Source organism: Gobio gobio, assembly GCF_949357685.1.
Source record: "Gobio gobio genome assembly, chromosome: 17".
Lineage (NCBI taxonomy): Eukaryota > Metazoa > Chordata > Actinopteri > Cypriniformes > Gobionidae > Gobio > Gobio gobio.
Window position 1 is genome coordinate 9,477,997 of NC_137110.1, and position 134,858 is coordinate 9,612,854.

The following is a 134,858-nucleotide window of genomic DNA, read 5'->3' on the forward strand; positions in this document are numbered from 1 at the left end:
TTATTTATTTTCCAAACGACAGTAATTTTCTTCAAATGTGCCACTCACTGAGCGTTCTGGGTAAGTGGATCCACAGCAGCTTTGGCGCCTACGGTGTGTTGTAATGTATTGTCATCACTGTCCTGCATTTTCATTGGTTCGCTGGCATATGATGGATTTAATGAGCAGGGCAAGCTGTCCAAGGAATCGCTCGCCCAAGAGGAAAAATGAGCTGTTACTGCTTGATCTCGATCACTGAAAATCACATTGTATTTAATACAGAATTAACTAGACTAAATCAAGTGGAAAAAGTCATAACTGAAACTATTTTCATAGTATTTTATTTTCTCCATTGGGACATTTATTTTTAACGAAAACTTTTTATGGGTGCTTGTGAAGGCATCAGCAAGTAAATGTAGGCTACTATCAATAGATGGTCAAATATATTAGGAAACCTTTAGCTGTGTTGCTATGTGTCATGAGAGTAAGCAACTGAGAAGCTATCACTTTGTCTAGAGCGAACACGCTTATTATAAAGCCATCCAACGTGCAGGTGCATTTTTGACATAACACGCCACCCAGCATACCCGGGTAAAAAGGTATGTATATCGCCACTGATATACAGTGTGTGTATATATGTATATATTATATATATATATATATATATATATATATATATATATATATATATATATATTAGTGCTGGGAATCGATTAAAATTTTTTACTAATTAATCGCATTGTTTTCTGTAATTATTCGCAATTAATCGCAAGTTTTTAATATTTTTGGAGTTTTTAATATTTTGATATTGTGATAAATTTCAGTTACTCTCCGAATTAATGTAGAAACAATTTAAAGACAGCATATTTTACATATTTGTTGTAATGGCATGTTTTTATGAATGAAGGCCAGTATCACTGATACTAATGTCTCTATGAAACATTAATGACATTACATTACACTATAAATGAAAGCTACCAATTTCAACATTTATTAGGCTTAAAAAACAACTTTTAATTTAAGTGAACTTAAAACAGTCTTTAAATAAACCCATTATAATAAATGTTATATTTACCTCTGGCCTTCCCTGTTAGACATATACAGAAATGTAACAGTTATCAAACACCTTTCTTAACTGCATAAATAATAAATTAGATATAGATTAATCATCTTTTCTCTTTTACCTTTGTTCTTTGTTGAACATTAATGACAGGCATCATCAGTGCTGCTGTTACTTTAAGATTGGCCGCTGCCGAACATGGTGCGGATCTGACGCGCTGTCACGCGCATCTCATTTTCTCACAAGTCCATTTAAGACGTTATTTAACTAATTTAAGACTGAGAATACTCGACAAAATTGGCATTTTGGCAACAATCTCGGTGTTGTTGTTATTGTTTATTCAAGAGCGAAAGAGAACTCGATGTGTGCACGAGACTGGAACAACTAGGGATCTGATTGAGACGCAGCCACACAGACAGGACACTGACGTAAAGCGCGTTCTTTTCTGTCTTGTCGCGTTTAGATGGTTTAAAAGCATTTACATGAATAAGAGCGTGATCATATTATGTAACGCTAGGCAAAAATGTATATAAAAATGAACGCTGCGTTAATTGCGTTAAATATTTTTAATGCGTTAAAATTAAAAAATTAATCGCCCGCATTAACGCGTTAATTTGCCCAGCACTAATAAATATATATATATATATATATATATATATATATATATATATATATATATATATATATATATATATTAGTGCTGTCAGTTAAACGCGTTATTAACGCCGTTAACGCAAACCTATTTTAACGGCGTGAATTTTTTTATCGCGAGATTAACGTTCTTTTTGGTCTAACAAACTTTGTAGTTTTTTCACATGCTGTTGCAACAACTAGTAACGTTAGAAAAACTACAACACCACTCCGGGTGTAGCTAGACCGGAAACAAAACATCAGGCACGCTGCGGCTGCCCACACTTGTTTCGGCCATTAAAACAGTAGACGTGGATGGCAAGCGTGAGACGCCGAAATGAGAAACGTATTAAGCCATGGTTTAACTCAGGGGTCTTCAACTAAAAGTGCTTGTCTTGAGCGCTGCTTTCTGCTCTGATGGTGCGTAGCCTACACACCGGACGCGAATGAAGCGTTTTGCGCGAGTGATTTAAGTCAATGCAAAGACGCAAATAGACATTCTGCGGCGCGAATTAAGCGGCGTGCATGTCGCGTCATTCGCGTCCGGTGTGAGCGCACCATCAGTCTCTTCTTCACTGCATGCTTGACCGTGCGTCTGGGTCTGAAGTGAACGTAGTAACAGTGAGCATTGCAACGTTAACTGTTTCATTACGTCAAAAGGCTTCGCGGTCCGGATGGACGCATCTCGCGGTCCGGAGTTCACTAGTTGGCGACCCCTGGTTTAACTGCACTATAGGCGGAGTCCTAGTTTACCTTGCATGTGCACTTTGTAATTTTATTTTGTATCACCCTGTTTTGATCCCTTAGAAAGGGCTGTTGAAGGGGCTGTTTGTGCAACAAAGTATTTTTTTCACCCTTTTATTGATGGACAGTGCTACATTGTGTGAGCGATTATTTGCTCCAAGTGTGAATGTTGGTGTGAAATCGAACACTACAGTATGCCAATGTTGTTTTCAATAAAACAAACATTTGAACAAAGCAAGCCGATCCACTTTTCTATGTTGATAAGAGCATTAAAATAAGAAAAAATAATGGGACAAAAAGAAATGGGGCATTTAGAATAAATAAAAATGTGCGATTAATTGTGAGTTAACTATGGCATTAATGCGATTAATCGCGATTAAATATTTTAATCGTTTGACAGCACTAATATATATATATATATATATATATATATATATATATATATATATATCAGAGGTGGACAGTAACGAAGTACATTTACTTAAGTACTGCACTTAAGTAGACTTTTTGAGTATCTGTACTTTACTGAAGTATTATTTTTTAGGGAAACTTTTACTTTAACTTCACTACATTTGAAAGACAAATATCGTACTTTTTACTCCACTACATTTCTATCAAGGTCCTCGAAGTGAAAAGTCGTTTCTGTAGCAGCTTTGCAAGTCAGTGGAGGATTTTTTTTTTCTTCTTTAACAGTTTTTTTTTTTTTGTTGTTGCAAAATGTAAATGTCTGGGAGAAAAAGAAGCGCAGACATATGGATGAATCTGAAAAAGCCTGATGAAGGAGCTCAGTTTAGTCTGTTTTTTGTGCCTCTGAGATGCCAGAGCACGAGAACTGAATAGAGCTTTCTTTTGTGTTTTTTCCGCACTTAAACAGACCAATACACACAAAATGTCAAAATTTTCATTTTGGAAAGTATTCACGTAAACAAAGTTGATTATGTCTTAAGTGAACGTAAACAGTTGGGGGAATATCGGATGTGTATCAGTGTGTAGGATTTGTGCATTCTGCCTTAAAGTGACAGCAGCTTTGTAAAGAGCTTTGTAACTTTTAAGTATTTAAATTAGTTCAAGGTGGTCGTATGCTAGCATGTCGGATGGAGCATCACTGAAGGGCTTAAACCACCGTGAATTTATACAACAATGCAACAATAATAAATAATGCATTGACAAAAAAAAGGAAATTTACTTCTGATACTTAAGTACTTTTAAAAGCGAGTACTTCTGTACTTTTACTTAAGTAAAAATAGTTTCTAACAACTTTCACTTGTAACGGAGTAATATTTGACCAGTAGTACTTTTACTTTCACTCGAGTAATGGAGTTGTGTACTTTGTCCACCTCTGATATATATATATATATATATATATATATATATATATATATATATATATATATATATATATATATATATATATATATATATATATATATATATATATTTATTAGTGCTGGGCAAATTCAACCAATTCAACTGATTTGCCTCTTGATGATTTAAAAAACACACTTCCTAGCCTATATCTGATGTTAAACGGTGAGATTCTAACATAAAAGCATTTTGCAAAAAGAGGCAGAAGATTAGGGGTTGCCTTGTTAAGATCATCACACTGATTCCATTAAATGTCTTATATTTATATATCTTATACATATATATGTATATATGAAATGCATTGAAGACATTTAATAGAATCAGTATGATGATCTTAACAAGGCAACCCCTAATCTTCTGCCTCTTTTTGCAAAATGCTTTTATGTTAGAATCTCAACGTTTAACATCAGATATAGGATAGGAAGTGTGTTTTTTAAATCATCAAGAGGCAAATCAGTTGAATTGGTTCAACAGTCCTTACTGAAACCAATCTCCTGCTAATTTGAATATCAATAAAACACAGCAGCTCATAAACAACTTTGTAATACAGCAGTAAATAAACGCCTGCTGCCTCAGCAGAAAGAACTTGCATTCTGAAGCAGAAGCAAACCTGTAGCCTCCATCTTCAAAAGAGAACGAGTCCCAGTTCGTATAATTATATTTTTCAGTAAGGCCCTGATTAACTACGGTCTAAGGCTGAAACAATTAGTCGACATCATCACACCAAAAAAAAGTGTCAATATTTTTTGTTGTTGAATAGACTTTTGAACTCATATTTTAATGGCCTGCTATAACGTGGTTTGACCAGTGGAGCGCTGTAGAGCAATACTGTAATGCAGCGCTCTCGGATGCAATCCATCAGAAGAAGACATGGCACTTTGGAGTGCAAATGAAGCTGAATCAGTAGAGTGTGGGAAAGTTTAACATAACTAAATAATTAAAAAATATGCTGTCATATGCAAGGCTGCCAACTCTCACACATTCAGACTCATGCAACTGACTCTGTCTCACGCCACACGTCTATTTTCTCACACAGTGAAAAATGCATCACAGAGCAAAGAGGACACTTGGAGCACGCCAACAGACAATACAGAGCAGGTTACTTTTGATATGAAACAAAGTCTCAGCTTTTAAATGGTCAATTTTACTATGAAATTCAGAGGTTTTGATGCTCTTTAATGTGACGTGACAGATTGCTGTAGCGCCTCAGTTCAAGTGGCACTTGACTACATATTTACTACAATCTTTACTACATATAGCACCAAATAAACATGAATGTTGAAAGAAACAGAACAACTTACTAAAATGTATGCAATTGCTCAATCAGTGTTTCAGAGAGACATCAATAAAACAGCTTGTAAACAATATGGACATAACGTTATATTTACCTCAGAAAAGCCGTTCAATGTCCATATCGTTAAAATGAACTCTAGAGAGGAGCATTTTTCAATAAATATGCGCTACATTACATATTCATATTTTTACTTGTATTAAAAAGTTATTATAATATTGTTATTATTATAAAAACTGCATTATATGCAATTGTATACAAATCAGTTGTTAATAGTGTTAATTGTTAATATTATAGTAATGTACCATTTGACTGAATTCCATGTTTAGTTTGCAGCATTAGTTGAGAGATTTTAAAATACCGTACTCGATATTTATCTAAATATATCAGAACCGAATCGCATGCTTATGAAGCTGAATAATTGATCAAAGCATACCTATCGGTGAAATAATCGACAATCAGTCAATTAATCTTTCTAATAATTGTTAGATTAACAGATTATTTAAAAGTTTGTTGCAGCCCTAGTAAGATCCTGATTAAAACTCACTTTTAGTTATTTAGTTGCAGTACCTGAAGAGGCACTGTCTTGCGAGAGTAGTATATGAGTTTAAAAGGAACTCTCCATGTTTTTTTAAAAAAAGGGTAATTTTCCAACTCCCCTAGAGTTAAACAGTTGAGTTTTGCCGTTTTCGAATCCATTCAGCCGATCTCTGGGTCTGGTGGTAGCACTTTTAGCATAGCTTAGCATAGATCTGATTAGACCGTTAGCATCTCGCTCAAAAATGACCAAAGTTTTCCTATTTGACTCTTCTGTAGTTACATCGTGTACTAAGACCGACGGAAAATGAAAAGTTGTGATTTTCTAGGCCGATAGGAACTATACTCTCATTCCTGCGTAATAATCTTGGAACTTTGCTGCCGTACCATGGGTGCAGCGGCGCAATGATATTACGCAGCGCCTGAAAATAGGCTAACTTCTGTCAACATAACCAACGTGACAACCAGCTTGCACAGGGAGCGTGCTGGGGACTATTTTCAGACGCTGCGTTATATCATTGCACCTGCAGCACCTATGGTATGGCAGCAAAGTTCCTTGATTATTACGAAATCAGATTCAATGATCTATGCTACGCTATGCTAAAAGTGCTACCGCCAGACCCGGAGATCGGCTGAGTGAATTCGAAAACGGTTAAACTCAACTGTTTAACTAGGGGAGTGGGAAAATGAGCCTATTTTGGAAAAAACGTGGAGTTTGCTTAAAGTTTGAATATGACGTTGGAGCCGATAGCCTGACATGTAGTGAGGTTGTGCTTCGGGCAACCTGAGTTCGAGTCCCAGCTCAGGTACCTTTACTGATTATGTCTCACTCTCTCTCTCCCACTTCGCTTCCTGTTAGTTCTCTGCTAAGGCAAAAAAAAAAGCCAAAAATAAATCTTTTAAAAAAAAGTTTGAAGTACAGTATGACAACATATGTTACATTCAGAAACGACTTTGTGCTAGATGTAATGTGGTATTAATTGCACAGTTACCCTTTCCTAAAATAGTTTTTAGGAGTGGTGAATCACATGCTGTCTAAATCATTTGTATTGACGCTACCCTTTATTTTGCACGCCCCAAATGACATATTCATTAAGAGAAACCTGCGAAAACAGAGAAGAGGCGCTATTTTCTGGTGCTATATCTGGAATACACAATCCTCAGTAGACACATTTTTTGCATGTGCCATCTGCTTTGCATGTGTTTTATATGCACAAAACTTAAATCACAGCGTAGAGATGCGCTTCACTGCTTATGTGAACGTAGTTAGACTGTACAGCAGTTCATACCCTTTTAGTCTTCTTTTTTTATTATCAAGCATTAGCATCATCGTCTTAAAGTCGGTTTGAAATGGAAGTTGAGATAGTCTTTTCTTCCCTATTTAGACATATATTCAAGTAAAATGACTGGGACTATAATATAGTGAAAAAATCCATCAGAATAAACAGATCATGTTGAATTGTCGTCAATGGAGCAACTTGTTTATTTGCAGCCAGATGGTGTCACATCTACCAGCAGGGGCTAGCGGGGTCATGCTGTCCAGCAATACCTTGACCCCTTGCTTGTGGGCCATGGAAAAGCTGAAAAGAGGAAATCGGAATCCAGTCAGAGATATGCACAAAAGATATTAAAATTCATAACGACGTGAATTTACTATGACATTTCCCAAGATATATCTGTACATCGACTACTTCTAGAATCAAATATTGTGTTAAGCAGATTCAAAGTATCATGTTAGACCAGGAAGGAACAAATTATCTGCTTCCATTACATTGCATTTGGCATTCACAGCAACGCGCATCCACTCTGCTTTCATTATGTTCTATTTTGTATTAATTTTGCAATGTAGCAATACCCAGTAAATCATATCGTGGGTCTTAGTAACAAATAGCTCTGAATTAAGGGAGACGTCCAGATAAATGTTTTGACAACCAAATTCAATTCTGTAATGAAGGTTGTTACATAGATGAAAATTCACCCAATTAAGCATGACTAGTTAGCACAAAATGTTTTCAGCAAACATTAAACACCGGTTGCATGGCCATGCCAGACGTCCACCATCATCAGTGTGAATTTCATGTGCTCGGTGCCTTGTTTGCTCTCTATAGCTCCACTTTGAATTCACTGCAGTGGAACAATGTGCTTTTGTAAATGAGGTATTAGAGTCAGCGACTACATTAGCATGTGCCCTTTTTAAAAATCTTACCAGAGTCATTTAATACAGGCAGTTTCTTTACATTTAAAGCAAATGCTAGCTAACAAATAATTTCTCCTTGACTCAGGGATGTCTAACATTTCATGAAGGCATTAAACGGGGAATAGGATCTCCTTGTTGATTCTAATTGATTTGTGATCCTCCTTTAAGGCTTGAATTGCATTAAATAAAAGTGTCTGTTAAGTGTCTTAATGTAGTGTAATGTGATAGAAACATTGCTATAAAGTGTTACAATTACTTCTAAGTGAATTACATGACATTGAATAATTATGTAGTCTCTAATTGTGTTTCTATTCAAGCAAGGACTCATCTTTATGTGCATGTTATAGGCCGTGGAAGCTGAAAAACCACGAAGAAATAAAAATCCAGTCAGAGATGTGCAAAGAAGAAATTAAAAAATGACAAGCTATACACCATTCAGGCATAACATTATGACCTCCCAAAATATTGTGTTGGTCCCCCTTTTGATGCTAAAACAGACCTGACCCGTCGACGTATGGACTCCACTAGACCCCTGAAGGTGTGCTGTGGTATCTGGCACCAAGATGTTAGCAGCAGATCCTTTAAGTCCTGTAAGTTGCAAGGTGGGGCCTCCATGGATCGGACTTGTTTGTTCAGCACATCCCACAGATGCTCAATTGGATTGAGATCTGGGGAATTTAAAGGACAGGTCAACACCTCAAACTCGTTGTGATCCTCAAACCATTCCTGAACCCTTTTGCCTGGTGGCAGGGCGCATTATCCTGCTGAAAGAGGACACAGCCACCAGGGAATACCGCTTCCATGAAAGAGTGTACATGGTCTGCAACAATGCTTAGGTAGGAGGTACGTGTCAAAGTAACAGCCACATGGATGGCAGGACCCAATGTTTCCCAGCAGAACATTGTCTAAAGCATCACACTGCCTCTGCAGGCTTGCCCTCTTCCCATAGTGCATCCTGGTGCCATGTGTTCCCCAGGTAAGCGACGCACTCGCACCCGGCATTCCACTTGATGTAAAAGAAAATGTGATTTGTCAGACCAGGCCACCTTTTTCCATTGCTCTGTGGTCCAGTTCTGATGCTCACTGTTGGCGCTTTCGACGGTTGACAGGGGTCAGCATGGACACCCTGACTGGTCTGTGGCTATGCAGCCCCATACGCAACAAACTGCGATGCACTGTGTATTCTAACACCTTTCTATCAGAACCAGCATTAACGTCTTGAGCAATTTGGGCTAAAGTAGCTCGTCTGTTTGATCGGACCACACAGGCCAGCCTTCGCTCCCCACATGCATCAATGAGCCTTGGCCGCCCTGTCGCCGGTTCTCCACTGTTCCCTCCTTAGACCACTTTTTATAGATACTGACCACTGCAGACCGGGAACACCCCACAAGAGCTGCAATTTTGGAGATTCTCTGACCCAGTTGTCTAGCCATCACAATTTTGCCCTTGTCAAACTCGCTCAAATCCTTACGCTCGACCATATTTCCTGCTTCTAACACATCAACTTTAAGGACAAAATGTTCACTTGCTGTCTAATATATCCCACCCACTAACAGGTGCTGTGATGAAGAGATAATCAGTGTTATTCACTCCACCTGTCGATGTATTTGTACATTGATTACTTCTAGAATCAAATATAGTGTTAAGCAGATTCAAAGTATCATGTTAGTCACAAAACGGTATTTATTGTTTGAATTTCCCCCCAAAAAATTACAAAACTTGAAAGCTGAGACTTTGTTTGTATCAAAAGTAACTTGCTCTGTCGGCGTATTTTCAGTGTCCTCTTTCCTCCATGATGCATTTTCCACTGTGTGAGAGTGAGAGCGTCATGGCTTGTCAGATGAAGCAACAGTAACTAAGGGGGCTGGGAAGGGTCAGTTATCACAAATCATAATTATGTATTATTTTGAAAAAAATATTTTTCTTTTAGAGCTGCTTCCATTAGTTTTGTGTTCTGGCTAATTATACTTATTGTATTATTCAATAGTATTTTTTACAATAATATATTTTATGCAACACTGAGAGGTTGTTTGCTATTTTGCTTGTGCAATATCCAATATCATAAGTATATTGTGTTTTGAATATTTACGCAACCCCTGAAGAAGCACTGTGTACCTTGCAGCAGTGCATTCTATTAAGATGATTAGCCATTAACTAAAGGAATATGACACCTTTCCCACCCATTGCTTTTTCATGATTTTTGACTAGCAGGTAACCAGTAAGTCTTCACAGTATCACATGTACCACATTATGTGACATTATTCACTCTGTCTTCTCGGAAGCTCCTAAAGTCACACTTCTGAAGTCACACTTCTTGTCATCTCACCTACAGGTAGTAAAAAAAGAAATCTTGAAATGAATCAAGATGAGCGCAGACACATTGGTGTGGCTATTCTTATAGTGTCAGTGCATATTTGTGACATATTTTTCACAGTCATACACTCCATTAGTGTGTCTACAAAAGTTGTATTATTGATACAGAGGACGCCTTGCTACAAAATCCTGAAGTAACAGTCTTTGATATAATTTCAATGCAATACGTGTATTGAGTTTTATTGATGTGTGCAAACAAGATCAAAATATGTATGTGTGTGATGTTGCTTGCAAAGATCATAGAAACTTGCCATAGAATGAGGATGAGAGGATGAGAATGAAAAGGTCAATTGATCAAACTCATAGCTACGTTATATAAACAACAATAGGTTTTCTCTTGTGTCCTGTAAGGAATAGAGTTTCGCACTTGGGTGAGTTGTAAATATGATCAATAACAATATGAGTCTGCTTTACATCAGACGTTTTATGTGTCAGGATTTGTATGACCAAACTGATCAATGTGGGTCTCCTCAAAATAGTCTCTTGACATTATGATCGTGCATGGGCACAATTTAACCATCCTAATGAATGACTTGTTGAATTGAAGATATCAATTCAGTATCACGTTTTGTTGCCTTGGTTAGAGAGTCTTCTGCAGTTTGGAACAGCAAAATCATTTACATGTCTTTTTATGTAGTTTTTTTTTTTATTTACTGTGCATTAAATCCTTAGGGCCCTATCATTTACCCAGCGCAATGTGACACCAGGTGCGGCGCAAGTGTTTTTTGGTAGTTTCAGCCTGACGCAGTGATCATTTCCATGTCTAGCGCCACACTGTTTAAATAGCAAATGCTCTCGCTCCCATCTGTTCGCCCATGGGCGTGCAGGTCTGAAAATGAGGTGTGTTTAGGCGCATTCTTTGCGTGTTGCTATTTTGAAATCGACTGTGCCATTGACCAACAAAAATCTGGTCTAAAGTCAATGCCATGGTATTTTTTGTGTTATTTAAAGGGCGTGTTAGTAATGTGCGCCTATAGGTGGGTGCACAAGGTGCATACACTATACTTATTACACACATTTTTAAATATTAAAAATAAAAGCATTCCTCTCTGGAGAAGCGTTCAGTCTTTCAACTCGCAAATTCCGCCATGTAAATAGCGAATCCGCCATGGTCAAGCGCAACTGGCTTTTAAAGGGAATGGGAGATGAGACTCTGATTGGTTTATTGCACGTTACACCCAAAACACACCCATGACTCATCAAGAGACTGGGTACAACCCTTTTGGACCATGTGCCATGTGTCAACCGTTTTTTCCGTTGTTAAACTAGCAAAAGTGAATTCAGACACACCCTAAGTGAACCTGCGCCATGCACTTCAGACCATGAGCTCTGATCAGTAAAATAGGGCCCTTAATGTGATAAGCCCCCCCCTGCTCTGCTGCACTCCATTACGCAGGGCTCTGTATGTTAGGGTGACAAAAAGGTTTAAAAGTTACATTTTTAGTCTGGCCTACCTCAGGTTTAACGACGCTTGTCAATGTCAAAATGATTGAGATGGCCAATCAAATCAAAGTAGGCGGGGTTTACGTTCTCGTTTGGCTCGTCTTCACACGCTCAATCTATCACTTAATGCCGTTGCGGAGAGAGACTCTATTCTTTCCGGTGAAATCACAAAACAAACTGCACACAAACGTGTCCCTGCTCTTAATATACAATCATTGATGAACATGTTTAATTTTAATGAAGAAGAAGAAAAGAAAAGAAAAAAACTATATGAGGACGGATCAGAACCTGGAACCTTTGACACATTTTACAAAAAGTCTACCACCAGACCACTAAAGGGAATTCAAATGTCAACAGCAGATCTATGTATTTATTCACTAATGCGAAGAATCTCGGGACTAATAATATATTTGACGTAAATATTGTTTGCATATAGTCCCAAAAGGATTATTTCCCAACTAGAATTAGACCTAGAATTGTTCACTGTTCTGTTTCTTTGTGCTTTATAAAAATAAAAATAAATTGTTCAATTGCCCAATGTGCAAGACATGGTTATGGTCTTGTAGTAATTTAATTCATAATTTGTAGATTCCTCAATTCTTGACCCGGAAACAAACAGAGTTAGACTTGCAATTAAATATCAGGGATATCTTTTCTGTGGATAAACAAAGCAAAATTGTTTAAATATTAAGCATACGTAGAACTAATTATATTTTTGTTAGGCTTTTATTTAAATGTATTTTTTTCTCTTTTTTAATAGTTATGATTAGTTAATGTATGCAGAATATTCCTCCAGGCTACCTTTTAATGACAATTACATTTTTAATGCCTCCTGACAATTTCTGTGCAAGGTCGTTTAATTTCAGGGCAGATTGAGCCACAGAAAAAGCACCTCTGCAAATCCAAGTTCAATGGGCCTTAAGGCCAAATGTGCCCCAACAGGTTCAATTATAACACAGAAATATATAAATCTGTGTTTGCACTGGGTGCCTACACACACTGTAGAATTTATCAAGAGAGATTTTACACTGTAGACTGTATTATTCTGTTCAACTGGACTTGATTTGGCTTACTGTAAATGAGACTGCTAGATTTTTAGATTTAATTGCTCATATGTTTCATTAAAATAAATAAATAAATCGATCTACTTATGGAAAATACGTAAAACCTCAAATCATAGGATGCAAACTGTGCTTTTAAAAGCGTGTTAGTGTGAGTTGCTGTGTGCATGTAATGACAGCCAGAGCTGAATGCACTCATGCATAAAAAGGAGTTCATAATGTTACTTTGAAAAATAACTTATTTCAGCACCAAATTATGCTTGTTCATTTATCCGTCTATGGCCAAAGCACAAAAACGAAATTGTTGTTCCTTAAATCAGTCATTTAAAACACACGTGTGCAATGATATTACTGTTAATATTTACAGTTGTAATATTTGCCGTTTCATTCTTATTTATACACAATACTGTATTTTTGTTCCCGAAAGTATAGACTCTTTTATATAATACCCAACATGTCATTAAAATCCAATGGTTATAACTCTCAAAGCTGTTTTTCAAGTACTATGTCCATTGGGCTTATTTTTCCTAATTCAAATAGTGTATACATTTGTTTCCATTCACATTATTTTTAACATGAGCTGGTGCGGCCATTTGTAACTTGAATGTGTCGAGGCTTCCGGTTGTCCGCTTTCAGCTGTACAAACAGTCAGTTATGCTGCTTGATATTGCAAAATGTTATTTGTTATCACATTATTTTAATTTATTATATTCATCATAAACACACTGGCTTGTAGTGCAAATTATTTTACCATTTACTGGATTTTGTTATTATTCCCGTTATTTACCCATCAGAAGTTAGCACATATTCACAGAAAATAGCTTACTTCTGCATTGCAAAAAAAAAGGTGGTTAGCAATTTCAAAATGAATACTTAAGTTATAGCTGAAGTATCATTTTTAAGCAATGTTTATTTCCAGTTCACTGACTTCAAATGGCCCTTCAAACAATTTTCACTAGCTCCACCCACAATTGCTTGGATATTTTACATTTAGTAAAAATAACATATTGCATTATATTTACACTTTATTGATTAGCATGCATCAGTATTTGCATTTACATTGCACAGTGTACATTTTTGCTGCTATTATATTTTGTGCATCAGTATTTAACCCTCTAGGGGTCTGAGGTGTTTTCCGGTGCCCTGGAGGTGTTTTGGCATGTGCTGACATTTGCTTATTTCAGTTAAATATGACATTTCCATGGCTAAAGTCTGATTACACTGCATTCAGCACAAACTCTGCTATAATATGTGAGCAGCATGCGTGTAAGAGTTTGTCTTTTTGAGAAAATTATTTTTATGAGTGGTTTGGGAAAAAAGTGAAAAGTCACTGAATAATTCAGTTTAAGTAGCAGCTACATTTTTTTCTCTTGGTTTATGTTGCTTTCTCCTATCCCAGCTTAATAAGCAAAGGCAGTTATAAGTAAACCCATTTGTAAGATGATTTCCTTTAAAAAGTGACTTTTCTGACCAGTGGCAATGCTAGTGGTGCATTTTTTATGTAAGCCAATAGGCTGTATTATAATGTTATAATGCATACATTTGCTTGCAGCATATAAAAACTACTGACGTTTATGTATTCAAAATAGGATACAGTATTTTGTTTTGATAAGACTGTTGTAACAAATATATTGGTGTATGCTTTTATCTTTAAATGATTTAGAACGAATAACATTTATAGTAACATGTTGCTGTACCTTGCAAATTCACAATCACAACCTTTGTCAATCCTGCATTGAAATCTACATACGTTTCTAGCATGTTAAAGCACTTTTCAGCAGTTTAACTCTGCTAGGAAGTTTCCTAACACAACACACAATGCCCGGACAAAGAAAGTTGCTGTGTGGATTTAAATAGGCAACTGCTTGAGATCCTATGATTGGATCATTATTGTAGTGATTATTATGTTTCTAGCATGTTATATGTTTGGAAACAGTTCTTCTAACCCTAACTGATGGAGTTTGTAGCTTTTCATTTCTTAAACAACCATGTTGGAAGACACATCACGGCCATTTTCGAGGATTACAATGTCAAGATTCATCAGGCTCGAATTGTGAAAGAATGGTTTGGAAGGGAGCATGAAGAATCATTTTCATGAATCGGCATCTCTGAGTCCAGACCTTAAATTCATTGAAAGTCTTTTTGGATGTGCTGGAGGAGACTTTACAGAGTGCTGGACTCTTGCATTGGCAATACAAGATCTTGACCAAAAATTTGTGAAAATGACATTGTCATCCTGGAATATTGCCATGATGTGTCTTCCTTACATGGTTGTTTAAGAAATGAAAAGCTACAAACTCCATCAATGGAGGTTAGAAGAACTGTTGCCAAACATATAACATGCTAGAAAAATATTAATTAGTGATGTTCGGTTCCTGAACAAATCGTTCTATTGAGCCGGTTCTCAGCAAGTAACAGGTTGAGCCGGTTCATTAATCGAACTGAATTGAACTTTAGTTCCGGGTTGATGACGCAAGACGCAAAAGCCGAAGTAGCACGTTCGACTAAAAAAGAACCTGAAAAGAACCGAAAGAGCCGGTTCAAACAGCTGTCGAAGTGATTTAGGATTCTGATGATTGAGTTGGCGACGTAAGTCTGAGGCACGTAGGTGACATAGGCTACTGGAAATATGCTTATTATGACTACTGTTATTAAATAACATTTTATTAAAACCTGCAAAAACCTTTCTGTCGAGAGATTTAAATCTGCAGTCTGTACGTTTTTGCGCTTTAGCGGTTAATAAACAGAACTGCATGCGTATTGCGGAAGAACATTGCAGCCGGAGATACTTCTCTCTGTTTATGTCTATGGCGAGTCACGCAGGGACTGTGCTCCTCCGCAGGGGTTCCTACCAGACCGGTCTGAAATAGTCCCGATATAAACACTTATTATAAGTGTACCATAATGATTCAGGTTAAGAAAAAAACACGATTTGGAAAATGGATTCATGTTGTACATTCTCATTGTATAATTTTTGTAAATCTTGAACACAAAAAAATGTTAGCAGCTTTAAATACAATGCATGCAGATTATATTTTAAGTTGTTAAGCGAAATGTATACGTTTATAAGACTATAAGACTTCTTTCTATATCGTTTATGCATGTCTGTATTATGTGCTGCATGTGCAAAACTTTTAGGAATATTATTCAAGATGTGGGCTACTCAATATTGGTCAGTCGTATCCGACATAAAGGATGCACGCATGAAACTGTAACCACAAACACCATTAACTTAAGTGAACTTCATTTTATTAAAACATGAAAAAAAAAAGTACTATGATTTTGCGTGTGCAGATTATATTTTAAATCAAGGAGTTTATAATGACAATAAAGAAGTAGCTGGTTTACTCGTTCTATGGTATAAATATCCATGTTTGTTGTAGTGTGCTGTAGTTTTCAGTCGAATCCGATGTGAAGAAAAGATCAATTTAATGTGTTAACAAACACCATGGACGCACTTTATATTAGGTGGCCTTAACTACTATGTACTAACATTTTAATTAATCATTTGATACAATGCACTTCTTGTGTACATACATGTTTTTACATTGTACTTACATTTTAAAAAATACCTGCATGTAATTACATCTGTTATTAATTTATGTAGTTACATTGTTAATTACACAGTTGACACTTCCCTTACACCTAACCCTACCCTTAAACTTACCCATACCACCACACCTGTCCCTAACCTTACCCATATCCCACCTAAATATCAGCAAAGGTGTTATGCAATACAATTTGAACACAGTAAGTACATTGTACTTATTTTTTTATGTAAGTACATAGTTGTTAAGGCCACCTAATATAAAGTGGGTCCAATACCATTAACTTAAGTGAATAAAAGGCAATAATCAGCAACATGCACTCACGCAAATAACTTTATTCGATTGTTTCAATATGCATTGACACAGATTACTTTATCTAAATGTTTCCTTGATATAACTTGACACTGAGAACTGCATAAAAAAGCATAAAAGAAATGCATAGTGCATCAGGAACCTATGAATCGGCTTTTTGAACCGGTTCATTGAGCCGAACTGTCCGAAAAGAACCGGTTCACGGAAATGATTCGGACTTTGCATCACTAATAATAATCACTACAATAATGATCCAATCATAGGATCTCAAGCATTTGCCTATTTAAATCCAAACAGCAACTTTTTTTGTCCGGGCATGTAGTGTTGTGTTAGAAAACTTCCTTGCAGAGTTAAACTGCTGAAAAGTGCTTTTTGCATAAGTATAAGTATATAGTATTGCGGACGATCCCAATTTACATAGATGGAAAACAATTGTCCTGATGAGGACACAATTACCTCACAATTGTGCTCCGCCTGTGAATCATTAAAATAACGACCACATTTTCTGGATAAAAAAAGTAACCCTACACTAAACGGATCATTATTCAGGTTGTGAATGTGAAGTACATCTTCGAGGTTGACGTACTTGAGAACGATGCAACCAATAAACAAAGTGCTTAAATTGCTGTAAACATGTTGAATGCAACAATTTGAAAATAACATAATATAGAGCTCAAGCTTATAATACTTTTAAAGAGAGCATTCAGGGGGTTGAAAAGCATTTCAAATAGTATGCATCTGAGAAGAATCATTTGGACCCAACATTGATTAATGCTCTGTGAAATATATCAAATCTTTGTATACAAGGTTCAAATGCTTTTTCTCTCCTTATGGCCATATGACGTTAATGATGTCAAACATGTTATACCTGCTGTGTGATGCATTTGAAGTTTTGCAAATGCAAAAATCCAAGTCAAGAAGCAGCATCCATTATTTACATTTTTATTTAGGATTTTTTTTCAATACTGATTCAAACATAAAAATGCTGCTCAGTTATTGTACATAAAACCTGTCTAATATATGTAACCACTCAACCTGTGTTTCAGGATATGTTGATGATAACTAAACAGTGAAAACAGGTAAAGACTTTAATTATTGGTTATTGCTTGGCTTATTGTTAAACTCAACCATGTTCCATTTAGCTTTAATGCTTAAACTGCGCATACCAATTAGTTTATAATAGACAATGCATTGAGAATAAGCTGACATTTGTTAGATTCGCTAAAGCATGCATCCCGCATTGTTTTTGCAAATCACTTGTTTGCACAGAGCTTTGTTGGTGCGAAACACTATACTGTGGAAAATCCTAAAGATAGCAACAAATTTGTTTTTATGCATTTTTCAACCTACAGAGAGAATGTATGAACACTTTCAGAACAGTGCATGGCCTAGATTGCAGAAACACAAACACAAATTGGGATAGCAGATGCAAATAGATTCTATGCTAGATAAAATCCTCAGATGATATTTTATATAGAGACCGAATCATGTAAGTTTGCTTTTTGTGTCAACGCCCCTCCCTCTAAGCTGAAATGGAGCTATTTATCTGACTGCACCTATGGGTCAGTGCTCCATACACAGAGGGAGAGTCCAGACCGGAGAAGCACACCATAGTGTTGGGTCAAATGTCACTTCACCTACCTTATTCAAACGGCCCTGCATGATTGCATGAGGTAACCTTTTGATATAATAATGCAACGTGCTTGAATTTTCCATTGACCCTCCTTCTTTGGCAAGGTTATTACATGAATAGCTGAAGGCAATGTCAATCATGCTACCCTTTGTGATTGTTTGTACTACACAGCTACTGCAAGATGGATGCCAAATGACAGGATTAGGCTGTGAATTATGAGTTGTTGTTGATAGAATGCTTTAATAGCAGACTTGTCACTGTTTGCAGGTAACTGTGTTTTTGAAGGTGTTAAATGGCCCTCCTGTGCAAAAGGTGACAACCGTCTCAGTCAAGTAATCAGCACTTTGATATCAAGAAAGACTGAGTATGATATAAAAAAAGACATGCTACTTGAGTTCTGGCAAACTAATAGCAGTATCAACGAAGGTTCCAACCAGGCCTGAAAATAAATAAAATTGCATCAAACCGCTTAAATAAAAGTTTCCCCAAGTGCGTATGCTACTAAATCAAACTTTATTGTGATATCCCACATTCTACTAACTATAAGTAACTCTACAATTGCATGTCAACCAACTCTCATTAATTCGCAACTACATGTCAACTAACTCTCCTTAGAGTATTAGTAGACTGTTAGGTTATGGTTAGTTTGTAGAATAAGTTGACATGTACTTGTAAAGTTAATTATAGTCAGTTGAATGTCTGTTGGGGGACCATCAAAATAAAATGGTAACACTTAATTTTAGGGTTCAATTCTCACTATTAACTATTGTTTATTAGCATACATATTATTAGGATATTGGCTGTTTATTAGTATGTATAAAGCACATATTAAAGGATTAGTTCACTTTTAAATAAACTTTTGCTGATAATTTACTCACCCCCATGTCATCCAATATGTCCATGTCTTTCTTTCTTCAGTCGAAAATAAATTAAGGTTTTTGATGAAAACATTCCAGGATTTTTCTCCATATAATGGACTTCAATGGGCCCCAAACGGTTCAAGGTCCAAATGACCTGTTTCAGTACAGCTTCAAAGGGCTTTAAACGATACAAGACAATGAATAAGGGTCTTATCTAGCGAAACGATCCGTTTCTGCGAGAAACCGAGCAGTATTTATGCTATTATTTTACCTCTTATCAGACGAACGTGATCGTCTCTGAGCTCCGCCATAACTTCCACTAAGTGAGGTCAAAATACGACCGTGGCCATAGATATATTGACCGTAGATGCCTCATTCTAATGATCCGTGCAGGCACTAATAAGGCATCTACGTATACATCTATGACCACGCTCGTATTTTGTCCTCACTTAGCGGAAGTTATGGTGGAGCTCAGAGATGATCACGTTCGTCTGATAAGAGGTAAAATAATAGCATAAATACTGCTCGGTTTGTCGCAGAAACTGATCGTTTCACTAGATAAGACCCTTATTCATAGTCTGGTAACGTTTGGTATCGTTTAAAGCCCTTTTTTTGGACCTTGAACCGTTTGATGCCCATTGAAGTCCATTATATGGAGAAATATCCTGAAATATTTTCATCAAAACCTTACTTTCTTTTTGACTGCAGAAAGAAAGACATGGACATATTGGATGACATGGGGGTGAGTAAATTATCAGCAAACGTTTATTTAAAAGTGAACTAATCCTTTAAAGCCTTATTCTGCATGACCTTATTGTACATTGCTTAATCCTACCCAATACCTAAACTTAAACGACAGTGGCTCATGTAGGTTGTCTACAAACCGGAAGGTTGGTGGTTCAATCCCCGGTTCCACATGACCAAGTGTCGAGGTGTCCATGAGCAAGTCACCTAACCCCAGCTGCTCCCGATGAGCTGGATGGCGCCTTGCATGGCTGACACTGTCGTCGCTATATGAATGAGTGAATGAATGGGTGAATACGAGGCAATATGTAAAGCGCTTTGGATGGCCATGGGTCTGTTAAAAGCGCTATATAAATGCAGTCCATTTACCATTTTACCATTTATACGCTACAAAAATTATGTTACTAACTATTAATGAGCAATTAATTAAGAGTTTATTGACGCAAAAGTCGTAGATAATAGTGAATATGTGTTCCCCATAAATGTGTTACCAATAAGGTGTTAGCCGATATTAAGCAGACAGTCTGCTAAGACTCTGACTGGTAGTCAGTGTTGGGCAAGTTACTTTCAAAATGTTATACATTCTACATAAATAATGTATTAATCATTAATAATAGTTACTGTAATTTGAAAGTAGTAGTTACATTACAATATTACTGTCTCTGAATTGTAATTATACTATCATATTGTTATCCTATTGTGTTACTTTCACCATTTTCATATTTCACCACAGAAATATGACTAGGCATTCTAAAATATAATATTGTATTGCTGCTCATTATACATCCAGTGGAGGGTGATGTGGTATAGCATAATGACTGTGTAGGAAGGCTAATGATGCAATACAATAAGTAACAATCACTGTCAGAATCACAAAACAATTAAAGTCTGGTAAATTATGGTAGAGATACCAAACACAATAGAACTAGAGCCCACTATAATGCAACCTATAGCCTAATTACATGGAAAGACGTACAACCTCTTTTTCTTTCCGTTTCTATTCTTTTATTTCCTTTTAATTCAAGTTCACTGCACAAACCTGCCACGCAATGGGTGGACACGAGTCTCTTCATTCCTTTGGGTTCAAGCAGCATGGCAAAAAGAGAGAAACTTACTTTCTGTTGCTTTGTTTTGCCTGCTCTCTCATCCGCCACATTCTGTCTTTTCTCCTACCCTGCAGCTCTCAGTTAGTTTAGACTTAGTCTTAGTTTAGGCACCTGTCCAGGTGTTTCTTCAAGTTACTTGTGCTATTTCTCAATGTAGATAGTTCCCTCTTTATCACACATAGATTGCACTTGCCTATTATGTTCTTGTCCTTTTCTCTGACAAACTGAAAATAATGGGAGTATGTTCGTCTCACAAATGTAGAATCCGTCTCTGCAGTCATCTCAACCATCAAATTCCAGCAACAGGAAATAGACATACTATTTTACCAGCAGAATTTTTTTCTCTGGTGCTGGAATCAATGTCTTGCGATGTTGGTAAAAAAAAAAAAAACTTAACCACTTAAAAGTGCTGTATGTACGTTTTTGACTGTTCTAAGACATAAATATACCATAATATGTTTGCAGGTATTTAGGAAACATGCTGAGTTCACATACTCATTTCTCTGAAAAACAAAGCTACAGCCGGTTATTTTACTTTGAAATGTGCATTGTGATGGAATTTCTATTTTTGTTTTGGTCTGTGCGATGTCGCACGCTGCCAATTTACCCAATAGTATTTCGACACCACAGGTTGCCAGTTGGCGGTACACAGCATATTGCTGCCATAGAAGCCAGCAAACAAACTGGGTCAGAGAGCACAGATTCTACCTGACCTAAAAAGCCTCAATAGCCATTTAAGATGTTGTTATACTATTGTGTTACTTTTGAGTTACTATAAGTCTCCGCACCTTCCATTATCAACTGCGGTCGTTCTTGTTGCGTGCCCTCAAACTGGCAACCTGTGTGAGTGTCGAGTCGGAGGATGAGGGGGTGGGGCAAACAATATTTACAGGACCTTTAATAGTGTGGTATGACATCACTTTGTAGGCCAATCGACAGTTAGCATCACACTGGTTCCTTTGCCATAGGCTTTTGGATTATCGCAAAAAACAAGCTCTGAGATCAACACAAGTTTATGATACTTACACGTTTTGTCCATCAAGATCATTTTCACAGATTGACACACATTTTATGAATTTTGAAGCCTAAATACAGTTGCCAGAAGTTAAAAGCTAGGCTATAAACGAACTACACCACGGTCGCTTGACTTCAACGTCTCCATCACTAAGCTTCAACAACTCTTTCAGTTTTTATCTAAAAAACATTTTCCTAGAACGTTTGAATTAGAATAGTTTATAAGAGCACATTTATAAGCATAATGGGGCTGCACCACTCTATTTCGGGTTAAAATGCGTTGTTGTAACATGCATTACTGAGATTATAACAAGTATAATATTACCAAAATTGTATTAGTAATGCGTTATATTAATGTATAGTTCCTATAACTATTGGCGGAAGTACACGGATTTTGGCGTGTTCGCACCACAGGAACTAGGAACAATTTTAGTTGGAACTCCTTTTGGGGTAGCTAATATATCTCTTACTTCAGAGTAGCAAAATAGGAACTACCAGTGACGTAAGTGTATGCTGATTGGTCGAACGCATACGAAATGAAAAGATGAACGAAACGACATTGTACTGTTAAACAGATCGTAGACTAATGAAAACGGAGAATGTGAAAGCTGTGTGCTTAGGCTCTGGCATTCTCAGCACCGTCAAAAATAAAGGTCCGCCGCACCGTCAAAATAAAAGTCACAAAATCAAGCATGGATTACGTCACTTCATACTGTTCCTACTGGCTGTGCGAATGCACTGCAAATTGCCCCTAGGGGAACTTTTAGTTCTCTGGGAACCACCCTGGTGGTTAGTTCCTATAACTAGGTTAGAACGACCCGGTTATGCGTTACTCCCAACACTACTGGTAGTTGACATGTAGTTGCAGTTACTTATAGTTAGTCGAATTTCTAAAGTGGACTATTAAAGTCCCTGTAAAGTCAAAACTAAACATGTGTTCTGAGTTTCTCACACCACAGATAAATGTGTTATTAACCTCTCAGCCAAATTTGAATCATTAAAAAATCCGGCAAGTACATAAAATAGCTTATCAAAAACTTGAAAAAATGAGCAGCATTCTCTGCTCTCAAACGCTGGGGGTGTGTCCGCTGTCGGCGCCGAAACCACGCCCACTCGCGGGAAGGCTGCAGGAGAACACAAGACAACACTCACTGATCACGACCGTCTATGATCACGACGCACCAGATGTCGGCGGGACGGGAGGACTTAGGCCGGGGCGGGGGATAGTCGGTTCTGCAGCGGATTATCAGTGAATCCCAGTTGTCTCCGGTGAAAGTTTGTAAAACGATCCGGTGTATTGTCACTGCAGACTCAGAGGCAGGCGTCGGTGGCGATCCTCAGCTCTCCATCAAGATGGCTGTTCACAACATTAATCCACCTCTTCTTGATCATCGTGTTTGTTTTGTAAGCTGTTTTGTAAGTTGTAGACTCAAGTAACTAACAGTACTGACAGTAACTCGCGATCGAGCGGGCAAACTGATGCGAATGTGCTCTAGTTATCATCGTGTTAGGGGAGGAGCCAGGCTCAGTGGCTCCAGTGCGTCATCGAGCCACCGTTTTAGCCCCGCCCAGAAAATCCTGAACACAGCAACGGTGAAAAACTGTTTAACGGTCTAACTTCTGAATTCAGTACTACATAGTTCACAGTCTTTGTAATTTATTTCAGCAATACATTTCTAACATTTATAATGTGTTTAGAAAAAAATCTCAGAATTGTCTTTACAGGGACTTTAAAATCTAGGGCCCTTTTTTTAGCGATCTGAGTGCATGGTCTGAAGCGCATTGCACAGGTGCACATAGGCCGTCTGAATCCACTTTTGCTAGTCGACGGAAAAAAACGTCCAAAAGGGTTGTACCTAGTCTGTTAATGAGTCATGAATGTGTTTTGGGCGTAACGTGCAATAAACCAATCAGAGTCTCAGCTCCCATTCCCTTTAAAAGCCAGTTGTGCGTGCACCATGGTGAATTCGCTGTTTACATGGCAGAATTTGTGAGCCAAAAGACTAAAAGCTTCTCCAGAGAGGAATCCTTTTATTTTTAATATTTTAAAATGTTTGTGTGCTGCGCATCCCTGTGTGTGTAATAAGTAGAGTGCATCCGAAATAAAGGCACATATTACCAACGCGTCTTTTAAATAATACAAAAAATACTGCCGATTTCAGTTCCTCAAAATAGCAACACGCCAACAATGCGCCTGAACACACCTTGTTTTCAGACCAGCACACCCATAAGCGAACAGATGGGCGCGAGTGCATTTGCTATTTTAAAAAACGTGGCACTGGACATGAAAATGATAACTACGTCGGGCTGAAACTAGCAAAAAAACATCACGCCAGGTGTATGATAGGGCCCAAAGTTACTTCACCTTGAAAAATTTGAATAAAGCAGCAGCGTTCATGTTTTAAGTGCTTCTGAGACTCAAGTTATCTATTTTTGTAACACTCTCTCTTCCCTTGCAGGACTCAGCCCTAAACAAACGTACATCAGCTACAGCAACCATGCAATCTAGGTAAGTGATAAAAGGCCACTACCGAATCCCAGAAGTGACCCCTGGAAGACAGCATCTCAAGATAAATCACTCTCACGTTATGTCACGTATGGAAGTGAGATAGCGGATGGTTGGAGGACCCCCACAGACATGTTTCCATTAATGAAGCTTATGTGAAGTCACATAGGGAGCATCTGGGGAGGCCGTGACTGTTGAGACGGTGATGTTGGAATGACGGTCTGTCACCCAGACTATTCCATTACAGCTTGCTCTATCTATTCCAGATGTCATTGTTAAAGTGATACACACTAATTAAGGACAACATGTCAGTGTCTGCTGTTTCATTGACGCTAACACTTTGTGGGTGGTTAAAAAAAAAAGAAAAAAGTATTTAAAAAAAATCATTTGGAGCTTTTTCTTCTTGTTTTCTCCTTGGTGATGACAACAGCAAAGACAGTGACCATTGTTTACAGATGTTGAGCATGCTGGTTTTGACATCATGTGCTGTGTTGTTTTTTCTTTCTTTATTTCTTTTTGTTTTTTCAACAAAAAAAAAAGAACCTTCTGGAATGCTGTTGAACTATGTTGCTGTATTGTTACCTCACCATGGGCCTTGTGAAACTGTTGAAGATGTACGAAGTGCTCTTTGGAGTAATGTTTGCTTGTGCATAAGTACACACGTTTGAGGAACTCAAATTTGCCCTGTTGTCAAAATGTTCTATAGCTGTCACAGTCACCTGTGCGAAATCAGAAAATCACAATTTAGAAATGGCGCGACGCCAGCTTGGAAAGGAATGCTCGAGATATTGGAACCAACATCCACTGGACCAGGAGAGCGCGCGTAAGTCACTTTCATAAGAATACGGCTACCGAAGACTTATTAAAGAAATTCAATGCGTCACCAATCTCAAGTTAAAGAACGGTTCCGAGTAGATGAAAGGATTCAGTATTCATATCCGGAAATGTCAGGTGATAGAGAGAGAGACAAGCTGATTTGTCTCTTTAGATGTTTGTGAATTTAAGATTCAGTTCTTATGATTTCTCCTCTCTTCTTTGTTTTTGCACTGTTTGTGCTGCAGAATAAAATGTCTATGTTGACCGTGGTAAATGGCAACTTAATGTGTGTTCCCGATTGCTAATGTTTGCTTTTTCATCCTAAAAGAGAAAAAAAAAAAACGTCAGAAACAGTGCCTGAATTAAAGTATTTGTAAAATAAGACATATGAGGTATGTGAAGCATGTTAATTTTTATACATAAATAATTTCTAATAAAGAAATTTTTCAAAACGCATTGTTTTCTGAAAAAAAATCATATCTGCAATGTTTGCGATGTCAAATGTGTATGTCACGTATGGCTTGGGATCATTGCTATGGTGGTTGCTAGGGCATTGCTTCTCGGTTACTGAATCTATGGGATTTCATTCACTCGTTTTTCCTCTGTCAGGCAAAACCCGAAAGTCGGATTGCTTCGAAAAGCGATAGTACAGCTTTCTTTTATAAACCCAATCTGGTTGATGATTCAGATATGTAGCACAAGCTTTTTGTGACTGGAATAATAATAACATGACAAACAATAATATTTTTTCAAGCATGGTTATAATAATAGACAAACTCTAATCTTAATAAGTAGACTCATTAAGACATCATGCTTTTTGTATCAAAACTAACCGGACAGCCTGAAACATACATTATTTCAAATTTCAAGTGTTGCATTTCCTCGTAATGTGATTGCATTTATTTTTAAATATATAGTTTTGGTCAAAAACACAAAAGGGTTATTCTCGTGCGCCTAAATGAAAATGTTCTCTTTGGTGCATTTAAAATTTCCTTCAAGAAGCCACTTAGTCCTGAAGATTCGGAGACAACCTGGCACAAAAGCACAGTGGAAATGAAAAGAAACGTCATTTTCCTGAGATGTACTGCTTTTACAACAGGCAGCCGTCTATCTTAATGTGCATTTCTGAAGGCCCCATTATTAAGTGTGAGATGTATCTGCCATCAGCGGCAACAGAGTAGAAGAAGACAGGTGCTATAAAGAAAAGTGCCGGTGATGTATAACGGCATAGCTTGCAGACATAAATTATAGCCCATGTTAGGCTTATTTAGGTCTGTCTCGAATACAGGGCATAAAACAGGGACTTGATTGGAATGCTACTCCATCTCTCTGACAGTGCTTAGAAACTGATGGAAAGAGCGTACAGTGAAGGGTGGATCAGGATGCTGTGCAAAGGAGGTCATGTACTCTGAGATCAATAGTGTGTGTGTGTGTGTGTGTGTGTGTGCGTGTGTGTGTGTGTGTGTGTGTGTGTGTGCATACATTGTTGTATGCAAGCTTGTTTTAGAAGAGTGAAACATGGATTACCATTCATTTATAAGACATATAATATTATTTTATTTAAAAATTATGTTAAAAAAAACATCCATCCATCCATCTATGTTTTTATTGCAACATTATTACACGGCTCTGTGTTATTCCCAGATAACAACAAAACACCGCTCATCCAGGTACTACGAGTTATCTTGACCGCTACTACTTACATGCTTAACGTGTCACTGCGTTGCAAGACACTCCTCTCAGAAACTGAAGCCTCCGCGCCTCGATCGCCCCCAGGTGGTTGGTCCCAGTATTGGTCTTAACCCCCGTCTCTCTGTGTTTTCTAATGGACGCGAGACAAACTAAATAATTAAATTACACTTAATAATTTTTTACCAAAGTTGGTTTCTGTCATTGTAGGCAGTTTTTATCATGATGATTTAATTTCAAGTGTTCGTTTTTTAAACAAGTTTAGTTTTAGTGAGTTATTTGATGCTATAAAAAAAGGGGGGGGGGGGGGGCGTCATGATTGACAGCTGAGATTGACGGCTTCTCTGAGTGAAGTTGTCACTGAGGCACTAACTGACTTTTTTCGGGATTTTTGGGAGGAGATTGGAACTTTAGCTTTAATTTCTACATTTCCATAACTGTTTATTTCATACCGACATAATGACATAATCTGCGAGAGTGTGGGCGGGCTTTTGATATCGCGCCTCTACTTCCTGTCTCTAATGCGCCGACTCGGTCCCAAATCTGCGCAAGATGTCAGCGCCATATTCGGACCTCCGGAGGCTTCAATTATATGTTCAGCGGAAACGAATGAAGTCACGTTGTCGAAGAGGTCGAAGATCCCGCCGGCGTGATTGCCTCGATTCTTTTCTTATAAGTGCCAAAGAGACTCAAATAACTCTGTCGATTTTTATCATTCAGGCAAGTGTTATACATCATTATAATCTGTTAGGTTTCTACTTTTATTTGTGTACACTCACAATAAAAACAAAATGTTGTGCTTTTTGCAAAATAAAGAAAACCAACATGATGCGCGATCCGCAGCCTGTCAATGAAGTCTAATCTGATTCTCCTCAGAAAATGAACTGTAACTTAGTGAATACTAGTCACACAAACATGAGACATAATGTATGTCTAAAGAAACAATGAAATGTCAGGTTTTAAATCATGTAAATCAAATCGAAAACAAATATTCTCTGTTTATGTAATCTATTTGGAAAAAAACTGCTTTTATCAAGATTTTTTTGTGAGGGGATAATTATCTCTTGATTTTATTGGAGCCTTACACATATTAGCAGTTAGTATGAAGCGTGCATTAATTTGAACGATGACAGCTATTATGCTGGGAGTTTGTGGCAGTGCAGGAGAAGCAGATAATTAAAAACTGTAAAATAAAATAACAAAATATAAAAAATGCAGTCTGCTGTGCCAAATATGATATCGACCCTTAAAGGGATAGTTCACTCAAAAATATAAATTCTGTCATTAATTCCTCACCCTCATGTCATTCCAAACACGTAAGACTTTTGTTCATCTTCAGAACACAAATGAAGATCTTTTTGATGAAAACTGGGCAATTTCTGTTCCTCCATTGACAGCTACGCAACTGACACTTTGACGCTTCAAAAATATCATAGAGAGATTGTAAAACTAATCCATATGAATTGAGTGGTTTAGTCCAAATTTTCTGAACATACACAATTCCTTTATATGATGAACAGACTGAATTTAGGCTTTTATCCACATATAAACATTCATCAACTCACACATCAGTTGTGGTAAAAGCATGATCGCTTTGGCTTCATTAAGAACCAATGAGGTTCATTCTCAAGTGTTACACAGCACATTTGAGCTTCATCAAAAGCCATTGAGGTTCATTCTTGTGTTACACAGCACGTTTGAGCTTTATCAAGAACCAATGAGGTTCATTCTTGTGTTACACAGCACGTTTGAGCTTTATCAAGAACCAATGAGGTTCATTCTTGTGTTACACAGCACGTTTGAGCTTTATCAAGAACCAATGAGGTTCATTCTTGTGTTACACAGCACGTTTGAGCTCTATCAAGAACCAATGAGGTTCATTCTTGTGTTACACAGCACGTTTGAGCTCTATCAAGAACCAATGAGGTTCATTCTTGTGTTACACAGCACGTTTGAGCTTTATCAAGAACCAATGAGGTTCATTCTTGTGTTACACAGCACGTTTGAGCTTTATCAAGAACCAATGAGGTTCATTCTTGTGTTACACAGCACGTTTGAGCTCTATCAAGAACCAATGAGGTTCATTCTTGTGTTACACAGCACGTTTGAGCTCTATCAAGAACCAATGAGGTTCATTCTTGTGTTACACAGCACGTTTGAGCTTCATCAAGAGCCAAAAAGGTTCATTCTTGTGTGCAGCACGTTTGAGCTTCTGCAAGAACCAATGAGTTTTTTTCTTGCGCATCAAGCAGGTTTGGTTGAGCTTCTGTTCATGTTCACTGATCCAGTGTTTAAATGTGAATAAAAGCCTAAATTCAGTCTGTTCATCATATAAAGTGATCAGGTCTCTTCAGAAAATTTGGACTGAACCGCTCAATTCATATGGATTAGTTTTACGATCTCTTTATGACCTTTTTGAAGTGCCAAAGTGGTAGTTGAGTAGTTGTCAAGGGTGGGACAGAAAGCTCTCAGATTTCATCAAAAAGATCTTCATTTGTGTTCTGAAGATAAACGAAAGTCTTACGGGTTTGGAATGACATGAGGGTGAGGAATTAATGACAGAATTTTCATTTAAAAACAGCTTTAATTACTGACATTTCTTATGACATCCACTTCAAACATTACAATGCTCATGAAAACTTTCATTAACTCTTCAATAAGTAAATCCACTTTACCAGCTAATTACACTTCAACAGCGATGCCATTCAGAGCTACTGCAAAAACACAAGTTCAAACAAAATTCTAAAGATTTCTGCATGCGCGCTTGTTTCTCTAAGGTCTAGTAGAACTTTGATGTCATTTTGCCTGCTTGGCTGTTTCATTTTTAATTATATGACATCATTGCGCTGCTCTCCTGACGCCAGACAGTCGTGAGTATCGATATATCTGCCCTATCCAGTGAACACAAGAACATGCAGTAATATCAAGCAACTTAATCGAGATATTTGAATCAAATCCGCAAATTTATTTGAAAAACCAAATTAGCCAGAGATCAATGATCATGATTAGAAGATCTGTCAAATCATCTCAGATGTATTAAGCGAACGGACCCCTGAACTGGGCTACATTTTCCTGATCGTTACACTGCTAGCCTACTTAACAAATAAAAAAATGGAAACATGAAATATGAATGTTGAAATACATTTTATATGTGAGAAGAAAGAGATCACAGAGTGCTATACAAGACATGAAACAATGTAGGACAGTGGTTGCCAGGGACAACAGTCAAATATACAGTTTAGCTTATACAACCAGAGAATGTTGCAACTAAGAATCAAATATTCTACAGATCCATGTAATAATTTATTAATTATGATTCTAGATCAGCTCTTTTTCACCCAGTATTTTCTTAAATATTTGTTATTCGTTTATCTTTCAAAAATCAAAAACATTCAGTCTTTTCCAGATGTCGAAGATTTTGCAAGTGGTCTCAGAATTTTGGATTGGATTTTTATACATTTGATACTTGCAGATGTTACGTAATCATGTCATGTTTGGTGGTTTTGCTCACAGACAATCAATCATGCAACATACAACAATCATTATATTGTATAGTAACAAATGTCCTTTGGCTTATTTTTATTATTATTATTTATTTTAAATGCAAATTGAGCGCACTTACAGAAGTGACAGATTAGTTTGGTTGCCTATTACCGGAGACATGTATGATTCTTTTCATACATTATGCACATTGCATCTCAGATTCCATTTCAAATCAGCTGCATTCAGATGCATTTGGACACATTGGAGCAAAACAAAGAAATTGAAACAAACAGCTCATCTCAGCTGAGGTTGACTTCAGTCAAACAGCACCTCATAGTGGTCATCCGTGGACGTGTGTTTACCATGTGCACCGTGGTCTCATATATCACATTCTGGCACGCGTGCGGCAAGCAAGCGGCGTAATACTGTAAGAACAACCCTGTAGCTTGTCATCGTCACACAAAATAGACACTAAGCTATTTAAATTCACTGACTCAGACTAATTTTGCAGCGCTAACTCTTCCTTCTGCCTTAAAGAGGGATTCCCAAACACTTAAGGCTAACGGATTAGGTTGTGTAAATGTGTATTTGCAGGCGTACATGTGTTGGGAATGTGCTGTGATGAAAAGCGGCTTTGTTTACGGTTATAGAGGTGTCAAGTTATAGTCGGGCCAAGCAATTTGCACCGAGCCTCAATCTGTCATAATGGCAGCTGGTGCAGCAGGTCCTTGGAGACTTCTCCTGAAGAAAGTATGCTTTATTTGTTCTCTTTATTTAGTTTACTGTGTTTTATGATTAAAATGTCAAAAAATAAAAGATTGTGTCAGCAGTATTTGCTGGTTGAACTCTCCTCTATAGCTTCCCTCAACCATGTTTCCTAAATGACAATTTTCTGTGCAATACAGAGACTGTCTTGCACTCAAAATTGCCATTTAGTTCCACTTTGATTGGTTGGCTTTATACAATGTCTGAGTGTCACAGATCTGTCTGGAAATAAAGCTGTGTATCGGGTTGATGTAATCACTGGATTTAGCCATTTTGGTCACTTTACATTCGAGTTAGACCATCTTTTTCTTCTCTAAGGCCAAAATAAAAAAAATTAAGGTGTCATATCTGTATGGCTCCCAATTTAAACACTCAACGAACCAGATTTGAAGATTATGACAACTTGAATAATGATCTTTTCCTCACATTAAGATATTTTATGGCTTGAATAATTCAAGAGAATAAATGCAAGTGTCACATGTATTACCTTTTGCCCTGTTGGAGCTTGAAAGCCAGTGGTTGTCCAGTGGCGGCTGGTGGAAAATGTTCTAGGTAGGGCTGTGTTTAAGGCTGCAACACAAAAAAACTTACGGACAGCAGCTTTAAAGCTGCACTATGTAACTTTTCTGTCCACTAGAGGTCGCCTATTCAAAACAAAGGCATAGTTTGATGACTCCACGTTTGAGCGCAGAATCTTGGGACATGTGGTCTTCACCTCACAGTCGGTGGAAAAGTGCAATATATCACAAAAATCATGTTCATGGATGCGATTATTAACGTTACTGTAGTATGAAGCAGAAGCAGGAGCGATTGTTAATAAGAAGAGCGGAACACACGCCTCGCGAGCAGCAGGACCTTTATTATGGCATAGTCGCCGGCGAGACTTTTATTATGCCACAGTCGCTGGCACCACTTCCGCTTTTCCGGTCATGAGTATGAGGTAACGCAGCTCTGTTGATCATATTAGATACATCTGAGTGTGTTGAAAATTAAGTTATGACGTTACTCTGTGTGCTTGCGCAGCGGCTACCATGACATTCTGCACACTGCAGTAAGAGTAAAGCGTTTCTGCAAAATAAAACCGGAAACCGAGGGTAATGCAGATATAATGCAATTGACAGACGACTCCCTCACATGTCCCAGTTCCTTGGTGTTTTCTCACGATTTACAAATAGTTGGAAACATTTGGGATATTGTAAGTACTCAACTGAACAAAATATATAACACTGGCCTAGTGGTTTTTGGATATTTTACTGAAATTTTTTTACATAGTGCACCTTTAAGAAAAAAAAAGTTTAAGAGAAAAGTAGAAGGAAATCATATTAAAACAGAACATATTTTGAAGGCATGACACATTTTTAATAAAGATAATTGTTTTACCAAGTTCAGGGTTAAGTTTGAGGATTATTCTCACAAAACTGTATTGATTGGCTACAGTTTATTTCAAACATTCATATCTTAAATGAGCAATTGGCTAAGCTGCTACACAGAGCGATTTCTCCAGCGCCCCAGAGTTGATGAGACTTGCAGACAGGTGGAGGGGACGTGTAGAAAAAGCAGACATTTTGAATTTCTATCATATTTTTCACATATACTGGGTGCATTTAACACACTATGGTACGGTGTTGCCTCCAGGCAACATAGTCTATTTTAGTTTATTTTTAATAAAATGAAACACCAATTTATTGGTCAAACCTATCTCAGGGAAGAAGAACTTACTAATCAATGAAAGTGCAAAAAAAATAGGTCACATGACCCACAGGGGTCCATTTTGTGTCCTGTTTCAGCACATGTGCACAGGTCACACACTCTAAAAAAAAAGTCTCGTAATCATAAGGGAACCTTTTTTAGTGCTATATAGCACCAATTTTGGTGCTTCAGTGGTTCTTCAGAGGTGCTATATAGCACCTTAGTCAAAGAACCGGTGAAGAACCTCTGAAGAACCGCTGAAGAACCACTGAAGCACCAAAAATGGTGCTATATAGCACTGAAAAAGGTTCCCCTATGATTACGAGCCAAGAACTATTTTTGGTGCCATATAGAACCTTTTTTTTTTAGAGTGCATGGCTCCATATTTTCTCCAATGAAAAGTGCATTTTTCGCTAATTTCAGTCCAGTTAGTCACCCACAAAAATGTGAGTCACCTTCACTGGTAAGTAAAGAAGTATTTTCAAGAACTCTACATTATGAATCATCAAATGTTTTAGAGTAAATAACAAAAAAACTGTGTTGCCTCAAGGCAACATTGTACCACAATGGAATCGCATAAGGCCATACCACACTAGGTTGGATACAAATATAGTATATTGGTAAGGAAAAGAGTCAGAATTCTCGAAATATTTGCATTTTTGCATGATTTTGTAATGCACGTAGCCTCTACAACTGCACATATTATGAGCTGCACATTTTCTATAGCACTTAAAAAAAGGTATAAAACACAACTGAGGATGAGGTGTCATACTGTGATGAGGAAGATGAGGTCAGAGAGACAATCCGGCAGGGAGAGAGTGAGTGAGAGATCGAAGATGGAGATGAGGATGGAGATGGATATGATAACTTGATATGATGGTTTGATACTTGTGTTCCACGATGGTACAATGTTGCCTGAGAGCTGAATTTAAAATGTTACTTTTTATTAAATATGCAATTTCTAATACATTAAAAACTAAATGTATTTATTTTTTCTACATGAAAATGTCAAATGTTTTAATTTGTCTGTTGTGGTACAATGTTGCCTTGAGGCAACAAACTTTCAAAAAATAAATAAATAAAAATGCATTGCTATAGTGTCTAACTTTAAGCAGGAAAACACCACAAATATTTTTTTCCTCATTGAAATTTGATTGTGCAGAGGGTTAATATTTCAAACACACAAATATTGACAATTTGTATATATGATTTATGAATGTATTTACTTATTTATTTATTGCGTATGGCTCATAAACTGTGTTCTGGCTCCCCTGCCATTGTCCTTCATTGTTTAAATGAAAAAGAGCAGCCTGTACATTCTGATAAATAGCCTGTGTTACGTTGATGTCTTTAGGACATCCTTCTAACACAGAAAAGTCCCTTAAACAGTAGTGAACAGTGAGAGAATTCAACAGGATTGTACAATAAGGAATTAGGTCAAGTGTATTTGCTGAATTGTCCCTTCCTCCCAAAGCATAAATTCACTCCAAATCTTCCCTCAGTTATGCATACTAAACTACAGACTGAGCAGATCCCGGAGCTGCTGAACTGTGGATGTGGTCTCACAAGTGTTAGTCACATCACGTTCTGCTTTATTATTATTGTGCTCTTGAGAAAGTCATTTAACCCTAACTTGCTGTGCTGCTCCAGTGGGAATTTCCCTGCAGTCGCTCAACACAATAACTGCGCTGAAGTGACCACTTAATGATTCCTTCAAATCTAATTAATGATCTCATCTCATAACTGCCTTAGATAGCTGCTGCACTTAAAAAAGAATAATTCGGGCCTTAGTCAATTTCGAGAAGTTTCACAAACACACTCCACTTGTGTTTGTGGAGTGTGGCCATGAGCTCTTTTATTAATTATGTAGGCCATGGGCATGGGGGCTTATGAATGTCTTACGAAGAGTGCAAATACTTATTGATAATTAATATGGGTTTTAATTGTGTTTAGCATTAAATTGTTTTATTTGAAGTCACCATCATGTCAGTTTGGGGCCAGAAATTCACCCATCCCTTTCGAAGCACATAGAGAAGCTACGGTGGCCGACACAGGACAAAAATGTCATTGTCGGAGAGAGCAGAGAGTGACTAGCGCTCTGTAGAGAAGTTTGTCCGTTTAGGGCTACTGTAGAAACACAACGGTGCAAAAGGCCGATTTCACTGTAAGGAGACCCGCGGTGTATGGAGATAGAAAAGGCTCATTCTAAGGTAATAAAAGTATAACGGCTCATTATGTAAGGTCTTTATACCCCACTGGAAACATAGTTATGTATATTATATTGCATTTCTGTCAATAGATCCTCATAAATACTACACACTGCACCTTTAAAGGGTTAGTTCACCCAAAAATGACAATTCTGTCATTAATAACTCGCCCTCATGTCGTTCCAATCCCGTAAGACCTTCGTCCATTTTCGGAACACAAATGAAGATATTTTTAATGAAATCCGAGAGCTCTCTGACCCCTCCATAGACATCAACGTAATTAAGACTTTCAACGTCCAGAAAGGTAGTAAAGACATTGTTCAAATTTGAATACGGTTCAACTTTAATTATATGAAGCCATGAGAATACTTTTTGTGCGCAAAAACAAACAAAAATAACGACTTTATTCAACAATTTCTTCTTGTCTGTGCCAGTCTCCTACGAAGGTCTTTCATGTTTGGAATGAATTTTCATTTTTGAGGGAACTAAATTCAGCAAGGATGCATTAAATTGATCAAAGGGGACATTTAGAATGTTACAAAAGATTTATATTTTAATTTAACGCTGTTCTGTTTTGATCTTTCTGTTCTTTGAACTACCACAGCTCAAAACATTTAGCAGCAACTGCTTTCAACATTGATGATAATGAAATAAAAATGTTTCTTGAGCAGCAAATCAGCATACTAGAATGATTTGTGAAGGATCGTGCATGTGACACTGAAGACCGGAGTAATGATGCTGAAAATTCTGCTTTGCATCACAGGAATAAATTACATTTAAAAATATATTAAAATAGAAAACGGTTATTTTCAATTGTTATAATATTGCACAATATTACTGATTTCTGATCAAAGACACATTTTAAACATAAAAAATATACTGATCCAAAAGGTTTGAACGGTTGTTTGGGTATGTGCATGTGTGTGTGCGTGCATGTGTGCGTGTGTGTTCATGTTTTTCTATCTCGGTGGGGACTTCAGCCTGCATGCACACATACTCATGGGAACGCTGTGTCACCGTGGAGCCCTAAATTGATGTCCCCATGAGGAAACAAGCTTATAAATCATACAGAATTCTTTTCTTTTTAATGTAAAAATGCTGAAAGTTGTGTGTGATGGGTAGGTTTTAGGTGTAGGGTTAGTGTAGGAGGATAGAATATACAGTTTGTACAGCATATGTAAAATGTGTACCTTGAATGCAATGTAAGTCGCTTTGGATAAAAGCGTCTGCCAAATGCATAAATGTAAATGTAATGTAAGTATAAAAACCATTACGCCTATGGAGAGTCCCCACAAAGATAGTAAACCAGACGTGTGTGTGTGTGTGTGTGTGTGTGTGTGAGAGAGAGAGAGAGAGAGAGAGAGAGAGAGAGAGAGAGAGAGAGAGAGAGAGAGAGAGAGAGTGAGATTTGCACTCCAAAAAAAAGGTTCTATATGGCACCAAAAATGGTTCTTCGTCGTAATCATACACTCTAAAAAAAAAAAAGGTTCTGGCGCCAAAAATAGTTCTTGGCTCGTAATCACAGGGGAACCTTTTTTAGTGCTATATAGCACCATTTTTGGTGCTTCAGTGGTTCTTCAGAGGTTCTTCACCGGTTCTTCAGAGGTTCTTCACCGGTTCTTTGACTAAGGTGCTATATAGCACCTCTGAAGAACCACTGAAGCACCAAAATTGGTGCTATATAGCACTAAAAAAGGTTCCCTTATGATTACGAGACTTTTTTTTTAGAGTGTAGAGGAACCACTTTTGGTGCTATATAGCACCATATCTTAACATGTTCTGTATATGGTAGCGGTGCTATATAGCACCTTTGTCAAAGAACCACTGAAGCACCAAAATTGGTGCTATATAGCACTTAAAAAGGTTCCCCTATGATTACGAGCCAAGAACCATTTTTGGTGCTATATAGAACCTTTTTTTTTTTTAGAGTGTGGCAAATGTGGTTTATGGACAGATATGTCTATAATGACATGGTTATTACAACGTAAGGGTGGTTTATGAGGACACTTCCTGTGTCCTCGTAAACCAAATGGCTTAAAAAAAACTTACTAAACTGTGATTTTTCTGAAATTCAAAAAATGCAGAATGTTTTCTGTGACGGGTAAGGTTAAGGGGGTCGCAAACCGGACGCGAAGCTCAGCGCCGCGCCACGTCTTTAAAATTCGAACACATTGTTTTCAATGAGTGTACGCACACCGGCGGCGACATTCGGCGCCTGCACCTGCACTAAGCTACGACTCAGGAAATTGTTCAAAATCCTGCTGCTCCACAGAGCGCCATTTCAAGGTTTTATATTCAATTTATATTATATTTCCCTCAAATCGTCAATGTACATACTGATTTCACCCTGTGCTACAAGATACATTTGTTTTACATTCTGAGTTCAACAGCTTGAATAAAGTCTAAAGTCATTGAGCTCGCGCGTATAGAATGTGCGCGTCCGGTGTGTGACCCCCTTTAGTGTAGAGGATAGAATATACCTACAGTTTGTACAGTATAAAATCTATTACACCTATGGAGAGACCCTGTAAACCACATATGCCAGTTTGAGTGTGTGTTATTTGTCTATAACATACAGTATTATGTTGAAGAAAAAAAAAAGTAAATTTCAAATAGCCCTGTTTTTCAGTTTGCAGCACATATGTCTTGGACGTAATATCTGATGTAATTATATTTTGCTTCCAATGACAAATGTGGTGGGCTCGAGGAAGCAATAAGCACTGTCAATATCATATGTTTTGCCCTGTGGGGAATCCAGGGTGTACTGCTGTGTCTAAGCCCTGGGAGGCCGATGTGCTCTCCACTCCTTGCCTCTGGGTAAACGCGCAGCACAGCTGTTTGATTGATTACGAGCAAACCACAGTTACTTTGATTAACAGCCAGTCTCCAGCTTGTCACCCAAGTATCTGGTGTAATTTCTTGCTTTTTACTTGTCAGCAGATTGAGAGTATGTAATTTTGACCGGTGCACTTGTCACTGATCCCAAGGGGATATAAGCGGTAATCACATCTCGATTAGGGAGCTGTACACTGCAAATTACTCCATGTTGGTGTTGTGACAGTGTTAATTTACACAAGTTGAAAGATGGAAATAGGATGCCTGAGTAATGTGCAAAATGCAAGATACAGACCAGCAAGCGACCAAATTACTAGTGTAATTAAAAACATTTGTTTTCACAGACCATTGATGCCTTACAGTTGGGTACAACTTGCAAAATGTCAAAAGATCTGAATTAATCTGAATCATGTTCACACTGAATTCCAAAAGATCATATAAGTTCTAATTACAACTCAATTAACATATTCTGTAAGACACAAATACAAGCCATAAGGACCAGAAAGCAAAAAGGTATTAGCAAAATGGAAAAAAAATAATAATATGGGTATGTAAGCTTTTAAATTGAAATATAATTAGGGATATAATTTTAGGATTATTTATGAATATAAAATATTCATAATCATAATATTGTATTTTATGAACATGTGAATATACACTAGATAGTACTATAGACTATAGACAGCTTGTATGTATGTATATTATTATGTATTCATAAATACACATGCATGAAATAAAAAATATATTTATATATAAAATATGTATATTTATATGTGTTATAAATACATAGAGTATATACATGCAAATATTTCATATTATATACATGTATGTGTGTGTATTCAAATATACATAATAATTATACACAGTACACACATAATAAGTAAACACAAACTTTTATTTTAGATGCGATTAATGGTTTGACAGCCCTGCAAAGCATTATATGCATTCAAACACATACATACATCAAGTTTCATATAGTGTCTAGTTTGAATGTATTGCATATAATGCTTTGCAGATCATTAATATATTATTAAAAATATATAACGGTTACATAACAGGGTTTTTCATGGGTCAAAAATGGTCTTCGGTGGTGGCTGACAGACATGGTCATCCACACACAGTAAAAAAGTACCCTACCCACGTGATCTGTGAGCGCAATACTGTCAATAAAAATTAAATAAATACAAAGAAACCGTTTGTAATTTTTGCTTATCTTATTTTGATATGAGACATTATGCATGATCTCTTACCTTGATGTTTGTTTCTTTTGTTCATTTTTATACACTATTTACTGATAATTGTTTTATAATCATATCAATATTAAAAAGTAGCATTAAAAAAATATGAACAAACCTAATTTTCTACCATATACAATTTAATACAATGATCAGCTAGCTAACATCAACTTTGTTCATGGTTCACCTAACTCCAGTCTAAACTAAATTATTTTATATTTTACTACACATTGTCAATATAAATAACCTGAAAATACTGTGGATTATTAATACTAATTCTTACTAAGCACTCTTGCTAAATGGGGTGAGCACACTTGTGTTCTCATTTCAGAGGTGTTCGGTGATTCGGTTCAAAGGAGTCATTAGGTTGCGAATCGGACATTAGCAGACGCATTGTGTGCGAATCCCGTCTGTTAGAACATCGCAAAAGATTTGTCAACACACAGAAAACACTTCATAACTGGACAGGATTTGTTTGCCGTTTATTGAAAGTATGGTTTATGTCAGCTGGTCAGAGAAGAGTCAACGTTTTTTGAGTGCAGTTCACACCCAGCTGTAATTCAAGGAAAAAAATGTCCGAATGCGCCGCGTGCAACATGGATTTGGTCTTCCGACCTTTTGATTTTGTTTAAAGGTCCCGTTTTTCCTGTTTTTTTGAAGCTTTGATTGTGTTTACAGTGTGCAATATAACATGTGTTCATGTTTCTCGTGTAAAAAAACTAAAAAAAATTCACACAATTTACTCATCTGTATACCACTGTTTTCACTGTCCTAAAAACGGCCTGATGATTTCCTTATTCTATGAAGTCCCTCCTTCAGAAATACGTAACGAGTTCTGATTGTGCCAGCGGTTCCCATGTTGTGATTCGACAGCAGCTTAGCGCACGTTGCACGGAGAGGTCACGTCTCTTACCATAACGGGGAGATGCATGCGCTCAATGTTATTGTAAACATGTCTATATTACCGTATCAATTTGAGCCACAAAGGTGATTTGACTGCGGGGTGAAAATAACAGCATCTCGACGACATGGCGACAAACTCAACACTTCCTCTTCTCCACGTGGGAGAGCAACAAGACCACGCCTCCTTTTTTGTGTATTCTTGTGGGCGGAGGTTAGTCAACAAACTGTTCTACTGACATCATTAAAGCAGGAAGTACAGGGATGTAGTCCAAACCGGCTGTTCGCTGTAGGCTTTGAAAGGGAACTTCTGTTAAATAAAATATCTCGCTTGGCATTGAATTTTGAGCTTTATAATTTTACAGGTATTATTTATGCTCTAACAGCAACATTACACACTAACTAAAATTTGAAAAATGGGATCACGAAGAACAGGACCTTTAATATGTGAAATATGAGCGCTAAGACAGTGCTTATTTTAAAGACAAAGAGAGTGTGTGCGCGCGCAAGCGCGAGCGGCTCCCTGATCGTTTTCTCTGTCACTCTAACATTCATCTACATCACTCATAAATCACAATAAAGGATCAAATAAGGCTTTGTCGGGACAAAAATGTTCAATGCAGGAAAAACCCTGCATAATAATGCTGTACATTGACTCATGTATACGTATTTCATAACAGCTTGTGCATCACACTGTGTAATGCAGTTCTTTTTGTTGTCACTATGCACAGTATATTTATCTTGTTACAGTGCAGTATTTACATTACATTCATAATTTAGTCTATTTGTCGTCTAGTAATTATAAGCATATACATCAAAGTTGAAAATCAAGCCCCTGGAGGTTTTCCACTGGTTCACAGCCTTGCAGACTAAAGCTTTTGACTCATCTGGCTTGAAGCATTCCAGGCCTATAATACTCTCAGGCTGTCTGCTTTATCACAAGACTGTGTTGATACCCCTCTGACACGCAGCCAAGGCAAGTCCCGGTAAACTTTCACCTTTCAAAAGTATTTATTCACGTCGTAATACAGGATCTAGTGCCATTAATTGGATACGTCACGAGTGCACCAGTGGCTGCAGGGTCAAGTCAACAGAGAAGACACTGTGTTTGCAAGATTCTGGCTAAAGACCTAAAGAATTCACAGTCGATAGGTGGGAAAGGATCAGCTATATAGGTAACCCCCTAGAGAGAGAAAGAGACAGGACAGAGACAGGACAAAAATCACAAAAAGAGGAGGAGACGGGGAAACCGTGTTGCCTAATGGGTAACATGAGAATGTACAAACAAAAAAAAAACACACTGAGCACGAGGCAAATAGCTCGCCAATTAGCTGTTGCATAGGGGTGAAATTGAAGCATATGTCGACTGCAGCTGTAAATAGAGACATCTCAGTTTCCAGCGCCCCACCCCCACCCGGCACAACCTCCCCTCACAGATCACATGATGTACAGAAAATACCATGCAGGCCACCCACTCACACTCCTCTCTCTCCGATGAAGACTCCTCTGATAGTACATCCAGGTGGATTTGGAGTGACTGGCAACTGCAGCACTGCAGGCTTAATATAACTAGTACCTAATACATGCGAACAGTCGTTAATATGGTACTCGTGATTATGATATGCCATTCCTGTTAGTAATATGTCAGGCGTTTCGGGGGTTTCGAGTTCAAGGTTGGGATTGTTCTGGTGTCAGCTTTCAAAGTGAAGATCAGGGTAATATTTATTTGGATTATACAATTGACTCAAAGCTACGCTTCAGCCACCTTCACCCAAGTCACTCAGATGTGCCTTACAGAATGCAAACAGTAAAATGTACTTCATAACTTCATAATCAAGTTCAATCAAACACTGCCAGTGTGAAAAATGTGTCTGTAGCTTCTTAAATACATTCTTATGCTTCCAGTGTGAAAAAGATTTGCATCCCTTGTCAAAAAAAAATCCTAAAGGATTCCAATAAGAAACATGTACAGGATTCCATTTAGAATTTCTATCATATTTTGGAACCGTTCCTATAGGATTCTGTGGGAATTGTCTTATAAGACTATACATAAATATCTACATAAATAATTTCTACAGGATTTTAATGGGATCCAATTGGGTCCCTATTCAGGTCTATAAGGGAATTTGTATATATATATATATATATATATATATATATATATATATATATATATATATATATATATATATATATATATATATACATATACATATACATATACACATTTATTTTTATTTTATTTGTTTCATGTTAAATCTTAACGAATCAAGCTTTTTTTAATAATCCTAATGGTGCACTTTTCCATCTTTTACTAACCAATAGTTGTTTTTGAAAGAAACATCACAACTTGTGCAAATATTTTATTGTCAGCACAGTATATGCCAGCTCAAAAAAAACAAAACGTTTTTTAAACCTTTGTGTTAAAATAGAGATTTAGATGTTACAGCATGATTTCTCTCTCTCTCTCTCTCTCTCTCTCTCTCTCTCTCTCTCTCTCTCTCTCTCTCTCTCTCTCTCTCTCTCTCTCTCTCTCTCTCTCTCTCTCTCTCTCTCTCTCTCTCTCTCTCTCTCTCTCTCTCTCACACACACACACACACGCACTAAAAAACTACTCTAAAAAAGTTGTTACTCTAAAAAGTGAATAATTAATTAATCCTTTATCATAATAAAAAAGTAATAATAGAAAATATCACAGGACAAATTGAAATTCCATTCAAATAAACCAGAATGTCTAATAGGATTCTAAGAATCTAATAAGATCCTACAGTATAAACTGAAATTCCAATAGGATTTTTTGATAAGGGTCCATTGGGAATGAATGTAATAGACCTTGGTTGGACAGAAAAGGTCATAAACTGTAACTGGCAAACATTATAAACATTAAAAATATAGGTAACACTTTAGTTTAGGGTCCATTTCTCACAGTTAGTTGGTTATTAGCATGCATATTACTATAGGATATTGAATGTTTATTAGTACTTATAAAGCACATATTAATGCCTTTTTTCTGCTCATATTCTACATCCCTTAATCCTTTGCTACTAAATACCTAAACGTAGCAACTAATTTACCAGCTATTAATAAGCAGTGATTAGGAGTTTATTGGGGCAAAAGTCATAGTTAATAGTGAGAATTGGACCCTAAATTGCGACCAAAATATAATTATTTATCCATAGAACCACAATACCAGACATAAAAGATAATTTCACTAAATGATTATTAACTCAACTTGAAACAAACTTCCTTGTCAGTGTTTCTACATCAATTTATAAAGTGTATTCTTCATTAAAGAGTTGTAAGCCATGAACTAAACCAACCAGATACAAACTGAATCACAACATTATAAACTTTGATTATAATTTGACAAAAAGACAAGACTCTGTTTTCAAAAGCTTTAATGAGGGAAAGAACAATGGATAAACAAAGCAACTGATATAAAGATGCTGATATGTATACATAAAGAATAAATAAAGGATTAAAGGCACAATATGTACAATTCTTGGATTAAAATATCCAAAAACCGATAGAACAGAACAATGTTATATATTTTGTTGACTTGTGTAATACCATTTACATTATCACAAATGTTTCCAAGAATGTTTAAATCCAGAGAAATAAGCCATTTTAACCAGGACACGTGCGTTGCCTATCAGTGACGTCATACACGCCTTACTCTCAATTATTTTGTAGAAGCCATGGAAACACCAAAGACGCTTTAATATATTATATGTTTCATTAGACAAATGAACAACTGTTTGGAGACATTTATAGACTAATTATTGTACACGGCATTTTCTCAGTCATACAATATGTTTTCAAATTAATTGCATGCCATTTAGCAACACAAACCATCCAGCATTTATTAATATGATATTCTAATATTGATCTTACTGCAGTGTGCAACAAGTTTCTAGAAAGATTAAATCGATTACATCATTCGCAGTGTCCTAAAGTGTTTTGTTTGGTTTGTTTTTCTGAGATTTATTTTATTTTATTTTATTTTATTTAAAATCATGGATAATGTAGTTTTTCCACTAGGAATTCCATTGTTAAACATGAATATTTTAAAATAAGTTGAAATAATGAGGGCTTGTGGTTTCAACTAGTTACCAAAATAAATTTATTCATTCATTCTATGTAGATAATGGATGGAATTTTTACCAATGCAGTAGGCCTATCATCAGCCTTAATCCCCAGAAAACATTGTTTTACCACATTTTTCTGGTAAGAAGTATTGATATGAATGGAAGTAGTTACTGCGAGACTTCTCAGTATTAGTGGCACTTAGCTTAGTGTTAATTTTGCTGCTCTGGTTTCAAATATTTATTGCCGTCTTTGCACCTGGCATTGTCAAATGTGAATGTGGAAGAATTAAAAAAAGTGGTAGCTGTGTGATTGATTTTTGGAAGCAATTCATTCTCTCACACAGAGTGACTTAAAATGAATCAGGCCTTGACCTGCTGGAAGCCGTCTAATACCTTGCACTGGTTATGATTTAGCCATGGGAGAGCTGGTTAATAGACTCTTGAACTAGATATCCAACATAAACATACCACTGAGAAGTTAACATAGGCCTGAGTACAAAATGTAAAAACAAATTTCTCTGCAATACAGCAAAAAATTAGCCTGGTTAAAACCAGACCATTCTCACTAGTAACTGAGTTATGGTCTGGCAAAGCTTCATAGACAAATCATTTCCAAAGGGGCGTCACCAACGGGCGTCGCTCAAATGCCTCTCGGCGCAATAGGATAGACCTCAAACCAATCAGAGCGATGAGGGAGATGACGTATGCAGAGTGACGGAGAAACATCTGACTCTGGCCGTTTCTCAATATGCGTTCTTGTCTGTACTTGTGTTCTCAAATAGGAATCCGGTTTGGTGTCCCCGGTTTCCATTTCAGCAATCTGGTCACCTTACCTAAACCACATATTAATGTTTAATATATTATTTTTTAAATGTAAACGAAAAGAGGCAGGGTGTTTTATACTTCGTTTTATTATAAATATATAAGATAATCAATGTAGGCCTAGCTAAGCGTTGCCTGAACCACATTCGTGTGGCTATTATTATTATTATGTTTAATTTTTTTATGAAATGAGGCAGTGGTGTTTTATGACATATTTCGTACGCGAACTTCTGACTTGCGTCCGTGACTTACCAAGTTTGACTCCGGAGAACGAACTCCCGAGGACGGGAGGACACTAGTCCGCCTACTATGCTCTTGACAGTATCACTCAGTATATATTTGTATATGTAGTGCAGGCAATGCATGTTATCTTCAATGCATGTTTATAACAAAACGAAATATAAAAAACCCAGCCTCTTTTCGTTTACATTTAAAAAAAACACACACACATAATATAGGCTATGATTATCACTGTAATAAATTAAATATGACACAAAACACAACCCAGTCTCTTTTTGTTAAATGTCAGTTTATTTGTGATCATCAATAGCAAATATAAAAGTATAAGTAAAAGGTATAAGAAGCTATACAATAAATAAAGCAATTCAGTCAAAGTCAGCGCTAGACTACAACGGTAAGGTTTAATATCTTAAAAATATAAAGTTATGAAACTTCACTTTGCCCTCAGACAAAACGATCTGTCTAGGAACAAATTATAGATTAATGAGAGCAAAGATCAGCCGTTAGATCTACACAAGACGAGACGGTTTAACCACTACAGAGACATCAGAGCCAGCGGCAGACGGCAGAAGGACTGGCCGAGGAAAGGCGCCTCTCGGCGGGCTCAATGATCGATTGAGCGCCGCTGAACCACTGGAACTCACAACTCCGAAAACGGCAGATCAAATTTAAAAAAAGGCGCTCTCTTTATAAATAAACCACAGATTTTAGCTTTAAACAACTTCATTCACTCCTGAAAAGGACTTAAAACTATATTTTGTAAAACATTAACACTACCAGAGGACTCTCGCTAAGGACCCATTCGTTTAGCCACCAAAGGGCCAAGCTGGTATCAGACTTTTGCCGAATCCAGTCAGTAAGACAGCGATAACATCTTTTTTAGATATAAAGGCTTCGAGTGTTGTTCTTTGCTCTGGTTTTAACGAAAAGGAGAAGTTTAAATCGCTTAAAACAGACGCGATAGCTGATTCGAACGAGTGATGCTCCACAGCAGCGGAAAATCTGCTTCAACGTCGCTGCGCTGTCGTCAACGTGTAAAGCCCGCCCTAACGTTTCTAATTGGTGCCGCGATTTCTAGGGTTTAGAAATGGGTTTGAATGGGGTCTTTGCCAGACTACTTGCAGAGCAAATCTAAATTTGCCGGATGTTGTCTGGGTTTTCCCAGGCTAGCAAAAAATAGCAGCCCGTAGAAAATTCCATGAGAATTGAATGCAGTCTGAAAGAATACAGGTTTTGATATTAATTGACGCCTGAAATATTGTATGTGCTGGTATGTATGCGTAACGGAGGCCAGCTAGTAGTCGCTGCGCGAGTAAACCTCATTGCAGTTTTTTCACCTCCTTGTTAGAGCACATGCCTCCCACACCGAAGACCCAGGTTCGAGACCCGCACAGAGCGGGGCGAGTAGGACCTGAGGGGCTACATTGGTGCTTTGACCCAGATGGGAGTGAGGTTTAAGGGGGTGAGTGTAACGGAGGCCAGCTAGTAGTCGCTGCACGAGTAAACCTCACTCCTCTGATCTCAAGAGACTGTAATTTTTAGCCTCCTTATTAGAGCGCCCGCTTCCCACGCCGGAGACCCGTGTTCGAGACCCACACAGAGCGGGGCGAGTAGGACCTGAGGGGTTACATTGGTGCCGTGACCCAGATGGGAGTGAGGTTTAAGGGGGTGAGTGTAACGGAGGCCAGCTAGTAGTCGCTGCACGAGTAAACCTCACTCCTCTGATCTCAAGAGACTGTAGTTTTTAGCATCCTTGTTAGAGCGCCCGCCTCCCATGCCGGAGCCACAGGTATGAGACCCGCACAGAGCGGAGCGAGTAGGACCTGAGGGGTTACATTGGTGCCGTGACCCAGATGGGAGTGAGGTTTAAGGGGGTGAGTGTAACGGAGGCCAGCTAGTAGTCGCTGCACGAGTAAACCTCACTCCTCTGATCTCAAAGACTGTGATTTTTAGCCTCCTTATTAGAGCTTGAAACATCACGCGCCGATGCGCACAAGTCAGTGGATACTAACATTTTGACTCCGACCTCGTCTACTCCGTGTGTTTCTCTGCACAGGACCCAAGCACCCAGGACGCAATCATCATCCCTGGTTTCGTTTACTCCAGCACCGACACAGCACCATGGACCCTGGGTGTTTCCACAGCGGAAGACGCGAGCCAGGACCAGAGCGAGGACCTCTCCGCCCCTCCCGGTCTTCGAGATCTCCACCCGGAACCGCTTCTCCCCTCTTCGCGAGACGGAACGCGATGCTGTGGTCATCGGTACTTCCATCGTCCGGCATGTCCACGCTACCTCAGGTAAAGGCAAGGTTATCACTCACTGCTTTCCTGGTGCTCGTGTTCTCGATGTCGCTGCGCAGGTTCCCGAGATCCTGAACGGTGACGAGCGCATCGGAGCTGTCCTGCTGCACGCGGGAACGAACGACACCAGGCTGCGACAGACGGAGGTTCTGCAGAGGGACTACAGGAGCCTGATCGAGACGGTGCGCAGAACATCGCCTGAAGCAACGATCATTGTGTCTGGACCGCTTCCCACGTACCGACTAGGACATGAAAAGTTCAGTAGATTATTTGCTCTAAATGAATGGTTAATGTCATGGTGTAATGAACAGAAGCTGCTCTTTGTAAATAATTGGAATCTGTTTTGGGAGCGACCTAGGCTCTTCCGTCCTGATGGCCTTCACCCCAGCAGAATCGGAGCGGCTCTTCTGTCGGAAAACATCTCCAGAGCGCTGCACACCATCATATGACTAGTAAGTCAAAGTCCAAATCACAGTATTTGCTGTCCTAACTTAATTGACATAAGTACCAATGTAGAACATTATATAGAAACTGTGTCTATTCCTCGTTTAGTGAGGTCAAACATTAAATCTACTGTAGGATCTAGGAAAAATCTAATTGTGATTAAACCAGAAAATCGCAATATTAGTGAACAAAAACAATTTTGTCCTAACTTAATTGACATAAGTACCAATGTAGAACATTATATAGAAACTGTGTCTATTCCTCGTTTAGTGAGGTCAAACATTAAATCTACTGTAGGATCTAGGAAAAATCTAATTGTGATTAAACCAGAAAATCGCAATATTAGTGAACAAAACCAATTTTGTCCTAACTTAATTGACATAAGTACCAATGTAGAACATTATATAGAAACTGTGTCTATTCCTCGTTTAGTGAGGTCAAACATTAAATCTACTGTAGGATCTAGGAAAAATCTAATTGTGATTAAACCAGAAAATCGCAATATTAGTGAACAAAAACAATTTCTAAAACTAGGTCTTCTAAACATTAGATCGCTCACACCTAAGGCGGTTATTGTAAATGAAATGGTCACAGATAATAGTTTCGATGTACTTTGCCTTACTGAAACCTGGCTTAAGCCAAATTATTATTTCGGTCTTAATGAGTCTACTCCACCAGGATACTGTTATAAGCATGAGCCCCGTCTGATTGGTCGTGGCGGGGGTGTTGCAACAATCTATAGAGATATTCTAAATGTTACCCAGAAAACAGGTCACAGGTTTAATTCGTTTGAAGTACTAGTGCTAAATGTTACGCTCTTAGATGTAAGAAAGAAATCCGTATTATCTCTAGCCCTGGCTACTGTATATAGACCTCCAGGGCCCTATGCTGATTTCCTAAAAGAGTTTGCAGACTTTCTCTCAGATCTATTGGTCAACGTCGATAAAGCATTAATTGTTGGAGATTTTAACATACACGTAGATAACACAAATGATGCGTTAGGGGCTGCGTTTACAGATCTATTAAATTCCTTTGGGGTCAAGCAAAACGTCACTGGTCCCACTCATCGTCTTAATCACACACTAGATTTAATTATATCACATGGAACGAACCCAACCGATATAGATATTATACCGCAAAGTGATGATGTCACTGACCATTACATGGTAACTTGCATACTGCGTACTGCTGAAATCTGTCATGTTGCGCCATGTTATCGACCAGGCAGAACAATCCTTCCAACCACTATAGATAGATTCTCAAATAGCTTACCTGATCTGTCTCAGCTGCTAAGTGAACCCAAACAAACAGATGAACTAGAGGAAATGACTAGCAGTATGAGCACCATTTTCTCTAGTACATTAGAAATTGTAGCACCATTTAGATTAAAAAAGGTTAGAGAGAAAACTAAAGCACCATGGTACAACAGTGCTACACATGTTATCAAGAGAGAAACTCGTAACTTAGAGCGTAAATGGAAACAAACTAATTTAGAGGTCTTTAGAATCACGTGGAAAGATAGTATGTCACGTTATAAAAAGGCCCTAAAAGCAGCCAGGGCTGAGCATCTCCGCAAACTAATAGAAAATAACCAAAATAATCCAAGGTTTTTATTTAACACTGTGGCTAGACTAACAAATAAACAAGCATCGCCTGAACAAAATATTCCGTTACAGTTTAGTAGTAATGATTTTATGAACTCCTTCGCTGACAAAATAGAAAGCATCAGAAACAAAATTGTAAATGTACAATCTTTAATGATGTCTTATGATTCAACCGCAATTATCGCCCCTCAAGAACTACTACACCGCTTTACAACTATAGGACAGGAAGAGCTAAATAAACTTATCATTGCATCTAAACCAACAACATGTTTATTAGATCCAATACCCACAAAACACCTGAAAGAGTTGTTACCTGTAGTGGAAGAGCCTCTTCTCAATATTATTAACTCGTCTTTATCTTTAGGTCATGTTCCAAGAATATTCAAGTTGGCAGTCATAAAACCTCTCATTAAGAAGCCACAATTAGATCATAATAACCTAGCAAATTACAGACCAATTTCAAATCTTCCATTCATGTCTAAAATACTAGAAAAAGTTGTGTCCATTCAATTGTGCTCTTTCTTGCAAGAAAATGATATCTATGAAAAATTTCAATCAGGATTCAGGCCGCATCACAGCACAGAAACCGCGCTCGTTAAAATCACAAATGATTTACTTCTAGCTTCTGACCAAGGCTGTATCTCAATACTAGTTCTACTCGATCTTAGTGCTGCGTTCGATACTATAGATCATAAAATACTATTAGATCGACTTCAAAATTACACTGGTGTTCAGGGACAGGCATTAAACTGGTTTAGATCGTATTTATCAGACCGCTACCATTTTGTCTGTCTAAATGGGGAAAAATCAAAGATAACATCAGTAGACTATGGGGTGCCGCAAGGATTCGTGCTAGGCCCTCTGCTATTCACTATATATATGCTGCCACTTGGTAATATTATAAGAAAACATGGAATTAATTTCCACTGTTATGCTGATGACACTCAATTATATATTTCATCACGACCAGATGAAAACGCTAAATTATCTAAACTGACAGCGTGTGTTGATGATATTAAACACTGGATGACGTGTAATTTTCTGCTATTGAATTCAGATAAAACGGAGGTATTACTTATTGGTCCAAAAAACTGCCCACAAAACCTCTCACAATACACCTTTAACTTGGAAGGATGTCCTGTCGCTTTATCCACTACAGTAAAAGACCTGGGTGTTATATTAGACCGCAACTTGTCTTTCGAAAATCATATTTCATATGTTACAAGAACGGCATTTTTCCACCTTAGAAACATTGCTAAGCTACGTAACATGCTATCTATCTCTGATGCAGAAAAGTTAGTTCATGCATTCATGACCTCGAGACTAGATTACTGTAATGCTTTATTAGCTGGTTGTCCTGCATCATCAATAAACAAGCTACAGTTAGTCCAAAACGCAGCTGCTAGAGTTCTTACTAGGTCAAGAAAATATGATCATATAACACCAATTTTATCATCTCTACACTGGTTACCTATTAAGTTCCGTATCAATTACAAAGTATTGCTACTGACCTATAAAGCCCTAAATGGTTTAGCTCCAGTGTATTTAATGGATCTTTTATCGCCCTACAATCCATCGCGCTCTTTAAGATCACTAAACTCGAGGCTTTTGGTCATTCCTAGGATATCTAAGTCCACTAAAGGAGGGAGGGCATTTTCACATTTAGCTCCTAAACTCTGGAATAGTCTTCCTGATATTGTTCGAGGTTCAGACTCGCTGTCCCAGTTTAAAACTAGATTAAAGACGCATCTCTTTAGCCAAGCATTCACATTATAATTACCTTTTATACTACAGTTAAATCGCACCAACAGCATTAATATTCTGAACAGCAGCTATGCTAATTATTTCCCATCTGCTTTTCTGTTGTTATCTCGGGACACTAGTCCCGAGGTAACTAGTTCGTCAGCTCCAGTTTGTATCCAGCCTCTCATGGAGACTTCAGATGCCCCTGTGATGAGACGACTCGACGCCTGTGAAGAGACGACTCAACGCCAGCGTTGTTATGGCCTAAAATAATACATGATTGATTAACTTATCCTAACATTTTTCTTTAACATTCTCTTTCTAACATTTTTCAATGTACATTTATGAATTGCACTTTCTGTGAAGCTGCTTTGAAACAATGTGTATTGTGAAAAGCGCTATACAAATACATTTGAATTGAATTGAATTAAACCTCACTCCTCTGATCTCAAGAGACTATTTTTTAGCCTCCTTATTAGAGCGCCCGCCTCCCACGCCAGAGCCGCGGGTTTGTGACCTGCACAGAGCAGGGTGAGTAGGACCTGAGGGGTTACATTGGTGCCGTGACCCAGATGGGAGTGAGGTTTAAGGGGGTGAATGTGACGGAGGCCAGCTAGAAGTCGCTGCACAAGTAAACCTCACTCCTCTGATCTCAAGAGACTGTAGTGTTTAGCCTCCTTGTTAGAACATCCGACTCTCACGCTGGAGACCAGGGATCGAGGCCCGCACAGAGCGGGGTGAGTAGGACCTGAGGTGAGGGGTTACATATGGTATCATGTTTGTGATCAAAATCATCAGTTGGTTATGCTGTAAGATTATCAGTTAAATGTTTACAGCCAGAAACAGACAGCATTGGTATTTACAGATTATCATGATGAATCATCTTATTCGGAAATGAATATTTCCATGCGTGACATGCCATATTTGTGACTGCAAGATGCAGCAATTCCACTGATTAACTTTGTTACAGCTCTAAAAATGTATGAGCTGAAATTCACAGATAAGCTGTTGACATTTCATTACGCACAGATGCTATTTTCTCCTCAAACACTGTGAATTAGCCAAAAAAACTACTTTTGCATGTCCTCTGCGCTACAACATACACTTAGAATGCTGTTATTTCTTCCCAAAGGGGCCTAGAACAAACGTTTTATGTAATAAAATCTCAGTCATCTCCCATCTCATTAATTTTGTTTATAGTAAGGGTTGGTCACTCCAAAAAATTGTCCAGCCATATCTGAGATGGTGATGGTTCTTGTAAATTTCAGTCTGCATATACAACTCTTAATAGACCAGAATGTTGTTTGAGTCAGTACACTTGCTGAATGGGGATAGAAAGTTTGTACCGGATCAGACAAAAACTGGCCTGGAGAATATTGGATGGGTTATATTTACAAACAAACAGCCAAAAATGTAAAAAAAAAAAAAAAAAAAAAAAAAGCATCAGAGGTGCCAGAATGCTGTTGCGGATCATTTCGGTTCAATTTGACCCCTGCTGGCCCTTGTTGAACTGCCAACTTTAACCTGAAACTAGAGCAACATCAACATGATTTTGAGGTACAATATCAGCATATTGGAAAAACATGATTTATTATAATTGCACTGTTATTGTAATGTTTAAAGTGTTTTTAAATGAAAAAAAAGTATCTGCCAGTAATTTCCATAAATGGATCGCAATTATATAAATGTTCTTTCAACGACAACATCATGGGGTGTCAATAGATCCAGATTACCTTGGCGCAGTGTGTAAGAGACAAACTTTTCCCACCTTCCAGTAACATCTCCTCAGCCAGTCATTTAATGAGGTCTTCCCTAAAAATAACTGCTGATTTACATGCTGTCTGGAGTTGTGTTCTGTGCAAGCTGCGCTGGAATGGCTGCCATGAAGGTGTTGTAAATCAGGAGTCCCGTGTTAGGGCTTCAGTGGGGGACCTTTTGCCACTCGAAGGGTTTGAGGGTGATGTCACCCTAACAGTTGCTTACAACTCATCGAGAATTCCCACTCTAGACAAGGACTAACTAGAAAACCAATTGCTTCCTGGGAGGCATGAACCGTGCAAACATTAGCTGTAAAATAAAGGTTTATGTATAGTTGTCTGCCACAAAATTTTGATTTTCTGGGCCATTGGAGCAAAAATAAAACAAAACAGAAAGCCTCATGAGGGCTACATAATTTTGTTTAAATGGAACTTCAGTTATGAAAACTCAATTATATTTCAAAATCAGTTCCATATAGCTAGCGAGAAAAAACATGCCATTTCACTGTCACAGTCCAGATGATGGTGCAAATAAACAGGGCTATATCAACTATTTTTTATAGTACAAGAAGGGGTGTGGGTGATCAAAAATAAACAAGTAGGATATATAATATCCACATGTTGGATTTGCAGTTGAGGGTATCGTGGTTCTCATGAAGTCTTGATCACCACCACCAAATCAACACCTCAGCTTCTCTGGTTTCAGAATATGCCTGACCGTTCTCTCTTGCAAAACATAGACTTATCTTTTAACAATAATTCATTCTGTGATATAATTTCATTTATTTTGAAAAGGGACTTTACATACTTTACCTTTGTGTAAATAATATTTATAAATAATAATTGCATGGTTGCAAGTAATAAATTCTAATTTAGTGTTCTAATTTGTGTCTGTTGACACAATTATGTTGATCATTACCTCAACTTAATATTGTGTGTAATTTAAACTAAAATGTCTGGGTTAATTTTTTCACGTTGTAGTAAGTTAATTAAATTGTCTTGATAACTTAATTGATTAATTGATTTGTTTTTAGTGAAAGGAAAGACCTGTAAGTGTTTAATGCTGTTATGTTATGAAGTTTTTGTGATTACCATTGTGCTGAAGAGTAGATACATGAAGGTAAACATTGATTCTATAAGCACTACTGCGTTACTGCCAGTGACAAGTAATATCTTACTTGTTCATTAAATATACATGTTAAATAAGTTATGTTAGAATGTGCTATGATAGCTCTTGATTTGAACTGAAATCAATAAGATTAATTGGTTCCAGTACTACAACTCTAGTCGTTGGAGCGACTTAACTTGCTACAAATTATTAAGTTCCTCTAACTCAATGTAGCTTGTTGGTTGAATTTAAATTCACTAAAAGTTGTCATAACTCCAAACAATTGATGCACACTGTTGCGTAAATCTTTTTTTTTTTTTTTTTTTTGAGTCAATTAATAATTTTTTGTGACTTGCTAAACTATATTGCCAAAAGTATTAGGGCACCCCTCCAAACTATTGAATTCAGGTGTTCCAATCACTTCCATGTAGCCTAGAAATCTAGACGCACCCTAGCGGCAGAACATTTATTTTGCCGCGAGTGTACTCTAGCAACTCTCGGTAGACCTGAGAGCTGGAAAAACCAAACTCTGGTCAGGCCAATCACAGCGTGTGTAGAGTCGGTGGGCAGGCTTAACATAATGACGGCAGAGTTGCGGAGGTTCTTGGTGCTACAGGTAAACAAAGAAGCTGACGATCAGCGTCTTTCAAATTGTTTTTGGCCGCTACTCTGGAAGACTTGGAGTTAAGCTTTTCTTTGAGGAAAGAACAAAGAACGGCACTGAAGTCATTCGTAAGAAAGGAAGATGTATTCGGAGTTTAATCTGTCAACTAACGTTAGCTCTGCTTCGGTTGGTTGTGGCGCTATCCGTGCAGAGGGAATTTGACAGACAACCGTTTATCCCGCCCCTCGGATTGAGCCCTGTCAATGGTGAGTTTCAAGACCAAACATCTTAATGTGGGTCTGGCTTGTCAGGCTAACTTCCCTGGACAAAGGTGTATAAAATCAAGCACCTAGGCATGCAGACGCTTCTACAAACATTTGTGAAAGAATGGGTCGCTCTCAGGAGCTCAGTGAATTCAAGCGTGTTACTGTGTTACTTAATATTCCACGGTCAACTGTTAGTGGTATTATAACAAAGTGGAAGAAATTGGGAACAACAGCAACTCAGCCACAAAGTAGTAGGCCACGTAAAATCACAGAGTGGGGTCAGCACATGCTGAGGTGCACAGTGCTCAGAAGTTGCAGACTTTCAGCAGAGTCAATAGCTACAGACCTCCAAACTTCGTGTGGCCTTTAGGTTAGCTCAAGAACAGTGCGTAGAGAGCTTCATGGAATGGGTTTGCATGGCCGAGCAGCTCATCCAAGCCTTACATCACCAGGTGCAATGCAAAGCGTGGGACTCTAGAGCAGTGGAAACATGTTCTCTGGAGTGACGAATCCCGCTTCTCTGTCTGGCAATCCGATGAACGAGTCTGGGTTTGGCAGTTGCCAGGAGAATGGTACATGCCTGACTGCATTGTGCCAAGTGTAATGTTTGGTGTAGGGGGGATGATGGTGGGGGGGCTGTTTTTCAGAGGTTGGGCTTGGCGCATTAATACCAGTGAAAGGAATTCTTAATGCTTCAGTATACCAAGACATTTTGGACAATTTCATGCTCCCAACTTTGTGGGAAGAGTTTGGGGATTGCCCCTTCCTGTTCCAACATGACTGCGCACTAGTGCACAAATAAAGGTCCATAAAGACGTAGATGAGCGAGTTTGGTGTGGAGGAACTTAACTTGGTCCTGACCTCAACCCAACAAAACACCTTTGGGATGAATTAGAGCGGAGACTGTGAGCCAGGCCTTCTTGTCCAACATCAGTGCCTGACCTCAGAAATGTACTTCTAAAAGAATGGTCAAAAACGCACTCCTAAACCTTGTGGAAAGCCTTCCCAGAAGTGTTGAAGCTGTTATAACTGCAGAGGGTGGGCCAAATCCATATTAAACCCTACGGATTAAGAATGGAATGTCATTAAAGTACATGTGCATGTAAAGACAGGCGTTCAAAAACTTTTGGCAATATAATGTATATCTTCTGCTGGACTTGCTATATCTTTTGCTATATCTTATTTTTAACCACTACATTCCTAGTTCACAAATATTTGTCTGCATTGAAATAACTTAATCTTAGGCGCCTGCATGTAATGACTCATCTTTGTTATTTACTCCAGATATAAATGTACATGACTAATCACTTCCTTTGCATATTGGTTAACACCTCCAATCCAACTTTTTCCCGCTTCCGCCCTTATTTGCACATGCACCACAAATTAACACCCTGGAAAAAATAATTGACTTTTTAATTTTCTACAGATGTTGTAATTAATTAACAAGTGAGGCGGCTTAAGATAGAGAATAACGCTGGATCAGGACAATTACAAATTGCATATTATGTTGAGGTCATGGATTTTTATTAATGAATGCAGAAAAGCTCATCACTTTTATTTCCTTAATATATTAAAACAATACAGTTTGACATGTAATAAGTAACAAAAATGTATTTAAATACTTCTGAGGAAATGTATTACCAATGCTAATAAGCACAAGTCATTTAATGCAAAAAAACGACATATTCTGTTTGATCTTCTAACTGATGTATATATTAATTATATTTTAGCATTCAGTTTACTACTTCCTTTTGAACTTCAGAACAGAATACAACAGAGACAGCAATGCAGAACATTAGAGTCGTGCAACATGGCATTCAGTGTGTATTACGGCGTAATCCTCTGAACATTGTGCATTTACTGCCACCAGCTGTGTTCACTCATTAGAGATCGTCATATATAAATAGAAACTTGTAAACCGAGTGCAAAGCATAATTGAAGGTGCAAATATTATCTCAAGAACTCTAAGAGGACTGATTTTTAGTCAATCTGTATGATTTTGACCTTCTGCACTGCTGTCTGGTGGTCTAAAACATGTTTTTTTTCATGGATATCAATGAGTAGAATCTTTGAATATGTTGGCCTAGGCAATTTTCCTTTTTGCTTTATGTAATATTCAATAATATGCCATCTGTATTTGATTTAAGTTTAATAGTTGTAGTGTGGCAGGTTTATTTACAGTCCGACAAGTTTCAGTCTCAGACGGCTGAACGCCTGATGCATGTGTCACAAAAATGGGAAACACTTTGGGAGTTTCAAAGTCGTCATCCGAATGGTTGAATTATCCAGGATTTCCGGGAGACGTGTGTCACATTCTTTAATGGTCCACCTGGAAATAAAGCAGTTGTGATGCAAAACCCCCCTCATTGAAGAAGAAAGCTGTCGTGTTTACAACTGTAACAATGAGCGCTTATCAATATCAACTAAACGCTAGATTTTCTAAAGTATATGAAGTTTGCATTTTTGCAGTAAACTTGCATTTTCGCTGGTCTGTTATTTTAGGAAAATCGTCCCAGAACATGATGCTAAACAAAGTGAACTGGGATTGGTTGCTTTACACGTCCGCTTGGGCAGTCCTTGGACAGTGAAATCTGATATGGAGACCAGACCTTCTGTCAGTCTGAAGGTCTGGCTATGCAAGACTGCAGCCTGACAAATACGTGAGCGGGCCACATATGTTTTTCACGCTGGGGATTACATCATCACCCCCTTTCATTACTTCAGACACCTCTTCTTCAGTGCTCCTCTGCTGCTGGCTGTGTGAATATATATATATATATATATATATATATATATATATATATATATATATATATATATATATATATACTTTATATATTATATGGTAACACTTTAGTTTAGGGTCCAATTCTCACTGTTAGTAGTTGCATGTATACTACTAGAATATTGGTTCTTTAATAGTAATAGTAAATCATATTTATTATAATATTTTGAAGCAACTCCCATAGGTACACATTAAGATTTTATTGTTTCATAAGCTCATTGCATTTTCCGTACACTGTCGTCATCTTCTGAGGAAAGTGAACCTATTGGTTAGCATTTCTGACACATTGATATTTTTGTATCTTCTGTATTTTATAAATTGTATGTTTAATATGTTATATTGATGTTGTGTTTTTGAGAGTCAGAAAGTAACATTTGATTGATTTATATTTCACATTTAGCAAACAGAACATTGAATCCAGGTAAGAAATATGGGTAAGGGTCCAATTCTCACTATTAACTAGTTGCTTATTAGCATGCATATAACTAGGATATTGGCTGTGTATTAGCACGTATAAAGCAAATATTAATGCCTTATTCTGTATGACCATATTCTACATCCATTATCCTACCCAATATCTAAACTTAACTACATTACTAACTATTCATAAGCAGTAATCAGGAGTTTATTGAGGCAAAAGTCATAGTTAAAGGATTAGTTCACTTTTAAATAAACTTTTGCTGATAATTTACTCACCCCCATGTCATCCAAGATGTCCATGTCTTTCTTTCTGCAGTCGAAAAGAAATTAAGGTTTTGGATGAAAACAGTCCAGGGTTTTTCTCCATATAATGGACTTCAATGGGCCCCAAACGGTTCAAGGTCCAAATGACAGTTTCAGTGCCACTTTAAACGATACCAGACGATGAATAAGGGTCTTATCTAGCGAAACGATCAGTTTTTGCGAGAAACCAAGCAGTATTTATGCTATTATTTTACCTCTTTTCAGACGAACGTGATCATCTCTGAGCTCAGCCATTACTTCCGCTGAGACCAAATACGAGCGTGGTCATAGATATATCGATCGTAGATGCCTAATTCTATTGATCCGTACAAGCGCTAATGAGGTATCTACGTATACATCTATGACCACGCTCGTATTTTGACGTCATGTAGCGGAAGTTATGGCTGAGCTCAGAGATCATCACGTTCGTCTGATAAGAGGTAAAATAATAGCATTAATACTGTTCGGTTTCTCACAGAAACTGATCATTTCACTAGATAAGACCCTTATTCATCGTCTGGTATCGTTTAAAGCCCTTTGAAGCTGCACTGAAACTATATTATATTATATGGAGAAAACCCTGTTTTCCTCCAAAACCTTAATTTCTTTTCGACTGCAGAAAGAAAGACATGGACATCTTGGATGACATGGGGGTGAGTAAATTATCAGCAAAAGTTTATTTAAAAGTGAACTAATCCTTTCATAGTGAGAATTAGACCAAAATATGTGCAATATGGTAACACTTTAGTTTAGGGTTCTCACTGTTAACTGGTTGCTTATTACTAGCATGCATATTACTAAGATATTGGCTGTTTATTAGTACTTATAAAACACATGTTAATGCCTTATTCTGCATGACCTCAATCCTTCACAATATCTCAACTTAACAACTACCTTACTAACTATTAAAGGGCAGCAATTAGGAGTCTGAGGCAAAAATCGTAGTTAATAGTGAGAATTGGACCCTAACCCTAAGTGCTACCTATACATCAATATTAGCCTGACGTCGTCATACTCAATTCTAGTCAGAATATGAGTCTGAAACTGCTCAGTTGGGCTGTGATTATGGGGCTTGTTTCAACCGAGCCAGGAAAGACCTCAATTGGATAGACCTACAACCAATCAGAGCAACGGAGCGACGCATAACGTTAGTTCTCAAATGTCAACAGAACTCAACTGCACTGTGTTGCCATGTCCGCGGGTTGAAGCGACCCCAATTATGTGATATACAGACCCAGGAATGCGAATTTTAGCAGGCAGCCCTGCCAAAATAACACATATGTTACCCCCCAAATGCCATTTGTTTCCCGGAGAACCCCCCCCCGGAAAGCTTTTGGGCTTGTTTTTGGCTAGTTTTGAGTAGCAATTGCCAATTGGGCGGGTTTTGTCGTAAAAACTTGGCAACCCTGTCAATGCACGCACGCTGGAATAAGTTACGTTAGAAGAAAAAGATGAGTGTAAACGATCTTTGCCAGTGTCGTACAAAAAGAATTTAAGGATACACAGAGTAGGCCTACTTACCAACACGATCATCATTTCTGAGAGAAATAGTGAAGGTGAATGCATATACGAACAAGTTCTCCGTTTAGGATTAGAACAAAATCAACCCAAGCGCCTTTGATGACGTGGATGATTACGTTACTGTTTATCATCTGTCCATCATCGTCTAAAGCCCGCCCTAACGATTTCATTGGTCCGAACAGTTTCTGTTCGGGCATAATTACTTCTCTATGGAGAAAGTCCAGACCGAACTGCCCGAGCACAATTGTTGTGGGCGGGGCTAAGTTCGGCTGGCATCCAGGCTACATCAATATTACATTACATGAAGAAACATTACAACCTAAAGCTTTTTACAGTACTGTAGCTTTGCAGGCAGGTTTTCATCTTGGTTTTCAGGCAAGCATCTTGAAGATGTTTCCGCAGTTCTTCCGGATTTAGTCTTTCTCAGTTTTTTCTGTATCTTCATGTAATCCCAGATGGACTCAATGATCAGATCTCTGTGTAGATCATAACGGCTGTTGACAGACTTCTTGAGCATACAAAAATCTCAGATATTTTTTATGTTTTTGTTTTTACAAATAACTGGATTATTACAAATAATGGCAAAAGGAATGTTTGGAAATGTAAAATGATAATTTTTCTACTGACACACTACAGCAAAAGATGGTTTAAAACCATTTTTTTGGTGAAAATACTAACATGCCTAGGACTTTTGCACAGTACTGTGCAATATATACTGTATATATACAGAGAGAGAGAGAGAGAGAGAGAGAGAGAGAGAGAGAGAGAGAGAGAGAGAGAGAGAGAGAGGTTGATGTTTATTAAAGAGAAAAGGGAAAATGGATTTAGTGTCAAACTATTAGTTTTATGTTATCAAACAATAATTCTCATTGAGACAAGTGCAGTTTCTGTACTCAGCTATTGTTTATCATGTGATGCAGTCTCCTGATTATGAACTAATTTGTTCTGTGTGTAAACAATATGTAAGATTTGAGCGCCTAATAACAAACAGTTGCTCATCAACAGAGAACACGCTTCTTCACTGTAGGCCTTCCTTACATAACTTTGCTCAGTGCACAATGTCACCCATTCGTCCTGCTTCCATTTGTAGACTTAGCAACAAGGCCATGGTGACGTTTAATGAGGCGGTAATAAAAACTTGTGACCCAGTGACCTTTGTCGTTCATGACTCCAAGAGGATTAGCCATCTTTTCCCACATCTTACCACGAGTGTTCCAGGTCAGCCTTCACGCGGTGAGGAGAATGATAGAACATCCAAGTCATTCCATTCGCAATCCAGTGCTTTATGTGTTGGGTTCAATTCCAAGTACAGGAGCTGAACGCAGAGAATGTCAAGGAGATTACAGTGAAACATGAGTATCAACAAACTAACATGGATACACTAATACACACTGTACTTTTTACATCTAAAATGTGGCCATAAACACATGCTGATAATTATGGAGGAGATTATATTTATGTTCTAACACAAATGCCTATTTTATCTGGCTGAAGTGAGAGGAGTGTATCTTTCCTAACACCTTAATGCAATCTGTGCTCCACTCCATGATTATAATCTAAATGATAAACTCACAAACATAATTGCCCAGGGGATTGTTTACTGAATGAATATGATTATGTAAAATAATAATGTCATGTATTTTATGATTGCCTATTTTTTTCAAGGCTGTTTCATAATGTTATGTCACATAATGTTATGTATATAAGATACACGCATAAAGTCCAAAAGTCTGAGACCAAACAATCTGGGATTTTAACATTCAAACAGAATAAAAAAACCTTTAGGGCTGCAATTTTTTTCAAAGTAAGAATATGATTTAGGTTCTTTATTGGCATTTATGGTTCAATTGCACTTAAGGTTCTTTATAATCTTAGGTTTTCAAGAAATAAAGCAGGTTTTCACAGCAATGCCACTGAACAATTCTTAAAATAACCATTCATTTCTCAGTGTAAAGAATATTTTAATAATCTAAAGAAAAAACAGTTTGTGCAATAGAAAGCTTCCATGTTAAAAGTTATTCGTGAACCTTTATTTTTAAGAGTGAAATAGTGAAAAAAAAGTGATTAAGTTCTTTGAGAAACCAAAAATATTGTTCACTGCAAAATCTGTGATTGTTTTGACAAACCACCAGTGTCAGAACACTCTGGCTCCAGAACTCTGTGCAGAAAAATGTACATAAAATGCTTCATTTGATCAGTGACATAAAAGTTTTTTGCCAAGTTGTATCGCAATGATGTCTTTAATTGCGTTGTTTTACAGGGAATTAAATAGCAGAAACACTACCCATTTGCACTGCTGCTGAGATATCAATATAAATTGTTATTTTTTGTCATTTCAGAACTATTCAGTTAATTAATGCTAAATGTGGCAAAAAGCTTAAAATAAACCCAATTCAACATTTCATTCCAGTCATTACTTGACTGTCAATCTGAAGTAAAACTATAAACTTTCCAGGTAAGATTAAGACGAAATCATTTCAATAGTCATTTCATAACAATAAGGTGTCAACAGAAATTAGGTTTCTTCCCAACGATCCTTCCTTCAAACAGGAGATCTTGCTTTTTGACGGAAGCCAAGGTTGAATGCATGGGAACAGCGCGCACACACACACACACACACACAAACTCGAAGGATTTATTACCTTGGACAACTTGGAGGCAGCACTCAAATATCAGAAGAGGCCAGAGCACTTTGAAAGAAGCAAGAGAGGAGCACAGAGAACTGTGAACAGGTAGGGATTTTTTTTTTTATAGCCTTTTTGTTGTTGTTGTTGTGACAGAACTAAGAGACATGCACAAAGAACAAGAAAACAATAAGAGCTTCATACCTTTGCATTGCACCAAAGTCTCTCACCACCTTGTGTACCTTGAACAGACACTTGCATATTTTCTATGGGACACAAACTAAGTTTTGCTCTTGTACTGAACTATGAATGTTCTTTGACTTAATATAGCGCCTGTGGAGCTTTTACAATGCAGAGCTGACAGCCTTGTGTTACTTTGAGTTCTGACACCTCTAGACTCTAAAATTATCTTCTGGTTTAAAGACTTGTTTATAGACTTACTTTATACTGTCTGATAACATTATTAGATGTTTTAAATGCAGTTTCTTCCAGATAATTTGGTGGCCACACATCAGAATCGTTCGAGTTGGTCTTCCCGATTTGGGTTTCGGAGCCTGGAATCTGTGATAGCTGCAAGTCAGGTGGCATGATGTCAAATCAGAACAGTTGCAGGGATGTTCTAACTATAGATACAAGTATCATATCAAATGAAGTCAATGTACTTGAAGGATTTTGAATCAGTGGGTGGATGTCCATGCTAATGTATTTATGACAGATGTGCCACTTGACATTGAAAATAATAAAAAATGATAATTTTTTGTGCTTTGGGGTTCCTTAACGAATCATCCAAAAGACTATTGTAATGAAACCTGTATCTCAATATAACATATCAAACATATCATTTATAAAATACAGAAGATACAAAAATATCAATGTGACAGAAATGCAAACCAACATTTATAGGTACACTTTCCTCGGATGACGAAGCAGCTGTGTACGAAAAAAGCAACAAGACCTTATGGAACAATAAAATCTTAATGTGTACCTATGGGAGTTGCTTTAAAATATTCAGTGCGTCTTTAAAGTGAATCCACAAAAACGTCTCATGCTGGCATCTGCATTGATGCTTTACAATGTGGTGAAGTGCTGAAAACAAATCTAAAAATTGTAAAGCTGATCCTGAAATATAGAAACAGGAAATAAACAACAAATTGGCTCAGCAATTATTATTTACCGGTAAAGCTTGTCACTGACAGGAGCTTAACATTCATTTATTTTTAAATGTCTTCTGTGAGCCACAGATTTTTATCTGCACACAGAGTTAAGAGGTGCATGGGGACATTTGAGATGCCTGGAGAGTCTATCCACAGGAGCCATTTTAACAGGGCAAGGCTGAAAGGACAGAGGAAGAGATTTTATCGCCAATCAGAGAAATATAGGAGGGTGATAGACAGAGCAAAATTGGCTTTGCCTGTTACTGAGGGTCATTTTGCTCACTTAAACACCCTGTGGAATCGCATCTTCTGTACTCTAAATAAAGTACTGACAAGCAGGCTGATTTATAACGTGGTCCTTTCCTCACCTAAAACGTCTTGCTGAGGGGCTCATTGCCAGCCTTCCGTAAGAGGAAAAATAGACGTAATGCTCCCATCGATATCGCATTTAGTGCAAGCCTGGCAAGTGTGCATAACTTAGTTATGCACTGCAGTGATTAGGCGATTACTAAAATAATCACTGTTCTCGAAATGAGACTTATTTGTATTAACATTTTCCTCATGATGATTAAATACCATTTAGACTTTCTTTCAGCCTCAGGGTAATATTAAAAAGGCCCCTTGGAAAAGCTAGAAGTAGAACTTTTCGATTGGTGTTCACATAAACGTCACCATTGTATGTTAATGATATGCACAATATTACTTTCTAGGCGGCTCTCTTACTGAACTTCGGCAGTTTCTAGAAAATGTAAATAACAACCAACCGAGGGCTGCGCTAGCTGGCATGATAGCCTATCATTTGACAAATGACTGTGTCCTACTAAACATGTCAGCAGGGCAATTCTCAGAGAGGGAAAAAGGGTTAGTGGTATAGTTTAAAACTTGAGCATGTCATTAGACTTGCTTTTCATATAGTTGTGTGAAGTGGTAGTTTACTCATGCACTGTCATTACTGCTATACAGCCCGGCCTGCCGCTGGCATGTAATTATGTTATGAAGCATGGCTTTGGTTTCTCAGCACGATGAAAATGGCTCCTTTTATGGAGCAGTTCTGAGATACAGGTGGAAATCCCTGGAAGCTATACTAACACAGGACTTTGCACAATAAACCACTAATTTGTTAAGTAAGATGGGAATGTACCTACATTTAAGAGTAGAATACCCAAAATGGCAGTGAAATGAAGTGCTTTCTTGTCCCCATATAAGCATGTGATTGCGCTGAGTGGTGTGAAGCTCAGGTTGCGTGTAAACTGAAGACCTTCAGCTTGGCAAGCTTCAGTGTCGGGATATTTTGCTCAGGAGGGTTAGATAGCTCGTTTTCCAAAATGAGCTGAAGCCAAGGGCTACTTAGGACATACTAAAAACCGGCATGGGTGTTCAAATACAGTAATTTGTCTTTCTGTAATCAGAGAATGTGGAATAGTGTTTGTCCAATAGTTTTGTTATAGCAGCCAGATTTTACACTGGACATCAAGTGGTGAACCGACACAATACCGAAAGCATTTATCATACAAAGCTCAGGGAAATTGAGCGTTTTGTTTTGCACAAACCTCTTGAATTTTGATGGTTTCGGGCTCTCGCCACAAAACAAATTGAGGTTGGCACAATCCATGTTTGCTCTCGCTTAAAGCGATCTGTATTTAATTTAGTTTAGGTCCAGTTTGTTCTACCTCATGTCATTGTGTCCATGTTTTTTGAGGATGGGTTATGTCACACAACCTGTCCGTGCTGGCATTCACCTAATTTGGCTGCTTCTACTACTGATTCTTCAGGACGCACAGCTGTTGAACAACAAAAGATTTGTATTCTCATCCCTATTAAAAGCTGATATGTGACCCTGGACCACAAAACCATATAAGAGTACATTTTTAAATTGAGGTTTATTCGTCACATGAAAGCTGGATACATAAGCTTTCCATTGATGTATGCTTTGTTAGGATATGACAATATTTGGCCAAGATACAACTATTGAAAATCTGGAATCTGAGGGTGCAAAAAAATCTAAATATAGAGAAAATCGCCTTTAAAGTTGTCCAAATGAAGTCCTTAGCAATGCATATTACTACTAATAATACATTTTTTATATATTTACAGTAGGGAATTTACAATATATCTTCATGGAACATGATCTTTACTAAATATCCTAATCCTATCCTAAAAGAAAAATCGATAATTTTGACCCATGCGACCGATTTATGACTTGTTTTGTGGTCCAGGGTCACATACAGTATGGCTATTTATTTGACTATATAGCTATGTTACATTTTATTTTTTGCATATTTTTTTTTATTTATTTTTTATTTCCCTGCAGTCTGTGACCCTATCGGACCCACCATTTGAGACCAGTGGTATAATAGATATCACAGTTTTGGTAAAACGTTAAATAATGTTATGAATTTAACCTTATTGCAATGCATTAGGTATCATCAAATAACAATGAACAGCATTTTTACAGCGTTCAAAAATCTAGGTTAATGTTGATATTTTAATTGAGAAATATACCATTGTTTATTGAATATACCATTGTTTATATGTAGAAATTAACATTGATCTAGATTAATAAATGCTGTTGATTTCAGTTCATGATGCTCAATGCAAATTCATTTCATGAGCTTTATGACTTCACTTGTTCAAACAGAATAAGCAGATAATATTTAGCTAAATTTGTATTACTATCCAAAGCAGTAATATAACTGTCATAGTGTTATTCATGATGCAAGCAATTGAAATAATAGCTGGCAGGTTTTACGCCAACAGAAATGACGAGCCAAACCATGCATAATGATGGGTGCAATGAATCACATGCAGGTTGAAGGATGACACTCAAATGTCAGATTTCAGCAGCTTGTGATCCAAAAAAACGCTTGCATTTATATCACATTATGCTCTGTGCAGTGTCTATAAGAGGCCAATCAGCATGCTATTGTGTATGGAATATGCCACTCGGTCAGACGACTGATGTAGCACAGAATGCAATTTCATAGAGTTATTTATGAAAAAAGATGGCCTGTGCATAAAACAACCTGCGTCATTCTGTTTCTGAGATGAGATTGAGACGACCATTAGCAGGAGTCTATGACAAGAGATTCATTGAGAGCCCTAGACTACAAGATCATTCCACATAAACAAGCTCTGTCCAAAACCTAGTCAGCTAGACAGCATTTCACCCTGTTTGGCCTAAATTACCTTTCAATGAGGGAATCCTGTAATGCAATGCGATGAGCTGTGTGAAGAATATCTACATTTTAAACACATATCATTCAGTACTGAACACTGTCATTGACATTTTTTTATTTTATTTAAAAGGGTTATATGTAAGAATTTTCATGTATTTAATCACTTTTTTGGTGGAAATGTGTAAACAGTTTGTAACAAAACTTAAAATATTAGACCTTCCCCAGTTGTCTATGAAAGCCTATGGAATGATTTTTTTATGTGAAAGACTAAACTGAAAGGATGTGACGTTAACGCATGCACCTGAGAGTCTCTCTTCCATTCAAGGACATGAAATGAATGCTCACAATGTTCAGAATAATGCTGAAAGAGCTATTCTGTACTGTAATGTCAATATGTCCTCCAAAGAAAAGGGATTAATTAAAATTATTGTCTCACATAATGTTGGGGAAAGTTACTTTGAAAAGTAATGCATTGCGTTACTCCCTTAAAAAGCAACGAATTGTGTTATTTAGTTACTTTTTAAAGGACAACTCCGGTGAAAAATGAACCTGGGGTAATTAACACATGGTTACCGAGTAGATCGTTTTCTGGGATGCGTTTGCATGAAAATCAAATGTAAAGAGTTTTATCTCTAAAAACAGATTAGCTTATAACGCTAGTATATGGGGCACAGAATAAGTAAAATGAAATCGCTAGTTAATACCACTAACAAGGCTTAAAAATAGCCTCACACTGACATGGTAGCATATTGAGGGTCCCTACATTCAAACCGAAGCATTGAGAACTTTGTAAGTGTACAAACAGTTTAACAAGAAGATACTTTATAAAGACAGTACATTACGCGTATACAGACAGGAGCCATCTTGGAAAACAGTCTCGACAAGTCGAGCCACGGTTGAATAATCTGCCATCTCTTTAGTGTGTATCCTTTGGAAGCACTAGTCTCTGTTGCGTTCATTTTCTCTGTTGATTTCAGTGCTTTCTTCCGGAAATAACGGACCATATGAGATTCCAAGTCACAGTTCATCACTTAGCACAGCGTTCGTGGCTCGACTTGTCGAGACTGTTTTCCAAGATGGCTCCTGTCTGTATACGCATAATCTACTGTCTTTATAAAGTATCTTCTTATTAAACTGTTTGTACACTTACAAAGTTCTCAATGCTTCGGTTTGCATGAAGGGACCCTCATTATGCTACCATGTTAGTGTGAGGCTATTTTGAGCCTTGTTAGTGGTATTAACTAGCGATTTAATTTTACTTATTCTGTGCCCCATAGACTAGCGTTATAAGCTAATCTGTTTTTAGAGATAAAACTCTTTACATTCGATTTTCATGAAAATGCATCCCAGAGAACGATCTACTCGGTAACCATGTGTTAATTACCCCTAGGTTCATTTTTCAACTAAAAATGGGGGTTATATGGGGGTTATAACAAAAAAGTTAAATTAAAAGACCTTTTCACATAGAAATTTAAATCAGGCTGAAGGAAATGCAAATGCATGCGTGTACAGTAGAGGGCGCCGCTTAAACAAACCTTTCAGCTGTGCTGCCATTTTGTACTGCAGAGAAGAAAGTTTTAAATAGTTTTCTATTGGCAGGGAGCGTTATGCGCGCTGTTTATGCATCCCAGGCGCCTTGCGTTTTAACCGCCTGCTGCGTCTCGCGTTTTTGAAGCAGCGTTCTGAGCGCATGAAGTTGAAAAAAATCAACTCTGAGTAGAAAAGCGCCAGATGTCATTGTGTTTTTCTTCCATTGTCCAATCGAATGAATGGAGAGGCGGGCCTTCCGTTATGGTGACAGTTTCCTTGATTCGGGGGTTGCCTAGCAACATTAAAAAAAAAAACCCTGCAGCGCACTGCTCTTTTCTACATTCAAAAACGTCAACCAAAAAAAAGGCAGTGCAGTGCCCCTCGCGTTTTCAAACCTGGGAAACGCATTTTGTCTGATCGGGGCCTTAGGCGCCGTTCACATTCAAGGATGCATTCTTTTATTCAGTTACCTTGTCATTGTATCTTAAAAAAACAATAAGTCAAATATGTCCATCTACCATGTACTCACACAGAAAACACATTTACAACAGCACAAATGGATGCATACTGTACATCCTGTGTGACACCCCTATGTATGCAGTAGAGTCTAGACAGCACAATCGGTTTTGGAACAAAGCTAAAAATCTCAAACACATGCGCACTAAAATCTTTTCAGCCCTCCTCCTCAAAGCCAATTTTACTCCCTGCAAGAGACAGTTAAATCCAAACACGTCAAAATCCCATATTAGTGCTATGCTAGTGCTAGGATACTAGTGAGGACACACTGACTGGATCTGAACTATATATGTGAGTGGATATGAAAAGATGAATGACTAGAGCCGTGGAGGTTTTGCTGACTAGGCCCAAAGCTTCTCTAATGGAACATAATGCACTGCACTGTCACACTGCATCACATCCCAACAGATGGGAAAACTGCCGTCCTACTTCGCTCCGTCTCTATGCCTATTTCACCTGAATTGCTCTTTTCCCTAAACTGTGTGGACTTAATAGGTTATCTAAATGTGCAAATACTAGTTGCACCTAAATTGAGGTATCTGATTAATGGGGATTAATTCTTCAGAAGCACATTGGCCGAATATCCTAGACTGATTGATTTATAAAATTATAAATACAAAAAACGCATCTAATTGCATCCTGTGCAAACATTTGAATCTGCCCAAGTGTTTAATGAGACTGAAATTGAATTGACCTTTCATATTGCTTTTCTCTTACCCAGAGATACTTCTGAATTCTTGAGCCATTGGACTGCATCAAGATGATGAAAAAAGCCAAGGTTTTAGATCCAACTGCTGCCGGGCAAGGCGGTAAGAACAATATAATTGTTCTCTCTCCCATATGGCAGGCTGACACCGGCACCGAACCTTGTCCAACTGCTCTATTACTGAATTACTGAAACAACAAATCCAGCCATGCTCTCCGTGAAGACTTGCTAGTAGTGAAACATAGATGATGTTGGGGGGAAAAAAACGCCTTTTTTTTTGTTGTATAATTCTTTCTCTTTCCTAATGGTAACTATTCCCAGAGGATGTAATTTAGTTAATCGGTTTTCATTGTATTCATAATGACGAAAGTATAGCAATGGAATTTGACACACTTGATCGGACATGGGTCTCATTTAGAAAAGTTCTACTACAGTAAGCAGCTGCGTTAAAAGGCAATGCTGGATTTTCCAGATAAAATCTAATGACCTCTTCTCCATGGCAAAGTGAATAATATATCGGTCCCTGAGGGGTTAGAAGAGCAAGATAGCGAGATAAAAGCAAGTGTTGAATCTAACCTAGCCACTCAAATTTGTTTAAACACATGAATGATCAAACAGCTGGTTAAAGTCTTAGGTTGTGGGTTTGGAAACTGGCCACTGTGCACAAGATGCAAATGAAGAAGAGGCTGTGCATGTGGCTTATGAAAGCAGAGCCTTCATCTGGAAGCTCACCAAACATCCCTGTGAGAATTTGCTGTCATTCAGCATGGGTTTCTTTGAATTGTGTAACCATGGATGCGAGGGACGGCCATCAACCAACCCGAATGTGAAGTGTCTGTTGTGATGGACAGTAAATAGAGACAGAAAAGAAGAGCGGAAGAAATGGACCAGGCTGGATTCAAAAATGTAACTCACTCGCGCTTACGTTTCAACAAATCAGTTACACAATATAAAAAAGCAACAAAACAAAAAAAACCACCCACTTAACATTTATTTTCTTTGATTATTTCCATTTTTTATTTATTTTTCACTTACTTTATTTATTTCATTTGCTTTGAGGAGGGGATTTGTTTTACCTTATTTAATTAGACATTTTTATTCCTTTTTTTTTTCTTATGTTATTTATGAACCCCTCCTTTTTTATGATGATGGGTGATAATATATAAATTGCAGGAAATCAAAAACAGGCCTGTTTCACACCGCAAATGCAAGCAAAGAATTGCGTGTATACTTTATTAGAACTTCCGCTACGAAAAAAATTGTCCATTAGAATGTACAAAACAATCAGTGTAGCAACCAGAAAAACACTGCGATAATAATAATACATCAAGACCTTTGGGTCGATGTTCACTACAATCAATAACCAATATGAGACATGAGACATGAAAGTAGAGCCATTTAGTTACCGGATGAGAGACGACAGTATGGAAGCTTGTCACGCAATTCTGACTTTATGTCTCGCAATTCTGACTTTATATCTCACAATTCTAACTTTATATCTCGCAATTCTGACTTTATATCTCGCAATTCTGACTTTACATCTCACAATTCTGACTTTATATCTCACAATTCTAACTTTATATCTCGCAATTCTGACTTTATATCTCACAATTCTGACTTTATATCTCACAATTCTAACTTTATATCTCGCAATTCTGACTTTATATCTCACAATTCTGACTTTATATCTCACAATTCTGACTTTATATCTCGCAATTCTGACTTTATATCTCGCAATTCTGACTTTATATCTCACAATTCTGACTTTATATCTCGCAATTCTGACTTTATATCTCACAATTCTGACTTTATATCTCGCAATTCTGACTTTATATCTCGCAATTCTGACTATATCTTGCAATTCTGACTTTATATCTCGCAATTCTGACTATATCTCACAATTCTGACTTTATATCTCACAATTCTGACTTTATATCTCACAATTCTGACTTTATATCTCGCAATTCTGACTTTATATCTCGCAATTCTGACTTTATATCTCACAATTCTGACTTTATATCTCGCAATTCTGACTTTATATCTCACAATTCTGACTTTATATCTCACAATTCTGACTTTATATCTCGCAATTCTGACTTTATATCTTGCAATTCTGATTTTATATCTCACAATTCTGACTTTATATCTCGCAATTCTGACTTTATATCTCGCAATTCTGACTTTATATCTCGCAATTCTGACTTTATATCTCGCAATTCTGACTTTATATCTCACAATTCTAACTTTAAATCTCGCAATTCTGACTATATCTTGCAATTCTGACTTTATATCTCACAATTCTGACTTTATATCTCGCAATTCTGACTTTATATCTCACAATTCTAACTTTATATCACACAATTCTGACTTTATATCTCGCAATTCTGACTTTATATCTCACAATTCTGACATTATATCTCGCAATTCTGACTTTAAATCACGCAACTCTGACTTTATAACTTGCAATTGCGAGATAAAATGTCGCAATTATCTTTTAAAATATTTTATTCTGTGGCAGAAACAAGCTTCCATATGATAGAGCTCCGCTGAAACCAATCAAAATCAAGTATTCCACACCGCCGTCAAATCATGCCAGATTTACTAAATGTAACTGGTAAATGATTACATGTTCATTAATGTAGTTTACTGTATATTACGTAAAAAATCCCATGTTTGAAAAGAACAGATAATTTGGTTTATAGTAGCCTATATTATAGTATAAAGTAAAACCTATATTATGACAGACTATTCAGACGAAATTTGCTTTGCACAGAAACTCACAGCTATACAGTGGTAATACTGTAAAAAAAAAAAAAACTGCTGGTAATGTATGCTGTGTGAAACAGGTCTTACACTTTTATTCTCTTCCCAGTTTGTCTGCTCTTTCTCTAATCCTGTCTATAGTAATCTCACATTCAACTCCTTAGTGGATTGAATAATTGTTTTATTGCTTTAATCTCCGTCTCTCCCTTGTCCTGTGTTTTTGGTTGTATTTGTGAGTAAATTTGTGTTTGTCCATGACATTATCCTGACAACGGAAAAAAGAAGCCAGGATTCACAATTTTGTGTTCTCCTTCTTTGTTTCCCTCCCTTTGTTGCTGTTGTACTGTAATGTTGTGGCTATACTGTCCCAGGACTGGAAATTCTACCTCCTAAGAGACAAGGTAAGGTAACTGAATGACAGCAACCTGAATCTGCATGCATGTCATGATATCCAGTATATCCTATATCATATCGTATCCAATATATCATGATATCCAGTCAAACTTTATAATGTGCATATGACTGTTCAGATTGCTGTCATTCTGAATTTGATTGGCTGACTTCTACAGTCAGTGTGTAGCAATCTTTAACGGTCTGCCAAGAAACAAAACCATGTTTAAAATTTCCGATACTGCAGCAATGGACTGTGTGGACGCCTTAGAGGAGCAACTAAATGCGAGATTTAAAAAAAAAGGTTGTCAAGTTCACGGTTCTTCCTATGTGGAGTAAAGTATCAAATTAATAAAAGTATAAATCATTTAATTGAAATGCGCTCATGTTAATAGCAGCCTATGGAAGCTTGTTTCCGCTTGACTTAAAAAAGGTAATTGCGACATTTTATCTCACGTTTCTGCCTTTTTTCCTCAGAAATGCATGATATAAAGTCGCATTTGCAAGTCATAAAGTCAGAATTGTGAGATATAAAGTCAGAATTGTAAGATATAAAGTTAGAATTGCGTGATTTAAAGTCAGAATTGTGGGATATAAAGTCAGAATTGCGAGATATAAAGTCAGAATTGTGGGATATAAAGTCAGAATTGCGAGATATAAAGTCAGAATTGTGTTATTAAGTCAGAATTGCGAGATATAAAGTCAGAATTGTGTTATAAAGTCAGAATTGCAAGATATAAAGTCAGAATTGTGTTATAAAGTCAGAATTGCGAGATATATATAGTCAGAATTGTGAGATATAAAGTCGCATTTGCAAGTCATAAAGTCAGAATTGTGAGATATAAAGTCAGAATTGTAAGATATAAAGTTAGAATTGCGTGATATAAAGTCAGAATTGTGAGATATAAAGTCAGAATTGCGAGATATAAAGTCAGAATTGTGGGATATAAAGTCAGAATTGCGAGATATAAAGTCAGAATTGTGTTATAAAGTCAGAATTGCAAGATATAAAGTCAGAATTGTGTTATAAAGTCAGAATTGCAAGATATAAAGTCAGAATTGTGTTATAAAGTCAGAATTGCGAGATATATATAGTCAGAATTGCGAGATATAAAGTCGTATTTGCAAGTCATAAAGTCAGAATTGCGTGATATAAAGTCAGAATTGTAAGATATTAAGTTAGAATTGCATGATATAAAGTCAGAATTGTAAGATATAAAGTCAGAATTGCGAGATATAAAGTCAGAATTGTGAGATATAAAGTCAGAATTGCGAGATATAAAGTCAGAATTGCGTGATATAAAGTCAGAATTGTAAGATATAAAGTTAGAATTGCGTGATATAAAGTCAGAATTGTGAGATATAAAGTCAGAATTGCGAGATATAAAGTCAGAATTGTGAGATATAAAGTCAGAATTGTGAGATATAAAGTCAGACTTGTGTTATTAAGTCAGAATTGTGAGATATAAAGTCAGAATTGTGAGATATAAAGTCAGAATTGTGAGATATAAAGTCAGACTTGTGTTATTAAGTCAGAATTGCGAGATATAAAGTCAGAATTGTGAGATATAAAGTCAGACTTGTGTTATTAAGTCAGAATTGTGAGATATAAAGTCAGAATTGTGTTATAAAGTCAGAATTGCAAGATATAAAGTCAGAATTGTGTTATAAAGTCAGAATTGCGAGATATATATAGTCAGAATTGCGTGATATAAAGTCAGAATTGCAAGATATAAAGTCAGAATTGTGTTATAAAGTGAGAATTGCGTGATATAAAGTCAGAATTGCAAGATATAAAGTCAGAATTGCGTGATATAAAATCAGAATTGTGTGATATAAAGTCAGAATTGCAAGATATAAAGTCAGAATTGCAAGATATAAAGTCAGAATTGCAAGATATAAAGTCAGAATTGCAAGATATAAAGTCAGAATTGCAAGATATAAAGTCAGAATTGTGAGTTATAAAGTCAGAATTGCAAGATATAAAGTCAGAATTGCAAGATATAAAGTCAGAATTGTGTTATTAAGTCAGAATTGTGTGATATGAAGTCAGAATTGCGAGTTATAAAGTCAGAATTGTTTTATTAAGTCAGAATTGTGAGTTATAAAGTCAGAATTGTGAGATATAAAGTTCAATTCTGAGGGGGGAAAAAGATTTTATAACTCGCAATTGCAAGTTAATATCTCGCAATTCTGAGAAAAAAAGTCAGAATTGTGAAATGTAATCACAATTGTGAGATAAAAAGTCGCAATTATCTTTTAAAATATTTTATTCTGTGGCGGAAACAAACTTCCATAGAATAGCCTTTATACAGTTCTGTTGTGTGTTTTTTTTAAATGTTTGCTGGAATTCCTCCACAAGTTGTCAATCAACATTAGAGCGCCACCCTCAGGCTGAAAAACGCAAACTCTGTCAAAAGTGTGTGTGCATGTGTTCAGCTATTAGAATCTGCCCTACTTAAAATTACAGTCAGGAGACGCTTGGCAAAGGTCTGGCTACGCAAGACTACATATAGTGTGTCAACATGGCTCAGTACAGAAAAGGTCACAAAGTTCAATGCGTGTTCAGTGAAAACTATATCTTTTGGGTAATAACGGTATACATTTAAGGCATATGACTATACAGGAATTGACTTTCGAAAATAAACCTACTCTGAGAAATATTCAGTGAACAGTGTGACAACTTCCAAATGTATTCCTCAATACAGTTTTTGCAAACCAAGAATCTGCACATGTAAAGCAAATCAAGAAGGACATTTTCATGGTTCAAATATCATTGGATGTCTTAGAGATTATCTCTTTTTCACCCCTGGAAACGTTTCCACCACAACTTGAAACATATTGAATTTTATGCACAGTTTTGTAAATATTTTTTCAATACAAAGGCATTCATGCAGGTGTTTTTTCAGCATATGTTACGTCACTGTGCACCTGTTGTTTTGTCGTTTCCCCCCAATGTTCTGACATTGTACCCTGAATGTGGATTCTCTCAGGCATCAAAAGGAGATCTAAGGTTCCTGGTGTTATGATTACACAGTATGTTGAGGAACTTCCTGAGGGGATGACAACTCCTGACTTCACACGTAAACCCATCGCTTTAACCATTCAAGAAGGTAAGCACATTAAAATTGAAGAAACAACAAAAGTGAACGCAAATATGATTAGAGACGACAGTTGAGAGCTAAACCATCCTGAATGTGAAATTAACAAGCTATGAGCACATACAGAGGATTACCTCACAGATTTACTGCCCTAAATGTCTAAGCTGTGCAGCTAAGCAGACTTAACTTGCACAGTAGATGAGTGATTTATCAGGTTCTCGTCTTGTCCTCCAGCTTTAACATGTGACTACAGCTATATATGCACAGAGGGAAGGAAATCAAATAGCATATATCCCATTTCATGCTAGTTTGAAATGCACAGAGCAAGACCACAAATGTGTAATGCATGCTTTCATTTATGCTTATGATGACATCTGACCTTTCAAGCTATGGATTTCTGCATTTTGCCTGTATTTAAACTATTTGACTTTGTTAGTGTGGTTCTGCAATACAATTTTCCTGATCTTCTCAGGAAAAACTACTAAAACACATTTTAGTATTGCTTTTTCCCCCTTTTCATAAGAATAGTAGTCTTTAAAGCCTGGTTTCACAGACAGGTCTTAGATTAAGTCAGGCCTTTTAAAAACGTGCCTTAGAAAAAAACATTGATGTGCATCTTGAGTCGAAACTGGCATATTTTAAGATATGCTTTCAGTTAAAACAGCTCAAAAAATGCATTTTAGTCTAGCTTAAGCCTTGTCTGTGAAACCTGCAGAGATAAACTGTAATATCACACACTCTGGATATACTCAACCAACTGGGATGCATTTTAAATAGTTTACAGTCTGCAGGGAACTTTTTGACTTGTTATTAAAATGTTCGTTTTGTACAGAAATTCACAAATAGGCTCAATTTATGTTTGCCTACAAAAATACTTTCAAGCATTTAAGCCACCATTTTAATAAAATCTGCAATTAACAACCCAACACACTTTTGACACAATAAATAACGAGAACAATGTTGTCAATGCACAAGAGCTTTGATTTATGAAAAAAAGAGTACTATAGGCCCAATATTTTTCACAATTTGTTTTTGAAAGTTTTTCAATGTTCACCTGATAAAGAATTTAATTTTTTTATAAACAGGAAAGCTGGCCATTTTTAAAGCCAAAGTGAATGGAAACCCAGCACCCACTGTAACCTGGCGTAGAGCTAAAGGAGAAATGAACAATCCCCAAAAGTTCCAGAACAAATATGACCCCACAACTAATGAATACACTTTGGAGGTATGCACAGGCTTTTAGCCTTACTTTTAAACTACTACTCAATATTTAAGGTGAAGTGTGTAATGTTTTAATCTTATATCCAAGATTAATATGAAGAGTCTGTAAGCAAGCTATTTTTGGGTTTATTCGCCCAGATAGTGTAAGATCTGTGCCATCAAGGCATTGTTTGCTTCTGTTGTTTGAGCAGCACAACAGCAACTTTGTCGCAACCAACACTTTCTCACTCCCAAATCGTCACACATTGACGCTTGGTCAAGACCCCTTGGCGTCACTTTTTAACACACAGGGTACTCCATTGTTCGATACACAGGGTACTCCATTGTTCGATACACAGGGTACTCCATTGCTTTCAGTTGTCAGATCAAGACACATAATTATTTACATTTGTAAATGTAGACATGATTTTATAAATATTTATAGGCTACTTTTATATTTTGGAGCAACTACCCCTTTCTAAACAAAATAAAACACATAACAGGCAAATAAAAGTACAGTCACAGGTATTTATTGCAAAAACTTACCAAAAACAGTATAAAAGTACTGTTTCCAAGTCTTCTGAAGCCATATATCTTTATGTAAAGAACAGAGTGGATCTTAATGTTTTAATCGCTGAAATGATCCCGCCGCTCCGAGAACGCACGCAGTCATATCTCATTCAAAAGATACACCCGACTCTTTACTCTTTCCCAACTCATAACACAATCGGTCACAAGACACACAAGAGCCAATGCAATTTCACTATCAAAGCTGATGTAACGTTTCTTTGGGCGGAATTTTTTGAATGTGTGCATGATCTTCATCGGATGGAGACGGTGATCGCGTTTGGCTTTTGGCTTTTCTACACACAAATCAATCGGTTGGCCTCAGAACACTTAGAATATTTGTACTTTTTGAATACATTTTTAATATAATACACAAATGGGTAGGTTTAGGGATGGTGTTGGGTTATGTGTTCAAACATGGCTACAATAGCGTAAATAACATAAATGTAAAATAAAATTATGCTGGCTGATTAAATTGAAAACCACACTCCAAAATGTCATATTGGCAAAATTATAACCCAAAATATAATTTCATCATGACATTCCCATGCCCATGCTCAAAGGTTTCTCATTGAAAGCAATGGGGTTCCCTGTGCGGCGAAAAATGAGAACAACCAATGGCACAACTTTGGGGCAGGACGTCTTGTTTGCTGACCAGTGGTAGAGGGTGGGGGGAGTGGTCAAGAAACCTGTTTGGAAACAGTCATTACTATTTTAACAATTTTCTTTGGTGGCTTAGACATTACACACTTAACCTTTAAATGTTAATTTCATTATCATTGTCGTTCAATATTTATGCAAGATTTATCAAAAATACAAACCCATTTCTCTGATCATTTACTTGCAGATCCCTAAAGTCACTGGTGATGAAGTCGACACTTACAAATGCTACGCCTCAAATGAATATGGGAAGGCTGTTTGCACTGTTGTCCTAAATGTCATTGAAGGTGGGACACACTTTTTAAAAGACCCTGACTTGTTTTTTATTTTTATTTTTAAGTCATTTCTTATTCTATTCGCAACAAAGTAGAGCTAGTACCAGGAAAAAAAGCTGCAAACACAATATTTTCTTCTATCTTTTCAGTTGGATTCAAAAAAGACAAAGCAATGCAACAGGCTGAAGAAGGTAAGACAATTGTGGCAACATTTAGGTTGTGGACTTTCTTCAGGTTAGGACGGCAGTTCTTTCCACCAAAAGCGATTTAATGGGATACGTGTGACATTGTATATGGCACACACAAGCATTAATTTGACTTCTGTTTGTTGATTGCATTTTGAAGCTGTAGCCGGTGACCCAACAGAGTTTAGAAAGAGGCTCAGGAAAGGGTGAGACATTTGTTTCCATCACGTTACACATTAATGCCATGTCATCAGCTGTGCAGTTTCACATTAGGCTCTATTCATACGTATGACTCCTGCCATTGTTAATTAGCCCATCTCATAATATAACATCAGTCATGTGCTATAATTTGGCTTAAAGTTCATATTTGTCATCACAATCTTTTTAAAGTGCTGCCAAAAAAAATGAGGAGAAAAAGGATGGTGACATTGACGAATCCGTTTGGGAATTGCTGCTGAGTGCTGACAAGAAAGACTACGAGCGAATTTGCTCCGAGTATGGAATCACTGATTTCCGCCGCATGCTGAAGAAACTGGTCGAGATGAAGCAGGAAAGAGAAGAGGAGCAGGCACAGGTAAAAAGCTGCCAAGATGACAGAAGGTTTCTCAAAGAATTGCTTTCGCATTTTCATGACTGCTTGTGGAGACAAATTATGTTTGTTTCACTGCTTTAGTTCATCGAACAACTGAGTAATCTCAAACCCATTGAGGTGAAGCCTGAGGGTGCTGCAACCTTTGAACTGGAGATGGAGCTCAAAGACCCAAACAGTCGCATTTTTCTGTACAAGGTGAGAACTGTGTTAAAAGCGTGTGATACAGATCAATGCTAGCTACAAACAATCAATGACTGACAATGAGAGAAAAGAAGAGAAATTGCCTCTGACAATTGACCGACAGCCATTTGCTATTGGTTCATATATGATAATATCTAAAAAACAACAACTGTCATTTAAGAAATTTTAACAGTAGAATTGTGGCGGACATATTTGCTCTCCAGCGCTCCATCCAGTCCAGTAGGTGGCATACTGCCATTGTCGTGAATTCACCCAACCGGAAATTAATTGAATTCTTAGACTTTTAGTAGGTTAATGACATATTTATAATTTAAGGCAATGTTTTGCATGGCTATGAAGGTTGATTTCAACATTGCCGTTTCTGATATTACATATATTTTGCAAATGAAAGCCTATGAGCACACCAATTATGAGCACCAGTCTTGAATTTCAACATGCATCATGTAAAAAAAAAAAAGACCTTTTCCCATTTGTTCAGGATGGTGTCATGATTCCATTCAGCAAAGAAGCTGAAGCAGAAGTGAAGCACTGTCTAAAAAAAGTTGGCAAGAAGTACATCTTCACTGTTAAAAATCTCAATCCAGAAGATGCCGGAATCTATCAAGTGGATGTTGAGGGTGTCAATATCTTTTCAACAGATTTCAAGAGTACGTTTTTACAGCACATTTGTTTATTTGTCCCCTGCCAATTCCCATGCCGGTCTATGCTGCTTTGGTGCTGGTCCAGCTGGTTAACCAACATAAAAACACATCTACACTGGATGTGAGCTGAGTGCCACAATGCGTCAAAACGAAATCGATTCCATTATAATCAATAAACCTGTCTACACTGGAAGCATCTATTTGGTCGCACCTCTGACAGTTACTTTAAATTCAACACTTGATGTTTCTGGTCTCTGGTCTGCTAATATAAATAGTGTTTTGCTTTTACACTTACATTATAATAATATGTAATTTTTTTACTAGTGTATTTCCATAGAAAATTAAGCCTAGTGGAGACACCAGCACACCAGCATCCAAAACACTATATACTGTGGTGAACAGCTTTGCAGACCTTTCAGCAACACTCTCACAGAATGCATAATGCCATCATGGATTGACTGAGGTGTGTTTATCCATATTTAACACACAGTTCCCCCTGTGGAATTCGCCCTGAAGATTAAGGAGGTGACGGCCCAAGAGAGAGAGGATGCCATCTTTGAGTGTGTCTTAACTCAGCCCATTAATGAGATTGTTTGGACCCTCAAAAATACACCTCTCACTAACAATGACAAATATGAGATTACTGTTTCAGAGGATAAACTGATCCATCGTCTGAAAATCATTGATTGTATGCCTTTGGATGCTGGAATCTATGCTGCTCTAGCCGGCATTAAGTCTTGCAGTGCTTGGCTAATTGTAGAAGGTACGTACAACCTTTTTTAAGTTCTGTCAATTGTTAAAAATGTAATCAAATTAAATTGGTGCTGCAAAATAGATTAATCACAATTAATCACATCCAAAATAAAAGTTTGTGTTTACATAATATATGTGTGTGTACTGTGTATAATTAATATGTATATATAAATACACACACAGGCATGTATATATTTAAGATTTTTTTTTTATTTATATATAAAATATTAATATTTATACATAATATGCATTTTGTAAATATATATACAGTATACACAATCGATTTGACAGCACTAAATTAAATACATCATGTGGATGTTGCAATGTTAAATTGACTGCCCTTCTATTAGAAAACTGGGTTGTCAATAAATGGAAAATTATTTAAATAACTCCATGATATGCAGGTTAAATAATCAATCACAAAAGACCACAGCCCTTTTATTAGATATATCTGTCAATTATTTTAAAAATCGAATCAAATTATGGTTTGTTGATTAAGTATTATTAAATCACAAATAATAGCATGTGTCAATATTTGCCAGATTTGTCCACAACTAAAGACACTGTTAATAAAATAAAAAGCCCCTAAATAAAGATATTTCAGACTTTGGCTTTAAAGTCAATATATTGTATGTTTTGTTTTATTTTTAATTTTTAAATCCTTTAAATATAATCTTTTGGTCATATTGTTTCCACACCAGCTGACAAAGATCCTGCAACAAAGGGCAAGAAGAAAGCACGTAAAACCACTCAGGCAGGCGGTTCTGGAGACGACTTGCAGAAGATTGCTGCTGAGCAGGCTGAGAAACACAAGAAAGAGATGGAAGAATCTATGGAGGCAGCTAAGAAACTCCAGGCTGAACGAGAGGCAGCACAAGCTGAAGCCAAAGCCAAGGCTGCAGCTGAAGCCGAAGCGGCAAAAGCGGCTGCACAGGCAGCTGCAGCTGCTGCGGCCGCGGATGCTGCTAAAGCTGCAAAGGAGGCTCTTGCTGCAGCTAAAGCCAAAGGTATGTCTGAGGCCGAAGCTAAAGCCGCAGCAGATGCAGCGGCACGGGCTGCAGCTGATAAAGCCAAAGCCAAAGCTCAGGAAGAGGCCAGGAAGCAGGCTGAACTCAAGGCCTTAAGTGAAGGCCTGAGTGCTGAGCAATCTGCTGCGGCGGGGGCTGCGGCAGCTGCTGCAATGGCTGCACAGGCAGCAAAGCTTGAGAAGGCTGGAGCTGGTGCTGCAGGAGCGTTGGGGGCTGCAGGAGCTACTGGTACCGGAGAAGGTGTAGGAGCCGGAGGAGCTGGAGGGGCTGGTGGAGCTGGAGGGGCTGGTGGAGCGGATGGAGCTGGGGGAGCTGGAGGGGCTGGTGGAGCGGATGGAGCTGGGGGAGCTGGAGGGGCTGGTGGAGCGGATGGAGCTGGGGGAGCCGGAGGGGCTGGTGGAGCTGGGGGAGCTGGAGGGGCTGGTGGAGCCGGTGGCGCTGGTGGGGCTGGAGGCTCTGGAGGAGACGGTGGTGAGGGAGCAGGTGACGAAGAAGGAAAAAAGCGTCAGCGAGCGGGACCTCTTGTCCCTGAGACTGTTATAGGTAAGAAATTATACAAGGAGACACAAAAGATATCTACGCTATACAGATTTCCTCTCGCTTTCATCTCTAATTTAAAAAATATGTACAGTAACAAAGGGGGTTGGTTCTTACAGAAAACATAGCAGGCCAAACTTTCAACCAGAGGTCTGCAGTCATCTTGACATTTTTTTTTTAATTTTGACCAAAAATACAGTAAAAACAATACTGTAAAATATTGTTATACATTTTTTTTTCAATTTAATAAAAAAAATAAAAAAAATCTGTGATAGCAAAAGTGAATTTTCAGCATCATTACTCCAGTCTTCAGTGTCACATGATCCTTCAGAAATCATTTCTTTAAAAAAAATATATTAAAAAAACAGCATTTATTTAAAGTAGAATTTTTAAAAAGAATGTAAAAGTCGTTTTTTTATCATTCAGGCAAGTGTTATACATCATTATAATCTGTTAAGTTTCTATTTTTTTGTGTACAGTGTGTTATGTAATTTGTAATTTGTTATACATACGCTATTCAACTCCAAAATCAACAACAATATTGAAACCCTTTTAAATACTTTGTTTTGCCATCATTTAACAGGCTTTTGCAAAAGAGCATTGTTTTGTGCAACATCCTTGTACAACTGTGCTTGCTTAAAATCTGATCTGCACAAAAACCAGGGGTGTAGCCACTAGGGGGGCTAGGGTGGGCGCGCACTTCTGTTGCATGCTCTTGATTGCTGATTGTTCACCCAGTGTCATTTGAAATCAAATTAAAATGTAGGTGCAAGTAAAAACACGAACTGTTACATGATTTATGTATAACGAGTGTTTCATTATTATAGGAAGGCGGTACAGTAATCAAATGATTTTTTTCAAGCAGTTTTCTGTGCGCAAACATCCGAAGCGCACGCCCTGAGCTGCCTCAGACAGCGCGCAAATAGCCATTGAATTGAGTTCTCTCTCGAATGTCTTCTTGAGCTTTAACAGATAAATTCACACAAAATTATGTCAAAATGCCTGTATAGGCAAGGATCCTTGTGAAATATAGTCAGTTATGTCTTAAGTGAACTTAAACAGTTGAAAAGAAAACATTAAAATATTCACTGTGCTCTTAGGTTAAAGATAAAATATGATAGAGTAATAATCTGAACAGTAAAAGCATACATTTTAAGCATTACATTTTAAGGCATAATTAGGCATGGAAATAACTGAAGGAAATATATATATATGTATATGATCGTTCACCCATTTGAATTAAAACTAAATTGTATGTGCACGTAAAAACATGAACTGTTACATGATTTATGTATAACGAGTGGTTCCCTACAGTATTACAGGAAGGCGGTACAGTAATCAAGAAGTTTTCTGTGCGCAAAAATCCGACGTGCACGCCCTGAGCTTCCTCCCGTATATATATTGTGGCCCCCTCATTTTTAGATGGGACCCCTCAAAAATAAAATGGCAAAAACATAAGCAATTATCATCATAACACACCTACATCCTGCAGGTGTTTTTTTCTCAAGTGGGACACACACACACACACACACACACACACACACAAAACACAAAGCGTTACACATCCTATGTTGATTAATTTAAAGTTTACATCAAAAATCATGATAGGAAACTCAAACACACCCAGCCCAGTTCCAGATGTGAGCAGGGAGCATTGTAAGCAGGAAGGGGAAGCTGCGGGCCGTACCCGTGTAAGACAAGGCCCACTGATCCCAGACACAGTGATTGGTAAGAGTGTGGGATGAACACACTAAATCCAGCTCATGAATTAAAATGAATTAAAACTAAATAGTGTTTTTTTTTAACTAAAAAGTATCAACAGTAACACAAACAAAGAGTTTTTTTTTCTTGAATGACTGATAAAATCTTAACAGAATATTTGATGTGAATTAACTTTTTTTCAATAATAATTATTTAAGCATGATTATTAATATTCAGTGATTATAATGTGAATATTTAAGTAATACTACTTTAACATAGGGAAAAACAGAGAAGTGCTTATAAAAAAATAATCACAACTAAAGCAATTTACAATAAAAATTAACCTGTGAAATTACATCAAACTAAAAACATTTGATCAAATAATGAATCTTTTTCTTTATCATTGAATGTTCAAAGTGTATATTCTACCACACAAATTCACAAACCTTTAAGCTAAATGTGCTGCTCGGTTTGTCTGTCTTTATTGTTTGTTTCATTTATTTGTTGTTCATGTACCTGTATTGTGTGTTGCTGTGTGGTGTGTCAGTGTTTTTCAGTGTCAGTGTGTAACGTTACGAAAACAATTTTCTGGTTGTTTGGTTTCTATATCTGTGGTGCCACACTGTGTAGCCCTGCCCACTGTGAAATCTCATTGGCCATATAACAAGGTCTGCATAACATTATGTTTTGATTGGTTGTACAGCAGAGTCATGCAGCATTTTTGTACTGTGTGACAAATTACTTTCTAGAAACTTTCTTGTAAAAAAAATTTAATTAATAGTACTATGGCATATAAATCTTGATCTTGATCAAATGATTTATAATATATAATATGCTTAATACTCTTAATACACTATATTGCCAAAAGTTTTTGGACGCCTGCCTTAACATGCACATGAACTTTAATGACATCCTGGTTTTTAATCCGTAGGGTTTAAAATGGAGTTGGCCCACCCTTTGCGGCGATAACAGCTCCAAATCTTCTTGGAAGGCTTTCCACAAGGTTTAGGAGTGTGTCTATGGGTATTTTTGACCATTCTTCAAGCGCATTTGTGAGGTCAGGCACTGATGTTGGGTGAGGCACTGATGTTGGCGCACAGTCACAGGTGTTGTATCGGGTTGAGGTCAGGACTCTGTGCAGGCCAGTCAAGTTCCTACACACCAAACTCGCTCATCCATGTCTTTATGGACCTTGCTTTGTGCATTGGTGTGCCATCAAGTTGGAACAGGAAGGCCATCCCCAAATTGTTCCCACAAAGTTGGGAGCATGAAATTGTCCAAAATGTCTTGGTATGCTGAAGCATTAAAAGTTCCTTTCACTGGAACTAAGGGGCCAAGCCCAACCCCTGAAAAACAACCCTGCATCATAATTCCCCCCTACACCAAACTTTACACTTGGCACAAGTACCGTTCTCCTAACAACAACTGAATTCAATGATTTGGAGGGGTGCCCCAATACTTTTGGCAATATAGTGTATGTGCAGCAGGATTTTGGACCAATGAGATTTCATTATGGGTGGAATTACCATGTATGACACAAAAGACGTTTAGAGGCTGGACCTCTGGAAATGTTCATTGTTTGCATTTTTGTGGTGTTTATTTGTCACTGTTCTCTTAAATGTTCTTGTTTGGTGTAAGTGTTCTTCTTTTTATCCTAAATGTTCTTTTCAACCCTCTTAATTATATTAATGGCGATCTTCAAAATGCTTCACGGCTGACCAAATGGCATGATTGAAGGTGGAGGTAGCCCATCAGATAAAGAAAGCCCATCAGGGTCTGGCAACCCATCAGGTTCCAGTAATCCATCAGGTTCCGGTAACCCGTCAGGTTCAGGAAACCCGTCAGGTTCTGACAACCCTTCAGGCTCCGAGAACCAATCCGGGGTCGGTGGCGCATCAGGTTCTGGCAGCCCATCAGGTTCTGGGGACCCACCAGGACCCGGGAAGCCACCAGGTCCCGGAGGCCCAACTGATGGAACAGGGGAAGAAAAAAGTGCTGAAGATGAAAAGGATGAGTCAGCTAAAGCTGGCAAGCGTTCAGGCCGTAAAAAACATGGCCTACAGGTTCCGGAGACAGTTGTTGGTAAGAGATGTTTAAAATTGCAGTGACAGTTGCATGGAAGCAATGTCATTATTTAAAGTTATTCAGAACAATCAGGAATAACTATGCAATCCTCTGTAGGAGTTCTGGGTTTAATTTGATCAAATAATCGAAGCCAAAAAAAGTTATCCAAACACTTCCTATTCCAATAAGTCTTTCACGTCATTATGGAGACATTTTTGCACACTCATCTGAAAACTTCTTTAAGTGAGTGGTGGTTATCAAAGATTTAATTGCTGCTCTACCACAACATCCCCAAAGGATGCATTTCTCCCTTTTTTTATATTTTAGCTTTAATTGAACTATTAGACATGCTTTATGTTTTGGGTGTTATTTCTACAGGACCAAACATCTAATCACAGCTTCCTGGATCATTTCAATTAAGAAACTTTGTCAGATCCACTGTCCCAAGTGCTCTTCATTTAAAGATTAAACCCTTGGGTTTCATAGCTATAGAACTGGCTTTGTAAGCATATGCATATTCATATCAGCAGTTCTTCGGCATAATGTGCTTGTTGAAACTTTGTGAAGGCATATCTGATGAGCAAGCTCAGTTGATTTAGGTAGGCGGGAGAATTTTTTTTTTTTCACATAGTGCCAGTGGGTGTTGGATAACTTTTTTTTTAAAGGAATAATTCAGCCAAAAATGAAAAATCTCATGTCATTCCAAACTTGTATGTTGTTATTTTTTTGTGGAAGACAATACTATTAATAATTCCGATTGAATGCTTACATACTGTACTGTTTATCATTATTTATTTTATTTATGTATTTTTTTTTTTTTTTTTTTTTTTTGTAGTGCTTGTTTTGGATTCATTTGTGTTTACCACTATATACATTTTTTTTAAACATATATATTAAAGTTGTTTTATGTTTTTAAAAGAAGTCTCTTATGCTTACCAACGCTGCATTTATTTGATTAAAAATACAAAACAAACAGTAATATTATGAAATATTATAACAATTTAAAATAACAGTTTTCTATTTGAATAAAAGCATTTATTTGATCAAAATGTAATTTATTCTCGTGATGCAAAGCTGAATTTTCAGCATCATTAATCCAGTCTTCAGTGTTATATGATCCTTCAGATAATTCTAATATGCTGATTTGCTGCTAAAGAAACATTCCTAATTATTATTATCAATGTTGAAAACAGTTGTGTACAATTTTTTTCAAGATTCAAAGCTTTCCAATTCAGATAAATGCCGTTCTTTTGAACTTTCTATTCAGAATCCTAAAAAAGATTTTACAATATTAAAAATCGTACCAATGTATGTATATATTTAAACACAGGTTTGGGGTGACATATCTGAGCAAACTATTCCTTTAAATAAATGAAATAAAAAAATTATCTTTAAATAATCAGATTTAGGGCCCAATATCTTTGTGGAAAATGTTTTGTTTTCTTGTGTTTTCTTTCTCTTGTCTGCTGTTTGTGTATATCAGTATGCGCTTGTATTGTCCTCACCACGCTTGCTCGTCTTGCTAAAGTCAAATCACCTCGCTCACTAATCAGAGGAACCGGAACATGATAAGATCTTAATAAATGCAACCAAATATGACCTCACAAACTTTAATTATGAGAAGACAAAGATTTGATATGCCTTAGAAGACCTGAAGATTCAAACGGAAGTCATATCAGCAAGATTATTAATTGTCAAAACACTTGGCATTCTTCTCACGAAAGTGACTCTACCTTAGAGCAGATTCAGCACAAGAACAATACAAAATGAAAAAATTACTGGAAAGTATTCTATTTGTCATTAGAAAAGCAACACTATTTGATAATACAGCCAAAAGCAAAGGTTTCAATTATTTGCCCCATAGTGGTGAAGTTGACTATAGTTCGAGTGACTACTAATTCAGAAAATTATCCAACTAAACAACTTCACCCAAGAGTGATAATTATGCACTATTGGAATGAAAAGAATGAATGTGCAATGCAGTTCAAAATAAGTCAGTTGAAATGTGCAGCGGTCCTTCAGAAATGCTTTGTAACAGGTTTTTTTATTATCATGACATGGGTTCTAAGAAGATACGGATTCTGAGAAGTCAGCACTGAAGATAATGCCAGGACAATGATCATAATTCCCCCAAATTTCTGTTAACTTTCATTCACACTTGAATAACATTTAAGGCATTTTAACACATGCTATAAAATATGTATGTCAGTACTTGCTAAGTGTACAATTTCACTAGAATTTCTACAGTAGGCCTCAATTAATGTGTGGACTATAATTCACATAGCAATGCAGAAAAATGATAACTACACTAATCAAATAATCAAAATTAATTTAATTATAATTGTATGTAGCCTATTTGTCTTTAACTGTATTTTCCTTTTTTGAAGTGATTCCAATCATATTTAAAGCAATTCAAAACCATCCTGGCAAACAGTGCACATATGAAGTGTCTCAGCTGAAGGAAATAATTCATTATTTATTGGCTTTAATATTTAATGTATCTGCCAAATTTTCTTATCGGGCCGATAACAATAACATTAAAAATGAACATATATTGGCCGATACCGATATGGTGGCCGATATATCTTGCATCCCTAAAATTAATTCCCATGCATCTAAATTATTATTATTGATTTAATTTTTTCACAAATCGCCTGCAGATCCTGGTGTTCACTTTGCTGCTGGGCTGGAAGACTGCAAAGCTATTGTGGGAGAGGAAGTCGAACTGATCTGCAAACTCAGCCAAGCTGACTGTGAGGGTGTCTGGTCCAAAGATGGCGAAGAGGTATAAATATAACACACACACACATATATATATATATATATATATATATATATATATATATATATATATATATATATATATATATATATATATATATATATATATATATATATATATATATATATATATATATACACAGGTGCTGGTCATATAATTAGAATATCATCAAAAGGTTGATTTATTTCACTAATTCCATTCAAAAAGTGAAACTTGTATATTATATTCATTCATTACACACAGACTGATATATTTCAAATGTTTATTTATTTTAATTTTGATGATTATAACTGACAACTAAGGAAAATCCCAAATTCAGTATCTCAGAAAATTTTAATATTGTTGTCCAAAAGACGACCATTGACACCTTGCACAAGGAGGGCAAGACACAAAAGGTCATTGCAAAAGAGGCTGGCTGTTCACAGAGCTCTGTGTCCAAGCAAATTAATAGAGAGGCCAAGGGAAGGAAAAGATGTGGTAGGAAAAAGTGTACAAGCAATAGGGATAACCGCACCCTGGAGAGGATTGTGAAACAAAACCCGTTCAAAAATGTGGGGGAGATTCACAAAGAGTGGACTGCAGCTGGAGTCAGTGCTTCAAGAACCACTACGCACAGACGTATACAAGACATGGGTTTCAACTGTCGCATTCCTTGTGTCAAGCCACTCTTGAACAACAGACAGCATCAGAAGCGTCTCACCTGGGCTAAGGACAAAAAGGACTGGACTGCTGCTGAGTGGTCCAAAGTTATGTTCTCTGATGAAAGTAAATTTTGCATTTCCTTTGGAAATCAAGGTCCCAGAGTCTGGAGGAAGAGAGGAGAGGCACACAATCCACGTTGCTTGAGGTCCAGTGTAAAGTTTCCACACTCAGTGATGGTTTGGGGTGCCATGTCATCTGCTTGTGTTGTTCCACTGTGTTTTCTGAGGTCCAATGTCAACCCAGCCATATACCAGGAAGTTTTAGAGCACTTCATGCTTCCTGCTGCTGACCAACTTTATGGAGATGCAGATTTCATTTTTCAACAGGACTTGGCACCTGCACATGGTACCATGGTATCCATGGTATCCCTGTTCTTAATTGGCCGGCAAACTCGCCTGACCTTAACCCCATAGAAAATCTATGGGGTATTGTGAAGAGGAAGATGCGATATGCCAGACCCAACAATGCAGAAGAGCTGAAGGCCACTATCAGAGCAACCTGGGCTCTCATAACACCTGAGCAGGGCCACAGACTGATCGACCCCATGCCAAGCCGCATTGCTGCAGTAATTCAGGCAAAAGGAGCCCCAACTAAGTATTGAGTGCTGTACATGCTCATACTTTTCATGTTCATACTTTTCAGTTGGCCAAGATTTCTAAAAATCCTTTCTTTGTTTTGGTCTTAAGTAATATTAAAATTTTCTAAGATACTGAATTTGGGATTTATTTAGTTGTCTGTTATAATCATCAAAATTAAAAGAAATAAACATTTTCAATTAATGAATATAATATACAAGTTTGACTTTTTGAATGGAATTAGTGAAATAAATCAACTTTTTGATAATGTTCTAATTATATGACCAGCACCTGTATATATATGGCATTTGGTGTGTGTATACACACATATACACTGTTACATTTCTCTGTAGATTACGGATGCCACTGAGGGTATGGCCATCAGTAAAGATGGAGTCCTTCACAAACTGAAAATTGCCAAAGTAACAGAAGAATTTTCTGGAAAATATCGATTTGAGGCTGATGGGCGTAAAACCGAATGTGTGATTGCAGTTGAAGGTTTGTTTTCTAACATCTGCTAATTTGTGCTAATGCATATGCAAATGTCCTGAATTTCAAGTTTATACCTATAACTCTGTTTGTGTCTTAAGATCCACCAAGATTTGATGCCAAGGAAATTGAAGTGTTTGCAAAACCGATTGTGATCAAACACAATCAGAAAGCAACCTTTAAAATTCCATTTATTGGCCGTGAGCCATGCAAAGTTCAGTGGTACAAAGATGGTGAAGAGATCACGCCAGACTCTCACTGTAAGATTGAGATTTCAGAGGGAGAAAGCCGTCTGCTTCTAACCAAATTACAGCGTAAAGACACTGGGGAAATCAAAATCAAAATCAAAAATGAGTTTGGCACAGTGGAAGCTATTTCTAACCTAGTTGTACTTGGTAAGTAAAAAAAAGCTAACTGATTGAATGATTGAATAAGAATGTAGCACAGATTTGGTAACAAGTGTATACCAGTTTGTTCAAAATATATCAAAGTTCAACTTTTTACCTCATTTAGATAAACCTACCCCCCCACTGGGACCTCTGGAGATCATTGAAGCATCTTCTAACTGCATTGAGATCAAGTGGAGACCACCAAAAGACGACGGTGGTTGCCCTATTCAAAATTACATACTTGAACGCAACCAAATTGGACGCAACACATGGAAAAAAATAGGCCAGATCAAAGGTGATGCCTACTATAAAGACAGTGATGTTGACCATGGAAGGAAATACTGCTATCGAATCAGAGCCCAGACTGAAGAAGGCACCAGTGAACTGATGGAGACGGAGGATGTGCAGGCTGGCACTAAAGGTGATTTAGGCCTGGGACACAGTAGACGATTTTTAAATCTTAACCAATTTTAAAACTGTGGGAGACCACAGAAATAAGGGCAGTTTCAACCAATTTTTTGTATTATAATCCTTCGATTGCACACACTAGAAGATTTGTCCATGAGACCACACACCTGTCGATTGTAGTAACATTTCCACAGTGAGACGAGATCTCACGGAGACTCGCGAGATAAAATGAAGCTTGCTCGCTCTCATTGGCTGTCGCGGATATTACGTCAGAGGCAGATCGATCGAGAGTTGTAAATATCAAACATGCTTGATATTTACAATTTGTGATCGTGTGGGCTCCGACGCGATCGGGAGACGCCACACAATTGAGGATTTTTGGACAAAAAGTCGTTTGTGACAAGCCTCAAATCGGGCCACGCCTCCCAATCGCTTGGGGTTGCAAATTGGGCTCAAAGTCTGGCTTAAAATCTTAAAGATTGTGGCCAGCCTAACTTAAAAAAAATGATGTACTTTGGTGTTTTTCAATCGCCATCCAGACTATTTCAGAAGGTCACAACCTGTCAACTGTCTTTCTTTCCAGCATATCCTGGTCAGCCATCTGCTCCTAAAGTAGCCAGTGCCTTCAAAGACTGCATCAACCTGACATGGACTGCCCCAACCAACACTGGAGGAACCAATCTTTTGGGTTATAACGTAGAGAAACGCAAGAAGGGCAGCAACTTGTGGGGCCAAGTCAATCCAGCAGAGCAGCCAATCCAAGGTTGGTCTCTCAAAATTTTACACAAGTTAATGCAAACTACTCTCTGATAGTAATGTTTTATCTGTCAATTACCCTCCACAGCAAAGAAATATGCTGTAATAGATGTAGTTGAAGGAATGGAGTATGAGTTCCGTGTGTCCGCCGTCAACATATCTGGAGCTGGTGAACCAAGTCACCCCTCAGAATTTGTGTTTGCAAGAGATCCAAAAAGTAAGTATTTTCTCAGGTAGCTCATTATCTTCAGAAAAATAAGATGAGTTCAGCAAAAGTATTCTCAAGGCTGTGCATTTCGAAACAAAACAACAACCATGGCCTCCCCTCAAAGATATGCAAAAATAGTGGATTTAGGTCAGAATTTGTGGACTTCAAAATAACAAGCTGATTTTGAACTTAATTTGCACTTCTCCCTATTTTCTCTTATAATCTTTCAACATTTTCTCATGCAAATGCTTTTGTCTTAACTTCCTATCAGAACCCCCTGGTAAAGTCATTGACCTTAAAGTGACAGACTCCTCCTACACTACTTTGTCCTTGTCTTGGACTAAGCCAAAAGAAAACCCCGGGGTTCAGGATGAGGCCAAGGGGTACTTTGTCGATATCAGGCCTGCTGAGAACCCAGAGTGGGATCGATGCAACTCAAATGCCATCATCATGACCACCTACACTGTAAAGGGAATGAAATCAATGGCCATGTATTGGGTTAGAGTGATCGCCGCCAATGAAGGTGGAGAGGGAGAGCCACAAGAGCTGGACAACTACATCTTGGCTATGCCTCCTCCAGGTCAGTAGCATCACCTCGTCTATGGTCAGCAATGCAAATTACCTTAGAAACATCTACCCCTCATTTTCCATCGCTGTACTGGGTATGTCACATCATTAATGCAATGTTTTTTTCTTAGTGAGACCAAGATTCACAGATGCTAAGATTAAGAGTTTCATGGTGGTCAGAGCTGGAAATTCTGCACGATTCACCATCAACTTTGAGGTAATGGGAAATACTAAAACCATGCTTTTAGAGACCAAACCAATGCTGTAGCAACCTTTATCACTAACTATGTCTCTTTTTGGGAGACAATCATTATATATTGCCTGTGTTATGAAGCAAAAATGTTACTTCTGTCATGCAGAATTCAGTTACACATCCTCGATTCCTTGATCAAAAATGTACTGTCGACTTGCATCAGCAAATCATTTGGGACTACTTGCTGAACATTATGTAGCCTAATTAATATTCATAAGCCAGTGCTCCCTTCCCCATACATTTTTCAGATCCTTCCTACTCCCCTCATGAAAACTATGTTTTGCGTTGGCCACAGGTCCGATATATGTCCTATTCCTTTTTTTTACAGGCCTCCCCTTGTCCTGATGTCATCTGGCTTAAAGATGGTGTCCCTGTGTCCAAACGTGTCACTATTAGCAATGCTGAGGGAGGCTCTCAGATCCTGATCCCATCTGCAGAGCGAAACGATACAGGAATCTATACCATCTTAGTAAAGAACATTGTGGGACAAGAGACCTTCAGTATTGAGATTAGAGTTACAGGTAAAATATGGGAACCAGTGTGTATTTTATCATCTTTAAGATACCATCTGTGCCACTCTAGTAGCATCACCTAACAGAAATGTAAAAATATGTCTTCCTAAATGGTCCCAGTCTGTCACTGGTTGAAAAACAGCCCCGCCCCCAATTCACACCATTGGTTAAGCCATGTTGCTATGTTGGGCTGGTCAGAATTCTTAAACAAACAGAGCAATGTTTTGTATTGTAGCCACAGAATGCTTATACTTTTCAGGGAAATCATTGTATGAATTTCTTACTTATGGTCTCAACATATTAAGCTGGGACAGCTAAAGGTATTTTAAGTCAACAAAAAAGAGAAATGTACACTACCGTTCAAACATTTTCTTTTGCTCATCAAGGCTGCATTTATTTGATCAAAAGTAAAAACTGTAATATTTTTATAATGAAAGTAACTGTTTTCTATTTTATATATATATATATATATATATATATATATATATATATATATATATATATATATATATATATATATATATATATATATATATATATATATATATATATATATATATATATATATATATATATATATATATATATATATATATATATATATATATATATATATATATATATATATATATATATATATATATATATATATTTAAAAACTGAATTCATTTCTGGAGATGGCAAAGCTGAATTTTCAGCAACATTACTCCAGTCATCAGTGTCACATGATCGTTCAGAAATCATTCTAGCAGATTTTTTTTATATTATTAATTTATGTATTTAGTTTTGCTCAAGTAACATCTGTCTTATTATTATCTTATTATTATGTGGAAAACAGTCATTCTACTTAATTTTTTGTGTGGAAACTACCTCTTTTTTTTGATAAATGGAAAGAACAGCATTTATTTGAAATAGAAATGTATCTAAACAATGTAATCTTTACTGTCACTTTTGATCAATTTAATGCATCCTTGCTGAATAAACGCTTTAATTTGGCATTTACTCACCCCAAAAGTTTAAATGGCAGTATAGAGTAGAGTTATAAAAAACAATATGCTCAGCCACGCTTGCTCTGTAGAGGAATGTACATCTAAATCGCTTTGATCCGCCAGTCCTGATGAACTACTGATTTGTTTTGATGTAGACGAGCCAAAGCCCCCAGGTTCTGTAGAGTTGGATGAGAACGTTCCGGGCACAGTGACAGTTTCCTGGGAACCATCCCCAGATGAGAAACGTGATGATCACCTGCACTACACGGTGACCAAGAGAGACTCCATCAAGAGGACCTGGCACACTGTGGCAGACCGTATCTTCAACAACCGTTTCACAGCCTGTAACATCATGCCAGGGCGAGAATACCAGTTCCGTGTGTACTCCAAAAATGACATTGGCCTGTCTGTCCCTTCGGAGTCAGCTAAATGGCTAATCGCAAGCAAGAAAGGTATGTGATATGGAATGATAATTAAAACTTCAAGCATTACTAGTCATTTGATAAAAAGTAGATGATATAGTGCAAATAATGTTTGTTTACCCCATATATAAATACTTTTTTTTTTTTTTACACATAAAGTGTAAATAAAAGTAATATAGTATACTAAAGGTAGAATATATGAGGTGATGTTGTATCTGACGTTGGGTAATTTCACTGAAATGTAAATATAGATATGTGTAAACATAACATAAGCTATATAGGAAAACTGACAATTAGCTTAAGTGATAACACATTGGGCCAAAAATTATACTAATAATATTGGTAGGCTAACACTTTACAGTATAATAGGGGTTTCATTTTTTTATATTAGTTAAGAACATTAGTCGACATGAAATAACAATAAAAATACTTTTAAAGCATTTATAGACCTTATTCACAGCAGCACCATCTTGGGAATTAAAGCAAGGCTGTGAGGGATAAATCTCTTCAGTGAGTTGAATGTTATTTAATGTGTTTCTAAATTGTCCAACTGATGAAACACTGCAAAATATCTTTCCAAGAAATTTGAAGTACACCAAAAACTCTAGACAACATAAGCCATGGAAAAGTGATCTAGGAGCTTTACACAGCTTTTACAGCTGATGCCATTGAAAACACGGTACATCTATCCCTCACAGCCTCGCTTTTATACCAGTCATGGCGCTGTTCTGAATAAGGTTAGTTAGTTGGTTAGTTAGTTAGTTAGTTAGTTAGTTAGTTAGTTAGTTAGTTAGTTAGTTAGTTAGTTAGCTAGTTAGTTAGTTAGTTAGTTAATTTCAACATGTAGTAATACATTATTCAAATCAAAAGTTGTATTTGTTAGTATTATTTAATGGATCTGACCTAGCATGAACTATATGCATAGTTGTATTTTTCTTAACTAACATTAACAAAGATGAGTAAATACTGTAACAAATCATTGTTGCTCATTAACTAATGGGACCTTACTTGCGTTCTCTAAAAAAACATTTGTGTTCTCTCGCAAAACCTTTGCGTTCCCCTGAGAAAATTTGCGTTCTCTCACAAAACCTTTGTGTTCCCATTAGAAACTTTGCGTTCTCTCACAAAACCTTTGCGTTCCTATGAGAAACTTTGCTTTCTCTCGCAAAACCATTGCGTTCCTACAAGAAACTTTGCGTTCTCTAAAAAAACATTTGCATTCTCTCACAAAACCTTTGCGTTTCCCTAAGAAACTTTGCGTTCTCTCGTAAAACCTTTGCATTCCCCTGAGAAACTTTGCGTTCTCTCGTAAAACCTTTGCATTCCCCTGAGAAACTTTGCGTTGTCTCACAAAACCATTGCGTTCCCATGAGAAACTTTGCGTTCTCTCGCAAAAACCTTTGCGTTCTCTAAAAAAAAATGTGTGTTCTCTCGCAAAACCTTTGCATTCCCCTGAGAAACTTTGCGTTGTCTCAGAAAACCATTGCGTTCCCATGAGAAACTTTGCGTCCTCTCGCAAAACCTTTGTGTTCTCTCACAAAACCTTTGCGTTCCCCAGAGAAACTTTGCGTTCTCTCGCAAAACATTTGTGTTCTCTCGCAAAACCTTTGCGTTCCCCTGAGAAACTTTGCGTTCTCTCACAAAACCTTTGTGTTCCCCTGAGAAACTTTGCGTTCTCTCACAAAACCTTTGCTTTCCCCTGAGAAACTTTGCGTTCTCTCGCAAAACCTTTGCGTTCCCCAGAGAAACTTTGCGTTCTCTCGCAAAACCTTTGCGTTCCCATGAGTGACTTTGCATTCTCTCGCAAAACCTTTAAATTCCCCTGAGAAACTTTGCTTTCTCTCGCAAAATCTTTGTTCTCATGAGAAACTTTGCTTTCTCTCGCAAAACTAAAAGCATTGACATTATTTTCCTCCCATCTAATTTTTTTCCACCACCATGTCCCCTCTGTACACTACAGTTTATGGTTAGTCTCATCTATTATTTGCTTTTTGCATATTTTTTTCCCCCTCTTATCGCAACCGCATGAGACCTGTAACCTGCAGTATGCATTCTTTGGTCTTATGCACATTTTGCCACTAGGGGGTGTCTGTTTACTGTGCCTACACATACACTACAATACGACCCTTCACCCTCCCACTGACATGTGAAGGACACATTAATCAAACTTCTTCATTTCTTGCAGAAAAATTCACACTGAACATCCCAGAGTCCAAGACCTGCAACTTAGAGAGGCCTCCGAGGTTTATGGTCCCCCTGAAAATCCACACAGCCCCACAAGGCTACGAGTGCTACATGAGCTGTGCCGTGAGAGGCGACCCCAGTCCCCACATCACCTGGTACCGCGACAACGTCAGCCTCAACACTAACATCAACTACTTAATAACTAACACCTGTGGAGTGTGCTCCATGCTCATTCTCAGGGTTGGATCCAAAGACACGGGAGAGTATAAAATCATCGCTGAGAACCCACTGGGAAGAGCAGAGTGCTCCACCAATCTCACAGTGAGAGGTAAGGGTCTACATAAAGAGTTCGCCTTACTGGATGAAAGTTACACCATTAAGCACCAGATGACAGCTGGGTTTCCCAAAGCTCTAAGTACAATTTTAGAAGTCGTATAGGCAAGTTACCCGAAAGCATCATTACCTACTTAAGGCGAGACGCTACAGGCAAAAAGATTTTGGGCTTTTCATAAAGTGTTCTTTTTTCAGACTAGTGGAAAGAAAACATCCAAAATACACTTTTAAGTGTATCTTTAAATATAGCACTTTATCTATTTGCGTCTGTAGATTTCAATTACAGTATATATCTTTGAAAGGCTGTTTATTAAAAAAAGTTTTTTTCTTCTTCACTGAGTCTGAAATCTTCACTTCAGTAGCACTTACATTCACCAAACTTTTCAATTGCATTCCTTTATTCTGAAGGATTTTGCTAAGAGGTTTGTTCATATATAATTTGCCTGATTTTATACAACATTCTATTCCTATTCCTATTTTAATTGTTTTTATTTATTTTTTTTCTGGCTGTTGACAGTATTTTCTGATTTATGGAGTGATAAAAAGAGATCACCCTGGCTTTATCCAATATACAGATATACAGATTGTTCTATAAATGTATGCAAATTAGTGCATATGTAATTAGATAATGTCTCATTTGCATATTTAAACATAACATTTCAGAAAAATTGAAATACAAAAAAACTATTTTTTGGAATTTGTATTTTTTTTTTACCTTATTCACCTGGGGTGTCTTGTCTTAAGTAGTATGTCTAAAACCTCGGTTGTTGAATCTTGTTAATTTTTTTTTAATTAAAACTAACTTTTACTACATGTATATTCTTTCATATTTAATAACATTGACAAGATAACATAACTTTACATATTCAGCAGCATTTTCAAACTATTTTCATTTTGGGGAAACAAACTCCTGAAGATACACTCTGGTAACAATGCACTTACATTGTACAAGAGTTCTCCCCAAAAAGGAACATTCTGTCATTAATTCCTCACCCTCATGTCGTTCTAATCCCGTAAGACCTTCGATCATCTTCGGAACACAAAATTAAGATCTTTTTGATGAAATCCGAGAGGTTTCGGAACCACACAAGGGCAGCAAATCTCGGATCTTCATAAAAAATATCTTAATTCGTCTTCCGGAGATGAACAAAGGTCTTACATGAGGGTGAGTAATTTTCATTTTTGGGTGAACTAACCCTTTAATAACAAGAAATATACATACTCGCTTGAGAAACAGGCATTGATTCATCATAGTACAAAATTATTAGGAAATCCAACAAATGCCACTCAGAAAAGTTAATAAATGGTTAAATGAAAACATGTAATTGCTTCTGAATCCAATTTGACAAAACATCCTAATGCACCACTAACCATCTCTATGAAGTATAATGTTTCTAAATATATTTCTAAATATATCTTCAGAAATCATAAGAGTAACTTGATTAACACTTCTATTTCAAACATTTAAATGTGTTTAAACAGGAAAGTTTAGAACATGTCATACATAACACCATAAATAAATTGAATCTAACACCTTATCCATATTTTCTTCGTTTGTTTTTCAGAATAAAACGATGGCGTGTGGAGGATGTCAAAACAAACATCATGTTGTTTTTTGGGATTTTAGGCCCTCTGTAGAACTACAGCATTGAATATTTTTGGAGAAAGATATGGCTTGTGGAAACGATGTACTCAGTGTGGCCTTATTAGACAAAAATAGTAGAATCAAATGCATGTGGTAAAACTACATATAGTCTTACTGTGTTGTTTAATAGCACAAAATATAAAGAAAAAACTCTTTGTTTTCCTTCTTGGGTGGCTGATGCTTAATACGGTTTACCTAATCCTGTTTGACAATGACTTTACTTCAGCTTAGCTCAGGTTTTGGGGGGTTTTATTGTTCTTGTATGCTATTTAATTTATTAATGTATTTATTCTTTTCTTTTGTGTATGTACCCTGCTCTTTCACACTTTCACAAATTCAATTATACTGTATTACAGTAAAAAAAAAAAAGGTTTAAAGTGTCGATTGCACGCATTATTTTATTTTTTTGCTCGTATGGAAATGCTAAAGTGTAAAAGAAGCTTTTGCTTCTTCAGATAGGCTTTATCAACAAAAATGGTTTTATGTAAATAAATAAAATATCCCGGTTCTTTGAACAGTGCCCTTGTGTTCGGACTGTTATTGTACCCGAGAAGTGACTTATCATTATAAATCCATTACTCTTTCATATGAATTCTCAAAGCACATTATTATTAATCCATGAGCTGAACACATCTATTCAGAAAGAGACAAAAAGAGAGAAATATTATACAGAAGTGCTATATGAATGCATACCGATGACACCATAAAGTCTCACTTAAAAGTGAGTACTTAAAAGCCTGAACATGCTGTCCACGTTATATTTGGAGTATTTTACTGCCACTACATTTTTTAAATGGCCTGACAGTGTACAGCAAATGTAACATCAGTACGGTGCTCCTGTGGCGTAGTTATGTATGTGCCCATGTGCATATGTCAAGACTTAAGGGTCACTATATCATGATGAGTTATAACCTCACTGTCTCTTCTGATCCATATTTGGGCCATAACGCCCTGGCCTGACCATACCATTGTAATTTTAAACTCGTATCCAGCAAGCACAGGATTTTCAGTCTTGGCCAATTAAAAGTTAATGGAACCCCTTAAATCATTAAGAATCACTTATCTCCAAAACAATGGCTTTTTCATCTAAAAGTGAGAACTCATATGGTACTCATACGGACTCATATGACCATGCAGCATTTTTAACAATTATAACGCCAAATGATACACAATTTTTTAGAATTAACTCATTGATATCAGTAGGTTCGAGGCTCCTGCACATTATTCTGAGAAGCACAAGCTTACCTTTCTCACATCATGGGGAAGCTGCTTCCACCGCTGTCGCTGCTGCTCTGCGTGTTTGCTCCTGGAGTTTCTTTTTCAGTGGATAGTTTATAAGACCCTCTAAGCTTCATTCTCCAGCCTGATCCCATATCTAAGGGAGGAGTCACAGATCCTGATCACACTCATGTCTTTGATCAGTGCTCAAGGGTAAGCCTATCCCTCAGCCAACACCCCTAAGGAGCAACAGGACACCTTGAGGACCATCTCAAGCTGGGTAGTAAAGGTGAAGTCAACACTCAAAGCTGAACAAAGAGCACGGGGCACAAGTCACAAAGTAAGTAGCCAATGCAAATTTTAGTATTTATACAATTATGCTACATTATAGCTGGGATATGCACAAAGAGTAATGCACCTGGCCAATCAGCACAGGTTGGGGTTGCCTGAAGTGTTAATGATGGCCCTGGATTACTGCATATCATTGGATTAAAGCCTGCTCTGACCATAACTATGTATTGATTTTTTTGCTTTTTCGGAAAGCATCTTCATTAAATTTAGATGCAAAATTTTGTGGCACCTACTGTATGATCATTTTTGCAAGAAAAAAAAGCATGTATTGATTGTTATAGCCAATGGGTCAAATATTTTGGTAAGCCTTTACATATAATGCATTATAAAAGTATTTTAATGCATTAATTATGCTGTGTAATGCACCTTATAATGCATTGAATGGTCTCATGAATAATTGCATCTATTCACTGAACACACCTTTAGAAAGTATAATGCATTAAAACACATGACAAACAACCAATTTCAGATGTAACAAGGAATCTGCAAATATAATGCATTTTTTATGATGTATTATAACATACATTTCAATACCATTATAAAGCATTACACATAAAGGCTTTAAGTAAAGTGTTACCAATATTTTTTTGTGATTTTTATTTCTAGACACAAGTAGAGATGCTAGATAAATGTTAGATTCCCACTAAAATGAACAGAGGCATTTTTCATGATGGTCTCTATTCCCTTCAAAGTGGTTTCCTATTATTAATTTATAATGACATGATGCTACACCATTCATTTTCTTAGTTTGGAGCATCGTGTATGACATGCAGCTCTTACATTGATCTGTAAATGTCAGCAATCTTTATTTTACGCCATTATTTTATTTTTATTGGTCCCAAATCACGCTGCAACCACCGACTCTGAGAATGCTGGTCGATTATACTAAATTCATTTTAATGGGTTAGGGAAAATATAATGCTGAAAATAGGTCAGAATTGATGGAGAAAACAAATAACAATATTTTCACAATATAGACTATTTTAATGAATTCATAATTGCATACCGTATGTAATAAAAAAGTATGCATATGTCATAGACAATAACAAATGTACATTTATCCTTACGTAAATGAGTAATGATGATAAGACCAATAATTGATAACCTGTCTCAATATGTTGTTTATGCACTGGTCTATCCCTGTAAAATACCACAGGCAATCCTAAGAGCAGGGTAAGCAGAGAAGGGGAAAAGATAATTCAATAAGTCATAAAATCTGACATAAAAATTGTCAGAGCAGTAAGAGGAGCCTTGCCTCCATTAGTTGGGGGTTGACGTCTTAGGACTCGAGACCCTTTCTAGGCCTCCCTTGGGCATATTTATAAATCAATCATGTCTCAGTTGCTAGGCATGGCTATTTTTCATCTCCTACAAATATGGTTATCCCTGATAAGAAGCTGTCTGCAGATAAACTTATCTTGATGTACTGCTTACACTATAAATCAACTCCTAATTTATAGTAGTTTGATTATAATGCGAGCAGTCGGACTCTATGCCTCTATGTACAGTATGTATTGTATTTGTATATGTGTTTGTTCGTTCGTTCGTGCGTGTGTGTGTGTGTGTGTGTGTGTATGTGTATATATGTACACTGCTGTTCACAAGTTTGGGATCAGTAAGATTTGTTTAATGTTTTTAAGTCTCTTCTGCTCACCAAGGCTGCATTTATTTGATCCAAAATACAGTAAAAACTGTAACATCGTAAAATATTATACAAATTTTAAATAACTGTTTTCTATTTTAATACATTTTAAAATGTAATTTATTTCTGTGTTGGCAAAGCTGAATTTTCAGCATCCTTCAGAAATTCGTCTAATATGCTGATTTGCTGCATTTTGCTGAATTCTTACTGACCCTTTTGACCGGTATAGTGAATAATGTTACAAAAGCTGTCTATTTTTGATAAATGATGTTCTTTTGAACTTTCTATTCAATAAAATATCCTAAATAGAAATTGTCCACAATAGTTTTCAATACTGATGATAATAAACATGTTTCTTGAGCAGCAAATCAGCATGGTTTTTGAGTGCTCATGTGACAATGAAGACTGGAGTAATGATGCTGAAAATTCAGCTTGGCAACACATAGGAATACATCACACTTTAAATATATATTCAAAAAAAACACTACTATTTTATTTTGTAATATTTCACAGTATTTCTGATCAAATAAATGCAGCCTTGGTGAGCAGAAGAGACTTCTTTCAAAAACATTTAAAAAATCTTACCGATCCCAAATTCTTTGATTCTTTTTTTATTCATATACACAACTACACCTAAATATTAAAGGAAAACCATTCATATTGATTATGAAACCTTTCCTTTCAATCTAGCAGTTATGAAACACATCTGGGAATAGTATTACAATCACGGGAGATTGAGGAGAAATAGAGCTCTTGAAAAATGTTAGCACTCTGCATTTAAGATGAGAATGTGCGTCACATGTATTTTGATGGATAGTTTTATGAGCTATGTGACCTATAACAGACAAAAACATGCAGGGCTACTTGACTCACACAGCGGCCGCATATAGTGTTAATTGAGAAGTGAAGTCCTCAATTTACTGTCACTTTAAATCACTACTCTACAGAAAGCAGCAATTTCAATCCATCTTTATCATGCTCTTCTCAAAAACACTTCATTCTGAATCAATTCCAGTACTGCATTTGATTCATTTAAATACATGAACTTTTGAAATCTCTGAATCTTCTTTCAACAGTTTAGGTTTTCATTCAATATCCATGGCCACACGTTCTGTAGGGTCACAACCACTCTTCAGTTCACCAGAAACAAAACTAACAAGACTTTCTGGCAAAAAGAAGCTCTAGTGTCGATAAAACCCAAGGTGTAATCCAAGGAAAACATCTCTCACTATTTTACAGCCACCACCTCCAGACACAATTATTGTCTCACTCTCATCCCATCTAATAGAGACTTCAGGAGATGTGAGGTTTACTCAAAATGTGTCAGCATTACATTCCTGTAGTAGACATATTGCTTAAATCCTGAGGTTGCGGATCGGTGTAAGTGACACTGTTGCCAGCTTTTTTTCCCTGTGACTGGCCCATGAATTACATTCTAGACAGCTGGAGTGTTCATGTTGCTGCAGAGAAAAGCTGACAGAAGCTCTTAGCTTAACCCTGCGGCTAAGCTCCATGCTTCCTGCATCAGGGAACAGACATGATCGCAGTCAAATATTCATTACGATTTCTCACCAGAACCACATCTAGCACTTTTCTCAAATGCAACTAATGTGGGGAATTGCCCTAATTTCACAACAAATCACAAAACGTGAAAAATTCAACTGTTTCCTCATCAAACCTATATAAAGGACAGTACTGGGTTTTGGTCAAATTCACATTTTAAATACCCCAAAATAAATAATTAAATAAATCCCCCCAAAAATCTTTACATTATTTGACGTTTCAAACCCTTATAATTTTATTTTTGTGCAACAGAAAAAAATATCGGTCTTACCCAAAAAAGTACTGAGTAGTGCAAGGTAACTAAATGCTTTAAGGCTAGGTTGTGGGGTTATGTTCAGGGTTAGTACCTAGTTATTACTCAGATAGTGTCATTACTACAATAAACATGCATGCGAAACTGGACTGTAAAATAAAGTGCTACCAAAATATCCATACAATTCATAGTGGCCACATCTGAAGAGACCAAAAGTGAATTTATTACTCACTCATAGTTTTCAACTCCAATGAGCTGAACTTGAGAACCATTGATTCAATGAGGTTCATTGGTTCTATTACTCCACAAATCAGTCCATCTGTGAACAAATCATTTTGACCGATTTGTGAACCGAATCAATTGGTTCGTTGAAAAGAACCAGCTCAAAAGAACAATTTGCTCTCTGATCCAATTCTTGAGTTCAAACCACTGACTTAATGGTCCGGTCATAGCAGTTCTTGAGTTAGCGGAGTATGAAATAGAGTAAAAGATTCCTTTTGTAAAGACCCTTCAAAATACCCCATGTATTTTTTCCCTTGTAGAATAAAGAAAGTCATACAGGTTTGAAATAATATAATGAGTAAAAAATGACAGACTATTCTTTTTTGTGTGTGATTTTGGATCAACTATTCCTTTAATACCGTAGTTCAAAGTTTATGGATCTAATGAATTTTTGATCACTAATGTTACTCATCCCACAGGACTGAGTTCTCTGAATACCACATGCCAAGATGAAATTTGCAAAAAGTAAGGAAGAGGAACCCACTGCTCCTGGGCAAGGTAGATACTTTCAGGTTTTTTTTTAAAAGCCATTGATTCAATGTGTAAAGTTTCACAGCTTTTAACTTTATGTTCTCTTTTGATTTCTCAGTGGCCATTAAGAAGCGATCTAAAGTCCCAGGAGTAATGATCACACAGTTTGTGGAGGAAATCCCGGCAGGAAAATCTCATCCTGATTTCTCCCGCAAACCCATCGCCTTGACTATTCAGGAAGGTACAGCAGCTCAAAGCATCTTTAATGTTAAAAAAAAGCATAATGATTATTTTTCAGAAGTACTCTACTGACTTTGTTAAACCCTCTCACAGGGAAGCTTGCAATTTTCAAAGCCATCATCACTGGAGATCCAACACCAACCGTGACGTGGGCTCGAAACAATGGAGATACTTCTGATCCGACAAGATATATTGTTTCGTATGATCCAGTCTCCAGAGAACATCAATTACAGGTGCAGTTTTGTCTGTAATTTCAACAACAGCATTAACTCTTTCCCCGCCAGCTTTTAAAAAAAAAGTTGACAGACATCGCCAGCGTTTTTGATCATTTTCACAAATATTTCATGGCCCCCAGAATATTTTGTTGTATGAATACATATTTGTTTTATTCTAGCTTCATGCATTCTTTTTTTTTATTCACACTTGAATATGGTAAGTTTCATTAAAAAAGCTATATTTTGAGTTGAGAAAATCATATTTTGTCAAAGACTGCATCTGGATCGGATTCAGAATGAGGATCAAAACATAAATGGAGTAAATTGAGTTCATCAACACCCCTAATGCTTGCACAATCCTGTAGCTCGTCCTGGGTCAACATTTAATTCGGTAACATTGCAGTTTTGATTTATAAGCTGTTGGAGATCACGTATGCATTTGATTACATATGATATTGCCTGTCTCTGCAACTTCGTATGTACTTTGATCAGGAGATGCAGTATTCTTTCAGAACATGTGTCATAGTGCCACCAGCGTATAACAGTGAAAAAACGGAAACCCGGAAAAAATTCTGTGTTTGGCTGGGAAGCGTTTTCTCACAAATTACGGAAAATTCAATTTTGGTAGGGAAAGAGTTAATTTGCATAAAAAACATCTTCATAAATCTACACTAGATGGCCAAAAAAGTTATCAAACACTTTTAATTTACAAATGGATTCTACTTCACCCAAATAGTGTTCAATGGGGTTCATGCATTGCCATGCTGAAAAAGAAAAGGGCCACAATATATAGCCAAACCTAAAGCCATGTAATTCTAACTTAGGAACAGCTTTTACTTACATTTGCTTTTGTGTTATTATTAATTAAAACCAGTATTATTAATAAAAACCAAATTGTGTCTAATAGATGCCCAATGTTGGAGTTGACCAGGCAGACACGTACAAATGTTATGCAAGTAATGAGTATGGACGTGCTATAGTCACAGTTACACTCAATGTGATTGAAGGTCAGTAGTAAAACCTCTTCCAATTGTACCTACAATGAATCTGCCACAGCTGTGCTGAGAAAAACACATTTTTCTTTTCAGTTGGGTTCAAGAAGAGCAAAGCAATGCAGGAGGCACGTATAGGTCTGTTTGCATTCAAGTCTTGAGTGAATCATTGAAGCAAAAAAAATATATATATATATTTTAAATACAACCTCTCCTAGAGAATAAAAATGAATAGCGCAACTCTATTTATTTTCAGAACAACGAGAAAAAGCAGTAGTCGATTTAAAAAAGACCCTGAAGACTCGGTAAGTTCTTGCTGATCATACCAATGATGAAGCTAGCACAACTTTTGCATTTTGAATGGTCTGTTTATCTGTTTGTTGAAATGCTAAGCAGCTGCATGTGTCCAGCCTGACCCTGGATGTCCCGGGAAGGCGCGTTCATGGTGTTTTGTGTTTGTAGAAACGAGAAAAAGGAAGAGAGGAAAGATGGAGAAGTTGACGAGAAGTTTTGGGAACTGTTATTGAGCGCTGATAAGAAAGACTATGAACGTATCTGCATTGAATATGGGGTCACTGACTTCCGCGGGATGTTGAAGAAACTGAATGAGAAGAAGAGGGAAATAGAGGAGCAGCAGTCGCAGGTGCATTACAAATGGACCATGAAAAATCATTATGTATCATTGAAGTATACTGATACACCTCATTAAAAAAGGTCTTGCTAAGGCTTATCCGAATTCATCACGTGACATGTGAAATACCTCAATGGTCGCTATTACTATTAATGCCCAAGAAGTGCATGTGCTAAATGTGCATGTAAATCTAGCCTCCGAGGCATCTTTTGAAAGGTTCAAATGTATGTTTTTAACTTGCTTTTCCTCCAACAGTACATTGAACACCTGGCCAACCTGAAACATATTGAAATCAAGACGCCCGGATGTGCCGAATTCGAATTTGAGATGGATCTCAAAGATCCCACTGCCAGAATCTTTCTCTTCAAGGTTAAACAACACACACATTTTCAATAACTTCATTTTACAGTCATATAAAAATAAAACATTTCACTTTGTTTGTCACAGGATGGTGTTATGGTTCCATTTACCAATGAAACAGATGAGAAGCATTCTTTGCGTCAAGTCGGCAGAAAATTCATCTTTAGTGTAAATGGTTTGAATCCAGAAGATGCTGGATTGTATCAAGTCGATATTGAGGGGGTCAATGTCTTCTCCACTGACTTTAAAAGTGAGCTTTAAGCATTTACAAAGATATATGTAGTGTTTTTAATGTGTTTAACATTCTGTCAGCATTTACTCACCCTCATATCTTTCCATAATGTTAAGGAATTTCTTTCATCTGTGAAACACAACATTGAGGCGAATGTAAATGAAAATGGATAGTGATATAACATGACAAAAGACATGATTTGTATGTTGAACAACCTGAAATTTAAATCATTACACACTGGAATCACCACAGTAGCTTTCAAATCTCATTTGCACTTTCAAATTCAAACCATGAATGCAATGGCAATTTACATTTTTGTATTTTAGGGTGTTTTTGGGGGGGGATTTGACAGTTTATAATAAATCATCCAATTTCACTGAATGGAAAAGGAGCTTGGCCATTCAGCTCAAACATCTTGTGTTTCACAGAAGGGAGAAAATGCAACAAGATAGAACAGCATGAGGGTGAATAAACAATGGCAGGATTTTATTTTTGAACCAATTATATATTGTATGAAAACTATTGGCTATTTTATTAATGCTATTCAGGTTTATCAAACTAGTTAATTTATATGTTACCACATAAAGTACAGTTTTAGGTTAAAGCATGCTTCTTTTTTGTATGTCTTTACCTTTGCAGTTCCAGCGGCAGACTTCTTGGTAAAGATTCAGGAAGTGAAGGCTATAGAAAGAGAGGATGCCATGTTTGAATGTGTCTTATCAGCTCCAATCCCCAAGATCTCTTGGTTAGGCAAGAACGTTCCCCTGGAACATGGTGAAAAGTATGACATCTCTGTCTCTGAGGACATGCTAATCCATAGACTGGTGGTGAAGGACTGTATGCAAGTGGACAAAGGCATCTATGCAGCTGTGGCTGGGATGAAGTCCTGTAACGCCTGGCTGATAGTGGACCGTAAGATCAAATTCAGATAATCACCCATATTACATTAATCGGATTAACTGATAAACATGTAAAAGTGTGAGCTCTTTAACTCCCAGTTAAAATAAACTTTATTAATTTGATTTACAAATTCAAAATTAAACTATTTTGTTCACATTCTAGCAAAACGATTCTAATGAATGAACGATTAGGTAGCACAATAGTTGATTCATTGATTGGACCAACCTGACAAGCACTAATAAATTATTCATTTTGAAATAGCAATAAGCACTTTATTTTATCATAGCAATTTATTATAGCAATTACAATAACTGGGTTTTAACTAGGTACTAACCCTGAACCCAACCCTAGTATTTACCTTATATTACCAGGTAAGTACACTGTAAGTACACATACTGTAAAATAAAGTGTAACCAATGTTTCAAATCTAAACGAATAATGAGCTCAAAAGGAAACTGATTGCTTGCATTGTTCAAACGACCATGTATGTCCATTATATCATTGAGAGCTGGATGTACGTGTGTAGTGTCATGTAGACATCCAGCAAGTTTTCCACTCAATGACCAGAATATTAACACCTCATTCCTATGTTGGTCTGCCCTTGGAACAGCTGACCCAGATCCGAACCAGAGGGGCAAGAAGGCAGCACGCAAAACCACTAAAGCAGGAGGTGGAGGCGCAGACCTGATCAAGATTGCGGCGGAGCAACAGGAGAAGCTGCAGAAGGAGCGTGAGGAAAGGATGGAGCAACTGAAACAGATTCAGGCTGAGAAGGAACAGAAATCAGCAGAGGAGAAAACCGCTGTGCCGGAAGCACCGAAACCAAAGGCTAAACCTAAACCCAAACCTAAACCAGAACCCAAGCCAGACTCTGAAGGTGTAGTAGAAGAGCCAGAACCTGAGCCGGAGGTGGAGGAACAACTAGAACCAGAGGAAGCTGCTCCCCCTCCACCAGAGGAAGAGACACCCAGCGAGGAGCCAAAGAAGAGAGTGAGGACTGGGCCGTTAATCCAAGACACCATTATCGGTAAGAGACTGATTTACCATTCTTTTGTGATCTGAGTAAATTTTTCACTAAATGGAATCGGCTCATTAGCTCTTGAATTGGATATCACTGGGCGCGCTATATATTTTTGATTCACAAAAAAAGAATCAGCTCAAATTAATCATTAGCTCAGGATTCAGGCTTTTCTGGTCACAAGCTGCAACCAAGATAACATACTTTTCCTTTTACTTATTCAAAATATGTACCAAGAGAGTATGTGTTTTCGGACATTGCCAGAGTGTATGTTTTTAATTCACTAAATAAGAAGGGCTCAAAAGAGTTTTTCACTCGAGAATCAGATATACTGGTTGCACTTTATGTTTATGACGAAGAACCAGCTCAAATGTCTCATCATTAGCTCGGGATTCAAGGCTTCTATCCATGCTATATGTTTTTAATCCACTAAATAGAAAGTGCTCATAATAGTACCAAGTGCCATCAAATGTACCAAGAGAGTATGTGCTTTCGGACATAGCCACAGTGTATGTTTTTAGTTCACAAAAATAGACAGGACTCAAAAGAGTTTTTTCACTCGAGAATCAGATATACTGGTTGCACTGTATGTTTATGACAAAGAACCAGCTCAAATGTCTCATCATTAGCTCGGGATTCAAGGCTTCTATCCATGCTATATGTTTTTAATCCACTAAATAGAAAGTGCTCATACTAGTCATTCACTCAAGAGTAATCGCAGCAAGCAATAGCCATCATTTCACCCTCTTGATTAACTATATAGACCCGATACAGTTAGGCTATGAGTAACCCACTTCTAGACAAAATAACCTTGAATTCGGTCACATGTCGTTTTTGCCAAAACAACGTGCTAAATGTTTGATATTCCATCATGTAAGCAAAGTCAACAGTGATTGCAAGGTGTTTGGTTTCATTTCTTTGAAATTGATGATTCTTGGGCTATGGTTAGACATCTATTAAATATTCACTGACAGCCCAAATTTTGCCTTGTTTTAGCCTGGAAGTCAGGGCTGTGTTTGGACAGCTATTAGATGTCTTTTAAATGCAAAATTGCTTGCTGGGAGACTTCACTGGTTGGGCTTTATGTTTTTTTTTTTTATTATGTTGTGTAAAAGGGAAATTAAGTGTGAAAAGAGAGGATTATGGAACCTCACACTGAGGCTTTCCTTAATTCTAAGACTGTTTCGAGAGAAAAAAAAGAAAATGTTTTAAATACCTGTTTCGTGCTCCGCAACAAAGTCAGTGATTAAAATGTTGGCCATTAAATTGATCTTGATATTTTGCCAGAGGAACCTCCATCCGTGTGTGAGTAGGAAGTAGGTGAGGGGCCATACAGTGAAACGACTCGTGAAGAGGGGAGTCTGTTTTTCCCCCTGCGCAGGAATCAGATCCCGTGGTAGCACTGAAATTAAAAGAGTTAATATTACCAATTAAAAAACAAGAAATGAACACGCTTGCTTCATTTGCGAGAGGTCCCAGGTTCAGATACCGGACGAGCCCCCATTCGGTTACGCTAATGGGAGTAACTCTTTAATGTTACGTTTTAGCGAATACCTAACAATTCACTAAAAAGAGCCATTAACTCATAAGAGTCATTAACTTGGGAATCAGACATCAATTTCCCTGTATGTTTTTAAAATCACAAATGAATAGCAATGCTGGAAACACTTTCAGGGTATTTTAGGACAGTGTTCTGTGCACATCAGAGAAAAATGCACATGCGGCAAGCAATAGCGGGACCAAACAGAATAAAATTCATGCACTTCTGTAGACTGGTCAATGCACAATTTTTCTTATGATATAAGTAGAACTATTTGTCAATCTGTTGTCAATGCACCTGTTGTTCAGACCCGGGAGTTCACTTCATCAGTGGGCTGTCAGATGCTCATGCCATCATTGGTCAGTCAGCTGAAATGGAGTGCAAGCTCAGTAGTGAGAAGTGTGATGGCATTTGGTATAAAGATGGAAAAGAGGTAAGCTTTTCTTCAATAAGGAAAGTTTATAATGCTGTGTCTTACATTATAAGTAAGTTTATAATGCTCCAGTGTAATAGTTATCTACATTACCAATACACAAATCAATATTATTCATTTAGACATGATCTAGAGCAGTGATTTTATCCAGTAAGCAAAAATTCTGTTGAAATATCTGTATAGATAACAGCCACAGATGATTTGAAGATTGTCAAAGATGGAGCAGTCCATAAAATAATTCTATCAAACTGCACAGAGGAGGACAATGGAAAGTACCGATTTGAGGCAGACGGACGTAAAACTGAGGCCATATTGGTCGTGGAAGGTAATAACATTTGTTATTATTCCTCAGCTGATAATGTAAAATATGGAGGTGCATTTTTTGATAAACAATTTAGTAGCTTTACAATGAAAATCTATTGTATATTGTGTTTCAGATCCCCCAAGGATGAATCCTGATGACCTAGCTAAATTCTCAGAGCCAGTGATAATCAAGGTTGGCCAAAATGCAACTTTCAAACTGGACTTTGTGGGTCGCGAGCCAATGAAAGTGCAGTGGTACAATGAGGGTGAGGAGCTGCTTGAGGATAATCACATCCGGATTGAGAAATCGGCCAGTCACAGTCGCCTTCTACTTGTGAAGTGTCAACGCAAAGACAGTGGAGAAGTAAAGCTGAAGCTCAAAAACGAGTTTGGAACCATTGAAGCTCTTTCAAGACTCATCGTTCTAGGTTGGTAAATGAAAGACCATGTAATATCATGTAATTAAGAAGAATGCTGTGTTCGTAGATAACAGGGAAAGTTCTCATGGAGATAGTGTTCTGGAAAGTTATGAACAAAAATATTCTTCCAGTAAGGTTAATAGAATGTCGTTCAAAGTCATCTGGTCTTTAATAATGTAATAAAGCACACATGGAGCATTTCTTTTCGAATATGTTTTAGTTGGATGTTCATCTAACATTCTTTAAATGCTACTACTTGTTTCAGAATGTTCAGAAAAAGTAACACTCAAAAGTAACATTCCCATAATGTATGGTAAAATGTAATGTTTTCTTATGTTTCGCATAACCAAAAAAAGGATGTTGTGAACTTTCAGAGAACATTTCGAATGAAAGTTTTCATAACTTAATAGGAACATTAAGAAAATGTTTTTAGAATATATTTTTGTTAGCTGGGTATACACAGTAAAGGGGGAACAAAAATTCCCCATTAGAATTTGCAAATATAATTCGATTCATAATCCATTATACATAATACAAAAAAAGACAAACAAGAACCCAGTATTTCTTTCTTGCACTTCAGCTAACCCTACCAACCCAATGGGACCTGTTGAAGTATTAGACGCCTCAGCATCCTGTGTAGATTTCAAGTGGAGGCCCCCAAAAGATGATGGTGGTTCTCCTATACTGAACTACTATTTGGAGCGTAACCAAATTGGACGCAACTCCTGGACGAAGATTGGAAACATCCCCGCAGAGCCCCATTACAAGGACACTGATGTGGACCACGGAAGGAAGTACTGCTATCGCATCAGGGCCCTGACTGCAGAGGGAACCAGTGATGTTTTTGAGACAAATGACATTCAAGCTGGCACCAAAGGTGAGATTTCATGTGTTTGGATCTTAAAGGGGTAGTTCACCCAAAAATGAAAATTATGTTATCATTTACTCACCCTCAAGTTAAACTGTATAAATGTATTTGTTCTGCTATACACAAAGGAAGATATTTGGAAGAATGTTTGTAACCAAGCAGATCTGCTTGCTTCCAAATATCTTCCTTTGTGTACAGCAGAACAAAGAAATGTATACAGGTTTGGAACAACTTGAGGGTGAGTAAATGATGACAGAATTTTCATTTTTTTGAACTATCCCTTTAAGTACAGCATTAAGATCTTACTGAAATTGTAAAATAAACACAGATTATCACAGAAATTTGGGGCTGCAAAACTAATTAAAATAAAACAAAAATTGTGATTATGACTATCAAATCGCAAAGGCGATGATTTAATTAAATGTGCTGTGAGTTTCAGAGTAAAGCCCAGCACTGTGTTAAATTACACACAATCAGCTCATGATCGGTCAAGTTTGGGTCGCTTACAACATGCATCTTACCAAACTTGTAATGAGGAGCGCTTATAAATACAGTAGTTCTTATTGTTTAGCATTTGTATGTATTTGTAATATTATTATTATCATTATTATTGTTGTTGTATTTTAAAGACATATTGATATATACTTCACAATTTCTGGCCAAATTGTGCAGCCGTAAACACAAGCACAGCAAACCTGGCAAACATTTTAAATTGCAATCAACTTTTATCAGAAAAATTGCAATTTGATTAAATTCAATCCTAAAGGAACTGTTATATTAAAATGACTCGTTTGTTACAGCATATCCTGGACCACCATCTACCCCCAAAGTGGTCAGTGCCTTCAAGAACTGCATTACTTTGGCATGGTCACCTCCTACCAACACCGGTGGAACCAACATTGTCGGCTACAATATGGAGAAACGCAAACGGGGCAGCAACTTATGGGGCCAAGTGAACCCCCCTGAAGAGCCAATCAAAGGTTGTTTTTTTTCTAATATATTTTTGTACTACCATATAGTTCTATAAAACATGCTAGACTTTTACTTAGGCTTATTTCACTCACTGTCCTCCCCAAGGCAAACAGTATGATGTGAAAGATGTTGTTGAAGGAATGGAATATGAATTCCGTGTGTCAGCCATCAACTTCTCTGGTGCTGGAGAACCAAGCACCCCCTCTGAATTTGTGATAGCCCGAGATCCTAAAAGTAAGTTGACACTCAAACAATTATCATATTAACATGTTATACGTATTTTTGTTGTGCAAAATGCGTTCAAAATCTGCTGAAATAAAACCACAAAAAAACAAGGAAAATAATAATAATTCTACAACTGAACTACCCTGACCTTTTTGTACTTCAATTTGGGATTTCAGAACCCCCTGGTAAAGTCATTGACCTGAAAGTCACAGATTCCACCTATACCTCTTTGTCTTTGAGTTGGACTAAACCAAAAGAAGAGGAAGGTGTCCAGGATGAAGCTAAAGGTTATTTTGTGGAATTAAGGCCAGCTGAGAACACAGAGTGGGGTCGCTGCAATTCCAACCCACTCATTACAACATCTTACTCAATTCTGGGCCTCAAGTCTATGGCTATGTACTGGGTCAGAGTAGTTGCAACCAATGAAGGAGGTGACGGGGAATCACGAGATCTGGACAACTACATCATTGCCATGCCTCCACCTGGTATAATATGAATATATTTTTTGTATAATGGTTACAGTCAAAAGTTTGGATGCGCATCACTGAATTTACCTTTCTTGTTCTTGTTAAAATTCAAATTACAAAGCGATTCAAAGAACACTTAAAAATAAGTACAAAATGTCCCTGCATTTTCTAAAATTGTATATTTATTTAATTAATGATTTATAAATGTATGATTTTGAGTGCCTATTATGCACGTGAACTTAAAGTTGGTTAAGGGATGCCCAGATTTTTATAGGTTTCATAACTTTAATATTAATCTAAATTGGGGAAAACAGTAATAATAGTAATAAAATGTGTATGCGTCCAAACTTTTGACTTACTGTTGCATTTGTTTGAAATATATAGTGTATATATATATATATATATATATATATATATATATATATATATATATATATATATATATATATATATATATATATATATATATATACACTATATATTTAAAACATGTTGATAGGTCTTTTTTTTATGCAAACTGCAAGCATTCATATCATTACTTTATGGCACAAGCTGATTGGCCTCTGCTGATCCTATGGACTGCATTTATATAGCGCTTTTAACAGACCTACGGCCATCCAAAGCGCTTTACATTTTGCCTCACATTCACCCATTCACACACTCATTCATACACCGACGGCGGTGTCAGCCATGCAAGGCGCCATCCAGCTCGTCGGGAGCAGCTGGGGTTAGGTGTCTTGCTCATGGACACCTCGACACTTGGTCAGGTGGAACCGGGGATCGAACCACCAACCTTCCGGTTTGTAGACAACCTACATGAACCACTGAGCCATCCTACAGCCAATGAGATTGCTTGCTCAACATTTAAATAGTCTGGTTCTTTGTTTGCCGTAAGCTAGTCCTGCAGAGTTCACCTCCCGCCACCCTCCACCTCCCCCAGCTCCACCTGCCTATATCTGCTATGGGATTTGTCTATTTATATGTCTATTTATTATTGTAAATGCTCATAGCAGCGTGTGTGTGTATTTATTAGCAGTAGCAAATTCATACTTGCTCTGCAGCGGCAATAATCAACAGCAGCAGCGTAGCAGAACTAGTACCCAAGACCAAATACATCAACATTGCCATATTCAATAAAAACTATATAACTAGTTGTCATGATTGAAATTATTTATTTTAGCACATTTACTACTCTCCAAATCTCTTTTTCAGTAAGGCCAAATTTCACCAGTCGCAAAATGAAAAGTTTTATGGTTGTAAGAGCTGAAAATTCTGCTCGGGTCAACATAAACTTTGAGGTAACAAAATGGTGGTATTTACTCAAAAAAATATCTTCCTATCCTCAGATGACTTACTGAATTTATTAACAAAATATTAAATCTCATTTGCAGGCATCCCCAATGCCAAATATAATCTGGCTGAAAGACGGAACGCCTGTGTCCAAACGTGTAACCGTGAGCAATGCAGATGGGACATCTCAGCTCCTGATTCCATCTGCTGAGCGTTTCGACTCTGGGATCTACACCATCATCGTCAAGAACATAGTGGGTCAGGAGACGTTCAGTGTTGAGATCAGAGTGACAGGTGAGAGATAATATTAAACGCAAAATCTAATTAGCTTACTGTGATTTCGCACATAGAATGTGTCTCTGGATAAACACACTGTACTTGTTCATCCTGGAACAACATCAGCCAATCAGATTTTAGGGTCTTCAAAAACTTATCAATAATTTCCCTCTTATTTCAAGGGTCGTTCCAGGACCCCCCAAAAATTTTTTTATCAAGGAACACATTCTTCTTGGCAAAATTTCTAAGGTAATATTGAGGAATATTATGGGTTGTGTGGATACCTGGCATATTTGCAGATGATCCCAAGCCACCTGGCCCAGTGGAGCTGGAAGAAAATGTCCCTGGCACATTGACAGTTTCTTGGGATGCTTCCCCTGATGAGAAACGAGATAATCACTTGCACTATACGGTGATGAAACGAGACTCCATCAAACGTACCTGGCAGACGGTCGCTGACCGCTTGTTCAACAACAACTTCACAGCAGTTAACATCATGCCAGGAAGGGAATATAAGTTCCGTGTGTATGCCAAAAATGACATAGGCCTCTCAGAACCATCTGAGTCCCAAACATGGGGCATTGTAAGGAAGAAAGGTGAGCTGGCTGGTGCTTTTACGTCTTTTGGTCCGCTCTCGATACAGAATATTACATCTACTCCTTAAGATTCTTTGTTCTATTTAGCATGCTTTCCTGTCTCCCGCAGAAAAGTTCAGCCTCAACTTAGCCCCATCTAAACCTTGCAACTTTGACTCCGCCCCCATTTTCACGGTTCCACTGAAGACGCACGCCACCCCGGAGAAATATGAGTGCTACATGAGCTGTGCGGTGAGAGGTGACCCCACACCCCACGTCACCTGGTACCGCAACAACCTCAGCCTCAACACTAACACCAACTACTACATTTCAAACACCTGTGGCGTCTGTTCCATGCTCATCTTGAGAGTCGGTGCCAAAGACAACGGCGAATACAAAGTAGTGGCAGAAAACTCTGTAGGCCGTGCTGAGTGCAGCACACAGCTGACAATCTTAGGTATGTTGTCAGAATATGTGTGAAAATACCAGCTGTACTTTGACTCTGACTTATATAAGTGTTCGAGCTACATTTTACATTTGTGCCCATGCTACTGTTCAAAAGTTAGAAGTATCTTGAAGAAATAAGTATCTTATCTGATCAAAAATACAGTAACAACAGTAATATTGTGAAATATTATTACGATTACAAAATGCAATTTATCCCTTTGATTATTACATGGTGATTTTCAGCATCATTACTCTAGTCTTCAGTGTCAATTGATCCTTCAGGAATCCTTCTAATATGTTGATTTGGCGCTCAAGTAACATCTCAAGTTGTGCGGTTGTGGTTAATATTTTTATGGAAACTTATATATTTTATCTTACTGACCCCAAAATTTTTGAACGGTAGTGTGAATATATTGTACATTACTATAAAAATTGGAAAAAGTATTGTGTCCTTAAGTAATAATTTCTGATTTTTTTTATTTTTCAGAGTGAACTGGGACATTTGAAAGACTGTGGTGATTCATCTTCGATTTTCAATTTAAACATCATTTAAAACCTCAGCCAAATATTTTAAGAGTATTAATGTCAAATGCTAATCTTTGATTTCATTATGCCAATATTTTGCTTATCTCAATGAGTTTATGTAACCCATTTGATCATTGTATTTTTGTGTCAGTAATTTGCCATCATTGAATGCCATCGGTAAATTACACATATGTAGTGCCTCAAACATACTTCAGACAAAACTGTGTAAAGCCAAATTTGTCTCACATATTGGTCTCCAAATTTATGTTACACTATTATGTTTTTACGTGACCCCACAAGGGCAAAGGTTATAAACACTTAAAAGTGAAAACAAGTAACATTTGCTCTTAATAGCTAGTAAACCTGCTTGCAAATGTCAGTGTTGGGCAATAACTCTCCTTGTAAATATTGGAAGTTGGCAATAAACCATGATCATAAAACATCTCTCCTACCAGTAAGGAATGTTGAAATCTCCCCATAAAAGCACTTCCAGAATCAGTATAAAATATGTTACTCTGAGGCATTTTAAAATACATGTCACCCAATGTAAGAAATAAATAAATGAAAAAAAGCATAAAGGTGTTTTATTTTTCATAGACCTGGCGTTGGTTCTTGCTTTATAGCTTTCCATTATTAACTTTCCCCTACAGGGCCGAGAGTGCGTGCTAGCAGTAAATGTGGAAATGCATATAAACCTGGTGGCAGATGGGTTAGCGTGTAGCGGGTCAGAGAGGGACTAAGTCAAGTGGACAGCTGGCAGCTCCTCCGCAGACACGGAGTGGCCTCAAGTAATTTGCAGAACACCAAGTGATCATATCTGAAAATCTGTCAAAAGACAACAAGTAAAAAGTAGACACAATCTAGTGCTATTATATCAAATGAAAGTATTACCTTGCCCTAACATTATTTCCTGCTCAATCCGGAGTTTGACACTGCAATAAATGCTTTCAAAGGCATACTTGACCAAGCACTAAAACTTATACTACCCTTCCTAAAATATCTGTCCCTCCAAGTGCATACTATATGCATAGTATGTACATATAAAAAGGTTTATTGAAAACAAATGGAAATAAATCTTCAAACTTAACGCAGGACAAATGCACTTTGTCGTGTGGGTTCTGACTATGATTTGTAAATGGATTAGACACATACAACAGAGAACTGTATACAATGGGCCAGAGAAGTGACAAAAGCAAAACTAGGGTCACTGTGATTTGAAGTAAGACATGCTTCTGGATCAACATATTTTGTTGATCCTGGAACAACATTCCTGTCCAAAAACATGTTCTTAACCCTATCCTTACTCCTAAACCTAACCCTACCCATAACTTATCCCTAAAATCAGAGGGAAAAGATCAGACTGTCCTCCAAAAAAATATATTTTTCAAGCACCTTTTTTGCAAACATTGTTTAAGTTTTAAAGTCATGCGCCCTCTAGCTGGCGTAAAAATAATGACAGTGTTGTGTTACGTCTGTCATCATGAAATGATGTATGACTGTCGTTACCAATCAAACTGCGTGTTTATTTAAATGTAATGTGTGGACTTTTTTCCACCTTTGATATATTTCCATTTAGCAAAAAATCATTTTTTTTATTAACAACTACACCCACCCCACCCCACTGATTTATAGTCCATATACACTTTATGAGCCCATGTGTTCCCTGGGATCGAACCCACGATTGCATGATCACATGATGTTGTATTTTGCAATGCTCTATCAATTGAGCTATGCAAAACCCGAAATATGACGCAAATAAAAGGAATCAAAGCATTAAAATGAAAGTGTCCTGTTTTCGATAGGGGCACAACTTTTAAACGCTCCTATGGGTCGTATTTCATGAAGTAAACTGAAAGTGTCCTGTTGTCGATAGGGGCTTAACTTTAGTAAACGCTCCTATGGGTCGTATTTCATGAATTAAAATTAAAGTGTCCTGTTGTCGATAGGGGCGTAACTTTAGTAAACGCTCCTATGGGTCATATTTCATGAAGTAAACTGAAAGTGTCCTGTTGTCGATAGGGGCTTAACTTTAGTAAACGCTCCTATGGGTCGTATTTCATGAAGTAAATTGAAAGTGTCCTGTTGTCGATAGGGGCGCAACTTTAGTAAACGCTCCTATGGGTCGTATTTCATGAAGTAAATTGAAAGTGTCCTGTTGTCGATAGGGGCGCAACTTTAGTAAACGCTCCTATGGGTCGTATTTCATGAAGTAAACTGAAAGTGTCCTGTTGTCGATAGGGGCGTAACTTTAGTAAACGCTCCTATGGGTCGTATTTCATGAAGTAAACTGAAAGTGTCCTGTTGTCGATAGGGGCTTAACTTTAGTAAACGCTCCTATGGGTCGTATTTCATGAATTAAAATTAAAGTGTCCTGTTGTCGATAGGGGCGCAACTTTAGTAAACGCTCCTATGGGTCGTATTTCATGAAGTAAACTGAAAGTGTCCTGTTGTCGATAGGGGCTTAACTTTAGTAAACGCTCCTATGGGTCGTATTTCATGAAGTAAACTGAAAGTGTCCTGTTGTCGATAGGGGCTTAACTTTAGTAAACGCTCCTATGGGTCGTATTTCATGAAGTAAACTGAAAGTGTCCTGTTGTCGATAGGGGCTTAACTTTAGTAAACGCTCCTATGGGTCGTATTTCATGAAGTAAACTGAAAGTGTCCTGTTGTCGATAGGGGCTTAACTTTAGTAAACGCTCCTATGGGTCGTATTTCATGAATTAAAATTAAAGTGTCCTGTTGTCGATAGGGGCGTAACTTTAGTAAACGCTCCTATGGGTCGTATTTCATGAAGTAAACTGAAAGTGTCCTGTTGTCGATAGGGGCTTAACTTTAGTAAACGCTCCTATGGGTCGTATTTCATGAAGTAAATTGAAAGTGTCCTGTTGTCGATAGGGGCGCAACTTTAGTAAACGCTCCTATGGGTCGTATTTCATGAAGTAAATTGAAAGTGTCCTGTTGTCGATAGGGGCGCAACTTTAGTAAACGCTCCTATGGGTCGTATTTCATGAAGTAAACTGAAAGTGTCCTGTTGTCGATAGGGGCGTAACTTTAGTAAACGCTCCTATGGGTCGTATTTCATGAAGTAAACTGAAAGTGTCCTGTTGTCGATAGGGGCTTAACTTTAGTAAACGCTCCTATGGGTCGTATTTCATGAATTAAAATTAAAGTGTCCTGTTGTCGATAGGGGCGCAACTTTAGTAAACGCTCCTATGGGTCGTATTTCATGAAGTAAACTGAAAGTGTCCTGTTGTCGATAGGGGCTTAACTTTAGTAAACGCTCCTATGGGTCGTATTTCATGAATTAAAATTAAAGTGTCCTGTTGTCGATAGGGGCGTAACTTTAGTAAACGTTCCTATGGGTCGTATTTCATGAAGTAAACTGAAAGTGTCCTGTTGTCGATAGGGGCTTAACTTTAGTAAACGCTCCTATGGGTCGTATTTCATGAATTAAAATTAAAGTGTCCTGTTGTCGATAGGGGCGTAACTTTAGTAAACGCTCCTATGGGTCGTATTTCATGAAGTAAATTGAAAGTGTCCTGTTGTCGATAGGGGCTTAACTTTAGTAAACGCTCCTATGGGTCGTATTTCATGAAGTAAACTGAAAGTGTCCTGTTGTCGATAGGGGCGCAACTTTAGTAAACGCTCCTATGGGTCGTATTTCATGAAGTAAACTGAAAGTGTCCTGTTGTCGATAGGGGCATAACTTTAGTAAACGCTCTTATGGGTCGTATTTCATGAATTAAAATTAAAGTGTCCTGTTGTCGATAGGGGCGTAACTTTAGTAAACGCTCCTATGGGTCGTATTTCATGAAGTAAACTGAAAGTGTCCTGTTGTCGATAGGGGCGTAACTTTAGTAAACGCTCTTATGGGTCGTATTTCATGAATTAAAATTAAAGTGTCCTGTTGTCGATAGGGGCGTAACTTTAGTAAACGCTCCTATGGGTCGTATTTCATGAATTCAAATTAAAGTGTCCTGTTGTCGATAGGGGCGTAACTTTAGTAAGCACCCCTATTGGTCGTATTTCAGGGATGTGACAAACGACCTAAATAGGCGTATTGGTTGGAGGACATGTTGCAATTATAGGTAAATAACAGTGCAGAAGCACCTATACCTTGTTGGAAGCTTAAACTTGACATAAACTCTAAATTTGTCCCTCAAATCTGATTGGTTGATTGGAATGTGGTTCCAGGATCAACAAAGATGTTGTACTTGGTGAAATCACGTTCACCGCAAAACTAGGCAGACTGTGCAAATTAAGATTAGCTCAAGTGCGCTTTATTGTCCCTTATATTTACCTGGTTAAGTACACTAGATCATATATTTAATCACAAGTTGAGCCGTTTGTAATGAACTTACTTTTTTTACTTTTTTACAAAGTAAAACATTGAAAGCACACAAATTTTACTAATTAATTTTAACTTAATATTTACAAGCTTTGTCAAAAGCAACCATGTTAAAAAATAATAAGTCTAATTCTGCATTGAAGAATCAAAGAGTGTGAACATTTCCTAAAATGATTTGTATTATAAAACATGTGAGGGAAAATGTGCATGGGTTTGTGTGGGGTTTATTTTAGCATAATAATTGGCTGACTGTACATTATCAATAATTATGAGGCTACTTACTAAATGCATAAATAAACGGACATTAAATATTGACTTGAGTTTAAATTATTACTGTGAGGAGGAAATTATTAATGTGAGAAGGAAGAGACTGCACAGTGATCTGAAGCGCAGTCATGTAGAGACAATTATACAGGTTAGTGTCAAAAATATGTATATCATTTTTATAGATAAAATTATATCTAGAATATTTGTATTGTATATACGCAGTATATATTATATTTTATTATATGCACACTTTTTAGGGACTAATTAGAGTTAACCATTTCAGAGATGTGTAATAAAAATATATAATTATTATTACCAAAGCCAGATTCTGTCATAAAAATAAAAATAAGCGAGGTATGCTGGACAATATTTAGCAACGACACACATTCTGAGCTTTGCTGTGATGAGGTAATATGATATTAAATGGGCACTTCTTAAAGCAACCTAGGGTTAACTGCCATGGTCAAGGGTTCAAATATGATAGGAACCTAAGTTTATAAATCTCAACTGATTCCAGATTTAGCACAACTAGGACTAGATTTTAAGTGCGATAATACTGTTTAATGCAGCTCCATTTTGTTGGTTTGTAGTTGTATTTATCGCTTGAGTTCTATTTCTAAAACGAGGATACACATGAGTAATTACCCAAAGCATATTACTTACTAATACACAACATCAGAGCCTCAGACTGCTTGCCTCTTTATTTAAGAAATTACTAATTTAGACCACTCATCATAGAGAGGTCAACTGTAATTTACATAATAGGTGTCACACTGTTCTCAGCAGTGTTCACAGCTGCCAAATTATAATTTATTAATAATCCAGCCAGAGTTTGTGAAATAGTTTCAAGGAGATAGCACCACTTTTTAAGATCTAAATAAAAATGTATGATGAGTTGATGACATGAATATTTAGAGAAACATCATTTATCCTCATATCCTTAATGGACGTGCATCTCACCAACTTGTTTCACCGTCCCACAGAAATCTATTACTTTTCTATGAGGATTTAGGGAATTCTATATTATGCAAACAAGCTTGACATTTTAAATCACCACATAATGGCACTTTGTAATCACCCTACCCTGTCCACTTATTTCTACATGTATTCAGGTTTGCAGACCATTTCCTTCCTGCCAGTGTAGAGCACACAAAAAAGGTCTCAAAAGATTTTACAAAAGCCTTCCTTGTATATTCTTTATATATAACACTTCCATTTCCCGGGTTGTTTATGTATTCTCATCCCTTGTGCTGTGTGTCGCACCACATATAGATGTGCAAAAAATTCTTATGATCCTACTGAGCCCCCAAGGTGTCCTTTATCAAAAGCGATGTTCATCCATGCCTGACAGCGGTCAGAATGTATTGGTGTTCTTGCTGGGAACCTTAAAAACACTTGTCATTACTTCTCATTGCCTCTAGCCTGTGGTAAGAATCAAATAAATTCAGTTTCACTGCGAGGAGTTTCCAGCCAATCCCACGTGTCCTTGTGTGAACCTGGTGCTTGGCATCTCACGGGCAGCTTAACGAAATTAATATATTGGATTTCCCTCAGTGATTGATTTGCTACATCCAAATGTAAACCATAATCTACTCTGCTGAAACTTGGACACCAGCAAATCTGATTTATTTCAGGTACTTAAAGAAGAACTTATAGCACCTCTCTCTTCCCATGAAATTATAAAATGAACCTTTTGGATGTCAGCCATTATAATTGCCGGCACTGAGAGACTCCAAAGTGGCAGTTAAAAACAAACTTAAAGCAAGACTCTGCTGGCAATGACCTTGAGGGGCATGAAACATCGGCTAACCCTGCTGTTATGAAAACCACCGACTGGTTAAATCGAGCCGTTTGTGATTGAAAGGATGCGATTGAAGCTTGTTTGAAGAAAAACATCTATGCCGCCCTGCCATGTCTGGGAAACTGTTTACTGTTTATTTTAATCACAGTTGACTCATCGCTGAGTCATGTTTTAATGTAGCAAATGAGCAAAAAGGTTCAATTTAGGTGATAAATATTACATGTTATAGCAGACAAGTGATATAACTTAATTTAAACAACTGTTATAAATTACTTTACATGACGGTACAAACAATAGTAACACTACACTCTAAAACATGTCTGTAAAAATACAGCACAATGTTAATATAAAGTAATTTTGGATGGATGGATGGATGGATGGATAGGGGTGGATTGGATGGGGGTGGAATTGGATGGATGGATGGGTGGGTGGGTGGATGATGAATGGGGGTGTAATTGGATGGATAGATGGATGGATGGATGGATGGGTGAAGGGTGGGTGGATGGATGGGGGTGTAATTGGATGGATGATGGATGGGTTGGTGGAAGGGTGGGTGGGTGGATGGATGGGGGTGGAATTGGATGGATGGATGGATGGATGGATGGGGTGGATTGGATGGGGGTGGATTGGATTGATGGGTGGGTGGGTGTAAGGGTGGATGGGGTGGAATGGATGGATGGATGGGGGTGGAATTGGATGGATGGATGGATGGATGGATGGGTGGGTGGGTGTAAGGGTGGATGGATGGATGAATGGATGGATGGATGGGAGTGGGATTGGACGGATGGGTGGGTGGGTGGAAGGGTGGATGGATGGATGGATGGGTGGGTGGGTGGATGGACGGATGGGTGGGTGGGTGGGTGGAAGGGTGGATGGATGGATGGATGGATGGGTGGGTGGGTGTATGGATGGGGTGAATTGGATTGGGGTGGAATTGGATGGATGGATGGATGGATGGATGGATGGGATTGGGGTGGATTGGATTGGAATTGGATTGATGGATGGATGGATGGATGGATGGATGGATTTTCCTTATGTATTCTAATATGCTGATATGGTGCTCAAAAACATTTCTGGATGGATGGATGGATGATCTCATGATCCTTAATTATTTTAATATGCTGATTTGGTGCTCAAAAACATTTCTGGAAGGATGGATGGTCTCATGATCCTTAAAGGGGTGGTAAACCACGATTTCACTATTCTAACTTTAGCTAACGTGTAATGTTGCTGCTTGAGCATAAACAACATCTGCAAAGTTACAACGTTCAAAGTTTAAAGCAAAGGGAGATATTTGCTTTTAAAGAAATCAGTTTCAAAGAACTACAGCAAACGGCCAGCAGGCGACTACACACATTCCTCCAGGGTTGGTGACATCAACAGGCTCAATATTTACATAAACCCCTCCTCCGAGAATATTAAATAAGGGGGGGTGAGGCCATTTTGTATCGCGGCGCTGTTGTGGTTAGTAGGCTGGAGTGTTGTTGCCGCGATGCCGAGGAAACGCTGTTATTTTCATCCGGATTGCAGGTCTGGGGTACTTGCTCTGTTCAGCCTTCCTTGGGACGGGGGTGCGTTGCAGAGCGTTTAACATACAGCATGTTATATGCACGTGTGTTTGAGTCAGCGGGGAATCAGGCGCGCGCAGGGCTCCCTGCAGAGGAGATCTAACATCTAAGCACATCTAACAGAGGAAAACATCCACCGTCTTCGCGATTTCAATGCCAGATTTGCACAACGTCAGCTGCGTGAAAAAAACACTGCCGGTGCGTGGATGCACGACGCGCGCGCTGCACATTTCACGGAGGACAACACAAACTTCCACAAACTTCGCGAGTTCAATACAGGATATGCACAACGGCTTGTCCTGAAAGCTGGATTTACAAACAGAAGCTGTTTACGGGCCACAACCTGTAAGTCTGATTTATTTTTTATCGATGTGTTTTCCTGTAATAGGTTGTACATTGTAGCAAGGAAGTAAACAGATGACAACGCTGTTCTGCAAACCAGTCTGTTAAATGCTCATTTATACTTAACGTTATCCGACGAACACCTAACATTACAAACACTAACGTTAAAATCTCAACAGCGAACCTGGCATTAGTGTAAATGATTCTTTGATTAGAGCTTTTATGTATTGTTTATCTACAGGCATGCTAAACATGGTTCTGTGTGTGATTTGGCTAACTTACTAGTTAAAGCCAGTGCTTAGTGTTCGTTTTGGGTTAGTTCTTGCGACAGATATTTGGCTATAATCGTTCTAAAAATACAAAAGTTAAAGTGCCATTCAGTAGCGATCATTATAGATCCGCAGTCTTTACTCTTGAGGACTGAACAGGTTCTGCTCGATCATCTTCACTCAAATGTTCTGGGTCTGATTCGAGCTCATATGGTTTTATTGACGCCGTTGTTTCTATGACCAAAGCAGAGCCTCCGGTAAGGGGCGTGGCGTTTCCGACAAACGTACACTAGGCGGTTAGCGAATCACAACACACTGGGCCAGCTAACCAATCTGAGCCCACTGCGTATTTTTGAGGGACTGGCTTCATACAACCCGGAAAGCATCAGACCGTTTTACAAGGAGGGACAGAGCAGTGTAGAATAAAGGTCAAATATATGACAAATAAGGCATTTTTTTTTAAAACGAAGCATGAACACATGTTACAGTGCACCCCACAAACACAATCAAGCCTTCAAAAGAATGTGTTTTACCACCCCTTTAATTATTCTAATATGCTGAATTGGTGCTCAAAAAAATTCTGGATGGATGGATGGTTTTATTGTCTAGGAGGATTATTTATGGTTCAGGGTTATTTGTCATCCCCCTTTTAGTAATGTAAGGGTGACATATTTAAATTTGCTGTTGCCCAGGTAAATATGAATACATCTTCTACACAACTCCCGCAAGAATGCCATTGATGCCAAATCATTTCCTCCCTTCCCTGTAGGGGAAGCATCTCACCAAACATGAGGCCCTGGCTGTTACCGGGTAGTTAAGATTGTGATAGAGGGACATTACATTCCTTGAAGGATTATATTAGCTTTATGAGACACCGTACCGGACTATCACACTGTTAAGCAAAGCTTAGAGAGAGGAGTTCATTTGGCTGTTGGTAAGTTCATTACCAATCTACTGCCCTGGACATTGCTAAAGTCATTGGGAAAAATAATTATGCTTTTGACATCTGGTCATTATCTTGTCTTTGGACTCAAGAAACAACTTTGCTTTTACTGTCAATTTGCAGTTCAAATTTTGGATTTGCATTCTCAGTCAACAGCATAGGCTACAATTAAACAAAACATTAAATCTAAACATGGAGTAAAATGTATCACCTCTTTCTGTATGAAGTGGATTTGCACAGCAGTAGATTTATCTTATCATCAACTGTTTGTGTGTCAAATATTTGTTTAGTACTAATGTTTGATTTGCTATATAGCTCAGAGATGACTCACGCTATATTGTTCAGACAAAACATAGACGTATTTCCTCCTGAGAAATACCTGTATGTGTATTTAACCTTTTACTAAGCTCTAAAACATTTTCCTCCACACACTCTGGTACGTTCTCATCGATTTTGGATTGTCAGGATTGTTGTAACCTTAAATACAAACTCCTCAAAAAGCCGTTGTTTAATGTCTAAAGTCTGTGAAACACCAACGTCAATACATTTAAAGAATAAATAACTAAATACTATTAGAGCTGTTCATTTAATGTGTTTATTTAGCTCAGTAAATTACACAGTATATAACTTAATTATATACTAATATTATACATACTATATATACTATACTAATTATATATACTATATTAATTATATAACTATAATTTTTAAGCTTGCTTTTTAGGGGCTGTTTTCACTACACCATTTTCAAATAAAAACAGAAAACTTTTTATACGGTTTGGCCATTCATTTACACAACAACGTTTTGGGAGCCTGAAAACACAAACTTTGTGAAAACAGTGACGTCAAGTGCGTACATATTACGTGTAGTCTTTAGGCACATAGTTTTTCTTTACAAAGTGACATTGCCAACTAGTGGCCTGCCATGCATAATAATGTTTTTAATTGTTTTAACGGGGATCACTTTGACAAAGTTGTCATCTCTATGAGAAAAACGCGAAGCAAAACATTTCTGTTTTAGTACGTCGGTGATTGTGTAAACGTACCCTTATTCAATCTCATCACAATGATAAGACATATCCATCTTGTACATGTTGTTTTAAACATATGGATGCCTCAATGATTGTCAATAATTTCGAAATATTACTTTTTGTAATGTACTTATCTGCCACAATGTCTTTGAATTCTCTGTTTGGGGGCGAATTCTGATACACTTGGTTAATTGCAATTATGCAATAAATTAGATTAAAATTAATTCAGTTGACAGCCATAATTATTATAATAACAATTTTAAAGGTTTCCACTGCAGGAATTTTCCCCAGGAGATAGGGACTTTGGGTGTGTTTGGACCGCAAGGACCAGGGTCTAAATGAAGTTCCGGGTAAAAATGTCCTACTGTAGTACTACAAAGTTCAGGAACTTTTGGAGGTGGGACTTGGGCACTGAACATGATTGGTTGACTCCTCGCAGCCTTTTGATTAGTTGCCTCCACGCAGCATTTAAAGGGATATTTCACCCAAAAATACAAATTAGCCCATGATTTACTCACCCTCAAGTCATCCTAGGTGTATATGACATTCTTCTTTCAGACTAATGAAATCGGAGTTATATTTAAAAAGTCCTGGCTAATCCAAGCTTTATAATAGCAGTAGTTGTAGCTCTGTTTTTGAAGTCCATAAAAAGTGCATCTGTCCATCAAATAACGTGCTCCACACGGGCTCCAGGGGGTTAATAAAGGCCTTCTGAAGCGAATCGATGTGTTTGTGAAAGAAAAATATCCATTTTTAAAATTGTATAAAGTAAAGTTTCGGCCGATCGCGTACGCATCTTAAATTGCGCGAAGACACTTTCAACACTTTTCCATGGAAGGCGATACTTTATAAAGTTTTAAATATGGATACTTTTCTTACACAAACACATTGATTCGCTTCAGTAGGCCTTTATTAACCCCCAAGAGCCGTGTGGAGCACGTTATTTGATGGACAGATGCATTTTTTATGGACTTCAAAAACAGAGCAACAGTCACTGCCATTATAAAGCTTGGATTAGCCAGGACTTTTTTAATATAACTCCGATTTTATTCGTCTGAAAGAAGAATGTCATATACACCTAGGATGATTTAAGTAAATCATGGGCTAATTTTCATTTTTGGGTGAACTATCCCTTTCATTTCAACCACCATTTTTAAAAGTCTCATGCGGTGCGTGCAGTAAGAGTTGTTTGCTATTCGAATCAACAATTGAGAGAGATTTATTATCCTACTGCTCATAAAACATTCACTACTAGGCTCATTTTGAATGGAAATGATCTCAAGCTGACTAGTTGAAGACTTTACTGTAGCTATACCGTTAATAGACACGGTACTTTGAAAATAAATTCCAGCACAGCACTACAACGTCTCATAATGAAAAGAACTTTCACAATAGATAACACTTTACAATGTACTCTGTTAGAGAGCGACATATGCAATGGACATGTATTACTCACCTTACCTTCCTCATCTGTTGATTAATAAAAACGCCATCTCCGAACATTTCCAGTCCCTCAGTTCTTGCCATCACCGAAAACCCAAGCCAATGTTGATTCTTGTTATATTACAAGCTGTCACGTTCTCTCTTTGCCAATTTTTTATAAAAGGGTGATTCCCCAGAAGTTGGAGATTTAGCTGCTCCATGTAAACCTACAAATAACATGTGACTCTCCCACTCCACACACATCAAAGTAGCCATGGCAACTTTTCTCAATTTACGGATATGACGAGACACGCATCATGGGCGTGTGAAGCATGTATGCAATTCCCCGCAAAAACCATCCCGTCAGGTCTAAAATATAAACACTTATAATAAGCTTACTTACCATAGTAAATCAGGGTAAGACAAAAAAAAGTTTTGGAAGAAGGATTGATGATGTATAACTCTAAATTTTAAACAAAAAAAGTTACACCATTAACAAATTATCACCAAAGAGTCCCATTCAATTTTTTATTTATTTTTTTCTACCTAAGACTATTAGAAGGGTCGTACTTGCTACTAGCACTGCACGATATATCGTTTTAGCATCGATATTGCGATGTGACTATAGCAGATGCGCACATCGCAGGATGTGCGATGTCAAGTATAGGGATCGTAGCTGATCCGTGATCCGTACGGGCCAGAACGCATGTGATTCGCGGATTAATTGCAAAGTTTAACCATCATAGAGTGAAAGTTTATCATTTGCATGTGTCGAGTCAGGCATCAAGCGCATAAGAACTCGCACACTGTTTTCTGTGCGCACACACAGAGCCGCGCTCGCACACTTTGACTTAATTTTCTTTTAAGCTTAAATGGTCAAAATGCCCATCTTGGCGAATATACTCATAAACAGTCAGTTATGTGTTGTAAACAATTGAGAAAGAAAATGAATGCATGCCATGTATTTAGAATATGCCATTTATATACATTTCATTTATACAGTGAAGATACTCATATTCAATTTCTGCACCTGAATACTGTTAGATTTACCTGAAAAACATAAATCACTACTTATTTCATTTCAATATTATCTTCTATTGTATTTATTATCTATGCTTGTAATTTGTTTATTAGCCTTTTTTCTATGCAGATTCCCTCCCCTACAAAATCCCCCCAATTGTTCTAGAATGATTATTTATTTTCAAATAGAGCTAATCAAATCATCTGGTGAAATGTTTTCATACCGCAGAAAAACAAAATATCGCAATGTACGTTTTTTCCAATATCGTGCAGCCCTACTTGCTTACAGTTTGCAAAAAGTTATGTATTATCCAGAAAAAGGACAGGGGATTCAGCTGCTAAGAGGATCCAAACCAACACATTTTTTAGTTCAGAGGTGTTAGATATTTGTCCCCTCCTCCAGTCCTATTTGATCCACACACAAGTTGTGTCTCACTTCGAAGGCTGAGATTGCATTTGTTGGCCGCATATGCCTTAAAGGATCTTTCAGAACAGTAACCAATTTAAAATTGACCATTATTCCTAGTGAAGCATAAATTATTGTAAGTTTAATGACTTTGGAATGTAGTGGTCAGTTTACTAAAATGAAGCAGCCTCAATGACATATGCAGCCAACAAATGTGACCTCCGGGGGACACAGCCTTCAAAATGAGACACAACTATAGTCAGCTGAGACATGATGGGTCAGTTCCCAAACCAGTGAGCCATCTTCTGGTCTCTTTAGGCAGCATCCTAACTGAAATGGAACCTCAAAAATGACCATTTGTACTACAATATGTACTAACATTTTAACTAATCATTTGATACATTGCACATATTGTGTAAATACATGTTTTAACATTGTACTTACATTTTGAAAAATACCTGCATGTAATTACACCTGTAATTAATTTCTGTAGTTACATTTGTAATTACACTGTTGACCATTTCCTTACACCAAACCCTACCCTTAAACTTACCCATACCACCACACCTGTCCCTAACTTAACCCGTATTCCACCTCAATATCAGCAAAGGTGTTTTGCAATACAATTTGAACACAGTAAGTACATTGTACTTATTTTTTGATGTAAGTACATAGTAGTTAAGGCCACCTAATATAAAGTGGGGCCAAACACACTACATTAAAAAAAAAAATCCATATTGATTATCAAACAATTTGTATACTCTTTGTTATTAAATTAACTTGCTTTGTCAGCCATCTTCAATTACATTTTAAGAGCATAGTGATCCTTTTGAAACAACCTACGTAGACAGCACACGTTTTGGACCAGAGCCATTGTCGTGTTCTAGTAGCTTTGGTGCTTGATCTCTATACAGTGAGCTTTGCTTTAAAATGATTTAATGGTTCTGCCAAAGCCAAGAACATGTGTGGCAGGTGTCCGGGTTTAACATTAGCATGCTTGGGGGTCCACGTGGCCCATAAAAACTAACCCCCCTTTGCATCAGGCATCTGATCTCAATGGTGTTCTGTCAGTGTACCGCAGGCTCATTTTCAGCCACACTTCCTGAGCCAAGAAAAGAGCAGCTCCCAGTGGATTTGTCTGACCATGTATGTTTGGCAAACCAAAGATTAGCACTTGATAGATCTACTTGCTGCAAGACAAATAGTTTTATTTACAACTTCGAAATATTTATATATATTTTACAGTGTGTGACTCAAGGGAAGAACTGACAGATATTTGAGACAGATTTTTTTTTTTTTTTAAATGGCTTCTCTAAATCATTTTCTGAACAGTTGAGGAAATGTAAAAGGCGCTTAGTCATTCATCAGAACATCATGACATTTACGATGGTATGATCTTGTTTATATGTGACATGTGACCTATCAAGTGACTGTGTAACCTGCTACAAGCCTAAAAAGGCCAGCCTGGGGAACTCTATAATATCACATACATGCCATTTTAGATTACTTGAGATGCATAAATCAAAATCCTAATATATCTTTATTAGATATTCCTGATAGGTCAAAGGCACACAGTGTTTTAGAGCGCCTGTTTTTAATGTATACAATTATTGAAATTGAAAAACAGCAGACCAATGTTTAATGTAACTGACGTCTTACATACACATACACACACAGGTTAGGATTTACTTTGAAACATTTTTCACTCAGAAATTGGTAGTACATTTCACAAATGATTACAGAGATCCGGAATCCAACACATTACATTAAATATAAATTCAAGTCAATTATACCAACTCCTTTCTATGGCAAAACACATTTCCATCACCCATAACCCAAAAAATTGTCTCTTTTTTATAAAAAGTTCCGCCTGCATTCACTGGCAACGTGTCTTAACCTATGTTTTAAGAGGAATAACTCAGCGAGTCCGGAGATCACTCAAAACATGTCAGCATTGCATGCCGCAATGATATGTGTTGATCTCCATTTAATGCTTGAGGCCAAAATATGAGTGACACCTGCTGACTTCTCCCATCACACACAACAACCCAAATGATTGGAGACAGGCAAGGCTCCTCTTTAACTCAATGTCACTTTGTGTCACCTGGCTCGAACCCTTGTTAAAAAAAAAGCCTGACACCAACAGGCATAGTTTTCATTCCCTTTGAGAAGACTGTTAAAAGAACATACCATACACTGTCTGGCCAAACTCATGACCGCACTTGAGTCTTGCTAAGATTGGCCCCCGTCGGACAGCATTTGGAACCTGTTCAAGAGACGAATGATATTTCAATGAATCATCTGCACCACAGGGGTTTTAACTACATTGAAGGTGCCAGGAAAACATTGTCACCAGCTGTAATTCTTCCAAGGGATGCTGGGGCCTTAGTGATCAAGTGATCTTAAGAGCCTCTAGAAAATGCAAGGTGAATGATTTACGGACTGAGAACGTTTGATTAGCACTTAGCAGAGTCACAGAGGGCAGTGGGCATGTTTTGAGGTTATGATATTAAGATTAGCGCAGTGTTTACCTGCTTGATGAACATGAACGACTTTGAAAGGCATAAAAATCACTTAATGTTCACAGAGAGCACTTTGCATTAATAGATTTCACAAGCACTTCTGGTCAGAAAAATCAAGGATTGCAACAACTCAAAATGTATTAGTATCATTAAAAATAAGTATTTCAAATATTACATATATATATACGCGTGTGTGAGTATGACCACACATTGGTCATACTCTTTTCTCATAAATAAAAAAGGTCAAACCTGGAAAAAAAGGGTTAGATCTAACTGAAGTTTATCAAATTAATCAAATTATATTGTGGTTTCAAGAAAAATCTTTCTTGAGGCCTGAGTGCAACATGACAAGATTTATAATCATATTTCCTGTGGCCACAAATGGTCTTATATTCGATGAACTGATGGCTTTCAAAAAAAACAAAAAAAAAACCTTCTATCAAACTTTATGTTGACTCCACCACAACGATTTCTTCAGCGAAGCCTCGCTATTATCCAGCAAAGCAATTTCTGGTGTGACAGTGGCACGGTTTCAAAAATTACAGGTCATACTTTCAGTGTACAGACCAATTTTTTTTCTTGTCACCAGGCAGATCCATATCCAT

General features: G+C 37.4%; 3 protein-coding genes across 10 annotated transcripts in view; all 3 read left to right on the forward strand.

Annotated features, from left to right (window-relative positions):
* Positions 1-25,673, forward strand: part of grm4 (glutamate receptor, metabotropic 4) — a 288,386-nt gene extending 262,713 nt beyond the window's left edge. The window contains exon 11 of the mRNA XM_079841186.1: positions 24,357-25,673. Within this exon, the coding sequence (XP_079697312.1) occupies positions 24,357-24,406 (50 nt within the window). The 3' untranslated portion in view covers positions 24,407-25,673. The remainder of the gene's footprint in view (positions 1-24,356) is intronic.
* Positions 25,674-62,629: 36,956 nt separating this feature from the next.
* On the forward strand, positions 62,630-100,132 carry igfn1.1 (immunoglobulin like and fibronectin type III domain containing 1, tandem duplicate 1). Of its 8 annotated transcripts, none has more exons than XM_079841165.1 (27): positions 62,643-62,760; positions 69,750-69,837; positions 72,869-72,898; positions 75,881-76,000; positions 77,074-77,213; positions 78,603-78,702; positions 78,840-78,881; positions 79,036-79,081; positions 79,266-79,449; positions 79,549-79,662; positions 80,147-80,315; positions 80,800-81,072; positions 81,764-82,633; positions 84,236-84,355; positions 86,066-86,410; positions 89,053-89,177; positions 90,805-90,949; positions 91,042-91,335; positions 91,454-91,750; positions 92,321-92,500; positions 92,582-92,710; positions 92,973-93,281; positions 93,400-93,485; positions 93,850-94,042; positions 95,178-95,474; positions 97,630-97,956; positions 99,527-100,132. In XM_079841165.1, the coding sequence occupies exons 2-27, from the start codon at positions 69,789-69,791 to the stop codon at positions 99,529-99,531; spliced, it is 4,989 nt and encodes a 1,662-aa protein (XP_079697291.1). In that variant the 5' UTR covers positions 62,643-62,760; positions 69,750-69,788; the 3' UTR covers positions 99,532-100,132. The 8 variants fall into 8 exon arrangements, with proteins under 8 accessions (XP_079697292.1, XP_079697294.1, XP_079697296.1 ...); XM_079841167.1 differs by lacking the exon at positions 72,869-72,898 and adding an exon at positions 63,145-63,233 and having other exon boundaries at positions 62,703-62,760; XM_079841166.1 differs by lacking the exon at positions 72,869-72,898 and having other exon boundaries at positions 62,630-62,760.
* Positions 100,133-101,106: 974 nt separating this feature from the next.
* Positions 101,107-118,909, forward strand: igfn1.3 (immunoglobulin like and fibronectin type III domain containing 1, tandem duplicate 3). The gene is made up of 24 exons (XM_079841174.1): positions 101,107-101,164; positions 105,335-105,413; positions 105,505-105,627; positions 105,720-105,859; positions 106,749-106,848; positions 106,930-106,971; positions 107,090-107,138; positions 107,296-107,476; positions 107,720-107,833; positions 107,912-108,074; positions 108,696-108,968; positions 109,567-109,983; positions 111,823-111,947; positions 112,131-112,272; positions 112,385-112,678; positions 113,250-113,546; positions 114,338-114,517; positions 114,615-114,743; positions 114,911-115,219; positions 116,414-116,499; positions 116,593-116,785; positions 117,067-117,363; positions 117,473-117,799; positions 118,277-118,909. The coding sequence occupies exons 2-24, from the start codon at positions 105,365-105,367 to the stop codon at positions 118,279-118,281; spliced, it is 4,035 nt and encodes a 1,344-aa protein (XP_079697300.1). The 5' UTR covers positions 101,107-101,164; positions 105,335-105,364; the 3' UTR covers positions 118,282-118,909.
* The last annotated feature ends 15,949 nt before the right edge of the window (positions 118,910-134,858 follow it).

Bases quoted from the DNA above. Each gene is read 5' to 3' on its own strand.
- igfn1.1 (XM_079841165.1), top strand. From the start codon at position 69,789: ATGATGAAAAAAGCCAAGGTTTTAGATCCAACTGCTGCCGGGCAAGGC. The intron at 84,356-86,065 runs GTAAGAGTGTGG...GCATGATTGAAG, and splicing joins GATCCCAGACACAGTGATTG to GTGGAGGTAGCCCATCAGAT. The intron at 86,411-89,052 runs GTAAGAGATGTT...AATCGCCTGCAG, and splicing joins GGTTCCGGAGACAGTTGTTG to ATCCTGGTGTTCACTTTGCT.
- igfn1.3 (XM_079841174.1), top strand. From the start codon at position 105,365: ATGAAATTTGCAAAAAGTAAGGAAGAGGAACCCACTGCTCCTGGGCAA. The intron at 113,547-114,337 runs GTGAGATTTCAT...CGTTTGTTACAG, and splicing joins CATTCAAGCTGGCACCAAAG to CATATCCTGGACCACCATCT. The intron at 116,786-117,066 runs GTGAGAGATAAT...GCATATTTGCAG, and splicing joins TGTTGAGATCAGAGTGACAG to ATGATCCCAAGCCACCTGGC.